We start from the raw sequence: 140455 nt of genomic DNA, 5'->3' as shown, positions 1-140455 counted from the left end.
TTTCTATTTTCTGATCGTACATCTTTCTCAACTCTTTATCAGCCACACAGGCTTGTATGCATAATTCTAATGCAAATGACTTTCATAAAATATTTACTAATTTGTTTCTCTCTCTTTCTCATTGACCGGTCTCGACTACATATGACAGTACTTGCAGTCACCATACAAAATATAATTCTCTCTTACACGCATATTTTTTTTTTCTTTGCTGTCCACATAGTACAGCTAATATTTTTCTTTGGCTGTTCACACAGTATAGCTAATGTTTTTCTTTGGCTGTCCACACAGTACAGTTGATATTTTTTTCTTTGCTGTCCATACAATACAACCGATTATTTTCTTTGCTGTCCACACAGTACAGCTCCCGTGTAAGGATTTTAAGTATGTTTTTTTACTTTCCTGTAGCATATGAGTCATTATAAAACCAAAAATACTTATTTTCCATTTTTTGAAAACATGCATGACTTAGAAAATGTTTTTCCTCTTTCTTTATTTTTTTCTAAATCATGCATATGTTATGATTCCTCATGTATGCATATATAATCATAATATAAAATATACCCATTCATTGTTTTCCCTTATTCTTTTCATTCCTTATCAAACATCATATTCTCTTCTCATGCATTTATATATCTCATACATTTAATTAATTTCAAAATATACAATGTAGGCTTAATATAAGGGTTATTACACATATTATGCACATAATTAAACAAAATTAACCTATATCACATAAAATAACATTTTTGCCCTTATGGCTAAAATTTACCTTTTTACCCTCATGGCCAAAAATTACATCATAAATCCTAATGAATTTCTTTATCCTTTTAAGCATAAATCACTTTAATTCTAATACCTTACACACTTATGTAAGTAAAGGTTATTTAAATAACCTAACTCAAATTTACTTCAAATATATAAAGTATGAAATTCTTACCTTTTATTGGCTAAATAGATGATTTAAACTTATTCACCTTCTTTTCTTCTTTCTGGCAACCTTAATCAACCAAAAATATGATCATCCATCAAAACCTTAAACTTGACATATCTTAAAAATTAAATTTCTTATCTTAGAACTGACCAGAATTGACAGATCTACGCTTTTTATAACTGGAGCCTCTAGAAATTAGGTGGTTTAGCTAGGTTTTTTGGTGAATTTTGGTTAAGGGAAGCTTTAGCTAAAAAAATAATGGAGTTCTCGGCAATTGATGAAGAGAATGAATAGGGTATATATTTTATAAGCCTTTTGGACCATTTTGCCCTTAACCTTTTCCATAAATTACTATTTTATCCTTAGCCAATTACCAAAAACTCTTAGCACCACCATATAATTTCAAGTGTGCCATTCAATTTTAATTCCACTTTGTCCCTTGAATTTTTATAAAATGACCATTTTACCCCCTTTGAAAAATATTGCTCATTTAATAGTTTTTTATCATTCTTTTACAATTTCTTTACACAACAAGTTATAAAATCAACTCTAGGGGTAATTTTGGAAGTGGAGCTTACTGACACACCTGAATTCGGATGTTACATTATTTTCTTCAAATATTATAATGGATGTGTATTATGGAGTGTCAATATTTTTTTTAAAAAAAACTCATTAAGAATAAATGCATAATTTTTTAAATCTTATTTAGGAAACTAGTATATTCACTCTATATATTTTAAAAATATAATTAATATAATCTTAATAATTTGTAATATAACATTTACATCTCTTATTATATATTTTTAAGTGGGGAAATTAATTAAAATAAGAAAAATTATAAGCGTTTATATATTTTTAGGCCACCATAGAAAAGTTTTACTAAAATAAGCAAACCATATTTTTTTTTACCCATTTTACCTTTATATTGAAAAACCAAGTAAAATCCAAAGTCAATCACTTTCAAAGTTACTTTTGCCGAAAACGAAAAAGAGAAGGCCGAAATAAGAAATCTGAAAACACTGAGTGAGAATCACTGGCGAATATCCTAAAAGCAGTAGAAGCGGCACCGACAATGACAATATATCAACCAACAATGGCTTCACAGGTTAGTTATCATTTGTATTTATTTATTTGGTTTAATGTTGTTGATAAATTGATGATTCAGTGTAAATAATTTATTGAGATGGTTTAGTGTTGGGATGTATTGGATGAAAAAATTATTTTTGTTGAGAATGTGCATCAGTTGTGGTGGTTACAATGGTGGGTAGGGTTTTTACAGTGAAACCCTAAAATCTGTCGATTTATGTATATATGTTTTTGAATGTTTTGAATGGTATAAAATGATATAGTTTTGATGTTAATGGATGTCTGAAAGTACAGCCGTCGAAAGACGAAACCCACACAAATTTGCAGAGCCACCACGCAAACCGTGCAATCGCGCAAAGCGCACATACTGCGCAAACCACGTCGACTATGCAAACCACGCCAACTGCGCAAGGCGCGCATACACTGCGCAAACTATCCGTTCCCAAACCACGCTAATGCATGCATAAACTGATTATCCACACGCATACACTGCGTAAACATCGCATAGATACTGTGCAAACATCGTGCAAACCGCACGCAAAGTAATGCAAAATGCTAATTACAGAATGTGAAATCTGCTTTATAACTGTTTAAATTTAAGCTTTATTGAATGAAACTAAAAACATTTCATTTCATTTTAAACTCGATTTCACAGAAATTTCCAATTAATAATCAAGTGGGAGAGAGGCGATTTCATGATGTGCATGATTTTAGAGTTACCATTAATATTCGTAGTCACAAGGATACGGTGAAACATATTAGAAAGCAAAAAATATTATTTAGACGAACGTGTTTTGGACATTTTTTGGATCTTGAAATGCATGAATATAGTTCAACCCTATTACATAGTGTATTATTTCGACAAGTAAATAAGGGTGAGTTAGGAAAAGTGTTTTGGTTTCGATTAAATGGGGTCGATTATAGATTTAGTCCGATTGAGTTTGCTATGATTACTGGATTGAAGTTTAGTACAAAATCGGATATAATTGATTACATAACCATAGATTCTTTGAATTTTAGAAACAAATACTTTTGAATTGGTAAATCAATGACTCATGGGGATCTACGTAAAAATTTCATATCTAAGGCATGGGGAGACAATGATGAAGATGCGGTCAAAATAGTTGTATTATATCTGATACATTATGGATTATTGGGAGCAGATAACCGAAGAGTGGTGTCAGAACATATAATGCAGTTAGTAGATGATTGGGACAGTTTCAATAGATTTCCATAGGGGACTATGGTTTGGAGGTTGACTGCGGAATCAATCAGTCGAACAGTGGAGAAACGGTATGAAGAAGTTATGAATGAGCATCGAGCATACGATCCAGACATTCCAGTGCAATGTTATACATTGATGGGATTTACAGTTGCATTTCAGGTAACCTTATAAATAAATATGACTTATATTATTTACTTTTTTGGGTTGCATATTCATTTCATAAATTTTATCTTTATATGGGATGCAGATATGGATATATGAAACTCTCAGTAACCTGAGGGGTTTCGCAGCTTGCAAGTCCAAAGATAAGATCCCTCGCATGTTGAGATGGAAGTCACTTAAGTGGCCAGGGTGGGATCTTGTGAACAGCATATTTGGAACTTCTTAGGTATGTTAATTTATTTTTTGACATAAAAAATCAAGTTAATTAGTTATATATAAAAAATTGATATATTTATTAAAATATTTGTTAGAATGTTGTCACTCTTGTCTTAATTCCATTTGTTGAGGAGAAGCAATCAGTTTGGTTTAGAGAGGTTATGGATTACATGGGGTACACAAATGAATCTGATGATAACCGTATCTCTATTCAATCTAGCGGTGCAATCCAATCTCCTCACCCCATACGTCAGAGCACACCTATACATAGTCCAAGCATGTCTGGATGGTTTCTACCACCGGTTACTAGATTAGAGCGTCGTTCCACACATAGAACATCAATGTCCCCTCATGAAACGACAAGAAGATCCCTTGGTGTTACACATACTGCACCCACATCTACTACTGAATATGTTCGTATTGAGAAAATGTTACGTGGGTTTATGGAAACAGTGGAAGAACGTTTTAGAAAATTTGAAGAGTGACAAACATCCATTGAAACAAAAGTGTGTGAGATGCAACGTATGTTTCATGCCACCCTTGGATATGAGGTTAGTAAGTCCAAAAATCATTTGTTTAACATTTAAAATGTAACGATGATAATTATATTATAATAATCTTTCGTGATAACACAGGATGAGTCAGCGAAGGTCATTATTGAGGTTGCCCAGGATGATGATATTTGTGTGCCTGATTATTATGAGGTGGTCACTGAGCATAGACCTGTGGAGACACCATTTCAACCTCGGTCGAATACCCGAAGGACATTACGGGGAAGAATTATCAAGAAGGGGCGGGTACTACTCAACCCTTTTATAGATCCTATGAGACAACATCGGGCATGGGAAGGGAACCAACCAACAAATATTGATTTTGACCAATGGTATGATAACGCCGACAATAATGACGCAACATTAACTTATTTGCACGGGCCTTGTAAGAAGCTTGACTGGTAGGACGAGATTTGCACCGAAACCAAATGGCTAACGGATGAGGTGACTAAGTTATCAATATATTTTTATATTATATTTGTACATTGTCATTACTATAAACAAAGTAATTATATGTTTATATTGTTTTTTTAGCATATGGATAGTTACTTGGTGATGTTGCCCATTCCTACCCAAATGCTAATTGAACATGTGTTGATGCGTTTTGGGATGGTTGGCTACCACGTATTTTACAGGATCGAGAAGTGGTTGATTGTGACAACCTTCAATGGCCTCGACTATTACTAGATCATATTGAAGGAATATGTCCACAGCTGTTAGAACGGGGAAGGGATATGAGATATGTTGCATGGGCGAGAGTTGACAAAGTAATTAAAAAGTTCAAAATTATATAATCGGTTACACATCTTTAATTAAGATTATGTTATATACTAAATTTTTGTTATTTCTTTTATAGGTGTACATTCCTATTAATTATGATTGTCAACATTGGGCGTGTGGGGAAATTGACCTCAATGCATGGACTCTGACCGTTTAAACAAAAGGCCTTATGAAAAAATATCAGACAACCTCGACAAGAAAACACGCTTTATGTCATGATACTACACCTTCAGACAACCTCGAAAGTACGTATCCCTAATCTTATGTCAGGAGGAGCGAGGAATATATGAAAAAATATCAGTGTGTCCACTAAACAAAAGGCCTGTCACCAGAGCAAACTCAAATGGGCTAAATCTCACATCAACCCCGCTAACCCTAAATCAAAACTCGTCTCTGGCAGAGGGCTGATGTAGCTGTCGTAGTAGAAATGCATGAACCAATATCCTAGAGAATTTAGTTTTAGGTAAACGAATGAGATACCCGAAACATGTCCTCTCAAATAGTCATAGCTGATCCGGGGTCAGTGTAGAAGTAATCCTAGATAATGCGGTGTGTTGTGCACGACCTATCACATTTGCCCAAAAATGTCTGGACTCATCGGGGATTCGCAGCTCGCCTTCAACACATTTTCTTTTACGAGAAATATCCTGCAAAAACTTTAAAAATTCGTAAGACATTCATAAAAAGCAAATATGTAAACAAATGTAATAATGAAAAAAACATAGAGAGATGAAAAACAGAAAACAATCAAAAAGCAAATGACAAAATTTTAAAAATAAGATTTCAGTATCTTAAAACAGTGAAAATAAAAAAATGGAACGGAAATTCAAATTTTATACGTTAAAATACCCTAGAATGTCAATAATCGAAAATCCGTTTAGAAATCTTAAAAATTACTAGTCAATATATTCTAAAAGAGCGTAAATCAGAAACACGAAATTGAAATTCGAATTTTAAACGTTGAAATACCCTAGAATATCAACAAATGAAAAATCGTTCGAAAATATAAAAAATACGAGTTAATATATTCCAAAACAGTAAAATTCGAAAAAACGAAAATAAAATTTGAATTTTATACATTGAAATACCATAGAATGGTAACAATAAAAAAATTAGTTGAAAATTTGAAAAATGAAAGGTTATATCCAAAAGGACGAAAATCAAAAAAATAAAACTAAAATTTGAATTCTATACTTTGAAATATCTTAAAATGTCAATAAGCGAAAAATCGTTCGAAAATCTTCAAAATACGAGTCGATATATCCTAAAACGATAAAATTCAAAAAAACGAAACTGAAATTCGAACTCTAAACGTTGAAATGCCCTAAAAGGTCAATAATTGAAAAATCGTTTAAAAATCTAGAAAATACGAGTCGATGTATCTTGAAAGAGCGTAAATAAAAAAAACCAAACTGAAATTGGAACTCTAAACATTGAAATACCCTAAAAGGTCAATAATCAAAAAATCGTTTGAAAATCTGGAAAATACAAGTCGATATATCCTGAAAGAGTGTATATCGAAAAAACGAAACTAAAATTTGAATTTTGAACGTTGAAATACTCTAGAATGTCAACAATCGAAAAATCGTTCAAAAATCTGGAAAGTACGAGTCGATATATCCTGAAACTGTGAAATTCGAAAAAACGAAAATAAAATTCAAATTCTACACGTTGAAATATTATAGAATATTAACAATCGAAAAATTAGTCAAAAATATTAAAATATGAATCGATATATCCTGAAAGAACGAAAATCAAAGAAACGGAACTGAAATTCGAATTCTATACTTTGAAATACCTTAAAATGTTAATAATCAAAAAATCGTTCAGAAATCTTCAAAATACGATTCGATATATCTTAAAATGGTGAAATTCGAAAAAATGAAACTAAAATTCGAATTTTAAACGTTGAAATACCCTAGAATAACAACAATCGAAAAATCGTTCAAAAATCTGGAAAATACGAGTCGATATATCATAAAATGGCAAAATTTGAAAAAACAAAAATGAAATTCGAATTCTATACGTTGAAATCCCATAGAATGTGAACAATCAAAAAAACGGAATTGAAAATCAAACTCTATCAGTTGAAATACGTAAGAATGCCACTAATGGAAAAAATAGTTTGAAAATCTGAAAAAATACGAATCGATATATTATAAAACGATGAAATTTGGAAAAACAAAATTGAAATTCAAAAATACGAGTCAATATATCTTATAAACGAGAAAACCGAAATATTGAGTAAAATGTGTCCAAAAGGCACAAAAATCGAAAAACTGAATCTCAAATTCAAAAATTACATATTGAAAAACCCTAAAACAGAAAAAACGGATATAAAATTCAAAAACTACACGTTGAGAAACCCTATATGTGAAAAATATCAATTTACCCCCTGAGAAAATTTTTATTACAAACAGGTCTAATATTTATCCCTTACCCCCTCAGTAATTTTCGAATCTATTAGCGCCCCTGCAATTTCAAAAAAGAAAATTTTCCCCCCAACCCACGGTATTCACGACAACAACCCATTATCACATGACAAATTTCAGAAACACCCACCGTGGACTAATCTCTAACAGCCAACTCCCTAATGTTTTAAAAAAACTACTTAACCCCCTAACCCATGGTCAATGTCTCCCGACTGTGGGAGTATTCGTCATGACCGTGAGATACACTGTTCCCACGATCGGACTGTCGATTACTTTGGATGCATTTTTCAGCCAAAAATTTGTCATTTCGGCCTCCAATTTCAACATAAATCAAATCTACATAGGCTATAACCCAAAACCTCTCAACAAATTCAACGAAAACACCTAAGAATCAAAAGATTTTAAGCATTGTTCAAAATTGAAACCCTAAAGTTTCAAACCGTAAAATCTCTCTCAAATCTCAATAATATGACAATAACTTGATTCAAACAAGATTAAGGAAGATATATTAACCTTCTTTACCATTTTCGATTGTCGGAAAGCACGAAAATCGTCGAAAATCTATTTGACCGTAGGACAGTGGAAAGAGCGCGATTTATCTATTGATTTGCACAGTGAACCGTGGAAGTTTACTATGGGAAATATGAAAATTTTCCTTGTTTATATATAGGGGCAGTTTGGTCATTTCACAAAAGTTAGGCATTTTTGCTTTAACCTGATTATTTTGGGCAATTTTGTTAGACCCCCTTAATTTTGGCCTTTTATTATAATTTCCCCTTTAAAAAAATCGTAATTTTATATATCATATAACATAGTTGGCCAAAGTACGTTTTACATCCAAGGTTTATTAAAATGTCAAATTTACATCCTTAAAGATTCAAAAAGCTAGATTCCTACCCATTATATCATCCATTTTCATTAGAGAATTCTATGAAGTGAAATGATAAAATGCTCATTTTGCATAGATTTTTTAATTTTATTTTTCTCTTTCAAAATGACATATGTTTAGAGGATGAATTTAATTTTTGAAAATGATAGAATTATTAATAAAAATTTTAGGGGTTTTTTTGAAATTCAAAAAACTTTAAATTGTTCTAAAAATTTTAAATTTTTAATATATTCCTCAATAGATTCAAAAATGAAAATTAAACTCGTAAAGATTTAAACAAAAGACAATATTCTAAAGTTGGTGGCGTTTTAATTTTATTAGGGGTCCTAAATGATAAATTTTAAATTAGTAAATATATATTGGTAATTTGACATTTATATCTAATATTAATAACAATTTCATAACTTCAATGAAAAGGTAAAACAATCATTTATACAAAATTTAAACAAAATTCATTAATAAAAGTAGTTAATATTCGGAAATTTAACTTTTGAAAACTTAATGGGTGGGAAATAGTCGTTTGGCCTATTGAATGTTGGTGTTGTGGAAATATTGGTGCCTAGAGTTGTCAATCAGGCCTACCAAAGTAAGGTTGACTTATTCAAATTGATGCTCGTAAAAAAATTCAGACTCAAGCTTTAGGCCAAAGATTTTTTGTTTAGATCTAGTTCATTAAAATTTTTTGGAGTTCAAGCTTGTTTTAGGTCTATTTCTAACCCATTTTATAACTTAAAAAACTTTGCAAAAACACCCTTAGAATTTCTAGAAGGTTTGAAAACATGACAAATATGCCCTTAACTACAAAAAATTTTTGAACCCCTCAGGCCTAAACCTGAACAATCTCTATTAAAGTTCAAGTTTGATAATTTAATAGACAATTTTTTTTATTTAAGGTCGCCCAAGATTCAAATTCTGTTTAGCTTGAAACTAAATTTTTCAAACCAAACAATTTGACCTTAGACTTACCTTACTCGTCTGAATTGATAGTCCTATCTGATAGCTGTAAAGGGAGACAAAGAGGTTGATCAAAGTTGAAGATAAATAGACATAGATAGTTGTGCATTAATAAGTGAAACAATATTAACAATTAACAATTAATTATAAATAAATTTGACTTAGTTCTCATACAACCATCAAATAATGTCAAAAAAAAGTATATATTCATGCAAAATCTCGTGTTACATTCAAATTCTACATACATCAGTCAAGTAAAAAAACAATAAATTGACTTTATATTATCATATATAAAAGTTTATATCAAATTAATAAGACTAAATAACATTTCTGCATCCAAGGTTTGAGCTAAAAATACTTTTTCACTCCTAACTCTAAATTACTATAAATAATATTATTTTACCCAAAATCAAACTATGTTAAAAAAAGAGAAATTATATTAAATGCCCTAAATTAAGAGGGTCTAAGCAAAATTACCTAAAACAATTAGGTTTAAGCAAAAATGTCCCCTTTTGTGAAATGACCAAACTGCCCTTATAAATAAACCAAGAATTTTACATATTTCCCTCGTAATTTTCCCATGGTTTCATTGTACAAAATCAGAGAATTTCGCGTCTCCCATGGGTATCCAACAGGCCTTCCATTAGCGAAGGGATTTTCATCGATTTTCGTGTTTTTTAATGATCGAAAATGATAAAGAAGGTTAGTACATTTTCCTTACTCTTGTTTGAATTAATTGATTGTTAAGATTATTGAGATTTGAGGGAGATTTTGAGGTTTGAAATTTTAGGATTCCAATTTTAAGCAATGCATAAAATGTTTTGATTCTTGGTTGTTTTGGTTTAATTTCTTGAGAGGTTTTGTGTTATAGAATATGTAAATTTGATTTATGTTGAAATTAGACTCAGAAACGACGATTTTTGGGCCGAAAAAGGGATTAGAATCATTGGCACTCCTGTCCGTGGGAATAGTGGATCCCATGGACAGAATGAATTCTCCCATGGTCAAGAGAGATCGACCATGGATTGGGGGGAAATAGTTTTTTCAAAATATTAGGGAGTTGGGGAAGAGGCTTTGTTTCAGTGGGTTTATATTCTTCATCATCTTCCTCTTCTTGAGATGTGTCTTCTTCTTCTTCCCAATGAGAACGGACCGTTTCTTTGGTGCCATAAATGAGGTGATTAGAACTTATTATGGGAAGATAAAAAGATTGATTTAAGGTTAGAGAGAGATATAATTATGTATTTGGAATAATATTTCAAAGAAATATTATGCTAATTGATTCACTTTTAATAATATTTCAAAGGCCAAAAAGAAATGTATTTGGAAGCATGTGATGATGTGCATGAATGTATTTAATCTACTTATTCAATGAAAAGATTAAGATACCCATGATTCTTAATAAATCCTTTAAAAGACAAAAAAAAAAAAAAACCCTTGATAGGTGACATCTACAATTCTACAAGTATGATCAAAGGGTTCATACACTATATTTTTTTGTCAAATAAAATTTTTCCCATAAAAATATTAAGAAAACTTACGAAGGCCATAATAATTTCTTTTGGCTTAATGTAAGTAAACTTGTGAATTGTGTTTACATATACAAACATAAGATAGAAAACTCAAAATTTTTACAAGTTCCACAATGTTAATGAAATTCTAGAAAGAATAAGAACACTTGAAAATATCATTTTATTCAATTAAAAAGACCGAACTTGGTTTTTATCTATTGATGAAATTGAACTCTCAAAATTTTTTTATTAAAATAATTAAACTTTTAGATTTTCCTATAAAGAGACTCAATCTTTAGTATTTTTTATTGAAGTTACTGAAAAACACAATCATAAACTTTTTATTTTGTCTTGTTTTAGAAAGATTAGTTTGGTACCTTTAATAAAAAACTATAAACATGTTCACTATAACAAATATTTAATTGAGAGATGAAATATTTATGGACAATTTTAAATTCATCCATGATTATTTTAGAGGACAAAAGCTTAGGATTTATTTTTAAAAGCATTTTTAGTTTCATTTTAGAATGATAATTTTAGAGATAATTTTATTTTTGTCCCAAAATAATAATTTTAGGGGATAAAATTTTGTTACCGAAGACATAGGATTTATTTTTAGGGACAATTTTAATTTCGTCCCAGAATGATAATTTTAGAGATAATTTTATTTTTGTTCCAAAATTATAACTTTAAAAGATGAAATTATACTTTTGTCCCTAAAACTTAGAATTCATTTTTAGGGACAATTTTAGTCTCGTCTTCGATGATGAATTTTACTGGACAAAAGTTTATTCATCCCCCAAAAACTTAGGATTTATTTTTTGTGACATTTTTCGTTTTGTCTCATAATGTTACTTATAAAAAAAAATTTGATTTTGTCTCAAAATAATTATTTTAGAGGACAAAATCTTAATTCATCCCAAAAAACTAAAGATTTATTTTTTAAAACATTTTCAGTTTCATTCTAAAATGATAGTTTAAGAGACAAAATTTTAATTTGGTCCTCATAACTAAAGATTTATTTTATTTTACTTTATTTTTGTCTCAGAATTATAATTTTAGGGGATGAAATTCTATTATTATCTCCAAAAATGTAGCATTTACTTTTAGGACAATTTTAATTTTGTTTCAGAGTGATCATTTCAGGGATAATTTTATTTTTGTCCTAAAATGATAATTTTAGATGATGAAATTATATTTTTATTCCCAAAACTTAGAATTCATTTTTAAAGACAACTTTAGTTTTTTTCCAAAATGATAATTTTAGGGGATGAAATTAAAATTTCATCCCAAAAATCTTATGAAAATATAATAATTTTACGGACGATTTTATTTTTGTCCTAAAATGATAATTAATTTCGTCTTCAAAACTTATGATTCCTTTTTAGGTGTATTTTTGGTTTTGTCCAAAATGATAATTTTAGGAATAATTATAATTATGTTCCAAAATGATAATTTAACACAACAAAATTTTAATTTCGTCTACAAAAAATTTAGGATTTATTTTTAGGAAATTTGAGTGAAATCATATTAGATTAATAATTTATTATTATCAACTAAATATAAAAATTATTTTGATATATATCAATTTTCTCAAATATAATAATAATTTACACAAGTAAACTTATTAAAATAAAATATTTTAATGAAAATCTATTATTACTTTTAACAAAAGATTATCCCAAATAAATGATTTTGTCAAATCCTCTTCTTCTTGGTCTTATCATTTTTTAGTTTTCGTTTGTAGTAACTAACTTGTTTGCTTTGTCAAACCATTAAGATGGAGGAAGAGAAATGCGGCAGACAAGATTACATATGGTATTACTTAACTCTTAAATTTCCTCTATGTTTGTTTTGTAATAAGTTAGTGCTTCAAAATACCCAAAACTACACTTGACACAAAGGACCCCCCCTTGTAAAGCTCAATTGGTATTTCTTTCTTTTATATATATTTACACATTTTTGGGGTCTTTCTTTGTATTTGATGATTTGTTCATTATTAAGTTAAAAAATGAAATAAGTGAGAAATAATGAAATAAGTGAATATGTTAAATGAAAAATAAAATCAAAGTTTTAATTTAATGACCGTAAAAGTGCTTAAAGAAGAAAGTGAAAACACATCATCTGAGTTTCAAACATCACAAACTCTTCCCTCTTCTTCAACTTCACTACCAATTTGAGTTGCGTCTTGGACCTCTTCATTGGCAGTAGCAGGAGTATCTTTGCTTATGCTTTTGCTTCCCCATAAGTTGAGAGAAAGCTCAAACACTTTGTTTTGATGTGGATCTGAAAAGGCCTTTGATTCGACAACATTTCTTTCGAAATTTTTCTTCAGGCTTTTCAATTTTTTGCGAACTTGGCGTTTGGAAAAATCATGATAGGAAAATGATTGTTTGATGAATGTATAAAATTGAGTCCTGTTGCCATGGGCAGTTGGGTCGAGTCCTTTTAGATTTGAAAATTGGATTGCAGTGTTTAGGATTGAAATCTCTTCATCCTCACTCCAAAAGGTCTTAGTTGATGAGTGTTGCTTTGTCTTTTTGGTAGGGTTCATTTGGCCTTTTGATTCATCACCTTCCACACTGTCATGAGGCCTCTTTTCGGACTCCATCAATGATAATCTTTTTTAACCTGTAATCAATTGAAACAATAAAATGGTAAATCATTGAACTAAAAATTATATATATTCTTACTTACCATCAACAGAAAAATGATATGATATAAAAGTTAACTATAAACAAATTAAAACGCTTACCCAAAAGTAAATTCTTCCTCCTTGAAGATTTAGTTTCCACAATATATAAAGCTCCAAGCAGAGAGAAGAAAAAGAAGAAGAAGAAGCATCACCCCGACGGGAAGCTTAAAGGTTGGACCAACTTTGCCACCTTATTAATTCATCAACATGCATCCGTTTATTTATTAAATATATTTTTTCTTGATTCACTCAAAATTAATGCAACCCTAAACCCATCATCTTCTTCATCCATCACAAATCATTTCAATATACTGGGAACTTGAAATTTTGATTGGATAGGTTTCATGCAGATAAAAGACTCCATTATTAATATTTGCAGGCTTTTTGGATGCTCAAAAATTATACAAAATCAAAATCTTAATATTCTGCACCAAATCTTAAGGCAAACATGTCCATTTGCAGACTCTTTCATATTTATATATATATATATATATATATATATATATATATATATATATATATATATATCCAATAATCAAATATATAATGGAAAATAAGCCTTTTTCTTAAATTTTATAGCTAGTGTAACTTCACTCAAATATGCTCTGTCAAAATAGGGAAATTAAAATAATTGCCCCAAAGATTAAGGGGCAAAACAAAATTACCCCTAAATTTTAACATTAAATGAAACTGCCCCGAAATTGCGAAGAGGCGAAAATGCCCCTCCACTCAAAATCGTCCATAACCACGCGCACCACCGCCAAACACACAAAAACAGACAAATTTGAACACACGTTTCGCGCACTCGGCAACTCTGATTTCATCCGGTGCTTTTTTCGACGTTTTCGGTGATGACGATGGACAAAAAGGTTAGTAAAACAACCCTTGTCATCTCTTTATGCATTTCATTTCACGATTTGAGCGATTTGATGTGAAATTTGGGTGTTTAGCGTTAGGGTTCGAATTTGAAATTTTTGAAGAAAATGCTTGATTGTTTACTGATTTTGATGAATTATGTTAGGGTTTTTATGTTAGATTAGGTGTAGAGTTGATTGTTGTTGAAATGGAGTTTGAAAAACGAAGTTTGGAAAGTGAAATGTGGCCACACGAATTTGACAGTCACCACGCGAATGGCGCAGTGACCACACGAATTCGTGTGGTCATAATTCGTGTAGACGGGGAGGTGTTTTGCACTTTTCAAACTTCGTGGACTACACATAATCGTGTGGTTGGGGGTGAAACTGCACTTTTTCATCGTGTGGTAGGGCATAGTAGAAATTGGAAAACTTTGTGGACTCGCATAATTACGGTCAAACCCCTGAATTCGTGCGGTTGACTCACAAATTCGCGCGATTGGTGCGCGAATTCACGTGGTGGGGGCAAATTGTGGTTTTCCAGAGTTATCCAACATACGTTTTCTCTGGTTGGAATCAGGGGGGCAGAATGCGATTTTATTAAATTTTAGGGCTTTTTTGTAATTTTCATATGGGATCAAATTGAAATTTAACCATCTTAAGGTTTTTTGACGTGTAGAATTCGAATTTGATATCTGTTTTTTCGAATAAGGCCTCTATGTATAAAATTGAATAATTTATTCCCTAAAATTTATATAAATTTAATATAATTGTAATTTAATTTTCATACAGGGAGCTATACAAAAGAGAAAAAGAGACGAAAGCAGAGATGAACTGCGATTTCCTCTCGAAAAACACTTCAAGGCTCAAGTTACTACATGTGGATATAGAGATATTGGAGCCGTGATCAAAAAATTATTAACGGAGAGACAATTACAAATATTTCGACATACATGTTTCGGACACTTCCTAGATTTGAAGGATAGTCGATTTAGTGGGGTCCTCATACATTCCTTCATCCTTCGAGTGGTAAATAAGGTGACTTCGGGAGAGGAGTTATGGTTTCGGGTTAATGACGTGGATATCAGATTCAGTGCATATGAGTTTGCTATTATGACAGGTTTTTGATTCAGTCATCTGGTAGATATCGACCTTTACATTCCATCGAAGGCCATAGATCGGATCTTCCAGACATATTTTCAAGGGTGTAAATCAGTTACATATACTGATATGAGTCGTGTTTTCTTGCAGAGACCGTGGGGGGAGGATGACATTGATGTAGTGAAGTTAGCACCGTTGTTTTATCTTCACATGAGGTTGTTAGGGAGTGACTTGAGAAAAACAATTCCCCAGAAGATATTACAATTAACTGATCATCTTGATGGGTTCAATGCATACCCGTGGGGAGTACGAGTGTGGCAGATGACATATCGCTCTATATTCGATAACATCTCCCGAATTTCTATGGATTCCGGTCCGAAAAAGAAAAAGGAAAACCAGCTTAAGCAGTATGGCATCATGGGATTTCCATTAGCATTTTAGGTAATTATGGTACTTATTAATTCAAACAAAAAATGAATGTTTAAAATAAAATTAGTTTAATATGATTGTAAATATATACAATAATCGATTTATATTGATATTGCAGTTTTGGATTTACGAGACGTTGGACTCGTTATTTCGATGGGTAGAGGAGTTGTCGTATGTAGGAGCTGTCTGGATGTTGAGATGGCACACGAAGGACATTTCGAGATGGGATTCTATCTCAGCTATCTTCACTGGAGATACAGTAAGTACTAATTTATTAAGCATTAACATATACTCTGAATATAACAATAATGAATACTGAAAATAAATATTTTGTAGGATGATGTTAATTTTTCATTAGATTTATCTCCGGTTGAGAGAGATACAGAATGGTATAAGGATATTGTCCGATATACAGGGTTGTTGGATAATCGATCTTCTTCGACGTCAGGAGATGCACCATCGAGTCCTCATGATGTTAGTTCTTCGATCATTGCTCCTCCTCCTGTTGATGCTTGTGTTCAGCCTCCTCCCACGTGCCCGATTAGCGACCCTATCGAGGAGCACATATCATCAGATCCCGTGCTTAGGCCCCTTACCACCGAGCACATATCACCAGATCCTGTGCCTATGCCTCCTACCACTGAGCAAATATCAGATGATCCTCCTGTCACTGTACCAGATTTCTCCATTCATCACTTCGATGTTGCATTGGCTCGATGGGGAAATCTTATCTTAGCTCGACTTACTGGGTTAGAGGCTAGGATGAAGGATAGGTTTAGTCGCATTGAGGGTAGGATGACTCTCGTGGAGGATAGATTGAGTCGTATAGTGGATGCAATGACTCGTACAAAGGCCGAAAGATCTCATCACCATACAAATACTGTCGAACAGGTAAACAAGTTAATACTTTACAAGATATTTCATCTATTTATGTACGAAATCATCTGTAACCTTATAATAATTGTACATGCTATTATAGTCTTCTCGGGATGATGGTGACAGACTATCGACAGGGCCTTTTACATTCCCATCTCCATCTGTTATTGATGTGAGTGCTAACTATTTCGAGTGTTTTAAAAATGTTACTTTTGAAATAAATTTTAATTTGTTAAAATTATTACAGAGTTAGTTGTTTGATGAGAGACCATCTCGAGAAGATCAGATATTGCCTCTTGATATCGGTGATTATATATCATTGCATAAGGTCTTCTTGATGGCACCTTCTACGATGGTTTAGGTAATTATAACGTCCTTTTTAAATTAATGTTATATATAGATTCTTTGATTATACATCTAATAATCCCGTTAAATATAACTCTTCGATTAATCAATATTAATTGCTACTACTGATACAGGATGTTGGGGACGATAGATCACTTCACATGAGGTCTTTTTCGTCTACACCTTCTGTGATTATTCCGGTTAGTATAACATGGATATACAATATTTTATCTTATTTACACATCTGTGGTCTAATTTTCTAAAAACTTGTTATTATCAATATTATGCCAGCAGCCTGACATTTCTGCGGTTGCACCGATTGCGGATACCATTGTGCTGTCTGTTTCGACATTAGAGGTACGTACATTGTATAATGAAAACTTTGTTGTTTTTTTGTTCAATATTTTGATTTCATAATATTAAATGTTAATGTTGTCATAGGATATTGACGATGTCAATCGATCACCACATGCGGATGCTCTAGTATCGAGTTGGGAGAAGGTTGAGGTGAAGTGTCAGAAATTTCATGTATTAATTGTTGCATTTGTTAAGTTCAACAGTGGTTTACACTTTCTTTCCTATTACAATAGGATCGTCGTTTGGTCTATCTCAACACTCCAAGCAAAGGAAAACAGGTGATTAATATTGTCTCCTAGGATGATAAGGTCACTGATGATGTTGTTCAGATCTCTGTACACGAGGGCCAAGAGTAGGTAATTGAATATTTAAGAAATTTAATAACTACAATTGAAATAATTTATTATCCCATTTAGTCAATTCATGTTTTTGAATACAACCGGTCTCGAAAGAAAATATATTCGATATAGCTTCACTTGCGGATTCTCCAGCTATGACTCCAGCGATGCAGAAGGTATTAAAAAGTTTAGATTTTTAATAAATTTTGTAAGTTCGGTTGGAATAATTTATTATTCATTTGACCTAACGTATCATTTGTTTTGGTGTAGTCTTTTTGCACAGTTCGTGGTAGGATTGTTAAGAAGGGACCCCTGATCCATAGTCCATACACGAATCCTCTGAAACCACGGGGCCAACGAATGAAACCGTCTGTGCAGTTATCGAGAACCGAACGTGAGGAGGTATTCAAGAAGTGGTATGTAGAGCCAAACTTGTTCGAGAAACGTCATGTGTATGACATAGGTGAGAGGACCAAAATTGCATTTTGGGGTACACTCATGAACACCTCCGAATGGTTGTCTAACGAGGTGAGTTTACTTTAACAAATGAATTTCGTATTTTGGTTAGATAATCCTTTTATGGCCTGATGACGTTATATCTTCTGTTTGTTCAGCATATTGATTCGTTTTTGGGGTTATTACGTCGACACCAGTATGATGATACTACGAATGTTCGACAGAATTGGATGACGGTTTTGAGTTGTTTTGTTGGACACATCCCTCATGAGTATGCGACCTGGACGAGAGATCCGGATAGCTACCAGTTCCTTCCACTCTTTACATGTATGATGGATACAGATTACCCACCTGAGTTGCATTTGCAACCTTGGGGTATGATCGATGAGGTTAGTAATCGAATCTCAAGTACATTTCGAAGAATAATCGATTAAGATCTAACTACAATTATATCAACGTGTGCAGGTTTTTATCCCAATAAACTTTGAAAATGCTCATTGGGTAGCAAGGGTTTTGGATTTGAAGGAGTGGAAGATTACGGTTTACGACTCCTTACAGAGTTTCACAGTTGACCCGGAGCTATTTAGACGAAAGATGTTGGGATATATGTCGATGATACCACATTTGCTAGCTGCGACATCATTTTGGGCCGTTTCGCATCGGAGTCCACAGGATGATCCATTTGCATTGCATAGGGTGGTGGATATACCACAGCAGACGCCCCTATCAGGTGACTGTGGGGTGTTCATGTTATGATACATCGAGTGTTTAGCACTTCACCGCTCGTTATGCTTTGAGGGGGAGGACTCATTACGCCTGCGCATTCGTTTAGGCACGCAGTTATATTTTCAGGATATTGATTGATGATTATTTTATATGTTATTTGTATTTGTATATATGTTTATTTATTCATTTGTATATATATTTATCCATATATTGATTCATCCATTTGCATTTGCATTTGATATAGTTACTGAAAGCGACAAATATAATGAAAAAAAAAACGACATAAAAAGATAATACCCGTAGTAACAATCACAAACATTAGAGTTACAAAAACAAGTAAAAAAACAACATTTATATTAAAATTAACATTCACGAACATTAGAGTTACAAAAACAAGTAAAAAAACAACATTTATATTAAAATTAACATCCACGAACATTAGAGTTACAAAAACAAGTAAAAAAACAACATTTATATTAAAATTAACAAGTACAATTAACAAGTGCAGTTATTTCCTAGCTTTCTTCTTTCTTCCTGAACTTGATGGTACAAAACTAGGTACTGGAATAGGGTTTCTGCAATTCTGTCTTGTATGTCCAGGTTGATGATATCAGCTACAGATAAGTTGTTCAACAATCTCTCTTTGAGAAGGACGTCTGTTTTTATTTGCGGGACGACCTGCACGACGACGATGCACATACGGTGGGTGGATAACAGTTGCCTCCTCCGGATGAAGCCACTCTGACTGATTTCCTAATGAATTGACTGCGTCTGCATAAACTGTATGATAAAAAGCTATGTTGTAGTATGAATGCACCCATTGAATGTAGGTTGTGAGCTTCATATATCTGGCTAGTGTAACTTCACTCAAATATGCTCTTTCAAAATAATTTGAATTCAATAACCAAACTAACGTGGACTTTATTTTATTTATGAACGAACAAAATAATTAAACAACTTATAAAATATTTTTTAATAGAAAAAAAATTTACCAATTAATTGTCCTTATTAGTCCTTGGAAATAGAAAGTTCAGCCTCAATGTATTACCTAAAGAAATAAAAAAGTGCACAAAGTCACAAAAATGCTGTGGAAATGCTTGTTTTTCACTTATTCCCCCACCGAAACTGTACCCAGGAGACAATTTACCACCTTGATTGAAGTAAAAAAATGATATTTTCCCTTTTGTTTTTTGTTTTTTGTTTTTTTTTCAAAACTCAAATATTATTTTTAACAATAAAATGATATTTTTGTTAGTTTATAAATATTATTAGATTAATATTATTTACACTCCTAAAATATAAATAAAGTTTATAATTTATCACTTAAACACTCTTATTCAATTTAAAAAAATAAAAAACCTAACCCTAACTTCGATTAATCTCAAACTAATAACTGCATCAATTACAATTAAATTTATGATTAAAAAATAAATCAAAATCACAATTGAATTATGCGCAATTAATCAAAATCGCACCATCTAGTTGGAACCACATTATTCTGATGCGATTTTAACAAGAATTACATCGAAAATAATGTCATTCTTATGCACTTTTTGTCAAAATCAATCTAATATGATGTGATTCCAACTAAACGCATTGGCTTGGTACGATTAAAGGGTCATTGATGATGAATGTCTCCCAAAAATTGTTTGTAATAAAGTAAGGGGAAAATGCTATTTAATTTTAATAAATACTAAATATAATAAAAGGTATTTTTTTTAAGTATGTCTATTATATCATTTTTGTATAGTTCAGATGAAAAATAGTCGTTCTCTCTTTTCAATTATATGTCAAATGACTATTTTCTAGTCAAGGTTTGATCAAATGATGGATTCCCACCCGTTTTATTTGAAAAAGTCTATTTCCCACCTATCTGTCAAAATCAATTATTAATTTTATCAATTAAAAAATATTTATGTCATTTTCTCCAAATATTATAATGGATGTATATTATGAAGTGTCAATATTATTTTTTTTAAACTCATTAAGAATAAATGCATAGTTTTTTAATCTTATTTAGGAAACTACTATATTCACCCTATATATTTTAAAAATATAATTAATATAATCTTAATAATTTGTAATATAATATTTACATCTCTTATTATATATTTTTAAGTGCAACAATCAATTTTGAAACTATTGAATGACATATTGAAATTTTAAAAATTTTGAAAACACCCCAAACTTTTTTTCAAAATTCAAAAGAACCTTTAAAATTTCATTAACACTTTTAAGATTTTCAAAATTATAATGTACCATCATTAATACTTTTATCTAAATTTGTATCAATATTTTTTTATTATTTTTAATTAAAATTTATGTAAATTAGAGCATAAAACAATTTAATAAAAATTTTGAAACAAAGAGTTATTTAGCTTGAAAGTTTTTATGTCTTTTAAGTAATTTTATACAAAAATATTAACAAATTGTCAAAAAAAATTTAACAAATAGAAATTATTATTTCATTAAACTTTAGGTGAGAAATTCTCATATATGATCTAAAATTATAATTAAAGTTTTATCAAAAAATAATAATATATATATACATATTTTTGATATATAATTTATTTATACAGATAATATATTATTATATAAGAAGGTGTTCCGTTATAATTTAATTCTACACTTCTGCATGCATTCTTACACAACAGGAAATGACTCAAATTAATATCATTTTTTCAAAAAAAATAAAAACTTTCATGTGCTTATCCCACAATATTTATTGATTCTGGATATACAGTATGACCCACAACCCAATGCCACCAAAACCACTTGAGTAGGATTTGCCTTGTCTTTCTCATATCAAAATTTACCTTACCAAAGCCACTGAGCTTAACTTGTCTTTTCATTCTCTCTGTTTTAATGGCTGGAATGCTTCCCATCCCACCGGATGATCTCCGTTGCCGTAGACGTGGCGGCAAAACATGGCGTTGCAGTGGATGGAGAATACACAACAAGTCCCTTTGTGAGTTTCACTTTCTTAAACGATGCGACGTTAAGCAAGGAACATCACATGGCCATGTTCAATCATCAGAAAGGAGGAATGGAAATCGAAAGTTTAAAAGATGCCATCAATGTAACCGGATTGACGAAAGAGTTGTGGAATGCCGCAAATGCAGACGCAAATACTATTGCCTTTCATGCATCCAGACACGGTACCATTTCATTCTTTTTTTAGCACCCACTGTATATTGGTTTAATTCTTCTTTATATTAAAAAGTAGTAGTCTTTGTACAAATATTTACAATGTTCTTGGTCTAAGTATCTCTCGGCAGAGAAATTAAGATTATGACTAGTACAAGGATCTTATTTCATGCTAAATTTTTATTTGAAATTTTTTAACCCAACAAAAAATCTTCAAAAAATGTCATGACAATAGCAAGAGCTAAAATATTGTTAATTTCTTGTTTGATTGAATCATATTTTTGGTAATGCATACAGGTACTCATCAGTGACAGAGGAAGCTATTGCAGAATGTTACCCATTTTGCAGTGGAAATTGCAACTGCAAAGCATGTTCATGCCAGAATCAAATAGTTAATTATAATTGTATTGTTAAATCAATTTCTGTGCTGATACTTTGCCTCTTATCATTTTACTTTTATTTAATTATCTTTCTTGTGATTCATTGTAGGGTACTGGCAATGTTGAAGTTGAAATGCAAGTAAGTAGAGGGGAAGGAAAGTTTCAATGCAAAGAGAAATCTGATGATGAAGAGAACTACAATGGAAAAACAGTTAATTTCGATTTGTTTTAAGTTCAATTAATCATTGCTACCTTGTATCACTAACTTATCCTTGTGATTGATTATAGGATACCAGCAATATTGAAGTTGAAATGCAACTGAATGTAGAGCAAAAGTTTGAAGGCAAAGACAACAATGATGCTGAAATTGAGATGTTTGCAAGGAGGACAAATAGCAAGCGACGGAGGATAAGCAGCAAGCTGCCAAGGACAGACGGGCAGCATAGTCAAGCACCAGTGAAATCTAATTATTGCCACCAATGCCACCGAAGTCATAAGAGGGTGGTGAATTGCCTAAGATGCCAACGCAAACGTTATTGCGTCACTTGCATCTCGAAATGGTATGCGTGCATCTTTACACTATGGAAGCAGTTCGTTTGAATGTCGAATTGATTGTTTTAGTTAACAAAAAATGCCTAAGGTAACAACACATATCTTTTTTATTTTGTCTCCTTTTATAAATTTGCTTTGTTAACATATAGAACAGTATTAAAACATAAATATTTTAGATAAAAGTCTCTGGGTTTCCATTTGATTTCAATTTTTTTATGAATAAATTTGTAAGAAATCAAATAGTTAGCATATGTAATATTTTTGGCAAGTTTAGTAATTTTATTCAAATTCCCTGTAATAGCCTTGTTATAAAAGAAATAATAAAAATCAAATGTAATTTAAATTTTGATCATTTATACAAATATAGACAGAAGAAGATTAAAACTCAAAATAGTTGAGATTCAATAAATTATAAAAGATTAGTGAATTCTAATTTTTTAATAATAATAGTGAATATAATTTTTTTGAGTAGTTGTCATAGCATGGGCTAGGTTTTTATAATAGTTTCTTAATAAATTTTATCAACTATATATTTATTTGTATATATACTAAAAATAATGTTGTTTATTTTTTTAATTACTTTTTATTATTTCTTTAGAATAATTTTGATATAGTAAAGTAATTGACAAATAGAAATCCTAGAGAAGTTTCTCTAGTAATGCAAATTTAAATATAGGCTTGGTTTCATCATGTTAGTTATAAATGGCTAGAAATGAGAATTTAGAAGTTTAAGAGTTTTGTGGTTAATTTTCTTTATCTATTTATATGCTTATGGTGTGATATTAATCAGAATTTTTTAACCTCTTTACTATTGGACTAACAAACATACAAAAAGCAATATTCTGAATTTCAATTAGTAGTTATAAAATTTGGGCCTTCTTTGTGGAAATAATAGTGTCAAAATTATTTGGACTGGAACAATTTCTTTTTACTAATTTTTTATTTAAAAAGTCATTTCAATTTCTTTTGTTTGAAGTTTTTCTTGAAATTTTTAGGCCTTATCGTTGAATTACTTGCTCTTTTGACTTCCTATGGATGAATGTTATTATTGCTATTAATGCTTTGTTCTACTGAATATAGGTACCCAACTATGTCGGAGGATGCTATAGAAGAGGCATGCCCATTTTGTCGAGGAAACTGCAATTGCATTGCATGTTTGCGTGGGAATAAAATAGTTAAGATTAGTTTTTGCCAAGCATTTCATACTGATATGATAGTGTTCTGAGTTTTAATTAGTTATCCTTGTGATATCATTGTAGGATGCCAGGAATGTAAATATGCCAACAAGTAAAGAAGAAAGGTCTCAACATTTTATGTATATGGTGGATCTTTTATATCCATTCTTCAAAAAGTTTTACCATGAGCAAATGAGAGAAAAAGAGATAGAGGCCAAAAATAGAGGTAGCCATTCATAACAATGTGATCAAAGTATGCACTTCATTTTAAACTTATATTTAAGCTACTATATTTCATATGCCTCTGTTGGCAGAATTAAAACTGTCGGAGATAGAAATACAACAATCTGTGTTTGAGATTAATGAGCGTGTGTATTGGTAACTCCAATTTCCTTATTTTAAAAGAACTTTTTAATGATCGATTGTGCAATTTTCTTGTTTATTTTTATTCTATTTTTCTTTTTGTTTGCAGCAACAATTGTAAAACCTCCATAGCTGACTACCACAGGAGCTGCCCAAAATGCTCATTTGAATTATGTATTTCCTGTTGCCAAGAAATTCGCAATGGTTGTTTGCAAGGCGGACATAAACTGACCATGAAACATGTCGATTGGGGGAAAGGTTATCTACATGGAGGCGAACCTCTCTTGCTCCCCTCGGTTAAGAAAAGTTCATCAAGGAACCAGACTAAGTTAATCTCGAGGAAACGTATGAGACTAATGGCTGAATGGAAAGTAAATGAAAATGGTGACATCCCTTGTCCAGTGGAAAAGTTAGGTGGTTGTGGATATGAGCGACTGGAGTTAAGATGCTTATTTTCAAATAGATTGCTATCGAAGTTAAGGAAGAAAGTTAAAAAATTGATGAAAATCCATAAAATGATGGACGAAACTCAAAGTTCTAAGAATAACAGTTCAGGCTCCAATGCGGCTAGTGAGATTGATTCATGTAACGAGAAATTAAGGAAAGCAGCTTGTCGGGAAGGTTCAGTTGCTAATTTTCTATACTGCCCTTCGGTTGATGATATCAATCAACAAGGTTTAGAGTGTTTTAAGTACCACTGGGTTAAAGGAGAGCCAATTATTGTTACAAATTCTATAGAAATGACCTCTGGCTTGAGTTGGGAGCCAATAGTATTGTCACGTGCTTTTTGTGCCTCATCGCATGCTAAAGGCTCCTCAAATTTGGTGTTTAGAACCATTGATTGTCTTGATTTGTGTGAGGTATTTTCCTTTAGATGATTTTAATTTTAACTATTGTCATTCTCATGATAAATATATTAATGATATCTAAATTTGTTCATTGCTGCCTCATTATTGTTTTACCCAAGTGTAAATTCGGTTGACTAGTATTGTGCAATGAAAAGAATTGATGGTTGACATAATGCTACTCCATACAGAAATATAAATTGATTGACTGTCTAAAAGATGATAATATTGTACTCACTGGCTTCAGATAAAGTATTTTTCAAAGTAGTCTATTGCAGGCAATAACAATTAATTACATTTGCATGTGAAAATTAAAAATAGTTAACTATGAATAATTACATGTGACTTCCATGGTTTTTTATTTAATCAAATGGTTAAATATGAGACCTGATTATGACTTTGATAATAGCATTTCAGTGCTGTCAGGCAACTTTCCTGGGATTATTATGATGGAATCTTTTTTTGGTTGGATTATGTTGTCTTTCCTCAATTCTCTCACCTTTATTGTGAAATAATTATTTTCCTTTTATCATCCATAGTCTTGTGCTTTCTTGTTTATATTGCTTTATGTATCATCATCATTAAAAGTCAGTATCTCTATGTGTAATATTCATATCTAAACGTAGAAAAGAAGAAAAAAAAGAATAATGAGAAACATTTTTTTTTTCACATTTATGTGGTATTTGCCATTTGTTTAATAGATGACATTGATGATCGATACCTCTGCAGGTTGAAATAAATATTCACCAATTTTTCAAAGGGTATCTGGAGGGCCGTGAGCACTCAAATGGTTGGCCACAAATCCTCAAGCTCAAAGATTGGCCCCCATCTAAGCATTTTGTAAAGTGTTTACCACGCCATGGTTCAGAATTTTTAAGTGCCTTGCCATATGCTGAATATACACATCCTTACTATGGCATTCTCAATATTGCAACAAAGCTGCCTCCAGATATGTTGAAACCAGATTTAGGGCCAAAAGCTTTTATAGCATACGGATTTGGTGAAGAGCTTGGACGTGGAGACTCTGTGACCAAGCTGCATTATGACATGACAGATGCGGTATGTAGTGTTTACTGAAACTGATGATTTTCCATTTATTTGAAAAACTCTGATTTATCTTTTAGCTTAGAAATGTGATGTTGTCTGAAAAAGGCAATATATATTATTGAATTTATTTTTTTACTTAAGCTTAGCCACTTGAATATAGAACAGTTACATCAAGCAAAAATTTAATCTTACATTTTTATCTTGGAGGTGAATTAAGCTAAGAATTTGATGTATGTTCTGGATAGGACATCAGTCCATATATTTTAGTTTTTTAAACGTGGCTGGTGAGTTTGTTTCTATGCAGTAAAAGTTTGTCAAGAAAAAAGTTACACTTGGGCCTTAGAAGTTGGGAACCTTTGATTGATTAAATTGTGATTTGTCATGCTCTTTATTTGTTTTTGTAATTAACTATTTGGTTGGTTTTGCATAACTCAGGTGAATATTTTGATGCATACCGCGGATGTTATCCCGAGTTCTGAACAGCTTGCTAAAATAGAAAATTTGAAGAAATTGCATGATGCTCAAAACCAAAGAGAGTTGTTGGAACTTGAGCATGAAAGACAACAAAAGGAATGTCCCTCAGAAAGGTTTAGGTCTGAGTTTTTTGACCCTTTAACAATAGAGGCTTCAGATGGTGGTGCTCTTTGGGATATTTTCCGGCGGGAGGATGTGCTGAAACTTGAGGAATATCTTAAGCTTCATCACAAGGAGTTCAGGGATGTTTATTGTTCTCCAGTAGAACAGGTATAAATTTTTGTAATTCTTTTTGCAGCTACTCTACATATTTAAATTATGGGCTTTCAGAGATTATAAAGAAATGAAGAATTATTTATTATGGTCATAAATGTGAGACGAATGTGGTAAATAATTAAAGTTTCATATTTTGTATTGTGGATGGTAGAGATAACATGATAATTAGGATATTGAACCAAGGATACTGATACTTGACTTGCCTATTTGTCATATAGGTTGTGCACCCGATTCATGATCAAACATTCTACTTGACGAAGCATCATAAGAGAAAGCCGAAAGAGGAATTTGGTTGGTTTAAGTTGATGTTAATTACTTAGAATTATGGCAGAGTAAGTAGCTTTGTTTTTTTTTTTAAATGCAGGCATAGAGCCTTGGAGTTTTGTTCAGAAAGTTGGAGAGGCAGTCCATATACCGGCTGGATGTCCCCATCAAGTGAGAAATCTGAAGGTGTGTGTGTAAATCCTTGATGATACAATTTTATTTTGGTAAGTTTTGTTGGTTTGATAGGGTTTAGGGTTTTGTTTGCAGTCATGTATAAAAGTTGCACTTGACTTTGTATCACCTGAAAGTATGAAAGAATGCATGCGGCTATCTAAAGAGTTTCGCGCCCTTCCTCATAAGCATAAGGCTAAGCAGGACAAACTAGAGGTATGTTGATAGATGTTTGTGGTGTTATGCAATTGAATTAAGTATAATATCCTAATTTTTAATTTGTTTTTATTAAATATTAAAATAGGTGATGAAAATGTGTATTTATGGTTTAAGTAATGCTGTACAAGAATTGGAGAAACTCAATGAATGAGTTTAGGTTAGGGAAAGGAAGAACAAGGAGAGGAAGGTATGGTAGATTTTTTGATATGACACTTGGGATTTTTATTTACCAACAATTCTTGTATTTTTTACATGCAATGGTGGAAGGTTTAAGGCGTGTATGAATTATGCTTACTCTTTCTTTCGGCTTATCACCAATAACCCAGAGGTTTACCATAAGCCAATGTTGAATTTTATAAACTAGATGATGATTAACAATGGCTATCCAACAAAATCTTTTTTTCTTTATAAATAAATAAATAAATAAATAATCTATACACACAAAACATAATCCATTCACACACAAAAATCTCCACTGATTAAAGGGTTACACGCCTCCTTAAAATTTATTGATGATAAGATAAGAATCAATTAATTTGCCATCAGACTCTTTGATAAGAATTTAGGTCAAATGAATGGTAAAAAGAGAGCCCTTTAATTAGGGTTTGCAATAATAATAATAATAATATCAATATTATAAGAAGATGAGAAACATGTATGTATACATATTTATGTTTTAAACTTGAATTTAATGCTGCTACCGGTTACAATATGATAATTAGAGTTATCAAAGTTCTTCTCGTAGCTTTCCAACATCTCCATCCTGAAATGCAAATGTAAATGTTTATTAATAATTACTACTTAATTACTAATAATTATCATTTATTTATTTATTTAAGATTAAATTTACCAATACACTAGACACTGGAATGGTGCATAGTTATCATAAATTTTTTTCACATATTTATCAACTATTTTCGAGTTACAACTCTCTCTTGAATGTATCTGAGAAGATAATTAAATTAATTAATTAATTAATTAGTTTCTACAATTAATTAGAGATGCCCTAGAAATCCTTAGGCAGGAAAAGAGCCAAGCAGAAGCTTGGGGACAGCTCATATATATTAATGAAAGCTATCCAGTTAAAATTTAAAGTTCCAATATATTAATTGAAAGTAATTGCATGGTGTGGAGACAGCTCATATATATTAATTTATTAAAAACAAACAACCTTTTAAACTTCCGGGTGATAATAATCATCCAGCAGATTCGCTTCTTCTTCTTCTCCTTCTTTCTCCTTTATATATTTTGGAAACTGAATTTTCAACACATACGTAAAGGGTATATTTACCAACAGTAGTTTGGTGATTCTTGTTCTTCTTTGAATGTGTAATTTCAAGCATATACATAGAAATTTCTGGATTGATTTAAATTTTTAGTCATGTTTCTTAAAAATGAATAAAGCAGCAAAGCCCAATAAAATAAAAAAATGTGAATAAACAAATAAATAGAGAGAATTGGAAGCGTTCAATCAAGTTGATGTTGCATTTGGCATTGGGAATTGAATAAATATGGAATATAATATATTTATTTATTTATTAATGAAAAAAATTATAAACTTAAATGGAAAAGACAGAAAGTTTATTATATCGAGAAATCAAAAGTGAATGCTTAATTTCTTATTATTTAAAAACTTCATTCGACTCTTATCATCCCAATGAATTTAATTTAACAGCTGTGTATAAATATAAACATAAATAATAAAATAAAATCTTTCAACTAAATAATAAGAAAATCAATCAATGAAACAAACACAACTTAAAAGTCCCTTGACATTTTACTTCAAATCAAACATATAAAAAAAAAAAAACTAAATTAAACCTTCAATGCAATGCAATGCAATGGTGAGACTTTTCTCTTAACTAAATTTATTTCATCTCATGATTTCATCGTAAGCCTCCAACAAAAACTTCGTCTGGCTCTTGACAATCTCCGCTCTCTTTAGGTTCAGCTTCATCTCCATTCTTTCAATCTCCCTCAACTTCATTTCATACTTTTTTTTATCCTTCTTCTTCATCACTTTCACTCCACCCAGCCTCACATTCTTTTCATAAAATATCCTCATTCCTTTCAAGCAAGTTTCACTTGTTACTTGAGCACTCACTAAACCATCCCATATTTGTTTCGACAAATTCAATATTCTCTTCTGATGGGTATCATCAAAAACTGAAACAATCTCAGCCGGTGACTTAATCAAAGTCTCTTTGTAATTGTTCCTCATTTCCATCAGTTTCTTCTGCAACTCATTTTGAGAAATATCAAGGCCACTTTGTGTTCGTTTTATGAATGCATAGAAATCAGTCAAGTAGGCTGAAGGATTCAAACCTTGTGCGGAGAACTGGATCATTGCAGTCAAGATAGAGATTTCTTGGTCTTCAGTCCAGGCTTTTTTGGTTTTCTCTGTAAGAATGTTGGGGGCTTCCATTGATGAATAAACTGGATGGGAGATGAGATGGGATAATAAGAGGGTATTATTTATTTATAGTTAGTCGTGCATGCATTGAATGGATAATTAAATTAATTAATGGACCATTCACCATTCTATTCTAAATATAATTAATTACAATAATATTTATTATTTATTATTTATTACTTTACTAATAAAAGACAAATATAAATAAATAAATAATAAGGAAAATTACTTAATATAACCATTTTGTAATCTAAAATTTTGGAAAGAGTAGTAAGGATGAAAACCATTTGTCGCATTTAATTTTGCATTAATTTTTAATGCTATTACTAATTTCATTTTGTATACAATTGGAATATAATTACTAACATTAATTAATATAAATAAATCAATACCTACTTTTCATATGGCTTAAACATTACAAAAAAAAAAAAATCCTTCTTAAAGCTTAAATCTTTTGTATAATGCTTATTAAAAATTCCAAAAATAAATAAATAAATATTTCTTTAATATTTAAGGATTGGTCCCATAACCTGCCCTTTCCCAAATTAATCCATAGTTGGTTAATCAATGTCATTGAAAATATAAAGAATGTGAGAATACTTAAAAAAAAAATCGTAATTTTATATATCATATAACATATTATTGAGATTCTCTCCTGTCCTTAAACGAACAAGACCAAAGTACTATTTTACATCCAAGGTTTATTAAAATGACAAATTTACATCCTTACAGATTCAAAAAGTTAGATTCTTACCCATCATATCATCCATTTTCATTAGAGAATTCTATGAAGTGAAATGATAAAATGGTCATTTTGCATAGATTTTCTTATTTTCTTTTTCTCTTTCAAAATGGCATATGTTTAGAGGATGAATTTAATTTTTGAAAATGATAGAATTATTAATAAAAATTTTAGGGGTTTTTTTTTGAAATTCAAAAAATTTTTGATTGTTCTAAAAATTTTAATATATTCCTTAATAGATTCAAAACTGAAAATTAAACTCACAAAGATTTAAACAAAATACAATATTCTAAAATTGGTGGAGTTTTAATTTTATTAGGGGGCCTAAATGATAAATTTTAAATTAGTAAATATATATTGGTAATTCGACATCTATATCTAGTTTTAATAACAATTTCATAATTTCAATGAAAGGGTAAAACAATCATTTATACAAAATTCATTAACAAAAGTAGTGAATATTTTGAAATTTAACTTTTGAAAACTTAATGGGTGGGAAATAGTCATTTGGCCTATTGAATGTTGGTGTTGCGGAAATATTGTTGTCCGGGCTACCAAAGCAAGCTTGACTTATTCAAATTGGTGTCCATAAAAAAATTCATACTCAAGCTTTAGGCCTAAGATTTTTTGTCTAGATCTAGTTTATTAAAATTTTTTGAAGTTCAAGCTTATTTTAGGTCTATTTCTAACCCGTTTTATAACTTAAAAAACTTGCAAAAACACTCTTACAATTTCTAGTAGGTTTGAAAACATGACAAATATACCCTTAACTACAAAGAATTTTTTAACCCATCAGACCTAAACTTTAATTGAACAATCTCTGCAAAAGTTCAAGTTTGATAATTTAATAGACAATTTTTTTTTATTTAAGGTTGTCTAAGATTCAAATTTTGTTTAGTTTGAGACTAAATTTTTCAAATCAAACAATTTGACCTTAGACTTACCTTACTCGTCTGAATTGATAGTCTTATCTAATAGTTGTAAAAGGAGACAAAAAAGTTTATCAAGGTTGAAGATAAATAGACATAGATAATTGTGCGTTAATAAATGAAACAATATTAACCTTTAACAATTAATTATAAATAAATTTCACTTAGTTCTCATACAACCATCAAATAATGTCGAAAAAAAGTATATATTCATGCAAAATCTCGTATTACATTCAAATTCTACATGCATCCTTCTAGGAAAAAAAAAACAATAAATTGACTTTACATTATCATATATAAAAGTTTATATCAAATCAATAAGACTAAATGACATTTCCGCATCCAAGGTTTGAGCTAAAAATACTTTTTCACTCCTCACTCTAAATTACTATAAATAATATTATTTTACCCAAAATCAAACTATGTTAAAAAAAAGAGAAATTATATTAAATGCCTTAAATTAAGGGGGTCTAAGCAAAATTACCCAAAACAATTAGGTTTAAGCAAAAATGCCCCTTTTTTTGTGAAATGACCAAACTGCCCTTATAAATAAACCAAGAATTTTACATATTTTTCTCGTTATTTTCCCACGATTTCACTGTACAAAATCAGAGAATTTCACGTCTCCCACGGGTATCCCACAGGCCTTCCATTGGTGAAGCGATTTTCATCGATTTTCGTGTTTTTCGATAACCAAAAATGGCAAAGAAGGTTAGTACATCTTCCCTACTCTTGTTTGAATCAATTTATTGTTAAAATTATTGAGACTTGAGAGAGATTTTGAGGTTTGAAATTTTAGGGTTCCGATTTTGAACAATGCATAAAATGTTTTCATTCTTGGTTATTTTAGTTGAATTTCTTGAAAGGTTTTGTGTTATAGAATATGTAGATTTGATTTATATTGAAATTAGAGTCAGAACAACGATTTTTGGGATGAAAAAGGGATTAAAATTGTCAACGCTCTTGTCCGTGGGAACAATGGATCCCACAGACCGAATGAATTCTCCCATGGTCAAGAGAGATTGACTGTGGGTTGGGGGGAAGTAGTTTTTTCAAAATATTAGGGAGCTAGGGAAGAGGTTTTGTTTCAGTGGGTTTATATTCTTCATCATCTTCCTCTTCTTGGGATTTGTCTTCTTCTTCTTCCCAATGAGAACGGGCGTTTCTTTGGTGCCATGAATGAGGTAATTAGAACTTATTATGGGGAGATAAAAATATTGATTTAAGGTTAGAGAGAGATATAGTTATGTACTTGGAATAATATTTCAAAGACCGAAAAGAAATGTATTTGGAAGCATGTGATGATGTGCATGAATGTATTTAATCTACTTATTCAATGAAAAGATTAAGATACCCATGATTCTTAATAAATCCTTTAAAAGACAAAAAAAAAAAAAAAAAACCCTTGATAGGTGACATCTACAATTCTACAAGTATGATCAAAGAGTTCATACACTATATTCTTTTGTCAAATAAAATTTTTCCCATAAAAATATTAAGAAAACTTACGAAGGCCATAATAATTTATTTTGGCTTAATGTAAGTAAACTTGTGAATTGTGTTTACATATACAAACATAAGATAGAGAACTCAAAATTTTTACAAGTTTCACAACGTTAATGAAATTCTAGAAAGAATAAGAACACTTGAAAATATCGTTTTATTCAATTAAAAAGATCGAACTTGGTTTTTATCTATTGATGAAATTGAACTCTCAAATTTTTTTATTAAAATAATTAAACTTTTAGATTTTTCTATAAAGAGACTCAATCTTTAGTATTTTTTATCGAAGTTACTGAAAAACATAATTATAAACTTTTTATTTTGTCTTGTTTTAGAAAGATTAGTTTGGTACCTTTAATAAAAAACTATAAACATGTTCACTATAACAAATATTTAATTGAGAGATGAAATATTTATGGACAATTTTAAATTCATCCATGATTATTTTAGAGGACAAAAGCTTAGGATTTATTTTTAAAAGCATTTTTAGTTTCATTTTAGAATGATAATTTTAGAGATAATTTTATTTTTGTCATAGAATGATAATTTTAGGGGATAAAATTTTGTTACCAAAGACATAAGATTTATTTTTAGGGACAATTTTATTTTCGTCCCATAATGATAATTTTAGCGATAATTTTATTTTTGTTCCAAAATTATAACTTTAGAGGATGAAATTATACTTTTGTCCCTAAAACTTAGAATTCATTTTTAGGGACAATTTTAGTCTCATTTTCGATGATGAGTTTTACTGGACAAAAGTTTATTCATCCCCCAAAAACTTAGGATTTATTTTTTGTGACATTTTTCGTTTTGTCTCATAATGTTACTTATAAAAAAAAAATTTGATTTTGTCTCAAAATGATTATTTTAGAGGACAAAATCTTAATTCATCCCAAAAAACTAAAGATTTATTTTTTAAAACATCTTCAGTTTCATTCTAAAATGATAGTTTAAGAGACAAAATTTTAATTTGGTCCTCATAACTAAAGATTCATTTTATTTTATTTTTGTCTCAAAATTATAATTTTAGGGCATGAAATTCTAATATTATCTCCAAAAATGTAGCATTTACTTTTAGGACAATTTTAATTTTGTTTTAGAGTGATAATTTTAGGGATAATTTTATTTTTGTCATAAAATGATAATTTTAGATGATGAAATTATATTTTTATTCCCAAAACTTAGAATTCGTTTTTAAAGACAACTTTAGTTTTTTTTCCAAAATGATAATTTTAGAGGATGAAATTAAAATTTCATCCCAAAAATCTTATGAAAATATAATAATTTTACGGACGATTTTACTTTTGTCCTAAAATGATAATTAATTTCATCTTCAAAACTTATGATTCCTTTTTAGGGGTATTTTTGGTTTTGTCCAAAATGATAATTTTAGGAATAATTATAATTATGTTCCAAAATGATAATTTAACACAACAAAATTTTAATTTCGTCTACAAAAAATTTAGGATTTATTTTTAGGAAATTTGAGTGAAATCATATCAGATTAATAATTTATTATTATCAACTAAATATAAAAATTATTTTGATATATATCAATTTTCTCAAATATAATAATAATTTACACAAATAAACTTATTAAAATAAAATATTTTAATGAAAATCTATTATTACTTTTAACAAAAGATTATCCCAAATAAATGATTTTGTCAAATCCTCTTCTTCTTGGTCTTATCATTTTTTAGTTTTCGTTTGTAGTAACTAACTTGTCTGCTTTGTCAAACCATTAAGATGGAGGAAGAGAAATGCGGCAGACAAGATTACATATGGTATTACTTAACTCTTAAATTTCCTTATGTTTGTTTTGTAATAAGTTAGTGCTTCAAAATAGGCCAAATGACTATTTCCACCCAAGGTATGCTGCAATCTCAAATTTTTACCCTTTAACTATAAAAACATTAAACACCCATCCATGAACAGTTAAAATTAACGGTGATAAAGATAAAATCGTCATTTTCTCTATAATATTAAAAATAAATTAAAATAGAATCTACTTTGCCTCCCTAAACTTTAAAAACTAAAATTTTCCCCCAGCCTAAGTTTTAAAAAATCACAGTTTCACCATAGGGTTTCGTTTTGAAATCTCTGACGACATTACCGACGACCTCTCCCTCCCGAAGTATCCTCTCCTTCTGGCGATTTCTTTCCTCCCATTTGGACGCTTGATTGATGTCGGAGAAGCCGTGGAAGACGAAGAACTTCGTTGGGGAAGACGAAGTTCTTCATCTTCCCAATCGTCAATGTTGTCGTTTGGCCTTCAAATACCCAAAACTACACTTGACACAAAGGACGCCCTTGTAACACTTTTTTGGGGTCTTTCTTTGTATTTGATGATTTGTTCATTATTAAGTTAAAAAATGAAATAAGTGAGAAATAATGATAGTGAATATGTTAAATGAAAAATAAAATCAAAGTTTTAATTTAATGACCGTAAAAGTGTTTAAAGAAGAAAGTGAAAACACATCATCTGAGTTTCAAACATCACAAACTCTTCCCTCTTCTGCAACTTCACCACCAATTTGAGTTGCTTCTTGGACCTCTTCATTGGCAGTAGCAGGAGTATTTTTGCTTATGCTTTTGCTTCCCTATAAGTTAAGAGAAAGCTCAAACACTTTGTTTTGATGTGGATCTGAAAAGGCCTTTGATTCGACAACATTTCTTTCGAAATTTTTCTTCAGGCTTTTCAATTTTTTGCGAAGCTGGCGTTTGGAAAAATCATGATAGGAAAATGATTGTTTAATGAATGTATAAAATTCAGTCCTGTTGCCATGGGCAATTGGGTCGAGTCCTTTTAGATTTGAAAAATGGATTGCAGTGTTTAGGATTGAAATCTCTTCATCCTCACTCCAAAAGGTCTTAGTTGATGAGTGTTGCTTTGTCTTTTTGGTGGGGTTCATTTGGCCTTTTGATTCATCACCTTCCACATTGTCATGAGGCCTCTTTTCGGATGCCATCGATGATAATCTTTTTTAACCTGTAATCAATTGAAACAATAAAATGGTAAATCATTGAACTGAAAATTATATATTCTTACTTACCATCAACAGAAAAATGATATAATATAAAAGTTAACTATAAACAAATTAAAACGCTTACCCAACAGTAAATTCTTCCTCCTTGAAGATTCAGTTTCCAAAATATATAAAGCCCCAAGCAGAAAGGAGAAGAAGAAGAAGAAGAAGAAGCGTCACCCGGCGGGAAGCTTAAAGGTTGGACCAACTTTGCTGCCTAAATAATTCATCAACATGCATCCGTTTATTTATTAAATATATATTTTCTTGATTCACTCAAAATTAATGCAACCCTAAACCCATCGTCTTCATCCATCACAAATCATTTCAATATATTGGAACTTCAAATTTTGATTGGATAGGTTTCATGCAGATAAAGACTCCATTATTAATATTTGCAGGCTTTTTGGATGCTAAAAAATTATACAAAAACAAAATCTTAATATTCTGCACCAAATCTTAACGCAAACATGTCTATTTCCAGACTCTTTCATTATATATATATATATATATATATCCAATAATCAAATATATAATGGAAAAAAAGCCTTTTTCTTAAATTTTATAGCTAGTGTAACTTCAATCAAATATGCTCTTTCAAAATAATTTGAATTCAATAACCAAACTAACGTAGACTTTATTTTATTTATGAACGAACAAAATAATTAAACAACTTATAAAATATTTTTTAATAGAAAAAAATTTACCAATTAATTGTCCTTATTAGTCCTTGGAAATAGAAAGTTCAGCCTCAATGTATTACCTAAAGAAATAAAAAAGTGCATAAACTCACAAAAATGCTTTGGAAATGCTTGTTTTTCACTTATTCCCCCACCGAAACTGTACCCAGGTGACAATTTACCACCTTGATTGAAGTAAAAAAGTGATATTTTCCCTTTTGTTTTTTGTTTTTTTTTCAAAACTCAAATATTATTTTTAACAATAAAATGATATTTTTGTTAGTTTATAAATATTATTAGATTAATATTATTTACACTCCTAAAATATAAATAAAGTTTATAATTTATCACTTAAACACTCTTATTCAATTTAAAAAAATGAAAAGCCTAACCCTAACTTCGATTAATCTCGCACTAATAACTGCATCAATTACAATTAAATTTTTGATTAAAAAATAAATCAAAATCGCACCATCTAGTTGGAACCACATTATTCTGATGCGATTTTAACAAGAATTACATCGAAAATAATGTCATTCTTATGCACTTTTTGTCAAAATCACTCTAATATGATGTGATTCCAACTAAACGCATTGGCTTGGTTCGATTAAAGGGTCATCGATTATGAATGTCTCCCAAAAATTGTTTGTAATAAAGTAAGGGGAAAATGCTATTTAATTTTAATAAATACTAAATATAATAAAGGGTATTTTTTTTTAGTATGTCTATTATAAAAATTAAAGAGTTTCACAGATGATACCTAACAAAAGGTGGGAATTCGACTTTAAGAGTGATTTATTTATCATTTTTGTATAGTTCAGATGAAAAATAGTCGTTCTCTCTTTTCAAATCTATGTCAAATGACTATTTTCTAGTAAAGGTTTGATCAAATGATGGATTCCCACCCGTTTTATTTGAAAAGTCTATTCCCCACTTATCTGTCAAAATCAATTATTAATTTTAATAGTTAAAAAATATTTACGTCATTTTCTCCAAATATTATAATGGATGTGTATTATAAAGTGTCAATATTATTTTTTTAAAAAACTCATTAAGAATAAATGCATAGATTTTTAATCTTATTTAGGAAACTACTATATTCACCCTATATATTTTAAAAATATAATTAATATAATCTTAATAATTTGTAATATAACATTTACATCTCTTATTATATATTTTTGAGTGCAACAATCAATTTTGAAACTATTGAATGACATATTGAAATTTTAAAAATTTTCAAAACACCCCAAACTTTTTTTCAAAATTCAAAAAAACCTTTAAAATTTCATTAACACTTTTAAGATTTTCAAAATTATAATGTACCATCATTAATACTTCTATCTAAATTTGTATCAATATATTTTTATTGTTTTTAATTAAAATTTATGTAAATTAGAGCATAAAACAATTTAATAAAAATTTCAAAACAAAGAGTTATTTAGCTTGAAAGTTTTTATGTCTTTTAAGTAATTTTATACAAAAATATTAACAAATTGTCAAAAAAAATTTAACAAATGGGTGGGAGATTGACTTTTTCAAATTTAACAAACAGAAACTTATTATTTCATTAAACTTTAGGTGAGAAATTCTCATATATGATCTAAAACCATAATATTAAAGTTTTATCAAAAAATAATATATATATATATTTTTTATATATAATTTATTTATATAGATGATATATTGTTATATAAGTAGGTGTTCCATTATAATTTAATTCTACACTTCTGCATGCATTCTTACACAACAGGAAATGACTCAAATTAATTTCATTTTTTCAAAAAAAATAAAAACTTTCATGTGCTTATCCCACAATATTTATTGATTCTGGATATACAGTATGACCCACAACCCAATGCCACCAAAACCACTTGAGTAGGATTTGCCTTGTCTTTCTCATATCAAAATTTACCTTACCAAAGCCACTGAGCTTAACTTGTCTTTTCATTCTCTCTGTTTTAATGGCTGGAATGCTTCCCATCCCACCGGATGATCTCCGTTGCCGTAGACATGGCGGCAAAACATGGCGTTGCAGTGGATGGAGAATACACAACAAGTCCCTTTGTGAGTTTCACTTTCTTAAACGATGCGACGTTAAGCAAGGAACATCACATGGCCATGTTCAATCATCAGAAAGGGGGAATGGAAATCGAAAGTTTAAAAGATGCCATCAATGTAACCGGATTGACGAAAGAGTTGTGGAATGCCGCAAATGCAGACGCAAATGCTATTGCCTTTCATGCATCCAGACACGGTACCGTTTCATTCTTTTTTTAGCACCCACTATATATTGGTTTAATTCTTCTTTATATTAAAAAGTAGTAGTCTTTGTAGAAATATTTACAATGTTCTTGGTCTAAGTATCTCTCGGCAGAGAAATTAAGATTATGACTAGTACAAGGATCTTATTTCATGCTAAATTTTTATTTGAAATTTTTTAACCCAACAAAAAATCTTCAAAAAATGTCATGACAATAGCAAGAGCTAAAATATTGTTAATTTCTTGTTTGATTGAATCATATTTTTGGTAATGCATACAGGTACTCATCAGTGACAGAGGAAGCTATTGCAGAGTGTTGCCCATTTTGCAGTGGAAATTGCAACTGCAAAGCATGTTCATGCCAGAATCAAATGGTTAATTATAATTATATTGTTAAATCAATTTCTGTGCTGATACTTTGCCTCTTATCATTTTACTTTTATTTAATTATCTTTCTTGTGATTCATTGTAGGGTACTGGCAATGTTGAAGTTGAAATGCAAGTAAGTAGAGGGGAAGGAAAGTTTCAATGCAAAGAGAAATCTGATGATGAAGAGAACTACAATGGAAAAACAGTTAATTTCGATTTGTTTTAAGTTCAATTAATCATTGCTACCTTGTATCACTAACTTATCCTTGTGACTGATTATAGGATACCAGCAATATCGAAGTTGAAATGCAACTGAATGTAGAGCAAAAGTTTGAAGGCAAAGACAACAATGATGCTGAAATTGAGATGTCTGCAAGGAGGACAAATAGCAAGCGACGGAGGATAAGCAGCAAGCTGCCAAGGACAGACGGGCAGCATAGTCAAGCACCAGTGAAATCTAATTATTGCCACCAATGCCACCGAAGTCATAAGAGGGTGGTGAATTGCCTAAGATGCCAACGCAAACGTTATTGCGTCACTTGTATCTCGAAATGGTATGCATGCATCTTTACACTATGGAAGCAGTTCTTTTGAATGTCGAATTGATTGTTTTAGTTAAAAAAAAATGCCTAAGGTAACAACACATATCTTTTTTATTTTGTCTCCTTTTATAAATTTGCTTTGTTAACATATAGAACAGTATTAAAACATAAATATTTTAGATAAAACTCTCTGGGTTTCCATTTGATTTCAATTTTTTTATAAATAGATTTGTAAGAAATCAAATAGTTAGCATATGTAATATTTTTGGCAAGTTTAGTAATTTTATTCAAATTCCCTGTAATAGCCTTGTTATAAAAGAAATAATAACAATAAAATGTAATTTAAATTTTGATCATTTATACAAATATAGACAGAAGAAGATTAAAACTCAAAATAGTTGAGATTCAATAAATTATAAAAGATTAGTGAATACAAATTTTTTAATAAAATAATAGTGAATATAATTTTTTTTGAGTCATCAAGTGTTTCTATAATTATCATTGAGTAGTTTTCATAGCATGGGCTTGGTTTTTATAATAGTTTCTTAATAAATTTCATCAACTGTATATTTATGTATATACACTAAAAATACTGTTGTTTATTTTTTTAATTAACTTTTATTATTTCTTTAGAATATTTTTGATATAGTAAAGTAATTGACAAATAGAAATCCTAGAGAAGTTTCTCTAGTAATGCAAATTTAAATATAGGCTTGGTTTCATCATGTTAGTTATAAATGGCTAGAAATGAGAATTTAGAAGTTCAAGAGTTTTGTGGTTAATTTTCTTTATCTATTTATATACTTATGGTGTGATATTAATCAGAATTTTTTAACCTCTTTACTATTGGACTAACAAACATACAAAAAGCGATATTCTGAATTTCAATTAGCAGTTATCAAATTTGGGCCTTCTTTGTGGAAATAATAGTGTCAAAATTATTTGGACTGGAACAATTTCTTTTTACTAATTTTTTATTTAAAAAGTCATTTCAATTTCTTTTGTTTGAAGGTTTTCTTGAAATTTTTAGGCCTTATCGTTGAATTACTTGCTCTTTTGACTTCCTGTGGTTGAATGTTATTATTGCTATTAATGCTTTGTTCTACTGAATATAGTAACCCAACTATGTCGGCGGATGCTATAGAAGAGGCATGCCCATTTTGTCGAGGAAACTGCAATTGCATTGCATGTTTGCGTGGGAATAAAATAGTTAAGATTAGTTTTTGCCAAAGCATTTCATAACTGATATGAGAGTGTTCTGAGTTTAATTAGCTATCCTTGTGATATCATTGTAGGATGCCAGGAATGTAAATATGCCAACAAGTAAAGAAGAAAGGTCTCAACATTTTATGTATATGGTGGATCTTTTATATCCATTCTTCAAAAAGTTTTACCATGAGCAAATGAGAGAAAAAGAGATAGAGGCCAAAAATAGAGGTAGCCATTCATAACAATGTGATTAAAGTATGCACTTCATTTTAAACTTATATTTAAGCTACTATATTTCATATGCCTCTGTTGGCAGAATTAAAACTGTCGGAGATAGAAATACAACAATCTGTGTTTGAGATTAATGAGCGTGTGTATTGGTAACTCCAATTTCCTTATTTTAAAAGAACTTTTTAATGATCAATTGTGCAATTTTCTTGTTTATTTTTATTCTATTTTTCTTTTTGTTTGCAGCAACAATTGTAAAACCTCCATAGCTGACTACCACAGGAGCTGCCCAAAATGCTCATTTGAATTATGTATTTCCTGTTGCCAAGAAATTCGCAATGGTTGTTTGCAAGGCGGACATAAACTGACCATGAAACATGTCGATTGGGGGAAAGGTTATCTACATGGAGGTGAACCTCTCTTGCTCCCCTCGGTTAAGAAAAGTTCATCAAGGAACCAGACTAAGTTAATCTCGAGGAAACGTATGAGACTAATGGCTGAATGGAAAGTAAATGAAAACGGTGACATCCCTTGTCCAGTGGAAAAGTTAGGTGGTTGTGGATATGAGCGACTGGAGTTAAGATGCTTATTTTCAAATAGATTGCTATCGAAGTTAAGGAAGAAAGTTAAAAAATTGATGAAAATCCATAAAATGATGGACGAAACTCAAAGTTCTAAGAATACCAGTTCAGGCTCCAATGCGGCTAGTGAGATTGATTCATGTAACGAGAAATTAAGGAAAGCAGCTTGTCGGGAAGGTTCAGTTGCTAAATTTCTATACTGCCCTTCGGTTGATGATATCAATCAACAAGGTTTAGAGTGTTTTAAGTACCATTGGGTTAAAGGAGAGCCAATTATTGTTACAAATTCTATAGAAATGACCTCTGGCTTGAGTTGGGAGCCAATAGTATTGTCACGTGCTTTTTGTGCCGCATCGCATGCTAAAGGCTCCTCAAATTTGGTGTTTAGAAGCATTGATTGTCTTGATTTGTGTGAGGTATTTTCCTTTAGATCATTTTAATTTTAACTATTGTCATTCTCATGATAAATATATTAATGATATCTAAATTTGTTCATTGCTGCCTCATTATTGTTTTACCCAAGTGTAAATTCGGTTGACTAGTATTGTGCAATGAAAAGAATTGATGGTTGACATAATGCTACACCATACAGAAATATAAATTGATTGACTGTCTAAAAGATGATAATATTGTACTCACTGGCTTCAGATAAAGTATTTTTCAAAGTACTCTACTGCAGACAATAACAATTAATTACATTTGCATGTGAAAATTAATAATAGTTAAGTATGAATAATTACATGTGACTTCAATGGTTTTTTATTTAATCAAATGGTTAAATATGAGACCTGATTATGACTTTGATAATAGCATTTCAGTGCTGTCAGGCAACTTTCCTGGGATTATTATGATGGAATCTTTTTTTGGCTGGATTATGTTGTCTTTCCTCAATTCTCTCACCTTTATTGTGAAATAATTATTTTCCTTTTATCATCCATAGTCTTGTGCTTTCTTGTTTATATTGCTTTATGTATCATCATCATTAAAAGTCAGTATCTCTATGTGTAATATTCATATCTAAACGTAGAAAAGAAGAAAAAAAGGAATAATGAGAAACATTTTTTTTTTTCACATTTATGTGGTATTTGTCATTTGTTTAATAGATGACATTGATGATCGATACCTCTGCAGGTTGAAATAAATATTCACCAATTTTTCAAAGGGTATCTGGAGGGCCGTGAGCACTCAAATGGTTGGCCACAAATCCTCAAGCTCAAAGATTGGCCCCCATCTAAGCATTTTGAGGAGTGTTTACCACGCCATGGTTCAGAATTTTTAAGTGCCTTGCCATATGCTGAATATGCACATCCTTACTATGGCATTCTCAATATTGCAACAAAGCTGCCTCCAGATATGTTGAAACCAGATTTAGGGCCAAAAGCTTTTATAGCATACGGATTTGGTGAAGAGCTTGGACGTGGAGACTCTGTGACCAAGCTGCATTATGACATGACAGATGCGGTATGTAGTGTTTACTGAAACTGATGATTTTCCATTTATTTGAAAAACTCTAATTTATCTTTTAGTTTAGAAATGTGATTTTGTCTGAAAAAGGCAATATATATTATTGAGTTTGTTTTTTAACTTAAGCTTAGCCACTTGAATATAGAACAGTTACATCAAGCAAAAATATAATCTTACATTTTTATCTTGGAGGTGAATTAAGCGAAGAATTGAATGAGAAAGCCAATGATTATGTTGTCCATTTTAATATTCACTAGGTATTTGTTTTTTTATTTTTATGATGAATTCTATCGATCGATGGACCAAAATTGTTGACAATGCTTTCTATATGTGTGAGTGAATAAGTTTTACAAATGAAACTTTTAAACATCATAAGAAGTTAATCTTCAGCTATTCAGTTTGTGTTTCCAAGGTAGTTTTTGAAAAAATGACTTTATCTTCTTTAAAATCATAATTTGCTGCATTTTAATTATAAAAAATGATTCTTGATGATGACACAATGGTTAGGAGCAAACACGTAACTTAGATTGATGATGCTCACTGAAGTGAGATATGAGTGTGAAACCACTCGATTAAAATTAACATATAGTGATTGAAGTAAATAAGGGTATCATTAAGGTAATTCACTGAGTGATATCTAAAGCTAGTTATTGGTTAAAGATGACTTTCTTATTATCAATTTCTTCTTAAATTTTATCTCTTTTGTAATGTATGTTCTGGATAGGACATCAGTCCATATATTTTAGTTTTTTAAACGTGGTTGGTGAGTTTGTTACTATGCAGTAAAAGTTTGTCAAGAAAAAAGTTACACTTGGGCCTTAGAAGTTGGGAACCTTTGATTGATTAAATTGTGATTTGTCATGCTCTTTAATTGTTTTTGTAATTAACTATTTGGTTGGTTGTGCATAACTCAGGTGAATATTTTGATGCATACTGCGGATGTTATCCCGAGTTCTGAACAGCTTGCTAAAATAGAAAATTTGAAGAAATTGCATGATGCTCAAAACCAAAGAGAGTTGTTGGAACTTGAGCATGAAAGACAACAAAAGGAATGTCCCTCAGAAAGGTTTAGGTCTGAGTTTTTTGACCCTTTAACAATAGAGGCTTTAGATGGTGGTGCTCTTTGGGATATTTTCCGGCGGGAGGATGTGCCGAAACTTGAGGAATATCTTAAGCTTCATCACAAGGAGTTCAGGGATGTTTATTGTTCTCCAGTAGAACAGGTATAAATTTTTGTAATTCTTTTTGCAGCTACTCTACATATTTAAATTATGGGCTTTCAGAGATTATAGAGAAATGAAGAATTATTTATTATGGTCATAAATGTGAGACGAATGTGGTAAATAATTAAAGTTTCATATTTTGTATTGTGGATGGTAGAGATAACATGATAATTAGGATATTGAACCAAGGACACTGATACTTGACTTGCCTATTTGTTATATAGGTTGTGCACCCGATTCATGATCAAACATTCTACTTGACGAAGCATCATAAGAGAAAGCTGAAAGAGGAATTTGGTTGGTTTAAGTTGATGTTAATTACTTAGAATTATGGCAGAGTAAGTAGCTTTGTTTTTTTTTTTTAAATGCAGGCATAGAGCCTTGGAGTTTTGTTCAGAAAGTTGGAGAGGCAGTCCTTATACCGGCTGGATGTCCCCATCAAGTGAGAAATCTGAAGGTGTGTGTGTAAATCCTTGATGATACAATTTTATTTTGGTAAGTTTTGTTGGTTTGATAGGGTTTAGGGTTTTGTTTGCAGTCATGTATAAAAGTTGCACTTGACTTTGTATCACCTGAAAGTATGAAAGAATGCATGCGGCTATCTAAAGAGTTTCGCGCCCTTCCTCATAAGCATAAGGCTAAGCAGGACAAACTAGAGGTATGTTGATAGATGTTTGTGGTGTTATGCAATTGAATTAAGTATAATATCCTAATTTTTAATTTGTTTTTATTAAATATTAAAATAGGTAATGAAAATGTGTATTTATGGTTTAAGTAATGCTGTACAAGAATTGGAGAAACTCAATGAATGAGTTTAGGTTAGGGAAAGGAAGAACAAGGAGAGGAAGGTATGGTAGATTTTTTGATATGACACTTGGGATTTTTATTTACCAACAATTCTTGTATTTTTTACATGCAATGGTGGAAGGTTTAAGGCGTGTATGAATTATGCTTACTCTTTCTTTCGGCTTATCACCAATAACCCAGAGGTTTACCATAAGCCAATGTTGAATTTTATAAACTAGATGATGATTAACAATGGCTATCCAACAAAATCTTTTTTTCTTTATAAATAAATAAATAAATAAATAATCTATACACACAAAACATAATCCATTCACACACAAAAATCTCCACTGATTAAAGGGTTACACGCCTCCTTAAAATTTATTGATGATAAGATAAGAATCAATTAATTTGCCATCAGACTCTTTGATAAGAATTTAGGTCAAATGAATGGTAAAAAGAGAGCCCTTTAATTAGGGTTTGCAATAATAATAATAATAATATCAATATTATAAGAAGATGAGAAACATGTATGTATACATATTTATGTTTTAAACTTGAATTTAATGCTGCTACCGGTTACAATATGATAATTAGAGTTACCAAAGTTCTTCTCGTAGCTTTCCAACATCTCCATCCTGAAATGCAAATGTAAATGTTTATTAATAATTACTACTTAATTATTAATAATTATCATTTATTTATTTATTTAAGATTAAATTTACCAATACACTAGACACTAGAATGGTGCATAGTTATCATAAATTTCTTTCACATATTTATCAACTGTTTTCGAGTTACAACTCTCTCTTGAATGTATCTGAGAAGACAATTAGATTAATTAATTAATTAATTAGTTTCTACAATTAATCAAAAATGCCCTAGAGATCCCTAGTCAGGAAAAGAGCCAAGCAGAAGCTTGGGGATAGGCATCTGACACGCCAGTTTTGAAAGCCAAGCAAAAAGTCAAACTATCGAGAGTTTGAGGTAATATTAGAATAATTTTAGAATATTTCTTATTATTGATTTCCTTGTTATATATGATGTTATTTCTTTGTTTATTCATAAGCTTAATGTATAAATTCAAGCTTGTATTAATACACAAAGTTTTTTTCCATTCAAATATGAAGATCATTCATAAATGGACTGTATATTAATTAGGTTATTCAATTGAAATTATTTTGAAAGAGCATATTTGAGCGAAGTCATCCTATAAGATTAGAAAAAGGCTTATTTTCCAATATTTGATTATTCAGTATAATGAAACTTTAAGAGCTTGGAAATGGTGAGGCATTAGGAATGAATAAGGATTTTGTGCTTGTATATTTTACCAGCTGTATTTGAATGAAAGCTATCCAATTGAAATTTAAAGTTCCAATAAATTAATTGAAAGTAATTGCATGGTCGGAGACAGCTCATATTTGTTTAATTTTGGGGTGGTGGATTATAAACTGATAAAAAGACTATAAATATAAATATATATATTAATTTATTAAAAATAAACAAACTTTTAAACTTCCGGGTGATAATAATTACCCATCAGATTGCTTCTTCATCTTCTTCTTCTTCTTCTCCTTCTTCATATATTTTGGCAACTGAATTTTCATCTTCATCTTCATCTTCTTCTTCTTCTTCTTCTTCTTCATATATTTTGGCAACTGAATTTTCAACATATAAGTAAAGGGTATATTTACCAACAGAAGTTTGGTGAGTCTTTCTCTTCTTTGAATTTGTAATTTCACGCATATATAGTATTTTTATAGTTATTATTTAGTTATTAAAAATGAACAACGTTTTATGAATGCATAGAAATCAGTCAAGTAGGCAGAAATCAGTCAACGTTTATGAACGTTATATTTGAAGTTTTTTAGGTTGGGGAGAATTGTGTTTTATTTTGACCATTCTAACTTATTGCTATCTCTATACACATATTGACATTATTTTCTACTTAAGTTTGTACTTTGTTTCTGTACATTTCATTAACTTCCAGGAAAGGCTAATCCTCATTTATGGCACCAACGAAGAGGTCTTCTTGGGAATATGAAGAAGATATAAAAGAAATATACAGGGAAGTCACATCTGAAGAGGATGAAGAAGATGAAGAATATAAACCCAGTGAGGCATTTGGAAGGTTTTGGAGTGAGGAGCAAGAGATAGCCATCTTGAGGGGCGTCATCAGACTCTCAGTGGAAAGGGGGGTTGACTATTCTTCCAGTATGGTATACTTCTTTAATTATATGAAAAGATTACTCAAAGGAAATTTTACTTTACGTCAACTAAAGGATAAATTACACAAAATGAAAAGAAAGTTCAAGGATAATCTAAACAAGGACAAGTCCAGTTTTAGTAGGCATGAGAAGAAGTTGTTTAGGCTTTCCAAAAGAATATGGGGAGCTGCTTCAATTGTTTGTGCTTCTGTTGAAAGCTTCAGCTGTCCAATTAAGCTATATTCCTGTGTTAATGGCGAAGCAATGGATTTGGTTGGAGAAGTAGATGAGAGATTGAAGCTTGACGGCGACTTTATTGCCCTTCAACTTTTTCAATTGGAGATTAACATGAAAAAAGCACAAGTAATCCAAGGGACAACAATGTATATGAAAAAGGCAATTAATATGTTGCAGTTGGAGCTTATCGTTAAGAAGACACAATTCGTCCAAAAGCATCTCAGTATGGTGTTAGATGTTTACAAGTCTTATAATAATTAAGGCTATTGTTTTGGTAGTTTGTCAATGATGAAATTACTTTAAGAGATTCAGTAATGCTTATTTATGTTTTTAGAGTTTTCTAATAGTTAGTTCGATTTTATTAGAACGGTGTAAAAAATCCTTACAACTTTGAGAAATTCATGCATATTTGTCATGGCATCTTGCATCTTGCTAAATAGATACTAAATAGATAAGTATAAATAATATGAAATAGACAATTATCTTGTGAGAGACTTAACCAATTAAAAAAAGAACTTTGCATTTTTAACAAAAGTAACAAATTAATCATCAAATATATGCAACAAATCAAGATCTATACAAATAAACTTGTAATGATAAATGCAATAATAGACAATAAAGATTTTGTGTTAAAAATCCTTTCTAGTCTTGATGATGATTATAAGGACTTGTAATGCATGTTCAAGAAACTATAATCACCTTTAATGAGTTGCATATGAAACTCATCAACCATGAAGCACACGTAAAGATTGAAGCACAAACAAAAAAAAAAAAGGCATATTATTTATTTATACTTATGTCAACCTCTACTAACCATGTCCAAAAATTATTATCAAAACTATCGACATCAATCTTCTCACCATAACCAAACTAGCTTATCACCCTAAAGACATAAGCAACTTCTTTTTTGCAAATTCATCAAACCACTACTCACTGAGTTACCCACTACCCTAAGTGCAGTTGCTTGAGTAAGCAAATATAAAGAGACGAAATCCTCTTAAGGTAATATTAGAATATTTCTTATTATTAATTTCCTTGTTATATATTATGTTATTTCTTTGTTTATTTGTAAGCTTAATGTATAAATTCAAGCTTGTATTAACACAAAAAATTTTATTCCATTTGATTATGAAGATCACTCATAAATGTACTCCATGTTAATTTGGTTATTCAATTCAAATTATTTTGAAAGAGCATATTTAAGCGAAGTGATCCTATAAGATTAGAAAAAGGGTTATTTTCCAATATTTGATTATGCAGTATAATGAAACTTAAGAGCTTGGAAATGGTGAGGCATTGGGAATGAATAAGGATACGCTTGCACCAAGATTTGGTGGTTGTGTATTTTATCAGCTGTAGTTGGATGAAAGCTATCCAGTTAAAATTTAAAGTTCCAATATATTAATTGAAAGTAATCGCATGGTGTGGAGACAGCTCATATTTGTTTTACTTTTGGGGTGGTGGATTATAAACTAACAACAAAAAGAATATATATATATATATTAAAAACAAACAAACAACCTTTTAAACTTCCGGGTGATAATAATTATCCGGCAGATTTGCTTCTTCTTCTTCTCCTTCTTCTCCTCTATATATTTTGGAAATACGTAAAGGGTATATTTACCAACAGTAGTTTGGTGATTCCTGTTCTTGTTTGAATCTGTAATCTCAAGCATATATATAGAAATTTCTGGATTGATTTAAATTTTAAGTCATGTTTCTTAATAATGAATAAAGCCGCAAAGCCCAATAAAATAAAAAAATGTGAATAAACAAATAAATAGAGAGAATTGGAAGCGTTCTATCAAGTTGATGTTGCATTTGGCATTGGGAATTGAATAAATATGGAATATAATATATTTATTTGTTAATGAAAAAAATTATAAACTTAAATGGAGAAGACAGAAAGTTTATTACATCAAGAAATCAAAAGTAAATGCTTAATTAATTTTTTATTATTTAAAAACTTCATTCGACTCTTATCATCTCAATGAATTTAATTTAACAGCTGTGTATAAATATAAATACAAATATAAATAATAAAATAAAATCTTTCAACGAAATAATAAGAAAATCAATCAATGAAACAAACACAACTTAAAAGTCTCTTGACATTTTACTTCAAATCAAACATATAAAAAAAAAAAAAAAACTAAATTAAACCTTCAATGCAATGCAATGCAATGGTGAGACTTTTCTCTTAACTAAATTAATTTCATCTCATGATTTCATCGTAAGCCTCCAACAAAAACTTCGTCTGGCTCTTGACAATCTCCGCTCTCTTTAGGTTCAGCTTCATCTCCATTCTTTCAATCTCCCTCAACTTCATTTCATACTTTTTTTTATCCTTCTTCTTCATCACTTTCACTCCACCCAGCCTCACATTCTTTTCATAAAATTTCCTCATTTCTTTCAAGCAAGTTTCACTTGTTACTTGAGCACTCACTAAACCACCCCATATTTGTTTCGACAAATTCAATATTCTCTTCTGATGGGTATCATCAGAAACTGAAACAATCTCAGCCGGTGACTTAATCAAAGTCTCTTTGTAATTGTTCCTCATTTCCATCAGTTTCTTCTGCAACTCATTTTGAGAAAAATCAACGCCACTTTGTGTTCGTTTTATGAATGCATAGAAATCAGTCAAGTAGGCTGAAGGATTCAAACCTTGTGCGGAGAATTGGATCATTGCAGTCAAGATAGAGATTTCTTGGTCTTCAGTCCAGGCTTTTTTGGTTTTCTCCATTGATGAATAAACTGGATGGGAGAGGAGATGGGATGGGATAATAAGAGGGTATTATTTATAGTTAGTTGTGCATGCATTGAATGGATAATTAAATTAATTAATGGACCATTCACCACTCTATTTATTTATTATTTATTACTTTACTACTAAAAGAGAAATATAAATAAATAATAAGGAAAATTACTTAATATAACCATTTTGTAATCTAAAATTTTGGAAAGAGTAAGGATGAAAACCATTTGTCGCATTTAATTTTGCATTAATTTTTAATGCTATTACTAATTTCATTTTGTTTGTATAATGCTTATTAAAAATTCCAAAAATAAATAAATATTCCTTTAATATTTAAGGATTGGTCCAATAACCTGCCCTTTCCCAAATTAATCCATAGTTGGTCAATCAATGTCATTGAAAATGCTAGAATCAATTAAAATTTTGAGCAGAGGAGAAAGAAGATAAACTGAAAATACTGTGTTTATTTTGTTTTCTGACTTCGTAAAATGTAGAGTTATATAAACAATATAAATAAAAAAAATCAACATAATGTCCTAAGAAATAACAATTAAATTCTCTGAAAAATAACAACTAAAAACCCACTAACAACCCATGATCAACTAAATACATGGTCTACTCACTTATATAATAAAAACCCATTTTCTCCTATTTATACTCCACCACTAACAGTTTTGACTTGGTTTAATAATATCAGTGCCTCCTTTAAACCAAGTCAAAGAGATTAGTCATTACAAGTGCCTGCTTCAATTTGATAAATAACTCCTTCTTTAATGGCTTTGTAAAGATATCTGCAACTTGACAACTAGTTGGACAATATTCCATGCTGATTTGTTTTTTTGCAACCAACTCTCGAATTTTGTGATACTTGATATCTATATGCTTGCAACGACCATGAAAAACTGGATTCTTTGGTAATGCAATTGTTGATTTGTTATCACAAAAAATAGGTGTAGGTGTGTCTTGTTTGTGCTGCAGAATTTCCAAAATTTTTCTCAACCAAATTGCTTTGTAGCACAAAAAATGTATGTAAATATTTATGTTTTAAACTTGAATTTAATGCTACCCGTCACAATATGATAACTAGAGTTATCTAAGTCGCTCAGCTTCCCAAAATTCTTCTCGTAGCTTTCCAACATCTCCATCCTGAAATGCAAATGTAAATGTTTATTATTAATTACTACTTAATTAATAATAATTATCATTTATTTATTTAAGATTAAAATTACCAATACACTAGACACTAGAATGGTGCATAGTTATCATAAATTTCTTTCACATATTTATCAACTGTTTTCGAGTTACAACTCTCTCTTGAATGTACCTGAAAAGATAATTAGATTAATTAATTAATAATTAATAATAAAAATAATTAATCCGAACCAACCCACCTCTTTCAAATGCCTGACTGTTTCCGAATCGGATGGAACCTTGTTATAAAAACCAATGCAAAACATGATATTGGCACACACAAAAGGACCAAATCCTCTATTCTTCTTCAATGCTTTGTAAAGTGGCTTCCACGAAACATGTTCTTCATATTCGTTTATATTGATTTTCCCCAGCTCAATATTTTTGGCAAATTGAAGAATAGTTCGTGCTCTATATCCCAGCTTGCATCGTTTTTTCAAGACATGTTCATTCAAGCTGGCTATTTGTTTTGAGGTTGGGAAATTCCCCAATGAATTAGGAAATAATTCAGCTTCAACTTGGCATAGAGCCCTTGCCATTCTCAATGTTCGCTGCCACCTGTGTATACCCAAATTAATAGTTATGCTAATATAATTAATATATATATGTAACAAACCAAATGATAAATAAATAAACAAACAAACAAACTTGGTCTTACGTTGTATTACAGAGCAGAATTGATTTGATAATATCTTCAAAGAGAGAAGGCGAGCGAAAAAGTCGACCAAATCCTCTATTTTTTGCTTCTGCATGAATTGCATGGAACTCTCTTAAATCCATCTCATCTTTCTGAGAAATCCTTAGCATTCTTGCTACTTGTTTAACTATGCTTTGCTCATCTTCTAATGAAACTTTATCATAAACATCAACAGCAAGGAAGTCTTCGCCTGAAGGATGTGAAATTGATACATTAACGGAATGTGCAGAGTCTGCAAGTCGTAAAGGACGTTGTAAAGTTTTTGTTGAAGGATTCCAACTATTTGGAGCCATCATAAAAAATCCATGGTTGCAAATCGCCTTCTCTAGATTAAAGTTTGGTAAGCAGTCTCCCAATGGCATTCGTAAGGAGAAACTTTTTTGCATGTTTATTTAGTTAATATGCAAAAAAGAAGAATTATTTAGTGTTGATGTTTTTATGTTCCAGATTCAGAGTTTATAATAATTTTTATTTGTTTTTGGAATTCAAATCCAACGAATACTTTAATTATAATGAGTTGATCCATGTCTATAAATTAAATTAATGGAACTGTTTCACTTCCCTAATTAATTTAGAGAAGTGAAACAGTTTATTTTTTTCTTTTCTTTTCAAGAAATAAAAAGTATCTCTACTCTACATATATGTAGGTAGCCTTGTCTATATATAAATAAATATATTAATCACAAACTTTAATTCTTACTAGATAATTTAGTTACGTTTAATTTTATTTATGGATTTGATTTTAAACCTAAACCTAGAGTTTGTTGAATGTTTAATTTGTTTGCGTAAAAATGAATGTTGAAAGAATAATTAAATGAGATTTTGAAATGGCATACATTGGAACACGTAACAAGAAAGTATTTTTAAAGCATTATGCAACTTTTGATTTCTCTAGGCTCAACTTTCTGTCTTCTTTAAGCAGTAATAAGGATAATTATTATTAATTGGAAAGAGCTTAATTACCTTCCCAATGCAATGCAACCTCAAGCTTTGCCATCTTCTTAATAATTTATATATATATATATATATATATATATATGTTGGCTGATTGTTGATAATTCTGAAATACCCATTGATTGGAGTTGTGGAGCAAAGGTAATCAATCTGGCATTTACTACTTGTAAAGTTTTCTTTCTTGTATATTTATATTATTATCGTCATTTCTTTAATTTCAAGGGAGGGATGGACTTGAAGAAAAATTTGGTTTACATAAAGGAGATAAAACAGTTTAACTCTGACAACTCAGGCATAGATGAATCTGTTTTGAAGGAATTGTATGAAGTTATTGCAGCATGTAAGAAGGCCGAGATTGAGAGCAAATTAAGGGAAATCAAAATCATGGAGATGGAGCTTAATATTTACAAGGCTCAAGTGGTTCAATATCAAACTAAATTGATCTTAGATGTTTACAGAAACCATTGTAAGTAAGTAGCTAGCTAGGGAACAAGTTATATGTGGCCACTATTTTATATATCATTTAAAATTATCTATCTATGTGGCGAAGGAATCCATCTATAATTTTGAGTAACTTGCCCGTGTTCATGGTGAATGGCCATTTCTTATCTATGCCTAGCTACAATAACGCTTGAGTCAGTCCAGCAGTTTGGGAAATTATACTGAAATGCCAAGTCATATGCCACGCTTTAGAGACGCTGCAAACCCATCAGTAGTTCCCTTGAAGTCAATGGTTCACTTGAGTAGTAAAATATAGTCACAAGTATTCCTCGTGAAATCTATCAAATCGATTGATACTATAAAATTATACACATTATTATTAAGTAAAGATTATTTATTCAAATATATAAATATCATTATAGGAAAATTAAAGTAAATGACTATTTTGTCCCTCTTTAAGTAAAAATGTCCACTTTTCTTATTCGTAACAAAAATATCCTAAATATTTTTTATAATACCAAAACTACCTTTCACCACTTTTATATAAACCCTTCACTTATATATATTTTTCATATTATTCAAACACTCACTCTCACTCTTATTTTAACTTAATATTTGATATTGCAGGTTTGTTTGAAGGAAAAAAATTCGTATTTATAAATTTGAATTGAAAAAAAAATCAATTCTTAAGAAAAATATATTTATACGAATCTTAACTCAAAACTTAATTTTATTTGTTAAATCTAGTTCGTATTTTATGTAAAAAGGGCATTTAGAGATTTGATAATAATTTAGCGGTTAAACAAAAATTAAAAAAAATATGAAAAACATTTTGATATTAAATAATGCATGAAGGTTTTAAATCAAATATTAGGAATAAATAGATCAATTTCAATACAAGACAATATATGAAAGTGTTGAATAAATTACTAAAAAATTATAGTGGGTTAAATAAAATATTAAAAAATATGAGAGATATTTTAATATTAAATATTATAAGATGGTTTAAATAAAAACTCCCTTTTTTCCCCTATCGCGAAGTATTGCAAAGGTTATATACTATTTAAGAACTCGTTTTTTCCCCTTATCATGAAACCCGAAAACCCAACGCTGCCACATTTTTCGATTCAAAATGCATTTTTGACTCCAATTTCAACATCAAACAAATTTATGTCTATTATAAAACAGAAACCCTCAAGAAATTAATCCAAAATATGCAAAAAGTGACTCATAAAATGGATTGTTCATACCAAAAATTGTAACTTTAAAATGTGAAAAATCTTTATCGAATCAATGAAATATCAACACCAAAATGATTAAAAGTTGATAATGAATGATTTACTAACCTTGTTGGGCATTTAAAATTATGTAATCATATAATGATTCACATCAAATATATATTTATTTGTGTATTCAAGATGAATACGTATAGTTTTACTGTTTTTTAAATATAAAAAAAAAACTTTTATTAATTTTTATTCAATAAAACTATATGTATATATTTCTTATATACAATTTGAGTATACAGATAATTTATTGTTATATGATTAGATGAATTTAAATTAAAAGTAAAATTATATTTAATTACTTGATAATATATTATCTATATACTCAAATTATACACAAACAAATAAATATACATAACATTGTTATTTTTATCTATTCAAGAAAATATTTGTTATTATATTATATATTAACTATTAATTGGTTTTAATAATGACATCACGCTAAACACGTGGTTTGATGTAATACACACACACACACACACATGGGATATTAATTAAAATAGGCAAAAAATTTTCCGCTTATACCTTTTTAGGCAAACGTACAGTAGTTTTACTTTTATAAGCAAATTTTTTTGTAACTCCAAAAATACCCTTTCAGCCCTGTATACGTAGGCACTGGAAGAAAGGTTTGAGTGCGTGGGTGCGTGCGGAGTGCGCGCGGAGTATGTGGGTGCATGCGGAGTGCGTGGGTGCGTACGGAGTGCGCGCAGAGTGCGTGAGTGCGTGCGGAGTGCGTGGTGCGCGCGGTGCGTGCAGTGTGCAGTGCACAAACAGTGAGTGTACAGTGCACACACAGTGCGTATGCAGTGCATGCACTGTACATATTATATATATATATATAAAATATTATATTATTATATATATTTATTATATTATAATATTATATTAATATAAATAATATAATATATATATTTAAAAATTATTATTATTATTATTATATATATATATTAAATATTATACTGAAACAGCCTTTTTCTGTGCACATTTAGGCTTGAGTCCATCCAGCAGTTTGGGAAATTATACTGAAATGCCAAGTCATATGCCACGCTTTAGAGACGCTGCAAACCCATCAGTAGTTCCCTTGAAGTCAATGGTTCACTTGATACTATAAAATTATACACATTATTATGAAGTATTGTCACTTAAATATGTAAAAAGATTATTTATTCAAATATATAAATATCATTATAGGAAAATTAAAGTAAATGGCCATTTTGTCCCTCTTTAAGCAAAAATGTCCACTTTTTTTATTCGTAACAAAATGTCCTAAATATTTTTTACTATACCAAAACTACCTTTCACCACTTTTATATAAACCCCTCACTTATATATATTTATCATATTATTCAAACACTCACTCTCATTTTTATTTTAACTTAATATTTGATATTGCAGGTTTGTTTGAAAGAAAAAAATTCGTATTTATAAATTTGAATTGAAAAAAAATCAATTCTTAAGAAAAATATATTTATACGAATCTTAATTCAAAACTTAATTTTATTTATTAAATCTAGTTCGTATTTTATGTAAAAAGGGCATTTAGAGATTTGATAATAATTTAGCGGTTAAACAAAAATTAAAAAAATATGAGAAACATTTTGATATTAAATAATGCAGGAAGGTTTTAAATAAAATATTAAGAATAAATAGATCTATTTCAATACAAGACAATATATGAAAGTGTTGAATAAAATACTAAAAAATTATAATGGGTTAAATAAAATATTAAAAAAATGAGAGGTATTTTAATATTAAATATTATAAGATGGTTTAAATAAAAAACTCCTTTTTTTCCCCTATCGTGAAATATTGCAAAGGTTATATACTATTTAAGAACTCGTTTTTTCCCCTTACCATGAAAACCCGAAAACCCAACGCTGCCACATTTTTCGATTCAAAATGCATTTTTTGACTCCAATTTCAACATCAAACAAATTTATGTCTATTATAAAACAGAAACCCTCAAGAAATTAATCCAAAATATGCAAAAAGTGACTCATAAAATGGATTGTTCATACCAAAAATTGTAACTTTAAAATGTGAAAAATCTTTATCGAATCAATGAAATATCAACACCAAAATGATTAAAAGTTGATAATGAATGATTTACTAACCTTGTTGGTAATTTAAAATTATGTAATCATATAATGATTCACATCAAATATATATTTATTTGTGTATTCAAGATGAATACGTATAGTTTTACTGTTTTTTAAATATAAAAAAACTTTTATTAATTTTTATTCAATAAAACTATATGTATATATTTCTTATATATAATTTATGTATACAGATAATTTATTATTATATGATTAAATGAATTTAAATTAAAAGTAAAATCATATTTAATTACTTGATAATATATTATCTATATACTCAAATTATACACAAACAAATAAATATACATAACATTATTGTTTTTATCTATTCAAGAAAATATTTGTTATTATATTATATATTAACTATTAATTGGTTTTAATAATGACATCACGCTAAACACGTGGTTTGATGTAATATACACACACACACACACACACACACACATATATATATATATATATATATATCACTAACACATGCAGCATTTACAAGTTAAAAGAAGAAGAGCAGTGCCAATTTAATAGGCCCAATATCATAACACATGTGGCCGTTCGGCCGTGCTCTCAGCCCATTTAGCATCAAATGAAATTGGCTCTAACCGCGAAACATTACTCGGGCCATGGTACCTCTCAGCTCAGTCAACTGTCGCTCCACCGCCCAATCTCAAGGGCGAGTTGACAATTGTGGACGACAGAAATCAAATTAACGTCTCTGAGGAAGGCACTGTTCAAGCCGCTGATTTAAAGAAGCTTCTTATTTTACAACAACCACAACAATGATAGTACTTTTAGATAATTATTTCAATTTTTTATTTTTACTTATTTTAATTTCCATACATATTTGTACAGGGAAGAATGACAAAGGAAGCTATATGATCCAGGCAGGGTATTTAAACACAGCACCTGTACTAGATCTAGCAGTCCGTCTTAACGGAGTATTAATTCGGATTTTGTATCACAGACTTTAAACCCTAACCCAATTTAAATTATAATCGGATTTTGTATCAACACTTTTCACCTTAACCCAACTTTTTAATATTCAAATTGGCTTGACTTAACCCAAATAAACTCAAAATTATCTATTATTTTCACTTTTCAAAGTACTTTTATCGTTTTAATTTCCTCACTAAATTACTCTAATATACTATTAATAAAACACATAAAATAACATTTTGCTTTATTGACAAATGATCTAAAATTTATATAACTTTTAAAACATATCAATACTTTGACTTACTAAATTAAATTTTTGTTACTTAGTAATAAAATAGAATATTTAAATAAAAATAAAATAATATGAATAATTATAATTATACAAAGATATAATTATATATAATCAGTAAATATTTCAAATTTTTACTATAAAGATACAATATATAATTATAAGAGTAAAAACTTAAAAAAACATCTTTAATTTAACTAACTAAACCAAATTCTTACTACTTAATAATAAAATAAAAATATTTAAATTAAAAAATAATAAGAGTAATTATAATTATATAAAGATACAATTATATGCAATCTATAAAGATTTTAATTGCTGTTGATATTGTTATTTAATATTTTTATAATTTATTCCTAATAAATTACATTAAAGTAACATTTCTCTAAAATATTTGAGTTGATTCGTGTCGTATCAAGATATTTTCTTGTGAACCTGAACACTATCTTATTTGATTTCATAGTAGGTTGACCCGAAATAAATTTTATGTCAAAAACATCAACCCTAACCCTATGTTTTTCGTATCATGTTGTATCGGTTTAGCAAATCATGTTAAAAATTGTCAGGTTTAACCTGTACGGTCATCGATTTGTATATTGATGGAGACAAGAGTATTTTAAGATATAAGAGTTATCCTATTGAGGAATTGACTAAATCTAGTACATTCGTCGAAGTTGCTTATCTTTTCATGAGTTTCTTTTTCATCTTTTTCACCTATGTTAAGTTTGGTAAAGAAATTGAGTTTGTTTAATTAAGTAATTTGGATGTTGAGTAAATGCCATATAGTGATGGAATTCCTTACTTTCTAGAGTTATCAACCTCTTAAATGAATTTTGGTATCTTAATTTCTGTTGAGTATAGCATTAATCAATAGAATACCTTAGTTTTTATATGGATTTTGGCATCTTTAATTTATGCTGAGTGACCTTTATAGGGCATGAATTTTTAATGATTCATGCCCTATAAATCAAAACAAGTGAGAGACAAACAAATAGCTCGTATTCTTGGCAGGGTTTGCTCATTCAATCTTCCTTCTTTTATTTTGCTTTTCATTAAACTGAAGCCACATCCATCACTTGATTTTTTTTCAGCACTTTTTACTCATTATCAATGTTGTCAATGGCAGGAAGGCCTCCAATTTTGCCTTCCAGCAATCTTTCTTGTGCAGAAAACTTCCTATTCATGCTTGACTCTTTATGCGTTCTCCATTTATTTGAGGTTTTTCTTTTAAAACTACTTTATATTGGTTAACTGTACATATTCAATTTACAATGCTTTAGAATGTTATGCAATTATGGCTTCTGATTCAAATACATAAGTATTTTCATTTAAGGATTTGTGGGGCCACCTTAAAACTAAGTAAGTTTCCTCCAAAAAACTTGTAGGGGCAATAGAGCTTATAAACCGAATCCTCGCCTAGCACGTGTGCTTGATGTTCTCTTCATGCTGCATGCTGAACATGAAATGAATTGCTCTACAGCTGCTGCTTGTCATCTTGCATCAAGGTAGGCACTATAGAACTCAAACTCAAATGAAATGAATCAGTCTTAAATTCTTCTTTTGTACTTTCTGCTTTTGTTTGCAGTGGTGTTGATGTACATACTGCTTTTGCTTGAGCTGTTGGAGCCCTATATGGTCCTCTTCATGGTGGAGCAAATGAGGCAAGCATATATTTTTTTTCATCTTCATAATAAATTTCAGACTAAGAAGCAGAAGTCCTGCAGTTATATACCCTTGCAATGAACGGCAAGAGAAGTATGCTACATTTATAAGGAGTTAAAGTTGCTATTTCCTCTCTTGCCTTTTTCTTTAATGCCCTTTGCCTTTTTGGTTGTAATAGGCTGTGCTTAAGATGCTGATTGAGATAGGTAATATTGACAATATTCCTGAGTTTATCGAAGGTGTGAAGAACAGGTAATTGTTGCATTTTGTCAATATCTGTCTATCTGCTGAGCACATGCATATTTCAATAGCCTGCTTCAATTTCAATATATACTGGAAATTTTCTTTTCTTGTTCTTCTAATATCTTATATGAATTATTTTCTTCAAAAAGAGGAAGATGTCTGGTTTTGGCCACCATATATATAAAAACTATGATCCCAGAGCAAGGGTTTATTAGGAAACCAGCATAGGAAGTATTTTCCATTATTGGCCGGGATCCTCTTATTGAGGTGTTTTCTTGCTTTCCATATATACTCGTGCCGTTACTTCACACACACACACACACAATGGTTTTGAGTGAGAGGGTAGGTTTTTCTTTTCCCCCACCACACACACCCACCACCACACCCCACACCCACGCACCGCCGCGCCCCCCCCCCCCCCCCCCCCCCCCCCCCCCTCAAAAAGGTAGCTTTATGTTGTGTACTTGACCCTGTGGAGTTGTTTTCTGCGGGAGCTGGATCCCTCTGGTGAAGATGTCGACTGCTATGCACCTGTTATGTATATTATATTTGTGTAAAAGGGCTGTGTTCTGCTAATTGTGGAATAAATGTAAAAGCCAGAATTATATAAATAATTATAGGGAAATTATATTAAATGGCCAAAATTAAGGGGGTTTAAGCGAAATTATCCAAAACAATAAGGTTTAAGCAAAAATGCCTGATTTTTGTGCAATGACAAAATTGCCCTATATATAAACAAGGAAATTTTCATATTTCCCATGGTAATTTTCCACGGTTTCACTGTGCAAATTTAAAGAAATTTTCCCTTCCCATAGTCATCCCATGGGTGAAGAGATTTCCGTCAATTTTCCTGTTTTCTGGTGATCGAAAATGATAAAGAAGGTTAGTATATCTTCCCTACTCTTGTTTGAATTAAGTTATTGTTCATATTCTTGATATTTGAGGAAGATTTTGTGGTTTCAAAGTTTAGGGTTTTGATTTTGAACAATGCTTAAAATGTTTTGATTCTTGGTTGTTTTCGTTGAATTTCTTGAGAGGTTTTGTGTTATAGCTTATGTAGATTTGATTTGTGCTGAAATTGGAGGTTGAAACGGTAAATTTTTGGCCGAAAAATGGGTTCAAAGTGATCGACACTCTGACCGTGGGAACAGTGGATCCCACGGTCAGGACGAAATCTCCCACGATCAGGAGAGTTTAACCATGGGTTAGGAGGTGAAATAGCATTTTCAAAACATTAGGAAACTGGAGGAGAACAGTTAGTCCACGAGGGTGTTTTGAAATTTACCACGAGACAGTGGGCTAATGCCGTGAAAATTGTGGAGGGGGGAATTTACTTTTTTGAAATTGCAGGGGCGCTAATAGATTAGAAAATTGCTAAGGGGGCAAGGGATAAATATTGGACCTGTTTATAGTAGAAATTTTCTGAGGGGGTAAATTGATATTTTTCATATATAGGTTTCTTGACGTGTAGATTTCAAATTTTATATCAATTTTTTCTGTTTTAGGGTTTTTTATTATGTAGTTTTCAAATTTGACATTCTGTTTTTCTATTTTTATGTTTTTTTGACACATTTTACGATATAATGACGTAATTTCAGTTCAATATTTTGGTTTTTTGTTTATATGATATATCGATTCGTATTTTTGAATTTTAGATTCGTTTTTTCGAATTTCGTCGTTTTATGATATATCGACTCATATTTTTCAGATTTCTAAACAATTTTCCAATTGGTGACATTCTAACATATTTCAACTTATGGAATTCGAATTTCAATTTCGTTTTTTCGATTTTCGCCTTTTTAGGATAAATCGACTCGTATTTTTAAGATTTTCGAATGATTTTTCGATTATTGACATTCTAAGGTATTTCAACATATAGAATTCGAATTTTAGTTCCATTTTTTTGATTTTCAACGTTTTAGGATAAATCAACTTGTATTTTTACGATTTTCGAACGATTTTTTGATTATTGACATTGTAAGGTATTTCAACGTATAAAATTCGAATTTCAGTTCCAATTTTTTGAATTTCATTGTTTTAGGATATCTTGACTCTTATTTTCCAAATTTTCGAATGATTTTTCGATTATTGACATTCTAAGGTATTTCAACGTATAAAGTTCGAATTTCAGTTCCGTTTTTTCAAATTTCACCGTTTTAGGATATCTTGACTTGTATTTTCCAGATTTCTAAACGATTTTTCGATTATTGAGATTCTAAGGTATTTCAACGTATAAAATTTGAATTTCAGTTTCATTTTTTCGAATTTTACCGTTTTAAGATATATCGATTTGCATTTTTCAGATTTTTGAATGATTTTTTGATTGTTGGCATTATAGGGTATTTCAACGTTTAGAATTCGAATTTCAATTTCTTTTTTTTGAATTTCACCATTTTAGGATATATGGACTCATATTTTACAGATTTTCGAAGGATTTTTTGATTATTGACATTCTAGGGTATTTCAACATTTAGAATTTGAATTTGAATTCCGTTTTTTTGATTTTCACCGTTTTAAGATATGTCGACTCGTATTTTCTAGATTTTTGATTGATTTTTTGATTACTGACATTCTAAGGTATTTCAACGTATGACATTCGAATTTCAGTTTTGTTTTTTCGAATTCCACCATTTCAGGATATCTTGACTTGTATTTTCCAGATTTTTGATTGACTTTTTGATTATTGACATTCTAAGGTATTTCAACGTATGAAATTCGAATTTCAATTTTATTTTTTCGAATTCCACCATTTCAGGATATCTTGACTTGTATTTTCCAGATTTTTAAACGATTTTTCGATTATTGACATTCTAAGATATTTCAACATATAGAATTCAAATTTCAGTTCTGTTTTCTCGAATTTCACCATTTTAAGATATATTGACTTATAATTTCTAAATTTTCGAACGACTTTTTGATTGTTGACTTTCTAAGGTATTTCAACGTTTAAAATTCGAATATCAGTTTTGTTTTTTTTTATTTTCACCGTTTTATCATAATGAAAACCTATTTTTTAAATTTTGTCATTTTTTTTCAACATTACTACATTTGTGGTTACTTGTTTGTTTTTTATGAATGTCTTACGAATTTTTAAACTTTTTGCAGGATATTTCTTGTAAAAGAAAAAGTGTTGAAGGTGAGCTACGAATCCCCGATGAGTCCAGACACTTTCGAGCAAATGTGATATGTCGTGCACAACGCACCACATTATCCAGGATTACTTCTACACTGACCTCGGATCAGCTTCGACTATTTGAGAGGACATGTTTCGGGCATCTCCTTCGTCTACTCGAAACCAAATTCTCGGAGATATTGGTTCATGCATTTCTACTACGACAGCTACATCGGCCCTCCATCAAAGATGAGTTATGGTTTAGGGTTAGCAGGGTTGATGTGAGATTTAGCCTGTTTGAGTTTGCTTTGATGACATGCCTTTCATTTAACAAAAACAGGAATACATTCCTATAAGTACTGAGACATATCAATAAGACCTTGGATATCTTCATCATTTTGGATCTGTACGGGGCAATCGAGCTCAATTTTTCTTGGCTTTATTGATAATTGAAGGTAGTTTTTCATCGGGTCAATACCGCAAGACTTCTTCAAAAGCTCAATAAATTCCTCAAATGTTGTTCCATAAAGAATTTTAATCAATTGTTTGGATCCTCCAACATATTTCATTGTGTTGTCGCCACCTTTAATCCATTCTCCTTGGTAACGAACCGATGCATAACCATTCATTTTAATTTTCAATCCTGCAATAACAAGTTTTTGGAAATAATTATTCATTTAAAACAAAAATCTGTAATAGCTATGTAAAACAGTCTTACAATTATTAATATAAAAAAACCCCTTATATTTTTCTAATATTTCATTTAACCCCTATAATTATTTAACAATTTATGTAACACTCTCGCATGTTATCTTGTATTAAAATGCATCTATCTGTTTTCAACATTCCATTTAAAACGTTTTTACAATGTTTACTATCAAAATACCTCATATATTTTTTAAATTTTTTTTTAACCCCCTATAATTATCTAATATTTTATTAAACGCCCTTGTATAATATCTTGTATCAAAATGTATCTATCTATTTTAAATATTTTATTAAAAAAGTTCTTACAATGTTTAATATCAAAATATCGCTTATGTTTTTCTAATATTTCATTTAACCCCCTATATTTATCTAACAATTTGTTTGATAACCTTTTATGTTACCTTGTATCAAAATGTATCTATCTATTTTTAACATTTCATTTAAAACGTTCTTACAATGTTTAATATCAAAGTACCCCCTATATTTTTTAACATTTCATTTAGCCCCTATACTTATCTAATATTTCATTTAATACCCTTGTATGTTTCCTATTATCAAAATACGTCTATTCATTCTTAACATGTTTTTAAATCCTTCATGATATTATGAAATATCAAAATACCCCAATATTTTTCTTAACATTTTATTTAACCTATATAATTATCTAACCTTTAATTTAACACCATTTTATGTTCTCTTGTATCAAAAAATATTTATCTGTTATTAACCTATTATTTAAATCCTTCATGCGTTATGTAATTTCAAAATACCCCATATATTTTTTAATATTTTTTTACCCCCTACAATTACCTAACATTGCATTTACCACCCTTGTATATTGTCTTATATCAAAATACATCTATCTATTCATAAAATTTTATTTACAATGCTCTTACAATGTTTACTATCAAAATGCCCCCATATTTTTATTACATTTTTTTGACCCCCCATAATTATCTAACACTTCATTTAACACCCTTGTATGTTGTCTTGTATCAAAATATACCTATCTATTCTTAACATGTTATTTAAATATTTTATATATTGTAAATTATCAAAAGACCCCCTATATTTCTCTAACACTGCATTTAACCCCTATATTATTATCTGATATTCAAGTACCCCTTTTATATGACATATAAACTAGATTTAACAAATAAAATTAAGTTTTTAGGTTAAGATTCGTATAAATATCTTTTTTTTCATGAATAGCATTTTTTCGATTCAAATTCAGAAATACGAACTTATTCTGTCTGAACGAACCCGTACTAATTGATATTGAGTAAATATGAGAGTGAAAGTGAGTGTTTGAGTGATATGAGAAGTGTGTGTAATAAGAGTGAGTAAGAGGGTTTATATAGATGTGGTGAAGGGTAATTTTGGTATTTTAAAAAAAGTTTAAGGCATTTTTGTTTAGGAATAGGAAATTTGAGCATTTTTGCTTAAAAATAGTGAAATTGGGCATTTTTACTTAGTGGAGGGGTAATTTAGTCATTTATTATAATTTCCCATATTATAATCACCGGCATTGGCTCCCACAAGAAGATTGGGTTGGCACATGCACTTAAAATTCCTTTCTTCCTTTGACTACAAAAAACAATGATAATAGAAATCTAGTCTCACAAACACTTTTTGGATCTGAAATATGATTGATATTTTGTTTATTTTCATGTTATATACCTGAAAAGAATTTTTATTGGCCATCATGTTGGTTCAGTGAGGAAGTTTCTTAATCAAATATCTTTGTTGAACTTTCTGTCACTGGATTTGTCCAGTGAAAAGAATTGACATTTTGATGATTTAAATTATTTCCAGGTCAATGCCTTTGAATTATGTTATACTTATATCCCTATCTGAGCATACTGCCTACACTGTAATTGTTCACTGAGCTGTAATTCAATTCATTATTGGCCGAATGGCATTTTCCCACGCAAGGTCTGATGAAATGTCAAATTCTCAAATATTTAAGTTTTAAAAATTCAAAATTCCATTCTATTTTTTTGAGTAAATTTTGTTTTGTTTTTTTTTTTTTTAAAATAATTATTTTGCCCTTTTAATAAAATCACAAAACTGATGTTAATACTTAATTTGATTGTCAAATTATGAATATATTCTTATTAATTTAAAAAATTATCACTTAAATCCTTACAAATATTAAAACTCTAACCAACATTAAAATATTATGTTTTGTATAGTTTTTGGGGTATATTAAAATTTTAAAAACACCCCAAACTTTTTTTGAAATTTCAAACCCCTACAAATTCAATAACACCCTAATAATTTAAAAAAGTAATGTTATGTATACACATTTTTGAGTACACAAATAATATGTTATAATGTGAATGATGTTGCTTTATACTAAATTCAATTTAAGATCATCTAATCACTTGATGACACATATTAAATGTATATTTATTTGTATACTCAAATGATTACGTATAATTTTATTGTTTAAAAATTATAATTTACCTCCAAACAGTTGTCATTTTGAAAGAAAACTACAATTAAAAAAATTATACAAAATGACATTTTTACTTGTTCACTTAACGGAATTAATTGACAAAAGTGGATGATGGGTGGGAATCTTGATTTTTGAAACTTAAGGGGTGAGAATTTGTCATTTCTGCAAACCTTGGGTGGGTAATAGTCTTTTGTCCTCATATTGTACATCCCAATACGTTTCACAAGTTCTTTATATATTAGAGCCAAAACTAGCGGTTTCTTTAATAAACACATAGTTCCCTTCTAAGAATCTAAACTATAACTCATAATCATTTAAATTAATCAACCACGTCTTAATATGAATCTCTTCTTGTGTTGAATTTGGATGCACCATCTTCCTTTAGTTGAATTTATGGACATGTCAATGCATGGAGAAATTCCTTAACCCACTAGTTTATATAGACCAAAATATCTCTTCAACATCAAAAGCAAGCATAATTTGACTTAGTTATATTTCTTCATATCAAATGCTTATAGAAGAATATTGTCATGGCCCAAGGTGGGTGTGACAGGGATTTGCACAGACATGGTTGATAGACGTGCTTAAAAGTGAGTGTGAGTAATTGTTAGTTTCATAGGTGTATTGTTATTTGTTGGGGGTGCTTCAGTCACGAGGTGTGCACAAGGTAGCCGAGGTCACATTGAAGGAGGATTAGACTATCCTTGTAAAAACTAGTTGAGAGTTGGAGCTACTCCCTTTGTGAGTCCAAGATAAGACGAAACTAGTAATCTTAAATCATAATATGGATGCATGTAAATCTAATTCTCCAGAAGACAATATCGAAGCAGGTTGTAAATTTTAGTGAGCGACGATATGCATTGGACTATGAGACAAAAAGGGGTAAATATTTGTATATTACTAGTGACTTGGAGACATGCATGGAAGAACATGTCAGCATGCAGTATCCAGCTGTGAAGTCTTCTTAGACAGAAAAATATAGTTTCAGTACTCAAACCAGACCTTAAAAACTACAATTAAACTTTTACCCCATGTAAGCTTACACAATAGGAAAGAGATCATCTTAACAATCTAAGAAAATAAAATTAAAATCACAATAATAAAGCTGTAATAATCTTCTAATATGAAATTTTGTAGTTCTAAATTATATGGCTTTCACATCTTGGAACCTTGGTTCTTTAGGGAGGAACTTCTGTTCAGCATAAACCGACATGTAGTCTCCAAACACAAACTTGGGATAAACTTGTTCCATTTCTTGGTTAGCCTTTTCTATGAGCTCTGGTGCAGGAGCTATGGTGGCTTTGAGTGATGGATTGTAAAACGAAGCAATGGATTTCCTATTCCCATCTGGTTTAGCATTGACTCGATGCCAAACACGCTTGTACTTTCCATTGCTCAGGACTTCAATCTGATCACCTGTGTTGATCACAATGGTGTTTCTTAATGGCTGGACATCGATCCATTCGCCGTCCTTGAGGATTTGAAGGCCGCCCACTTTGTCGTCTTGGAGGAGTAAGATGACTCCTCCAGCGTCGGTGTGAGCTCGAAGACCATTGACGAGCTCAGGATGTGGGCATGGTGGGTAGTGGCTCACCTTTGTTCCGAAGAAGGCGTTGTATCCATCACCATTGTTGAATGCCCTCTTGATGTAGCCCTTTGGCAATCCCAAGTTCTCATCCATTACTTCCATCACTCTCTCGGCAAGTTTCTTCAACTCAGATCGGTACTCCATCATAGTTTCCCTGTCAACAATATCTCAAGTTGGCTTATTAAATTATAATGAGAAATTTATGTAGCATGAAAATGGAAACGCACAAACATGGAAACACAGAAACGCTTTTTTTTTTAATATAAGAAAAAGTGTGGAAAACATATAAAGATGAACAATATAAATACCAAATTTTATAAAAAAAATACAATAACTTGTATTTTTTTTAAAAAAATATAACTTTTTAACAATAATAAGGTATAAATTCAATCAATTTGATCTATTAATTACTAACCAAATAAATAGTGTATATCAAATTTTATAAAACTAATTTTTCGAGTGTTTGTCAACAATTGAAGACGTTAGAGATAGAGAAAAGAGATGAGTTGTAATATTCTAAAAAGCAATCGGCCACATTCTTCAGCTTCTTCACTGCGGCAGAGTTCTTGAATCCCTCGTCCCTCTCCAGCTTAAAGCACTCAGCGGCCACATTCTTCACCCTCTCCATAAGCTCCTCCGAGATCCCCTGGTTCTCCAGCTACACCAGTCAATAAACTTGAGTTAAATACTTTCATATATTAAAATATACATTTTAGGAAAAGATTGGATCAATATTACTGGTGCCCTCCATGTATTTAAACACCCTTTTCCATGTTATATACCTGAAAGAATCCCCATTCCTCGCAAGCAGTGGCTATCTCAGCCATTGTCTTGGCCCTCTTCTCACTGTTGAGCTTCGAGAAATCGATCACAGGAATCGCCATAGTCCAGTTAAGAAAAATATATCAAACCAATAGTTAACAGAGATAGAGAGAGAGAGAGAGTTAGCTTTTTTGTTGTTTAAAGCAGTGGCTAGGGTTATTTATAACGGAAATTGAAACTTTTATCCTTATTTTAATCCGTGTATACATAAGTACCACCCATCCTAAAACTAAAACAAATATATCATAACAGTAATCAATTTTTCCAAAATACCCCTCTTTAATCTTTCATGTAGAGATTCTCTCTCTTTTTCTTTGCAACTTTTTCTCTCTTCTTCCTCATCTTTCAAATAATAAAAGAATCATGCAGAGAGATCTTTTCTCTTCTTCCTCATCTTCAAAAACAAAATAAGGAAGGAAAAAATTGAATTCTTCAGATTAAGAATTCTTCAAAGTAAGGATTTAAAAAAATAGAGCAACCCACAAAAACTCAACCATATCTACTTTATACCCTCGAAGAAATGACGATCGAAGAAGATCATTTAGTAGTATTTAACTGAAAAAAAATAAAAATTAACATTTAAGGATTTAACTTAAAAAAAATCTTGGTATTTAACTGAAAAAAAAAACGGTTGGCGTAAAAGCTGCTTGGATAATAAGGGTTGGCGTTGACGCCGACCCTTATTTTAACCATTATAATATTATAATATTATAATATTATATAATATAATATATTATAATATTATATATTATATTATATTATATTATATAATTATAATTATATTATATAATATATTATTAATAAGAGTTGGCGTCAATGCCGACCCTTGGCATGCATTGACGCCAACTATTATTTTAACTATTATATATTATAATATATAATATATAATATTATAATTATAATTATATTATATATTATAATATTATAATATATTATATATAATATAATATAATTATATTATAGTATAATTATAATTAAATGGTGGACGCCAACCATTTTTTTACTATTATTAATAATTTTTTGGACATAAAATATATTATATTATATTTTCACCAATCTTAGAATTCCCACAAATAACCATAAAATATATTATATTATATTAATATGAAGTTCAACATTTTCATAATTTGGACATGAAATTCAATTACTACGACCAACTTCCGAACCATCCTTGGCTTGAGATTTGTACGATCTAAAACATGACATCTTGATAATCAAACGCTCTCCATATTTATAAGGATTCGATCTCCACCAATCAGATTGAGAAAAAACATTTTCTCTATCTCTAACAATATTAGGAGTAACTTTATCTAAGATAAAGTTATTATAATGCTTGCAATAGCCTATATGTGTCACACTTCGTTGATTTGGGAAAATAGAGAGAGATGTTGACTTTCTTATATTCATTACAATTCTGCGTTCTTCAGCGAGCTGTAATTTATCTACACATTGCCAATAATTCTTGAATTTCTTATCTCGGACAAGATCAGAAATTATTGAAGTCCAATAATCTGGTAATGACCTTAGTAATCAAAATATCCTCTCATTTTCAGTTAATTTTATGTCCTTGTCTTTTAAATCATAATATCTCTCATGTATGACACCAAAATAAGTGAAAAAGTTATGCACTGGATTCATCTTATAGTTTAGATAGTAGTCCTTAGTTAACATGTTCACCTTATATATGACCAACAAATAGAGAATAATAATTAATACATGCATAACAATATAAATATTTACTTTAAACAAAATATATATTTTAATTTAAATATAAATAAATTAAGCCAAAATAAAAAATTTATTTTTAAAATATAAATAAATTAAGCCAAAATTTAATAATAAGGCATCGCCAACCTCTTATTTTTTCCAAATCTTTCTAGCCAAAATCAGTTTTCTAACAGTTTTTTCTATTTTAAAATTTAACCAATTGACTAATCAACAATATTATGAAAATTGCAATATTTAATAATATGTTGATTTACTTAATTCAATTCCGATAGAATTAATTGAAGTGATTTAGAATGAATCTAAATTGATATAATTTTGGTACAATACAATACACATACATTTATGCTAAGGTTTTTATAGAAAAACCTTACCTATTGTCCTGCCATTATTTCGTCTCTGCAAATCCAACAAGTTTCGTCGACCGATTACTCAATGAAATTTTTTCTCATGCAAAGTATAGATCTCTCTCTCTTTATATATATATATATATATATATATATATATTAAGACATGTTTCACTTGAATACTATTGCTAAAATGCATCCGTGCAAGTCAATTTATTCTTTGCAAGATTCTTCTACAATATTCCCCCATGCTTCTGCAATAAAATTTAGTAAGGATTTAGGGTGGACCCACCCTTGTATAAACTAAAAGAAAATTGGTATAAAAAAAGGTTGGCGTGTTAGCTTTAATTTAGGGTGGGCCCACCCTTGTATAAACTAAAAGGTTGTTGTCTCATGGGGAGATCGAGCAAGCATTTGACAATAAAGTTTGGGGAGACAATGATGACGACATAGTGAAGTTTGCAGTATTGTATTACGCATTTACAGGATTATTAGGGGCGGACAACAGAACCAAAGTACCTGATCATTTTTTGCATTTAGCGAACAATTTAGATGCATTTAGTCGATACCCATGGAAAACACTGACATGGAATAAAACAGTTGACTCGATACGAAAAGGTATACATAACAAATATCAATATTGTGTTGAACATTATCCACCGTACACAAGTCCGCTCCCACTTCTCAGTTATAGTATTTTGGGATACTCGATTGCTTTTCAAGTAAGTATCATATAATAGATAAAGTTTACATTCATATTGAGTATTGTAAATACTAACCATAAATGTTGTACATTGTGTAGTATTGGATTTATGAGACGATTCAGAATTTATCGCCTTATATCCATCTGGAAGCATATGATTGAATCCCCCGTATCCTAAAATGGAAAACAATTGTACTACCTACATGGGATGACATATCGATACTTTGGGACGCTTCTCCGGTATGTTGCTCATTTATATTTTATTATTATGTTTTGTATTTCAATAAATTTTATAAATTTCTTTCATGTTCTAGGAGGAGATTACAACTGCATTAGATTCGACTGAGATTGAGCGTTACTCTGAGTGGTATATTAGCACTTTGGACTTTATGGGAGAACACGCACCATCTACACATTTAGACGATGATGATGCCATCTAGTCGAACCGTCCTGTTGCCTTTCAGACAGCCCTAGAGGGTTTTCATCGTCTTCCACTGCTTCCGTATGAATTTCTTCATCACAAGGTGTTAAACCCGTGGTTCCAAGGACATCTCGTATTGGACATACATCCCCTCTACAGGTGTCATCCTCCTGCACAACATACCCTCGAGAGTCACATAGGGACGAACCTAATGTACTTGTTTCCCCACCACAAAGGTTTACTTCCCGTACCTCTCATTCTCGAGAGCACCAGATAAACGAGCCTGTAAGACACTCGATCCATAGGACATCGTACAATGGTGTTTCATACGACTGTCTTCAATAAATCTTAATGGAACATGGAAGAGGCATCAGCTCTCAGATGCAGCAACAATTGGACCAGCACGCCGCAATGATGCGTGCAGAATGAGAGCGATAGTCATTAGCATTTCGAAGGGAGATGCAATCCTATTGGCAACAACAAACATCAACGTTTTGGGGGGAGATGCAGGACCAATGGCAATAACAACAATCGATGTTTTGGGGGGAGTTATAAGACCAATGGCAACAACAAACATCAATGTTTCGAGGGAAGTTATACGACCAATGACAACAACAAACATCAATGTTTCGAGGGGAGATATAAGACCAATGGCAACAACAAACATCGATGCTTTAGGGGGAGATGCAGGAAAAAATGACATCATTAAATAATCGAATTGCAGAACTTGAGGATTCTTATGTTCAGGCCTCATAACTAGTACAGGTTATTATCCACCATACTTAATGTTTATTTTCAATTAGTTGTATTACTTAATTTTTATTTTCAATTGCTTAATTATAAAATAATGATAAACATAAATTTGTTAACTTTTTCCAGTTAGACGAATCATCAGACGATGATGTCTAACAACAAGTGTAGGACCAATCAACAGCTGTTCAGAAGCCGATGACAACTAAAAAAGTGTCAGCTTTCAGACGTGTACTGCAAAAAGGGAAACAGTTGGTAAGTTCATTCATGGATCCTAATAAGGGAAAAAAACACAAACAACCCATAACTGAGGACCATCATCTGGACCCGCGATTGGCTGAATCTATACAGAGTTCACATTATAGTACCATCAAGCGTTAGATACTTCTACTCGATGTGTCTTCCTCGAGGGACCAATCAGAACGACCACCTATATGCCCAAACCATGGTGGACCCAAATTGTAACACTGGGGCAATGGTTGGAAAACACGGTATGTACCCTTCCTTTGTGTTTGTTCATATGATGTGATTTATCACTTTCAACTTATGATGTGATTTATCTGTGTACACAACATATCAAAGCTTTTATGGGTATACTCCGTAAATCTTTTTCAGATGGTAACTAGATGACTATTTCGACCCAGTTTGTTGGACTTCTCCCACAGTGTTACAGTGAGTTTAAACAGTCGGGTGCAAATATAGAGTGGTCAACATTTTTCCTTGATCAAATCAATGGCATCTCACGTCAACAGTCAAAAGAATTCTTTCGACCATGGAGTAGTGTTGACAAGGTGGTGTACAACTGTAAGTTGTGATGTATAAAATTGATTATTGGTACTTATTTCTCTTCATTGGTCGACAGGTATTCATTCCCCTCAACTTCGACAACCAACATTGGGTGTGTGGCGTATTAGATATTAATGATTGGAAGTTGTATGTATACGACTCTGCCTAATTTACCAATAGCTTAGAGAGGGTGAAGAAGTTATTGATGCCATTTAGGACACTGACACACCTAATGAAGGCCAGTAATTTCTATACATCAAAGGGAATTCAACCGCCAAATACTCCACCGACATTACAAAACATGTGTGTTCATGATGTGCCAAAACAAGATGTTGGAAGTGGAGACTATGGCTTTTTTTACTTATGTTTATGGAATACTTTGCCTGAGATCGGCCATTTAATTTCACATCGACACATTCCAGGAGGTTAAGAAAGCGCGTGGCTACAACTATATTCCAAGGAAGGGCCCTCAGTAAGTATTTAGTGTTTATGAGTTTATTTATATGTTAGTAAGCTTTGCTAAATTGGTTGTATTTATTAAATTCAAATGGATTGTGAAAATGCAAGCTTCGAGGAATTCGATTAAAGCATGGATGGACGGGCATGCATATGAATTGGATGTCATTTTATTATTGTTTGAATGATGTATTTTATTATTGTTTGAATGATGTCATTTTATTACTGTTTGTATAGTGTATTTTATTATTGTTTGAATGATGTCATTTTATTATTGTTTGTATGTTGTATTTTATTATTGTTTTATTGAAACACGGTATGGGAAAAAATTCAAATATATACATAAAAGTGATAGGCTAACAAATATATGTTGTAATAATTTCATTAAACTATTTTGATCCATTGTCATCACATACATGTAAGAGTTTGAACAAAAAATAAATAAATAAAATGCAATACATTAAAATTTGTACAAAACTTAATAGATAAATTACATAAAATTAAACATGCAATACATTAAAATCCATTGCCATCGCGTACATGTACAAAACCCAATAGAAGATTCAATATGATAACCTATCTGGTCGTATGGGTTGCATCGTGAGTACGATGACCTCGGTTTCGTGTGTTACTGGATGTGTTGGACGAGCTAACCACAGACACTGGAGCTGGACTCTGACATTTCAAACGAGTATGACCAAGTTGATGACATCGGCTGCAGTATTGTTGTCGAACTTCCTCTTCTTATGAAGGTCTTCTTGCATGATTGGAAGGGTGACTGGACCTTCGTTGCTCTATCACTGGAGGATAAATCGCAGACATATTTCATGGTGCCCAAGTTGATTTAATCCCCTAATGGATTAATATCTTCTTCATACACCCTACGTAAATATTCAATAGAGTAGTATGTACTGACCCAGCCTACACAGTTCGATAGGTTATTTTACCTTGCTATAGCTGCAGCGTGTGCACACGGAATATGGGAATGTTGAAATTTGCCATAATCACACATTCGATATAGGAGATTCATGATGAACACTTATTGTCATGAATTATGAATTTCGTATTGTTGCATGTTGATTGGTTTAACAACCATGTTGGCAGATTTGAACATATGCCGAGCAAGCTTGTCCTCAGCCTATGGTGTTAACGGATGAGATCTCTCACCTACAAAAAGACAACTAAAATAAATACGATGAAAAAACAAAAACATCAAAATAAATTTTAGTCATACGAACCAGCAATGTTTTGCCTATTGAAAAACCAATGTTGCATTATACTTCGAAGAAACTCTACCAATATAGTGATAGGCAAAACGCGAGCAGTTCGTGTTAAAGCATTGAAGGATTCAGCAATATTGGTCGTCATAATATTATACCGCCATCCTCCAAAGTGGGCACGCGCCCATCTTTCATACCTAATGTTGGTCAAATAGGCTACTATAGCGGGATTTACTCTAGCAATTCTACTCATAGCAGCATGAAAGTCTATGAGACGATATGCCTTAGCAGCTTTCCAAAATAGTCCTTCAATATGTTTAGTTTTTTTGAACTGCGAACGCATGTTACCCTTTATGTGGTAATTACAAAACCCATGACGAGCGTGAGGCATTACGTTCATGACCGACGTAATTATTGAATGATGACGATCAGAAATAATGGCCAAATCTGGCAAATCACCAATGCATATGCTAAGGTATGTTAAAAAGGGCGTCTATGTATCTATTCCTTCTTTGTGCCCAATACCGAATAGGAGTGGGTAAATTTGATTATTACCGTCCTTCACAATAACAATGAAAAGAGACCCAAGATACTTTCCTTTTAAGTGTGAAGCATCCATGCATATCACCGGGTGACAGAATTGTTGGAACCCTCTTATAGAACACCCCATACACATGAAAAAAAAATTGAACTTATGATGTGATCCATGGAAGACCAAGAACATGTGATCTAATAATGAAAAACTATGACAAGAGTGTGGTAGGCTGTATAACACTGAAAACATTGAAGACATAAGCTAAAGGTAAGAAGCATGATGTGGCAATCAAAGATGACGTGGAGAGCATCAAACACATAGAAAATGATATGGCATATCCTTGGTGACGTTTTTACTTGACAAAATATGAAATGGAAGCTTAATTAGGCAAAAATTCATGTGAAGAAAGCAAGGGAATTCAATTGAAGTTCAATTTCCTAGTATTTCTAGTTTTCTAGTTGTTTAGGTGTTTTATTTGTTTTAGGAGTCTTTGTTTTATTTTCTTTAGGAATTATAATTGAATTAGGATTATTATTTTTATTATCTTATTTAGATTGAGATTATTATTATCCTAAAGATTATGTTTATTATTATCCTATTCAGACTAGGGCTATAAATATCAATGTAACCTTGGGATAGAGGATACACAATGGATTAATAAAATTATGAGATCTTTTTCTTGGTTCTTTTGAGAACTCATGAATTTATCAAAAATATTTTCTTTTGGGCATTCAAATATGACTTATCACTCTCCTTCTTTTCTATTCTAGAGTGTGGCGTCAACTCATACCTTTGGTTCATGTCAATTATAGACATCGGGTCATTGTTTTTATACTTTTGGTTCATGATTATCCATAATCATTGGGTCAACGGTTTTTATAATTTTGGTTCGTGTCAATTATAGGCATTAGGTAAAGGTTAATTATGTGACGAAACTGATTCAATCCTAGGAAAATAGCTTCTTGAGTGTTGGGCCTTGCGTCAAATCGTCAAGGTTCGCATCAGTTGGTATCAGAGCCGAGTCGAATCAGGTTCCGTATCTATCTTTCTTGTGTTTTCGAGTAGGAATTCTCTTCTTCATTAGTCGTGATTTCGTTCTCTTGGTAATTTTGTTTTCGTTTTTTTTTTATTGTGTTTTGGTGTCCTTGTTTCTGTCAAATTCTTGAATTCTTGATTGTCTTTTGGTGTCCTTGTTTCCATCAAATTCTTAAATTCTTGATTGTGTTTTTAGTGTCCTTGTTTCCATCAAATTCTTGAATTTGGATTAACCTTGGAATAGTCAAATTCTAGGTTGTGTGGGTGTCTAATTGTCTTATTGATTGATCCAAAAAAAGGAAAAAAAAAAACGAAAAAAAAAGGAAAAAAAACAAAATAAATATATTGTTAATCTAATTTAACTTTTCTAGGTCCCTATCTTCCTTACTTGTATGTAGGGTCTCATAGTTTATTTATAAGGTTCGCATCAGTTTGGTAGTAGAGCTCGGCCTTAAATTAGAAAAAATGGGAAAAATGAAATAAAAAAAAGAAAAAAAAAAGGAAATAAACAAAATTACAAAAACAAATTTAAAGTGTGCCAACACGAGTGATTGAGTGACATTTATTTATTTATTTTTGGAGTGAAACATGTGAGGGAGTGTGTAAGATCCTTTCTAACATATTTTGCAGGTTACAATCATGTCATCATGCCAAAATAAAAGTTCTACTAAAAGTGATGATTTGAGGGCAAATCATTTTAAAGAGAGGGGGAATGATGTGATCCATGGAAGACCAAGAACATGTGATCTAATAATGAAAAACTATGACAAGAGTGTGGTAGGCTGTATAACACTGAAAACATTGAAGACATAAGCTAAAGGTAAGAAGCATGATGTGACAATCAAAGATGACGTGGAGAGCATCAAACGCATAGAAAATGATATGGCACATCCTTGGTGACGTTTTTACTTGACAAAATATGAAATGGAAGCTTAATTAGGCAAAAATTCATGTGAAGAAAGCAAGGGAATTCAATTGAAGTTCAATTTCCTAGTATTTCTAGTTTTCTTGTTGTTTAGGTGTTTTATTTGTTTTAGGAGTCTTTGTTTTATTTTCTTTAGGAATTATAATTGAATTAGGATTATTATTTTTATTATCTTATTTAGATTGAGATTATTATTATCCTAAAGATTATGTTTATTATTATCCTATTCAGACTAGGGCTATAAATATCAATGTAACCTTGGGATAGAGGATACACAATGGATTAATAAAATTATGAGATCTTTTTCTTGGTTGTTTTGAGAACTCATGAATTTATCAAAAATATTTTCTTTTGGGCATTCAAATATGACTTATCACTCTCCTTCTTTTCTATTCTAGAGTGTGGCGTCAACTCATACCTTTGGTTCATGTCAATTATAGACATCGGGTCATTGTTTTTATACTTTTGGTTCATGATTATCCATAATCATTGGGTCAACGGTTTTTATAATTTTGGTTTGTGTCAATTATAGGCATTAGGTAAAGGTTAATTATGTGACGAAACTGATTCAATCCTGGGAAAATAGCTTCTTGAGTGTTGGGTCTTGCGTCAAATCGTCAAGGTTTGCATCAACTTATTTTCTGGATCGACATCAATACGTGTCATAGTTTCTGGGTTCTTAAGCTCCAAATTATGACAGTACTCGTGTAATATACCGAAAGATTCTTCTGAAGATCCTCGTAGTGCATTTATTGCATATGTTTTGGCATATCATGCTTGCGTGTAGGATATGTCAATTCGGTACCTATCTGCCATGTCTGAAATAATTTTCTTTGGTCGATAAATACGATCAACCACGAACATTGACTTAAGTATGTTACCTAACGATTCTGCACAAGCTTGTCTGTGATGTGGCAATATTTGTTCCCGTGAACAAGTGTAGGTCTCATTCATACGTTGTAAGACCCAATAGTCTCTGTCTTGCTCTCTCGTCGCTCGTACCCGCCATTTACATTGTGGGTGTACGCACTTAAGCTGATACTATTTGTTATTGGAGTGACCAACCTTTCATTGAATTCCTGTCTCTAAAGCATAAGTTTGAAATAGTGCTCTCAATTCTCCCTTGGAGTTATAAAAACCCATTACTTGTAAATGGTTGCCCCTTTGTGTTGCTCGGTTAGTAATACCTGCATTCTCAACATCAACAGCAGGTTCGGGAACCTATTGAAATGGATTTAGATTATGGATGTGACTTGGATATGCTCCAATATTCATAAAGCCATGATGTCTTGTGCTACATTCAGCCCCAGCCCCATCGTAGCAAACATGACTTTGACTTCTACCGACGTCTTGGCTCGGAACACCGTATATGTCATCATCAAACCCTGAGAATTCTTCGTCATCATCATCATCATCCTCCTCCTCCTCATTACCTTCTACTTTATAATCCTCATCCATGTCGTCGTCATTATCATCATCAACACCATAATTCCCACCAAACTCTTGAAAACTTTGTGGATGTGCCCACTCATCTATCGGATGATTTTCCCTTTCTTCCTCATGAACATCTTTGCCTTGTTGATTGACCCTTCCGTCAATTTGACTCTCGGTAACAAAAAGTTTTGTGTATCCTTGTGAACTTCTTGCTACAACCATCAAAAACTCCACATCATCATCGTCTACAATCTTCATTGGACCCATATCACCTAATGTAAATATGCGCACATTTGACTAACTTTGATCGAGTCTTACACGATAGCTGATTCTTGCAATGAATCCTTCAAAATCAACATTTGTGTCAATACAAATCCCTCTCTCATTCCCACCAACATATCTTGCGACATTATCATCACTTTCAACCCATTGGCCTCTATATCGAATCTTAAATGCAACTTTTTCCATCCTGACTAAAAATAAACCTAAAAAACATAAAAACTCCAAATTACACTACTTTACCATTTTTTTAAAATAAGCCCCAAATGCAATACCAATGCAATCAAACTTCATATATACGTATTTAACTATCATATTATCAACTAATGAAAAAACATTTATTAAGGCAAGACAATAAAAAATATGAAAAAAATGACAGTGACAATTTCGTAATAAATTATGTAACTCTCTGTCAAGACAAGGAAAACAATACACACACAAGCTCCAAATTGGAATAAACAAACATAAAAAATAAAAAAAATTGAGTGCAATAGAAGAAAACAGAAAAAAATAAATAAATTCATTAGGGCACGGGGGGTTGGCGTTAACGCCAACCTGTTCATCATCTGAAATTTTTTTTGGGTTGTATTTTGGTTTTTTATAACCATCACAACAACATTAAACAATAATAACAACTTTAAACAATAGAAACAATATGAAATAATAACATTAAATAATCTAACAACATGAAATCATAATAAAGTTAAATTTTACATGAAGTTATCATGAACATGAATATATCATACTTATTTCATTTTCAATTATTTATAAAGAAAACACATAACATACGAGGTTAAGTCAACACTCACCTGAATGTGGATGATTTTGCTATGAAGTCTTTGCAGCAGATGTTAATTCTCTTAATAAATTTAGCAATTTTCATCTCTCCCTCCCTTATGTCCAATTTGAATCTTTTATAATAGATTTCTCACAGGTTTTATTGTTCAATCATATGTCTTTTTCCTTCCATTAATATCAATATTTTATTGTCATGCTGTTGGGATTACTTCCTCAGTTGAGGAAGAAGAAAGAAAAAGTTACAGAGAAAAACAGAGATTCTCTGTATGAGTCATTTCAAGAGGGGTATTTTGAAGAAGTAGATTACTGTTGGCGTTAGCCATTTAATTATAATTATAATATAATATAATTATATAATAATTATATAATATATTATTATATTATATAATATATTATATAATATATTTTATAATATTATTATATTATATATTCTATAATTATATTTTATAATGTATTATAATATTATATATTATAATATATAATATATAATGGTATAAAATAAGGGTTGGCGCAACCAAGTTAACTTTTACGCCAACGATTTTTTTTTTTCAATTAAATGCCAAGTTTTTTTTTTCAGTTAAATCCTTAAATGCCAATTTTTTATTTTTTTTTCATTTAAATCCTACTAAATGATCTTCTTCGATCGTCATTTCTTCTAGGGTATAAAGTGGATGTAATTCAGTTTTTGTGGGTTGTTTTTTGTTTTTAAATCTTTACTTTGAAGAATTCTTAATCTGAAGAATTCAGTTTTTTCCTTCCTGTTTTTTTTTTTTTGAAGATGAGAAAAAAGAGAGATGATCTCTCTGCATGATTCCTTTATCACTTGAAAGATGAGGAAGAAGAGAGAAAAAGTTACAGTGAAAAAGAGAGAGAATCTCTGTATGAAAGATTAAAGAAGGTTATTTTCAGAAAGTTAATTACTGTTGTGATATATTTATTTAAGTTTTAGGATGAGTAGTATTTATATATACACGGATTAAAATAAGGGTAAAAATTTCAATTTTCCTATTTATAAACGAGCTTCCCGCCATTTTATTGGATTGTCAACTCTATATTAATTAAATAATTGGTGGGACGGTGACGTTTTATTGTTTTATTTATAAATTAATGTCAATGCTGTGCTGTCATAAGCATACTTTTTCAGGTGATTACCTTGTTAATTAATCAACTAATTAGTAATTAGTCTTAATTCTTCTTTATTCAACTGCCACGTGGATTTCAGATGGGCTAATGACTCAGGCTAAAATATCGGTTAAACTACATTATAAAATTCATAAGAAATTTGTTAAAATGAAGTAATCCTAGGATTTCTTATAATTAAATTCAAGTTGATCAGATGATCTTCATTTTCTAATAATGATCTAATGGTTGTGATTAACTAGATTTGCCAGATAATTGGAGAGGAGATTTAGATCTCCTATTGCCCATAAATTACCCAACTAAATTACCTACCTTAATTATAATTATTTTAAACCATCGATCTTTTCAAGCATCATCTTGCTTGTAATTGAGATCTCTGCCGACTAGCGAACTCCGTTGATCCTGTTGATGACTCCAATGAACTGCTACCCTTTTGACATTTGTACAATTAGTCCTCCCGTTGATAATTAAACTAATTAACTCGTTCAGGCCACCCTCTGATATTCAATACAAAATATTATAAGGGAAAAGGACTATTTTCCACCCATTTTTTAGGCTTATCTCAAACTCATACCCATGGGCGATGAAAATCTAGTTTTTTCGCCCATGACCAAACTGTAGTCCAATTTTTCAGATAGGGACAGGGGCAAAATCGATATTTTACTGTTTATATTAAAAGATATAAAGTTTATTACTTTTCACCCCCCTTAGGTTTTAGAAACTGTATTTCATCTTTAACCAAAGTTTTTAAACTTTGAAAACTAACATTTTCACCCCCAAACCTAGGGTTTCCATATTTTTCAAAATGCAACCGTCCCCTATAACTTTCAAAAATAGCAGTTTCACCCTCATCCTCCAATTTTATCTTCCAATGTCGTCACCGGTCTCCCCCTTCTCCTGATGTGACGATGGTGGTGCGACGAAGAGATCTTCATCTCCTCGTCGCACGGTGTGGCGAAGAGACGGAGATCTCTTCGTCGCACCACCACGCAACGAAGAGGTCTCTCTTTGTCGCTCCACCCAGAAGACGAAGGATGACGCTTCGTCGGTCGTTGAGTCGTTGTCCTTCGTCTGCTCTTCCAGATCTAGACGACGAAGGGTCGTCCTTTATAGTCAGAGATGCGAGATCGGTGGAATAAGTCGGTTGTCGGTGGTGGTCGGAGAAAGAAGCAAACTCTAGGGGTGAAATTAAACTTTTTAAACTTTGAGGATAAGTTTAGTTGCAGTTTTTAAAGCCTGGAGGGGAGAAATGGTGAAATTTTAAAGTTTTGAGGTTTTAAAAGTAAAATATCGATTTTACCCCTGCCCCTAACTGAGAAATTGGACGGCAGTTTGATCATGGGTGGGAAAACTGGATTTTTATCTCCCGTGGGTATGAGTTTGAGATAGGGCTAAAACATGGGTGGGAAATAATTCTTTGCCCATATTATAATTAAACTTTATCTCCCTTCCAATGTTGGACGTGGATGGTTTATAGATAATCTTTTGTATTATAAAGAAAAGTATAAATATATATTAATTAGAAGATTATTTAATATAAATTATTTTTATATTTAATAAAAATTGATAAGTATAAATAATTATTGTATTTGATTTTAAATAATAAAATAATATTAAGATATTATTTTGTATAAATTTTATTGGATTAATTATTCTAAAATATACTTAATATTATTTCTTATATTAATTAAAAATGACAGTATTTTTGTTTTTAAAAATTAATATGTTAAAGGATTCGTAACAAAATTATGAGTATTTTGATAGCTTTTTAATACCAAAAGTGGATGTGGTAATTAAATTACCTTTTACATTATTTGTCATATTATCGTAATATTTTATTATTTGACAAATTAAATTAGATAGTGTTAATAATAATTGAGTAGTAAAAAATAGATTATCAAAGTAATCTTTAATGACTTTGAACTAAACACTCCTTTCAGTTTCATGGTTTAACCGTGGTAGTCGGATTGTGTATAGTATTATGTATTAAAAACCTAATTTTCTGTATTATATATTAAGTATCGTATAATACGATTTTTAAAAAATAAAATAATAAAAAATTTTAATTGACACAATATTATTTTGAAAATTATCATAAATATCTTTGAAAGTATAAAATTTCTCACATATATCTCTATTACATCATTATTTTATCCAAAAAGATGTATCTATTCATATTGATAATATGTATCGTATCATAAATCTAGAATACATATTATATCATACGAGACGTTTATTATATCAAATTAATTTGATACATCATATGATATGTATCATTTTTTATCTATATCGTATCATATATCATATAATAATAATCACGGGTGGTTTTAATATGTATTGTAATAGAATTTATATTGGTTGATTTGGTTATCATATTTACCAAACCTACAGCAATATTCTGCATTGAATTGCATTATGGAAATGTGGAGGAGGTAAGGCATGTATAAGACCAGAGTAAATGATCTATAAACGAAGCAGCTGCGTTGTGCGAAAATATATGAAATAAGCCTGGTGGGTAAGGCTGGCCTTCTCATCACGATCCAGTTGTCCGAAAATGTTAGGGTACAACTCACAAGGGACAGATAATTTTGGCCGTCGGATCAAGTGTTAGAAACTTTAATTAATTTCTTCGCCGTACTTGGGAAATTTTGTGGTGATTAGATTAGAAGGTTGGAAATGGATTTTATCACTTGCAAGCACGTTCAAGGTCCAATTGACAATATGTAAATATTATTATAAGTTTTACAATGATGCATAAATGTAGCTCCACGGTGCTTCATTTTACTTGGAAATTTGTTTTAATTTTATATAATATGGTGATTATTATTTTCTTATAATAAAATTATATACATATTTAAGTATATAAATTAAACACATAGATAATGTTATTGAAAATAATTTAAATATATCAAATATAATATTTTATAAATATTATAAATTTTGTAAATATTAATATGAGTACCCGGCTTCGAGTTTGAGATAAAATCCATTCGAACATGACACAAAGTGTTGACATGAGTCATTTCTACAATCCCATTTATCCATTTATTGCATTTCTTTTGGGAGACAGAAACTATTATGTAATTTTGATTTTCTATGTGTGGAGAAGAAGTAGAGAAAAAAATCTCTTCTGAAAAATATTATGTTTATTTCTCTTAAGGGAAGACAGTATTGGACTTTAAATAATAATCTAATTGCCAATAACTTTCATACTAACTATTCTTGATAATTAAAGTAAATTGAGTCGAGTTGATTTGTTAGTGTATCTAAACCCAATAGATGTGTTATCATATGATTGAATAATTTTAAATTAAAGATAAAATAATATCTAATCACATAATTATATATTATCTACATATGCTTAAATTGTATAATGTTGTAGAATCTTACTGCTGATCAATAAGTTAATATAATTAAGATCATCTTTGGTACGGTATTAATTTATCAATTTCTTCCTTTGGCAAGTCTTTCTTTCACATTTTAATTATATAAAATTGTTAATTAAAATAATTTATAAGACTTTTTCCAGAAGGTTTGGACTTAATTAATAGTCTCAACTTAATTAATAGTCTCGCAAAAGCTCATCAAATTAGGAAATGTTCAATAAGATTTTGTCTAAAAATATTTTATGATTATGTTTGTGCATTAATTTATATCATACTAAAGAAATTCATAGATTATTTTTTAATGGAAATTTACTTTGGGAGAATCCATTATTAATAATAATTTCATTACAATTGGCATTCATTAATTAATTAAGCTCTTGGTAACCAGTGTTTTTAAAATCGAACTAGACTGACCAACATGATTGATTGAACCATAAATCAATTTACAATCCAGTCTAGTTTCATAATTTAGTTTGATCTATATATAAATATTAACTTGTTTGAAATTTGGTAAAACTCGATAAATCTATTAAATAGGAAAAACTATTTAAAATTAACAATTCATAATTGATTTTTTTCTTTACCTATATAATAAAGTGTTAATTGTTTAATTATCATATCTGAAATTATGTTTTATATTTAAAAAATGTGATAAATATTTGATATTATCCAAAAAAATATATAATAATTTGATAATTTATTGAGCTGATTGATTGTCTGGTTAAATCACGAACTAATAAGATGACCGATTTGATCACCTACTTAGTTTTAAAAACATTGTTGGTAACCCCAATAATTAGGCATAATAAAGCCTTCTTAATTAATAGTTAGAGGTTAAGTTTCATTTGAACTGCAAGAGACGCAATTCAGCCAAATCTAATGCTGCATGATTGGCATTAATGTGATTCATATTATTAAAAAGATATAATAATAATAATAATCATAAGCCAGCAATGGGAGAGTTCAAATTCATTCCCCGGAGACACTGTTTGAATAAAAATTTGCCTTGGAGTTGGCGGCGAAACGAGTGGTATTCATGCATGAGACTTGAATTGAATACTTAGAAATTACAATAAAATTAAAATGGCCAAAATTAAGGGAGTTTAAGCCAAATTATCTAAAACAATAAGATTTAAGCAAAAACATACGATTTTTGTGAAATGATAAAACTGCCCTTATATATAAACAAGGAAATTTTCTCATTTTCCATGGTAATTTTCCACGGTTTCACTGTACAAATTCAAAGAAATTTTCCCTTCCCACGGTCATCCCACAGGCGAAGAGATTTCCGTCGATTTTCGTGTTTTCCGACGACCGAAAATGGCAAAGAAAGTTAATACATCTTCCCTACTCTTGTTTAAATCAAGTTATTATTCATATTATTTTGAACAATGCTTAAAATGTTTTGATTCTTAGTTGTTTTTGTTGAATTTCTTGAGAGGTTTTGTATTATAGCCTATGTAGATTTGATTTATGCTGAAATTGGAGGTCGAAATAGTGAATTTTTGGTTGAAAAATGGGTTCGAAGTGATCGACGCTCCAACCCTGGGAACAGTGGATCCCACGACAAGGACGAAATCTCCCACGGTTAGGAGAGTTTGATCGTGGGTTAGGGGGTGAAGTAGTGTTTTCAAAATAATAGGGAGTTGGGGGAGAGTAGTTAGTCCACTGGGGGTGTTTCTGAAATTTACCACGAGACAGTGGGCTAATGCCGTGAAAACAGTGGGGAGGGGGGGAATTTACTTTTTTGAAATTGCAGGAGCACTAATAGATTAGAAAATTGCTGAGGGGGCAAGGGATAAGTATTGGACCTGTTGTAGTAGAAATTTTCTGAGGGGGTAAATTGATAATTTTCATATCTAGGTTTCTCGACATGTAGATTTCAAATTTTATATCCCTTTTTTCTATTTTAGGGTTTTTCGACATATAGTTTTCGAATTTGACATTCGATTTTTCGATTTTTGTGCTTTTTTTCGACACATTTTACAATGTAATGACATAATTTTAGCTCAATATTTTGGTTTTTTCGTTTATAAGATATATCAATTCGTATTTTTGAATTTCAGATTCGTTTTTTTGAATTTCATTGTTTTATGATATATCGACTCATATTTTTCAGATTTTTGAACAATTTTTTCGATTTTCACCGTTTTAGGATAAATCGACTCATATTTTTAAGATTTTCGAACGATTTTTTGATTATTGACATTCTAAGGTACTTCAACGTATAGAATTCGAATTTCAGTTCCCTTTTTTTGAGTTTTGCCATTTTAGGATAAATCGACTCGTATTTTTAAGATTTTCGAATGATTTTTCGATTATTGATATTCTAAGGTATTTCAACGTATAAAATTCGAATTTCAGTTCTGTTTTTTCGAATTTCACCGTTTTAGGATATCTTGACTCGTATTTTCTAGATTTTTGAACGATTTTTTGATTATTGACATTATAGGGTATTTCAACATTTAGAATTCAAATTTCAGTTCCGTTTTTTTGAATTTCACTGTTTTAAGATATATTGACTTGTATTTTACAGATTTTCGAATGATTTTTTTATTATTGACATTCTAAGGTATTTCAACGTTTAGAATTTGAATTTCAGTTTCGATTTTTTGATTTTCACCGTTTTAGGATATGTCGACTCGTATTGTTCAGATTTTTGATCGATTTTTCAATTATTGACATTCTAAGGTATTTCCATAGGCTGATAAATTCGATCAATCAACACAAACTTTGACCTCATTAATTGACCTAAAGCTCGGGCCTAAACTTGTCTGTGATGTGGCATGATTTGATCAACTGAACATGTGTGGGCATGATTCATATAGTTGATTTGAAACACTTCACCGATTGTGGACTTGTTTGCATGTATATACCACTCACAATTTTCAGCCTTGCACTTAATTTCCCATCGCGTCCTGTAAGACTTTTTGACCATGAATTGAAATCCTTTAAGTAAGACAAATTGCTTCACAACATCTTTCAATTGTACTTTATTATGGAAAATATCACCAACCTTTACACCATTTACTTCTCGGATCGATCTGATATCATTTGATGATGTTGATGACTGTGGAGGAAAATCAAGAAGTCATCTAAATGGATCAGTGGGGACATTGTCAAAAAATGGCCCAGAATAATTTTCACCACCTGAAATAGGATCTTCAAGCTGTAAATTATCCATACCCTCGATAACTGGTGTCATATACTTGGGCTTTACCTCTTCAGAAGGAATATCAGGCATATTAGGAACCCTATCTTTTTCTCCATGAGCTCATGAGTTTGCAATGTACAATGGGTCATTATTGAAATCAATCAAGTTTTCCAAATTATATTCTTTTTTCACCCCACTAATTTCTTCTTCATCTTCATCTTCATCTTCATCTTCTTCCTCCTGTCTTTCAATTGGGGTGCATGTAACAAAAACAGGAATACATTCCTATAAGTACTGAGACATATCAATAAGACTTTGGATATCTTTATCATTTTGGATTTGTACAGGACAGTCGAACTCAATTTTTCTTGGCTTCATTGATAGTTGAAGGTAGTTTTCATTGGATCAATACTGCAAGACTCCTTCAAAAGCTCAATAAATCCCTCAAATGTTGTTCCATAAGGAATTTTAATCAATTGTTTGAATCCTCCAACATATTTCATTGTGTTGTCGTCACCTTGAATCCATTCTCCTTGGTAACAAACCGATGCATAACCATTTATTTTAATTATCAATGGGAAAAGGACTATTTCCTACCTAACTTTTGATGCGTTTTCAAAATGCCACCCACGATAGATGAAAATCCACTTTTCCCAGCCATGAGCCATTAATATTGATGATATCTGTTTGCATTAGGGTAAAATGGATATTTTACCCTTGTTAGATGAAATGACAAAAATACCCCTCAATTTAGTCTGCACAATTCATCCCAAAATTGATGTGAGAGTTTTACCATTCACCCCCCTTAGGTTTTAGAAACTAACATTTCACCTTACCTAAAGTTTTTAAACTTTGAAAACTAACATTTTCACCCCCAAACCTAGGGTTTCCATATTTTTCAAAATACAGCTGCCCCTTATAACTTTCAAAACTAGCAGTTTCACCCCCATTCTTCAACTTCACCTCCCGACGTCGTCTCCGATGTCATCACCGACCTCCTCCTTCTCCTGGTGCGATGGCGGTGATGCGATGAAGAGATCTTCATCTCCTCGTCGCATGGCGCGACGAAGAGACGGAGATCTCTTCGTCGCACCACCGTGCGACGAAGAGGTCTCTCTTCGTCGCTCCACCCAGACGGCAAAGGACAACTCATCACTCGTCGGGTAGTGTAGACGCTACGATGAAGCATCATCCTTTGTCTATTCTTCCAAATCTGGACGACGTTTCGTCATCCAGATCTGGGCGATGAAGGGTCATCCTTCATCATCCTTTGTAGTAGGAGATAGGAGATCGATCGATTGCATCAGCCGTCGGTGGTGGCCGGAGAAGGAAGCAAACCCTATGGGTGAAATCTAAACTTTTCAAACTTTGAGGATGGGTTAGTTATTAGTTTTTAAAACCTGGAGGGGAAACGCTAAAATTTTAAAGTTTTAAGGTTTTAAATAGTAAATGATGATTTTGCCCCTATCCCTAACTGAAAAATTGGACGACAGTTTGGTCATGGGTGGGAAAAGTGGATTTTCATCTACCGTGGGTGGCATTTTGAAAATGCATCAAAAGTTAGGTAGGAAATAGTCCTTCTCCCATTATCAATCCTGCAATGATAAGTTTTTGGAAATAATTATTTATTTATAACAAAAAATCTATAATAACTATGTAAAACAGTCTTACAATTATTAATATAAAAAACCCCTCATATTTTTTTAATATTTCATTTACCCCCTATAATTATTTAACAATTTATGTAACACCCTCGTATATTATCTTGTATCAAAATGCATCTATCTGTTCTTAACATTCCATTTAAAACGTGTTTACAATGTTTAATATCAAAATACCCCATATATTTTTTTAATATTTTATTTAACCCCCTATAATTATCTAATATTTTATTAAACACCCTTGTATAATATCTTGTATCAAAATGTATCTATCTATTTTCAATATTTCATTAAAAACGTTCTTACAATGTTTAATACTAAAATACCCCCTATGTTTTTCTAATATTTCATTTAACCCCTTATATTTATCTAACAATTTTTTAACAACCTTTTATGTTACCTTATATCAAAATGTATCTATATATTCTTAACATTTCATTTAAAGCATTCTTACAATATTTAATATCAAAATACCCCCTATATTTTTTAATATTTCATTTAGCCCCCTATACTTATCTAATATTTCATTTAATACCCTCGTATGTTTCCTATTATCAAAATATATCTATTTATTCTTAACATGTTTTTAAATCCTTCATGATATTATGAAATATCAAAATACCCCCATGTTTTTCTTAACATTTCATTTAACCTCCTATAATTATCTAACCTTTCATTTAACACCATTTTATGTTCTCTTGTATAAAAAAACATCTATCTATTCTTAACCTATTATTTAAATCCTTCATGTATTATGTAATTTCAAAATACCCCTTATATTTTTTTACCCCCTACAATTACCTAACATTGCATTTACCACCCTTGTATGTTGTCTCATATCAAAATACATCTATTTATTCCTAAAATTTCATTTATAATGATCTTACAATGTTTAATATCAAAATGTTCCTTATATTTTTATAACATTTCATTTGACCTCCCATAATTATCAACACTTCATTTAACACCCTTATATGTTGTCTTGTACCAAAATATACCTATCTATTCTTAACATGTTATTTAAATCCTTTATATATTGTATAATATCAAAATACCCCCATATTTCTCTAACATTCATTTAACCCCTATATTATTATCTACTATTCAAGTACCCCTTTTATATGACATATAAACTAGATTTAACAAATAAAATTAAGTTTTTAGGTTAAGATTCGTATAAATACCTTTTTTTCACGAATAGCCATTTTTCGATTTGAATTCAGAAATACGAACTTTTTCCATCCGAAAAACCCGTACTAATTGATATTGAATAAAAATGAGAGTGAGAGTGAGTATTTGAATGATATGAGAAGTGTGTGTAATAAGAGTGAGTGAGAAAGTTTATATAGATGTGGTAAAGGGAAATTTTGGTATTTTAAAAAAAGTTTAGGGCATTTTTGCTTAGAATAGGAAATTTGGGCATTTTTGCTTAAGAATAGTGAAATTGGACATTTTTGCTTAATGGAGGGGTAATTTGGCTATTTATTATAATTTCCCATAAATATAATGGTTGTTTTATTGAATGAAATTGTAACATTCCTCTTTAGAAATATACCTCTAGTGATAATTATCCCAAAAAGACGTGTTTTGTGTAAATAAATGTTTAAAGTAAAATACTTCATTTACTGTAGATGAAATATTATTTATTGAAATTAAATTAGTGTGCCAAAAGAAATCTCAAAAAATAATTTTAACAGTTACTAGTAATTTAATTATTCTCATGTGCATAATTTAAAAAAGGGCAAAGGACTATTTCCCACCCATGTTTTAGCCATTTCTCAATCACATACCCTCGTTAGATGAAAAACCCAATCACCCACCCAAAATTTAATCTGTTTGTTTCCACCCACATTTTTTCAGTTAGATTAAGGGGCAAATTAGTAATTTCATCAATAATATTAAATAATTAAAATTTTATCTCAGTTTTCCCCCTTTAATTTGAAAAACTAACATTTGTCCCCTGAATTAAGTTTTAAAAAATTCACTTTTTCCCCCTGAAATGCAGCCACTTTTTCCGGCGACGGCTGAGAAGATTTCGTCCAGAGGTTGACCATCTCTGGACGACGATCGTCATCCAAGAAGGACGACCATCATCCAGAACGGTCGACGCTTCGTCCAGATCTGGACGACACTTTGTCGTCCAGATCTCGACGACGAATCATCATCCATTCTGGATGACGAAGCGTCGTCCAGTCTGGAAGACGAATCGTCGTCTATTCTAGACGACGAAGCGTCATCCAGTCTGGACGACCGAGCGTCATCCAGAGAATGGACGATCGTAGTCCATTCCAGGGATGAGCGTCATCCAGAGAATGGACGAGCCTTCGTCACTCTCCCTCCAGCCACATCGTCGCCGGTGGCCGGAGGGAAAATGAAAAAAAATTAGGGATTTGAGGGGGTGAAAGTCACTTTTTAAAGTTTAGGAATGGGCGTAAAGTGTAACTTTTAAAATCGGAGGGGGAAAATGTGATAGAATTAAATCAGTGGAATATAAACAGTAAAATGACATTTTTACCCCTCTATTTAACGAAAAATTTAACGGCAAATGTGGGTGGATGCAAACAGATTAAACTTTGGGTGGGTTTTTGGGTTTTTCATCTGATGTGGGTATGCTTTTGAGATTCAACTAAACAATGGGTGGGAAATAGTCCTTTCCCCTTTAAAAAATAACATAAATCAAGATAATGAAATAACAATATCCAAGTTTGCAGCTTTGCGTACCGATTTGCTTGCCTCCTCACCTGCCTTGTGGTGTCTCCTACCTGCAGAACATAGAACAAAGTATACCGTGAGTATAAATACTTGTTGGTTCTCATGATGTCATTAGTATTCTCTATTAACCTTCCCCTTGGTAGAGTCTTACTGTTGAATGCACCTTGGGCGCAATGGTTAGACACTCGTCTCAAGTGCCTCTTATGAGCATTCATCTTTGATGAATATCGAATTGAGCACCTATCTCAGGTACCTTGTATAACCATAACTGGGATGGACACCCATCTCAGGTGTCACTTACCTCTCTTTATCATAACAAATCATTTTTTATTCCAATTCCCAAGACTAAGTCATCTCATCAACTAACCTTTGAAATGATTTTCTTATTACTGGGACATCTCATCAATTAGCATTCGACGTAATTCAACCATAAATATATATAATTATACCCACACTTTCCGGACCAAATCTATTAGAATCGCTTATAGACTTTACACTTATCCCATATTGATACTCAAAACAAAAATTAATTTTTTGAGATTTAATATGGATAATATGCAATCGACCTAGAAACCTAATGTATGAAAATAAATAAATAAATAATAAACATTATTTTATATGGTGCAGGTACACCGTAAGTAAGATGGGTGCCCTTGGACCCAATAAATGGTTCAGGTACACTGTAGCTTATTGGGTGCACTTGCACTTTGCATATTAATGAGCACATGGCCACCACATTTTAATTTCAAAACAGAAGTCTGCCATGCACATAGGCAGCTTCTCAACCAATACTCATGCATGCTGCTTGACGGTAGGGTACGTGCCGACAAGAACACAACATACCGGTGGTGAGAGTGCGACACTTCTGGTGAACGCGCAGTATGCTAACAGCAAGAACTTTGTCAGATATGGTGCATGTTCAAAGTGCTTGTGACATGTCGATAGCGAGAATTGGCCTGATGTGTTGCCCATCCAACATTATGAGCCGTTAGGCCAGCCCTTGGTGGCGTTGGTGGTGACCCAACCAAGTGCCAACACAAGATCCCGACCTTCTAACATCTATAATCGCTGATCATCATCATCATCATAAAAGTATACAAATACATAAATATAATCAATGCTAGCCTAAATTCTAATTCTCAGAAACAATACCACTCAACCACATAATACATATGATTATTAGCAGATACAATATACATACAAAACATTTTAAGAATTTCAGATCACAAAGCTTAGGTGCAAAAAAGTATGGTTGGTGGTGTACTTCTCCGACGATTTCAACAATATTTATGTGGTGACGACCCCTCCGATGACTTCCTTCCTTAACCGACGTATTGGAGGTTCTACTCTTTCCCTCTCATCAGAAATGGCTGCCATGTATGAGAGAAATGGAATACGCCAGCTTCCTCTCTTTTCTCTCCTCCATTTTTCTTCTCTTTTCTTTCTTTTTTTTTTTTTTTTCAGTACTGTTACTTTTATATAAGTTGAAGGCAGTGCTCTCCATGGCAATCCCCCAAGATTCACGTTCTTTTATGCATAATTTTTAGATTCATGGTTGACTATGATTTTTTAATTTCCATTTAAAGGTGTGCTCTATATATATAATTTTCCAACTCAAATTTTATCTAAATGTAAACATATTTTTTATATAAATACATAAATATCTTGATAAACATACGACATAATCTCCTTTGAGTTCACACCTGAATATACACAATTTAAATCCAACAATTTGAGCAATAAATGAGTTACCGAATATTAGCAAAATGACCAAAATACCCTTTTTATTACCTAAGGGTACTATATTTCTACCCTACTAAACAAAATTTTGGTCTCACAATTTATTCAAACAATTAGGAAAATCTCTATCTCATATCCTCGTCTGTCTCCCAAGTGGCCTTCTTCACTTGATGATCCTACCACTGGACCTTAACCAGAGGGATTTTGTCGTTGGTTGAGTACCTTAATCTGTCGATCCACTATCCGTGCAAGACACTCATATTCCAAACTGCCCTTTAATTCAACATCCCCAAGTCTAACTACTTGGGATGGGCCACCAAGATACTTTTCGTACTAGTGACACATGAAACACATTATGAATATGTCTCATGTTTGCTAACAACGCAAGTCGATATGCCACCTCACCAATCCTCTTAGTGATTTCATATGGCCCAATATATCATGGGGCTAGCTTCCTTTTCCTACCGAATCTTAATACATGATGATAGGGAGCAATTTTTATGAACACATGGTTACCAACCTCAAAATCTATGTTACGTCTTTTCTGATTGACATAACTCTTTTGTTGATCTTGGACTTGTTTCATCATTTCTTGAATCATCTTTACTTGCTCAATCATTTGTTGGGTCAATTTAGGGCCTAAAGTCCTAGCCAACTCATTTTTTTCCCTAACCTCATCCCAATGCAATGGTGATCGACACTTTTTCCCATATAGTGGCTTATATAGAGCCATCTGTATAGTTGCTTGGTAATTATGTTGTAAGAGAACTTATTAAAGGTAAGATGTTAATCCAACTCACTCCATGGTTCAGGTAACACGCCCTTAGCATATCCTCAATCACCTAATTGACTTGCTCTGTCTAACATCCGATTGAGGGTGGTATGCTATACTGAAAGATAACTGGGTACCCAATGCCCTTTGTTAACCCTGCCAAAAGGTTGAAACAAGTCATGTATCTCTATCCGACATAATCCTTTTGGGTACCTAGTGGAGTTTTACTATCTCTTTTACATAGATTTGTCCTAATTGATCTATACTCATATTATCTCTAACAAGGATGAAGTGTGCCGACTTAGTCAATTGGTCCATAATGACTTATAAGGCATTAAATCCACCTTTGACTCCCGGTAGCCCAATTACAAAGTCTATCAAAACCTTCTCCCACTTCCACTCGGGAATAGTCAAAGGTTGCAAAAATTTGGACGGTCGCTAATGCTCAACCTTTACTTGTTGGCAAACTATGCACTTTGACACAAACTTTACCACTACCTTTTTCATAACCACTAATAAGTTCTTCTCAAATCTTGGTATATCTTTACACTCTTAGGGTGGGCAATGTAAAGTGTACTATACGCCTTTGTTTGAATCTGAACCTTTAAGTCATCATTTTAAGGAACACATACTTGATCTTTAAACCTCAAAATACCATTTTCCAAGTTAAACTTAACCTTTTTCTTCTTACAATTGATCTTGGCCCCACACTTGCTAAGGAAGTCCATCCTCAAGAACATGTCAAAATCAGGCATTTTAAATACAATTAGGTCTACTATTAGTTCTTGACCTTTTATTGCTTGACAGAATAACATGTTATCACTTAATATCTTGTCACCATTCGACATTTCAATACTGATATGGTTTACTAATGTGGGCTTTAGCCCTAATTTCTCCACTGCTCTCTTAGCTACAAAACTATGTATTGCACTCAAATCAATCAAAGCATACAAAGAAATAGTGTAGAAAAGTAATCGTCCTGTCACAGTAGATGGGTTGGCCTCAACTTATGTTTGTCTAATTGTGTATACCTTGGCTTGTCCTGCACTTGTCGACTACTCTAGTCTTGTTGGAGTCACACCAACTCTTGTAGAACACTCTCTAACAAAATGCCCTAGTTGACTGTATCTGAAATATACCCTTTAATTAGGCCTCACTAACCCCGGGTGCTTGTGGCCACACTTTTGGCATACAAAATGTTCCTCTTGACAGGCTCTCTTATCTTTTTCACCTTTTCTATGACCTCTTAACTCAAATGTTCTTTTTCCTTTTCTGTCTCTATCTTTGCTAGTCCCTCAATTAGTAGTATTTCTTAAAACTAGACTTTGACTAGCTTTTTTAAATGCTATTTATGAGTCCCTTTCTTTGTCTATATGGTCTAACATGATCTTTACCTTTGTTTGGGGCCTCAGAATATGTAGCGAAGACATGGTCCCCCATCATTACCTTTTTAGTAAGGTTGGCTTGAAGTCTTTGAACAAACATCTCTATCCTACCTTGAATTATACCAGTTACTCCTATGGCATATATAACAAGAGCATTGAATCAGTTTGAAAATCTCCTAAGTCTGAGACTTATAACATCTACTGACGTGTACTCTTCATCGAATATTCACTTGAAATCAACCCATGACATGCTTTCCACAAAGCAAGTAGTACCCATGAGTCTCGACCAAACCTTGGCATCCCCTTTAAGTAGGTATGCAACATATTTAACTTTTTCCTAGTTTGACATAATAGACATGGCAATTACTTTCTCCACAGCCTCTAACCACTCGAGAGCCACCACTGGATCTGTGGTACCCTTAAACTCTGGTGGATGATGTCTACCTATTGGTCTATATATTGGATGCATTTGACCCTTTACATCAGTCATCTATAGGATCAAAGGTTGAATAGGTGGTTGCATTGATATTGGTTGAACCAAAGCTACTAGTGCCTCCACAAACTGTCGGACACTGGTAGATTGCTCATAATGCTCTCTCAACAATTCTTGCATGATATTCCTAATCTCTAACACCTCAACCATCTTCAATGTTGGGTCTTATGTTGGTATTGGTATCGATGCTGGTGTCGATGTCGGTGTCAGTGTCAATGCCTCAGATTAGCTTTTCTGTGGGATGAGAGCATCCAATTGACTGGATCTATTCATATTGCAAAGCCACACATAATTTAGAATGAAGTATACCAATAATCATAATAGGTATCCTACTTACCATGGTCAGGGCATGAGAGCAATTGACATTGTTACGACTACTAATTTATGCAAATTTTATGAAACTATTTTTGACACCTTTTTAGGGTTTCCAAAACCATGCTTTGATACTAAAAATATAACACCCCTCTTTGAAAATATACCCCAAACAATAATTATCTCGCGAAAACGTGTCTTGTGTAAATAAATTTCTAAATTGAAATACTTTATTTATTGTAAATGAAATATTATTTCTTGAAATTAAATTAGCACACCAAAAGGATATCTCGAAAAATGATTTTAACAGTTACTAGTAATTTAATTATTCCTATGTGCATAATTGAAAAAATAACATAAATCAAGATAATGAAATAACAGTAGCCATGTTTGTAACTCAGCGTGCCAATCGACTCGCCTCCTTGCTTGCCCTGTCATCTCTCATACCTATAAAATATGGAACAAAGTATATTGTGAGTATAAATACTCGTAGGTTCTCATGATATGATTGGTATTCTCCATTAACCTTCCCTTACAAAAGACTCTTACCGTTGAACGTGACCCGAGTGCAATGGTTAGACACTCTTCTCAAGTGCCACTTATGAGAATCCATCTCTAGTGCATACCAAATTGAGCATCCATTTTAGGTATCTTGTATAACCATAACATAGATAGACACCCATCTCAGGTGTAGCTTACCTCTATTTATCATAACAAATAATTTTTTATTCCAATTCCCAAGACTGAGACCTTTTATCAACTGATCTGTGCATTTTTATTACTAGGACATCTCATCAATTGGCATTTGATATGATTTTCTTAATACCAAGACTTCTCATCAATTGGCATTCGGCATAATTCACTTATAATTATATACAATTATTCTTAAATATTTCAAACCAAATCCATTTCAATCCCTTACAGACCCCACCTTTATTCCCATACTAGTACTCAAAACAAGAATTAATTTCTAGAGATTTAATACGAATAATATGCAATCAGCCCGAAAACCCAATGGATTAAAATAAATAAATAATTAGTAAACATTATTTCATATGGTGCAGGTACATCATAACTAAGGTGGGTGTGCCTACACACCTAATAAATGGAATATGCCATATGGTGCAAGTACACTATAGCTTATTGGGTGCACTTGCACCTTACTAAGGCTAGATTTGAACTGACCTCGTTCGAACTTGGCTCAAACAAGCCTAAAAAGAGCTAACCCCAACCGAGCTGGAGCCTATAACTTCGAGCTTGAGCTACTCATTAAGTTCGCAAGTTAAAAATTTTGATATAAAAAGACATTGACCAATATGTATTAAACGATGTCGTTTTAATAACGAGTTAGTTAAAACTCGATCTTGAATCAAGCTCAAAACGAGCCGAGCTCGAGTTTATTTATAGCGAGCTCGACGAGTCTATTCTCAAGCTTATTTTCAGTGAGCTCAATGAGTCTGAGCTTAAGCTTGAGCTTATTTTCTGTGAGCTCAATGAGTCTGAGCTCGAGCTCGAGCTTAATTACTGCAAATCGAACTGAGTTTGAACTCGACTCAATTCAAATCTAGCCTTATACCGTATATATTAATGAGCACGTGGTGTGCACATGGCTACCACTTTTGTAACATCCCTCCCTAGAAGTACTATCCATCGAAGAAGAAATGTTACGAATTAATATTCGTAGCATCAATTTTTTTTCTTTTTTTTTTAAATACTTTAAAATAAATGCATCATTAAAAGTGTTTAGAAAGTATTCTAAGAAAACTGAAAATCTGGAAGCGAACAAAAGATGTATATACTCATATGAAAACTCATCTGAAAGCATCTGAAAACAAGGAGTAATCATATGCAACTGTACCATAATCTCAAAAAGTCAAAAGTCGATAAAAACATGCCACTGTATGCATGTAATATAAACCAGAGATAACCTGTTCCAGCCGGATCTACCTACGCTGACCTGACCCTGCCTCGCAGCTACCTCGATCACCTGTACCTGCAATCAGGAAAGAAAAGGGAGTGAGTGATAAGAACACTCAGTAAGGGGAAAAATTAAGTAAACTATCCCTTTTTCCTGTTCTAACTCACTTTTGGGACTCAACCTCACATCCTAACCTCTATAAGAGATTGAGGGGATAATTTAGTTCGCTCTTTACTATTTGGGTCATACTTTGTCCCATCTGGTGTCTATTTAATACTTTCTGGAAGCTAACTATAGGGATTTGGCACTTTTCTAAGCTCAAGCTCTTTTTCTTTCATTACACTATTTCTGAATCTGAATTGAGCTCTACTGCGAGCATGCTCTACTGCGAGCGGACCCTACTGGGGGTCTATGTCCTACTACGGACGTGTCCTACTGCGGACGTGCCCTACTGCGGGCGGTGTAGTGTAAAGTGCCCCCTCATAGTTTATAGCATACATACGGGTCTTATATTTTACTAAATTTGCTTCCATTTAATTTTATTCATAACTCACCAGACATTACTCTTAGGACGACCCCTAAATCTTGAGTCCCAATTTCTTTTTCTTATTTTTCTTTCTTTTTCTTTCCTTCTTTTCTTTCCTTTCCTTTCCTTTCTTTCCTTTCTTCTTCCTTTTCTTTCTTTCTTTCTTTCTTGCCCAGAATTGCGAAACACTGTTCACAGAACAGTCATTTAACAGGGCAACCTTCTTTTTCATACAATTTAACATCCCAAACGGTTTCTAATTCATACAAGCTATATATCGTTGAAAAGAGGATTCAAAGATCTTTCCAACGACCTATAATAGCACTCATAATTCATTCAATCAGGCAGTCAAAACAGCAGATAAATTCAGTGGCAAAAACTGCCTCCCCTGTTTTTCTTTAGTAAAACAGTCCTTTCGGTTTATACAATCTTTAACAGTCAAAATGATCTCTAATTCATACAAGCTATATATCATTGGAAAGAGGATTCAAAGATCTTTCCAACAAGATATAATAGCACTCATAATTCATTCAATCAGGCAGCCAAAACATGGGACGAACTCAGTGGCAAAAACTGTAAATATTCTGTAACTTTCTGCCATGAACCAAAATCACATACATAGACATCCCAAATGGCAAAACAACATTCCTCAACATCAAAATCAACATATATAATATAGATCTAAGGAACCAAAACCCTAAAACATATCACATATCAAGGAGGAAACCCCTTACCTTGCTTTAAGCCAAATCTTGGAAAGTTGGCTTTCTCCTCTTTGTTTTGCTTCCTTTATCACCAAGATCACTTTAAATCAATACCAAAACACTCTAACATATTCACATAACATGCATATAAACATAGATAAAAGAAGAAGGAAGGAGATCTTTGGTTACCAAAGCTTCCAAGTGCTTCCTTTTCTTTTCTTTTCTTTTCTTATCTTCCAACTCCCTCAAATCCTTCCTTTTTCTTCAAGAAAGCAAAGGAAAGTATGAAGAATGTGGCTGCTGGAGCTTTTTACGGAAGAAGATGCAAAATGGTGGAAAAGTCTTCTCTTTCTCTTTATCTAATAAGCCTTATCTCTTTCTCTTTTTCTCTTTTCCCTTTTTGCCCTTTTTTTGCATTTTTATATATATATATATATATTTATTTATTTATGCATATACATATATATATATATATATAAAGCACACCCCTACATATATATATTTAAAATAAGAAAAATCTCAAAACAGGGTCAAAAGACATAATTGCCCCTGGAATATACCTGAGGGTATTACAACTCTTCCCCCCTCACAAGAATTCTGTCCTCGGAATTCACAAAAACAACTCTGGATGCTTCTCCTTCATGGTTTGCTCCATTTCCCAGGTAGCCTCCTCTAACTTCTGGCTTCTCCATAAGACTTTTACTAGAGGAATCTGTCGGTTCCTTAGTTGTTTAATTCTTCTGTCAAGTATCTGCATCGGTTTTTCTTCATAACTAAGGTCTTCTGATAACTTAATATCTTCTGTATTCACAACCTGGGAATGATCACCAAGACATTTTCTTAACGATGAGACATGAAATACATCATGAATCCGGTCCATACTCGCTTGTAAGGCTAATCTGTAAGCCACTTTACCAACTCTATCAAGTATCTCATATGGACCAATAAATCTGGGAGCTAGCTTTCCCTTCTTTCCGAATCTCATCAAATGCTTGAATGGAGCAACCTTTACAAATACAAATTCACCTACATTGAATTCCAAGTCTCGACGTCGATGATCTGCATAGCTTTTCTGTCGATCTTGAGCCTGTTTTATTCTCTGCCTGATCAGTTGGACATCATCAATCATTTTTTGGGTCAATTCGGGCCCAAAGGATCGGGATAACACATCTCTCTCTCCTATCTCATCCCAGTGAAGAGGAGAACGACACCTCCTACCATATAATGCCTCATAAGGTGCCATCTGAATAGTCGTCTGGTAGCTATTATTGTAAGCAAACTCCACCAAGGGCAACATTTCTACCCACGTGGCTTTATGATCTAGGCAACAAGCTCTCAACATGTCTTCCAAAATCTGATTAACCCTCTCCGTCTGACCATCTGTCTGAGGATGATAGGCTGTACTAAATGCCAAATTAGTACCCAAGGATCTTTGGAGACTCTTCCAGAAAGCTGATACAAATCTTGTATCACGATCAGATACTATGGTCCTGGGTACACCATGTAATCTAATAATCTCCCTAACATATAATCTCCCCAACTGATCTGTGGTAGAAGTATCTTTGATGGACAGGAAATGAGCTGACTTAGTCAATCTATCAACAATCACCCAAATAGCATTACATCCATTCTGAGCTCTAGGGAGTCCACTAATGAAGTCCATGGAGATATGCTCCCATTTCCATTCTGGAATAGGTAGAGGCTGAAGTAACCCTGCAGGTCTCTGGTGTTCAGCCTTAATTTGCTGACAAGTGAGACATCTGGTAACAAACTCACCTATATCCTTTTTCATGCCTGACCACCAAAAATATCTTTTTAAATCTTGATACATCTTTACACCCCCAGGGTGGGCAGTGTAAAGAGAACTATGAGCCTCTGTAAGAATTTTCTGTCTCAAATCAGTTATCTGGGGAACATATACTCGATCTCTGAATTTGAGAATTTCATTCGATACTTGAAAATCTGTCTCAAGACCCTCTTGAACCTTTTGAAGTTTCTGTTGACACCATTCATCTTGTGTCTGAACCTCTCGAATCTCATCTCGGAGAGTGGGTTGAATCTCTAACTTGGCGAGGGCCCCAATCACAAGCTCAATCTGCTCTCGGTCAATCTCTCTCTGAATTTCTCTCTGGACCGTCAATTGTGATATCATCACGTTTCTACTAAGGGCGTCTGCAACCACATTAGCCTTACCTGGATGGTATTTAATATCACAATCATAGTCTTTTACTAGCTCGAGCCATCGCCTCTGCCTCATATTTAATTCCTTCTGAGTGAAGAAATATTTGAGGCTCTTATGATCAGTATAAATATTACATTTTACCCCATACAAATAGTGTCTCCAAATTTTCAAAGCAAAAACCACCGCTGCTAACTCCAAATCATGAGTGGGGTATCGTGTTTCAAATTCTTTCAATTGTCTTGAGGCAGATGCTATCACCTTGCCTCGCTGCATCAACACTACTCCTAAACCACCATGTGAGGCATCCGTGTATAAATCATACTCAACTCCTTCCTCTGGAAGTGATAACACTGGAGCAGTAGTCAATCTTCTTTTCAATTCTTGGAAGCTTGTCTCACAGGCATCTGACCACTGAAATGGTATTGTTTTCTTTGTGAGGGTTGTAAGAGGTCTAGCTAATCTGGCAAATCCTTCCACAAACCTCCGATAATACCCTGCCAAACCTAGGAAACTACGAACCTCTTTGACTGTCTTTGGTCTTTGCCATTCAACTATTGCCTCAATCTTACTGGGATCTACTGATATACCCTCTGCTGAAATCACATGCCCCAAAAAGGTAACTCTATCTAGCCAAAATTCACATTTTGAGAATTTGGCATATAGTTGTTTCTCTCTCAATCTCTGGAGGGTAAACCTCAAGTGTTGTTCATGCTCCTCTCGACTGCAAGAATATACTAAGATATCATCAATGAATACCACAATAAATTTATCCAGACAGTCGTGAAATACCCTGTTCATCAAATCCATAAATACTGCAGGGGCATTTGTCAATCCGAATGGCATCACTACAAACTCAAAGTGGCCATACCTCGTTCGAAAAGCTGTCTTGGGTATATCCTTCTCTGTCACTCTCACCTGGTGATAACCAGATCTCAAATCTATCTTGGAGAAGACCACGGATCCCTTCAACTGATCAAATAAATCATCAATCCTGGGTAACGGGTACTTGTTCTTAACTGTGGCCTTATTTAGCTCTCTGTAATCAATGCACATTCTCATAGACCCGTTTTTTTTTTTCACAAATAGGATGGGAGCTCCCCAAGGAGAATGGCTCGGTCTGATAAAACCATGTTCTAATAACTCTTGAAGCTGCTTTTTCAATTCTTGTAACTCGGCAGGGGCCATTCGATAGGGTACTCTTGAAATAGGTGCTGTGCCAGGTGCCAACTCTATGCTAAACTCAATCTCTCTCTCGGGAGCTAATCCCAGTAGCTCACTTGGAAACACATCTGGAAACTCACGTACCACTGGTGTTTCCTCAATAGTTGGGTCTGACTCAACCTTGCTCACTATATGAGCCAAATATCCTGTACACCCTTTTTTCAACATTTTACTAGCTTTTAACAAACTGATCATTAAACTCTGGATATGACCCTCACCGAACTCGAATTGATCTCCAGAGTCTAGGTTAAATCTCACTTTCTTCTTTTTACAATCAATTTCAGCTCCATATCTCCCCAAAAAGTCCATCCCTAAAATCATGTCAAAATCTGGCATTTCAAACACAATCAGGTCCACTAGTAACTGTCGACCCTGAATCATAATACTCTGTCCTAGTAACATCATCTCACTAATGACTGACCCTCCATCAGGTAATTCAATCATAATCCTCTGGGCTATTCTAACAGGTTGCAACTTTAACCTCTCAAGCAAACCTTTGGCTATAAAACAATGAGTGGCCCCACAATCAATTAAAACATAAATAGGAGTATCAAGATAGAGAATCTGACCCGTAACTGCTGATGGGTTAGCCTCTGCTGGGCCCTGAGTGATCGTATAAACTCTGGCTGTGGCCCCTCCTATAGGCTGCTGCTGCTCTACTCTAACTGGGGCAGCTGTACAGAAACGAGCAATATGTCCAGACTGACGACATCTGAAACAAACTGCCTGACCTGTCAAACACTCTCCTCTATGGTGCTTCCCACATTTCTAGCAAGCTGGTATCTCAGGTCCTCTTTGTTTCTTTCCACTCTTCCAGTTCTTTTTCATGCCTCTGAACTGGAGAGGTCGTTTACCCTTCCTGTCTCGCTCTGGCGGAGGGCCTCTTTGTGCTGAAGCTGAATCACTACTCACCGGGGGAGCTGGCATGGTAGTAGGAGGTGTAACCTTTTGCCCTGTAGTCTGACCAAACCTCCTCCTAACAAAAACCTCTGCCCTCAAAGCTCTATCAAGGGCCTCTGCATAAGTTCTGGGTGGCTGCGCCCCGGTCATAACGTCTCGAGCTATCTCTGGATCCAGCCCGTACACAAACTTCTGCATACGCCCCATTTCTGTGCTAGCTATCTCAGGGGCATATTGGGACAATTGATTAAACTTTGTGGAATATTCTTTTACAGAGTCTGTCCCTTGCACTAGACTGATAAACTCCTGGGCCCTGATACAAGTAACATCGGTGCCCCTGTACTCTGCCTCGAATCGGCGCCTAAACTCTGTCCATGTCATTTCTGAGACATTGACCGTCTCCCTGACTAAGTTCCACCATATTCTTGCCCCTGACTTGAAAAGATAAGTGGCATATCTCACTCTTTCTTGGTCAGTCATGTCAAACAAGGCCATGGCACTCTCTACTGATTCTAACCACTCTTCAGCTACTATTGGGTCCCTTGCACCATCAAATTTTTGAGGTTGGTGCATACTAGGGAGGTTGAAAATAGGATGCAACTGAGTCCTCACTGGGGCTGCTGTAGATACTGAAGTAACCTCTCTCATATCATGTCCCTAGATTGGCGGCGTATGAGCCGTCTCACTTCCCTGTGTAGGAGCACCTTTGTGCTCTCTCATCATCTCCCTAAATATCTCTCGCACATCATGTGCACTGAGTGCCCCTTGGGGTACCTGAGGGGCTGTTCCTTCATTTTGACCCCTCTGAGAGGGATCTACCGGTGTTTGACTCATAGGTCCTGAAAATGAACATATTAGTTTCATAAAACTCAGCAGGTATAAATGAAAACTTAACTTACAGTGATCGGCTGCGAGGGTGGTCAGCGTGGCTGGAGGGTATTTCATCTCTGTATTACTTTGATTACTCCATTTTGTTTTAGAAAACATCTTTTGGGTTCCAAAATCATGCTCTGATACCAACTGTAACATCCCTCCCTAGAAGTACTATCCATCGAAGAAGAAATGTTACGAATTAATATTCGTAGCATCAATTTTTTTCTTTTTTTTTTAAATACTTTAAAATAAATGCATCATTAAAAGTGTTTAGAAAGTATTCTAAGAAAACTGAAAATCTGGAAGCGAACAAAAGATGTATATACTCATATGAAAACTCATTTGAAAGCATCTGAAAACAAGGAGTAATCATATGCAACTGTACCATAATCTCAAAAAGTCAAAAGTCGATAAAAACATGCCACTGTATGCATGTAATATAAACCAGAGATAACCTGTTCCAACCGGATCTACCTACGCTGACCTGACCCTGCCTCGCAGCTACCTCGATCACCTGTACCTGCAATCAGGAAAGAAAAGGGAGTGAGTGATAAGAACACTCAGTAAGGGGAAAAATTAAGTAAACTATCCCTTTTTCCTGTTCTAACTCACTTTTGGGACTCAACCTCACATCCTAACCTCTATAAGAGATTGAGGGGATAATTTAGTTCGCTCTTTACTATTTGGGTCATACTTTGTCCCATCTGGTGTCTATTTAATACTTTCTGGAAGCTAACTATAGGGATTTGGCACTTTTCTAAGCTCAAGCTCTTTTTCTTTCATTACACTATTTCTGAATCTGAATTGAGCTCTACTGCGAGCATGCTCTACTGCGAGCGGACCCTACTGGGGGTCTATGTCCTACTACGGACGTGTCCTACTGCGGACGTGCCCTACTGCGGGCGGTGTAGTGTAAAGTGCCCCCTCATAGTTTATAGCATACATACGGGTCTTATATTTTACTAAATTTGCTTCCATTTAATTTTATTCATAACTCACCAGACATTACTCTTAGGACGACCCCTAAATCTTGAGTCCCAATTTCTTTTTCTTATTTTTCTTTCTTTTTCTTTCCTTCTTTTCTTTCCTTTCCTTTCCTTTCTTTCCTTTCTTCTTCCTTTTCTTTCTTTCTTTCTTTCTTTCTTTCTTTCTTGCCCAGAATTGCGAAACACTGTTCACAGAACAGTCATTTAACAGGGCAACCTTCTTTTTCATACAATTTAACATCCCAAACGGTTTCTAATTCATACAAGCTATATATCGTTGAAAAGAGGATTCAAAGATCTTTCCAACGACCTATAATAGCACTCATAATTCATTCAATCAGGCAGTCAAAACAGCAGATAAATTCAGTGGCAAAAACTGCCTCCCCTGTTTTTCTTTAGTAAAACAGTCCTTTCGGTTTATACAATCTTTAACAGTCAAAATGATCTCTAATTCATACAAGCTATATATCATTGGAAAGAGGATTCAAAGATCTTTCCAACAAGATATAATAGCACTCATAATTCATTCAATCAGGCAGCCAAAACATGGGACGAACTCAGTGGCAAAAACTGTAAATATTCTGTAACTTTCTGCCATGAACCAAAATCACATACATAGACATCCCAAATGGCAAAACAACATTCCTCAACATCAAAATCAACATATATAATATAGATCTAAGGAACCAAAACCCTAAAACATATCACATATCAAGGAGGAAACCCCTTACCTTGCTTTAAGCCAAATCTTGGAAAGTTGGCTTTCTCCTCTTTGTTTTGCTTCCTTTATCACCAAGATCACTTTAAATCAATACCAAAACACTCTAACATATTCACATAACATGCATATAAACATAGATAAAAGAAGAAGGAAGGAGATCTTTGGTTACCAAAGCTTCCAAGTGCTTCCTTTTCTTTTCTTTTCTTTTCTTATCTTCCAACTCCCTCAAATCCTTCCTTTTTCTTCAAGAAAGCAAAGGAAAGTATGAAGAATGTGGCTGCTGGAGCTTTTTACGGAAGAAGATGCAAAATGGTGGAAAAGTCTTCTCTTTCTCTTTATCTAATAAGCCTTATCTCTTTCTCTTTTTCTCTTTTCCCTTTTTGCCCTTTTTTTGCATTTATATATATATATATATATTTATTTATTTATGCATATACATATATATATATATATATATATATATATAAAGCACACCCCTACATATATATATTTAAAATAAGAAAAATCTCAAAACAGGGTCAAAAGACATAATTGCCCCTGGAATATACCTGAGGGTATTACAACTTTGCAATTTCAAAACAAAAAAGTTTGCCATGCACACAAGTAGCTTCTTAACCAATGTTTATGCATGCTGCTCAACAGTAGGGTATGTGCCGATGAGAACACGACATATCGGCTAAAGTGCGACACTTCTGGTAAACGTGCGGTATGCTAGTGGCAAGAACTTCGCTAGATATGGTATACATTAGACATGCTTATGGAATGGTATTAGTGAAAATTCATCTAATGTATTTCCTATCTAACATTTTTAGCTGCTAGGCTAGCCGTTGACGGCACCGATGGTGACCTAGCCAAACGCCAACATTAGATCTCGACCTTTCGACATCCATGATCGTCGATCATAATCATCATTATAAAAGTATACAAATACATACATATAATCATTGCTAGCCTAAATTCTAATTTTAGAAACAATACCACCCAGGCAAATAATGGACAAGATTATTAGCAGACACAATATACATACATACATATATATATATATAAAATTTTCCAACTCAAATTTTATATAAATACATAAATGTCTTGATAATACGACATATAACCTCTTTCGAGTTCACACCTGAATATACATAATCTCTAGATACAAAAGCATACACAATTTAAATCCAACAATTTGAGCAATAAATGAAATACTGATTATTAACAAAATGACCAAATTACCCTTTTTATTACCTAGGTGTACTACAAAAATAATACGAATTACAGTGGCTTATTAAAATAGATGAAATAACCAAGAAAACCAATACAACCAATACTGTCGTGGTAGTGAACCAATGACCTAGGCCTAAGCCCCCAAACCAAAACCTAACTAACTTCTTCATTCGATGTTATGCCTTAACCAAGTTAGCTTTGAGCTTATCTAAGAGTAGGTTCCATTCCTTCATTTGATTATTGACATCTTCAACAAGGGACTGTGCATCTCTATAACATAGTAATATAAGTGGGTCCCGTCCATAGAGAGCTTTGAAATGAGTCATTCTTTTAGTGCCATGGTAGGCGGTGTTATATAGAACTTTGCCCACGCAAGCCATTTAACCTATTTAGTAGGTTGGGAACTTGAGAAACATCAGAGATATGTTTCAAGGTTGTGGTTAACCACTTCAGTTTGTCCGTCAGACTGCAAATCGTATGTTGAACTATATTTTAACAAAGTACTTGTAAGACAAAAGATTTCAAGCCAAAAAGCACTTCAAAAAATACTATCACAATCAGATATAATGGTGTGTGGGTATCAATCTAGGCAAACAATTTCACGAACAATTAGCTCTACCACTTGATGAGTGGAGTAAGGGTGTTTAAGGGCAAAAAAGTAGTTGTATTTTGTTAATCAATCGACCACAACTATAATAGTGTCATATCCCCTTGAATTAGGCAAACCTCTTATGAAATGCATGGAAATGTCTTTCTAAACCTACATAGAAATAGGGAGGGTTACAAAAGTCCAGCTAGTTTAAGGGCCTTATACTTATTGCGATGATAAATTTCACATATAGCTACGAACCTTTGAACATCACTTTTTTGCCCTTCACAATATAGAAAACTTGATACTCTTTTGTAGATGTGGAAAATACCCAAGTGACCACCACTTAGAGATGCATGAAGTTCATGTAATAACTTTAGGATGAGTGTAGAGTGTAACAGAAGGATAAAACAATCTTTATAGAGTAAGGTACCCCTTTTTAGTTGATAAACATGAAGGATCTAAAATGAGATCTTGAACTATTTTCTAAAGATATGGGTCAACTTTATTACCTATTCGGTGTAAGTAACATAGACTGTAGAAATGGCCACGATTTCCCATTGTCTTAATAATGTGTCTATTGCTCTGTTTTCTTGCCTTAGTTTATACTAGATGTCAAAATCATACCCCATTAACTTTATTATCCATTTCTATTGGTCTTTGCCTAATACGTTCTACTCCATGAGGTATTTAAGGCTTTGTTGGTTGGTTCTAATAATAAAATAACCACCCAATAAATAGTCTCCACTTTTGGATGGCGAAAACTATGGCTAATAACTCTTGTTTGTGATTTACTTCAATCGATTTCTTGGTGAAAGTGCCTGACTAATAAAAGTAATTTGCCGCCTCTCTTGTAGTAGTACAACTCCTAATCCAACTCCTGAGGCATCAATCTCTATAATAAATGGTTTAGAAAAATTTGGCATGGTGAGAACTAGCACGGTAGTCATTGCTATTTTAAGCTTGTCGAAGGCTTCTTAAGCTTCCTTTCCCCAATCAAAACTTACTTCCTTAAGAAGCCTGGTCAACAGTTTTGCTATCTTCCTATGCCCTTTCACAAAACGACAATAATATCATATGAGCCTTAGAAACCCTTTTAAACACTTAAAATTGTTTAAAATAGACCAAGTAATCATGCTCTCTATTTTTTATAGGTCTGCTGCTACTCCGAAAGCAGAAATAATGTGTCTTAAATACTCAATCTTTTGACACCTAAAAAAAAATTTCTTTTTATTAAGTACCAGATGGTTCTGATTTACCAACTAAAAGGTTATACGGAGATGCTCCAAATGAGTCTCCCTATTTAGATTATAAATAAGAATGTTATCAATGAAAACCAAAATAAATCACATAGGTGGGGAGTCTAAAAATTTTGTTCATTAGGGATTGAAAAGTGGCAAGGGCATTAGGTAGTCTGAATGACATTACTAAAAATTCATAGTGCCCGTTATGCATTCTAAATGCTATTTTTTTGATGTCTCCTTCTATTAACCCTGATTTGATGATACTCAAACTTCATATCAAGTTTAGAAAAAATGATGGCTCCACCCAATTCATCGAGTAATTCATCAATAACAGGAATTGGAAATTTATCCAAGATAGTAATCTTATTAAAAGCCTTATAATCTACATAAAAACAATAACCTCCATTTTTTTTAATTAGCAAAATTAGGCTTGAGTACGAGCTCGTGCTTGGGTGAATAATCTTAGAATCTAACATTTCTTGAACCCTTTGTTCAACTTCATTTTTCTGATAATATGGTTTGCAATAAAACCGAATATTGGGTGATGGTGCTCTTGCTATTAGTTTGATGGTATGATCATTAAGTTGTTATGGAGGTAAGTTGGTGGGTGTTTCAAATAGCTATTGGAATTCTTAAACCAAGTGCCCAATGTCACTTGAAATTTCAAATTGTAATGGTTGTGACCTTTCCTCCATGGCATTCCATTCAATTTAATATCCTATCCCCATATCGTTTATTGTTTTCAGAAATGTCTTCAATGAAACTCCAATCGAGTAAGTGTAGGGTTTACTTGAATACTCATCAACCTGTTACCTTATTTGAATTTTAGGGTCAACCATTTTCAGTTGGTCTTTACATCTCCTAATCTAGATAACCATTCTATTCCGAGAATTACATCAATATTTCCTATTTTAATAGGTAAAAGTCCTAAATTATTTCAATTCCTTGCACCAGTAGTTTCAATTTTTTGTAAATCTCAAAACCTTTGAGTTGATACCCATCTCCAACTATAAGCCTCAAAATTTTACGTAGGTACTATAGGCAGATCAAAATTTTAACCAGTTTATTAGATATAAAATTATGACTAGTACTACTATCAATTAGATTGTGTACCTCTTCTCCCAAAATGTCACTAGAAACCTTGAATGTGCGATACGAGATGATTCTAGTGACTAAGTGGCTAGCTAGTTCAATGGGCTCTTCTAGAATGTCTTTTGGAATGACTATTGCATTAGGTTCTGCTACTGACACTTCTGCCATTTTCACTTCACTTGAATCTAGCATGCCACCAACCTCATTCTCATCACCAATAGTCAAAACTTATTGCGTTTTCTAGCAACACAAATGGTTGGGCTTGAATGGTTAATCACAATTAGGTAGCACGAAAATGGAAATGTTGAAACATCGAAACTGAAATGTGGAAACACATTTTCTTAAAAAAGTAGGAAATGGAAACGTGGAGAAACGTGTAAATATAACAAATATAGGGTTTTTTTTATAAATATGAAAATTTTATAAAAAATACAATAACCTATGTTTTAATTAAAAAAATACAACAATTGATTTTTTCCAACCAATTTAAAATAACATATAACAAAATAATTTCATACCAAAAATAAATTACAAATTCAAGTTCTTGAAACATGTATGTATAAATTAAATCAATAATTATATATTCATCTTTTAAAATGGAAAATAAACATGTATATAAATCAATATATTTTATCAAAATGTAAATAAATCAATCTACAAACTCAATATTATTTCATCAAAATAATAATTTCCAAGGGTCAATATCAAAGTCATCAAATAAAATATAATGAAAAAAATTAAAAAAATAGTAAAATATTTATTGTATTTTCTTTATTTGATCATTCTCCTTATCCATTATGTCATTTGCATCTTCTATACTCCCAAAGTCATCTCCACTGACATCCTACATCTTCTCCTTACCATCATAGTACTTAGAGTTAACCCTTGACAATAAATGAAAATCGTTATGAATAAAAACCAAATCTTCTGCATGTTTTGGAATTAATTTATTCTTTCTAATTGAATGAATGAAGGAATAAGTACTCCAATTTCTTTCACAACAAGAGGAGGAACTAGGTTGTCCAAGTACTCTAAATGCCAACTTTTGAAGCAATGGAGCATTCAAACCAAAACATGCCTACCACTTCATCGGTTCTGTATTAAATCTAGCACCAATTAAGTTGGGATCTTCAAACGGTCCACTTTTGAGGGAGAAGTTAGCATACTTATCCAATGCTTTAACACGCTTGTCTTCAGAAAAGATTATTCTAAAACATTTGTTCCTCTCAATAAATAGTTCCCCATCCATATGAGGAGACACTCTACCTTCACCTTCTTCAAGCCATTGTTCACTATAAAACCTTCACAAATGATAGATATATCAAATAATTAACAAATTAATACCTAATTTGATAAATAAATATATCAAATAAGTATAAAAGAAATATATAATTCGATTAGATATTTACCTTGAATTCAATGAATGAGGTAGATAATAGAGTGAAGTATTACTTTTTGACCAACGATCATAAAGAATACTTGGGTAGGAAACTTTCCTTCATGTTCATAAATAATCAATTCAACCTTTTCAATAATAGAATCCCAATACTCATAAACCAAATGAAGAAATGACTTATTTGTATCATACACTCGAATCATATCGTAAATCGGTGCAGTAAAAGCAAGAATGTAATTGACCTTCGCCCACCAATTCTCATGCAACACCTTATCACGAACAAATCTTGCTTTGCCTTGATCGTCTTCTCTATATTGTCCCCATTGTTCACTTACAATCATTGATTCTAGAGCACCCTTAATTAATTTAAATTTTTTGAGTATAACAATAACAAAAGCAAAACGAGTGTCCGCAATTGAAAATAATTTCAAAGGACTAAATCAGTTAAACATAGCCAATCGCATTGAATGGTTCATTATGAAGTTTTTAATTACCATAACATCACCATAAACATCAATTATCCAATGACATTCATCATATGTCTCTTGATTGGATTCCACATTTTTAGTTGCACATATATTTTTCAAAGCTAGATTCAAAGTATGCATAACGCATGAAGTCTAATAAATATGTGGAAACATACATTCAGTGATTTCCCCAACACCTTTACAATTTTTATCATTATCAGTTATTACTTGAACTACTTTTTGATGACCAACCTCATTAATTATCTCCTTCAATAAATTAGCAATGAAATATTTATCTTTAACTTTAGCTGCACAATTAACAACTTTAATAAACATCGGGCTTGATTCATAAACAACCATGAAGTTAATCAAAGGTCTCCTTTGTGGGTCACTCCATCCATCACTAACAATACTAACCCCTTTAGGTTCCAATAACCTTTCCACATTTGCTTTCTCTTGCTGAAGTAGTATAGTTCTTAATTTATTGTACCTAAGAGGCACATAACCACCCAATGAATGATTAGCTGCAAATGAAAAGCACTAATATAGTTTGGATTCCTAGCAAAATTAAAAAGAAGACCACCAGTGTAAAACATTTTAGTAATTTTCTTATCTAATTAAGCTCTAGTTTGTATGTTAAAAGATTTAGCAATAAGAGAATCATCAACTTTTCTTTTCTTTGAAAAAGGATTTGACCTACTCGGTGACGGTAAGAAAAAAGTCAATGATTGATTTACATTAGTAGTACTATTAGGCAATGACACTTGCTTAGGTTGAGAATTATAAATCTTATTGGTAGCTCCATCATCTAATTTTCTCATTTCTATTAAATCTTCAAATTTCACTTTAGAACAAACACCGATTCTTTTCCCTGTAATTTTTAATAGGTGAGATTTAACTCTAGTATAAGTCCCTTACCTTTCTTTATGACAAAAATTACAAACTCATTTGCATGTACCCCCTGATTTTCCAAGTTTCTCAATTTTTGTGACATATTTCCACAATGAATTTTGATCTTTATCATTATTCTTTTTTGCGGAACCCACACTACTACTACTACTTTTAGAATTAGAACTTTCCTTACTAGTAGCAAAATCCATTAATGATTAACCCAAATTCAGTATCACCAACAATTTGCTAAAATCTATCAAAAAAATCAACCAAATCACATAAATCACCGATTATTCTTCTTGGCAGCTTACTACACAACTGAAATAAAATCACAAATTGAAAACATAAATAAATCAATTCAATTATAGGAAAAATTTTATCTATAAATAATATTCAAATCAAACAAGAATAACTAAATTACAGACTACAAAATTATTCGATTAAATTATATAAAATCAAATATTCAATAATTATTAATAAAATAAATTATAGATTATAATTACAAATTATATTCATGAATAACTTATGTGGGCGTGTGTATATATATATTGCAAAAATTAACCAAGTTGCATTGATATAAATATATATATACATATATATTTATTTAACATTTTAATAATTTAATATATATTTTATAATAAATTAGAATTCAAACGTTGACACATCTAGAAGAAAGCATGCATTGATGATAGAATGATTTAATAATTTAATATATATTTTATAATAAAATAAAAATCTTGGCAAACTGATGCACCTGGAAGAAGCATGCATCGACAAAGAATTATAAAATCTTTGAGCAAAAAGTAGGCATATCGGAGTATATATATAATAATTTAATATATATTTTATAATAAAATAAAAATCTTGGAAAACTAACACACCTGGAAGAAGCATGCATTGGCAGAGAATTATAGTCTTGGGAATAGAGTATATATAATAAATTAATATATGTTTTATAAAAAGAAATTAATCTTGGGAGTAGAGATGCATTAGATTAGAATCCATATAAAATAATTTGTATCATAAAAGGCAAGAAAAACGCACATTTTTTTTCACCGAGTTTTCTTTCTTCCAGCCACTATTCGGAGAAGAAGAAGATGCCTAGGAGATTGACAACAAAGAAGAGAGGATAATCTAACGCATAGGAAACTGTTTCTGTTATTCACTTTCAAAATCCTTTTATGATACACTTTCAGAATCCTTTTATGCATAAGAAACTGTTTCTGTTAAGGAAACATGTTTCCTTTTTATTTAAAATTATCGAAATGGCCCCAAATTGTTTCGTACCAGTTTCGGGCCATTTCAAAAACTGAAACATTTCGGATTTATGGAAACGCACCCGTGCTTCTTAGAATCACAATGGAAACATAGGCACTTCAAAAATTTTTCTTGCTATTCAATATCGGTAAGCTGACGAGAAGGTAGATGGTGCATGCTGTTGGTGTTGTCTGAAGCTCTCACCATTAGTCATGCCAACATTGTAGCTACTTACGATGGTTGGAGTTCATTCACATGTTGCTGTGGTTAGAGGGCAGGGTGTATTTGTTTGGGTGGGTTAGGTGAAGGATATGGACTGGTTGGCTCGGTTTCTCTGCGAGTTGGGTTGAAGATTGTTGTTGTGGTTGCTTGAGTGGGCTGGAGCCATAGGTGGATAATAGTTTGGGTTTAGGTTTGGTTTCATTGATCAGCGCTAGTCTTTTACCTGGCCTAATAAGATGTCAAGGTCCTCGACCTGCTAGGCTGCACCCATGGCCTAACGTAGGGTGGCAGGTTCTAGGAGTTGGATCTCCACCCGAATCTTGTCTCTCAGCCCATTGATGAAAGTGCCCTCCAGAGCTGTATCAGACAAATCCAATAAAATGATTGTTAATTTCTCAAACTGTAACCTGTAATCAGTGATGGAACCATATTGCTGGAGTGAGTAGAGTTCTTCGAAAGCTGGCCCCTCCCATGTAACCTAAAATCGCTCCACCAACACCACCTTGCATGCCTCCCAACTGCTAAAGGTTCCCCAAGTGTTTTCCCACTGTAGCCACTAGAAAGGCTCCTTCCATGCAAACGCTTGTGACCTTCACCATGTCCTCCATCCTAACTTGATTGACAAAGAAATATTTCTCTGCTTTGAAAATCCATCCAACAGGATCATCCCCACCAAACATTGGGATCTTGATTCAGTGAGGATATACGTCTCCCCTTTTGTTTGCTCTAGCTCTACTCACTTCTCCCCTTTCATGGTGTGTCGACGTCCCCTCTTTACTAGCTTTTTTTATTTGTTCTAGGCCCATCCCACTAGTTCCTCCTGAAATTCTCTTGTTCTCTGCACTTTTGAATGTTCAATGATCATTTTTCCTTTGATTTCTTTTTTATAGAACACCACTAATATATCCTTAATCTTTGTTATTTCTCCCCTCATTGAACGAGATTCCTGCAACTCTGTGTGAATCTCCTTTAACTCATTCTTAATTGTCCCAAATTCGTTCTTCAGGTTTTCAATTTTACCGTTGAGTTCTTTCTCCATTTGTTCTAATCTGGATTCTACTTTGTTATTGACCATCACCCAACTTCACCTCACTCTGATACCAATTTTGTTGCATACCTAACCTTGTGGAGTTGTTTTCTATAGGAGCTGGATCCTTCTGGAAAAGATGTCAACTACTAAGCACCTATTATGTATATTATATTTGTGTAAAAAGGCTGTGTGTTGCTAATTGTGGAATAAATGTCAAAAATGGAATTATATGAATAAATGTAATGGTTGCTTTATTGAATGAAATAGTACAGATTACAATGGCTTATTGAAATAGATCAAAGAACCAAGAAAACCGATACAACCAACACTACTATGGCAGTAAACCAATGATCTAGGCCTAAGCCCCTAAACCAAAACCTAACCAATTATATTTTCCTGGATGCCTCATTCCCACATCTTTCTTCTCCTTTTAACGCACAGCTACATCGCTGAGGATCTATCTTATTCCTGATTGCATGCTTCTTTTGGTTTCTTTCCTTGCTTGTGTGATCTACCCCTATGTTTATGTGCATGTGATTTGCTGCTTCTTTGTTTATGTGTTTTCTCAGTTGTACTTCCAAGGTTTTGTGATAGTTATCCAAAGTTGCCAAGTTTGCATGATGATTATCCAAAGTTGCCTTCTAAATTATAGTTGCTGGTATTACAATCCCCGTTTTACCCTTCCTCTTATAAATTTGGATTATTGGGGTCTATCACTTTACCTTAAAATAGGAAATCAAAGAAACTCATAAAATTATATACATCTTTAAAGAACAAAAGCTAGTTAGCAATTGTATTTTCTGTAATTTGACAATCATTTCCTTATTATTATAATATTATTGTCTAGAGATTGTTCTCTGCCAGAGATCAAACCGATTAGTAAATCATGAGCTCTGATATCTTTTCTGGAAGAAACAACAATATAACCTGACAGGAAATTGAATCCAGAGCAAAGTTGTGTGAAAAATCTGTTATGAAGTGTTTTAAAAACCTTTTCTGGTTAAGAGAGTAGTCTAGAGTAAATATAATCTATTTATTCTTTGGTGCTCATTCTCTGGTTTTTCTTGATCAGATGCTTCTAATGAAATATATGTTATGACTAAGCAGTTAGGCATCCATCTTTAATACTATTTTGCAGGTTGCTGTTGCTTTGGGAAAGGCTGCATTATTTGATGAGTATTTTATTAAAAGGAAGTTATATCCAAATGTTGATTTCTGTTCTAGATTGATATATAGGTACAAAATGAGTTACAAATGATACTACTCTTTGTTGCTTCCTCCAAATATAGAATATAGTTAGAAAGCATTGAACTTTTGATTACGGCAATAGGATTTCCAACAGAGTTTTTCCCTGTATTGTTTGCCATTCCCCGCATGGCTGGGTACTTAGCTCATTGGAAAGAGTCCCTAGACAATCGTGATACAAAGATAATGAGACCACAATAGGTTAGTTTTTTAATACTTTGATTAAATCCCGATATTAAAATTTTCCTCTTGTTTTATGATTCGATGGGAACAATGTTTTTTTAATCTGTTTTTTTGTTTATTTTATCGTCTAGCCAAACCATAGATATTAAGTTAAGCACGAGGGTGTCACATGTGAGGTCAATTTAATAAATCTTGATTAGAAGACAAAGGGCATGATACATATGATTTTATGAGAAGTGAGGCTAGATTGGGTAGTAAGATTTTGCTGTGAAAGGATATGTGAGATAAGCCAGCTAAGGATTCATGTATCAGGATCAAACCATCGATTTGTGAAATAGAGCGAAAGAGTGTGCGACGAAGAGAGTGAGGAACTCTCTGGAATGTTTTAGAAGGAGAGAGAGAAAGTTTTTTCTTTTCATTTAACTGCATAAAAACCAAATTACAATTGCCACCATCTTTTATATGCGTGTGGCTAAAGTACTAATCAATGCCTTAATTGTTTACAAATAGCAGTTAAGTCCACTTCATTTTAGAGTTAACCTCTTAGTACCTCAGGTTTGACCACCTTGCAATTACACCCTTATACTAACATCCCCCCTTAAGCTTGACCCTTTTTGTCGGTCTATCTTTCGCCAGGACTCTTTCTCCATCCCAGAGTGCACCTCAGTTCGAAAACTGGAACAAAGCTAGAGGAGAACAGTTATTGTGCCTTGGGTTACAAGCTAACCATAAACAAATCATTATAACCTCCAGAGAACAGTTATTGTGCCTTAGCTGAGCAAATCATTGTAACTTGCAGAACATTACACATTCATAGGAAACCAATACTATTGTAGTGTTTTCGAGTACAATTTCCAAATTGGTACAGGATACTAGATGGGGACAGACTCAGACTCTTCCCTTTCTCTTTTTTTTTTTCAGTTCTTCCTCAGCTCTTTTTTTTTTTCAGTTCTTTCCTTTCTTTTTTTTTTCAATTCTTTCCTCTCTTTTTCTTTCTTTTTCTTTTTTCAATTTTTTCCTCTCTTTTTTTTTTTCACTAGCAATAGTGTCTAGAATCACTCAAGTTATATTTGAGAGTTTCAGAAAATTACCTTTGTATACCTTCTGATTGGCAGATTTCTCCCTTTTGATTGGCAATGTTTTCAGGTTCCTTTCCTCTCGGTTTTTTTTTTCTTTAACTTCCACGCTAGTAAAAATATCACAAGTTATAATTGAGGGTTCCAGGGAAACTACCTTGCATACCTTCCAATTTGTCAGTGCTTTCAGATTTCTTCCTTCTGAGTAGCAGTGGTTTCATATTTCTCCAGTTCATGATCACTCTTTTGCACCAAGTAACTTTGCATACCTCCTGATTAATGGTGCCTCATATTTCATTGCTCAACTTACTCAACCCTTAGATCAATATGTAGTGGTTTTGTTTTTTTAGAGAAGAGATTTAATAGAACACACCAAGAGTACACAACAAATTGTGTACAATTCAGATACCAATATCAGACAATTCAGACCTCACAGATTCATGTTACAGAATGATTACTCAATCAATTGCTTTGAGCCCAATTCAGATGATAATATAGATCAATGCAAACTTCACAGCTTCATGTTCACAATATGATTACTAAAACCGACTTGTAAACAATTCAAAGAAAAATGACTTGTAAAATAACATGTAAACAATTCAGGCACTAATACAGATCAATGTAGATACTAATACAGATCAATGCAGATATTAACATATCAGCACACATAACAGTTTGTATATAATTCAGACAACACACAATTTCAATAAAAAACATGATGAATCACTATTCCTAAAATTTTCCAAGCAACTCATACTGCACACATTTAATGAAGTACGTATATTCTCAAATTTAATAGCAGGCAAAGCTTTGGTAAAAATGTCTGTCTTTTGGTGTTTAGTAGGAACATATTGAACCACAACATTTTTGGCAGTAACTTGGTCTCTTATATAGTGACCATTAATTTCAATGTGTTTTGTGCGAGCATGAAAAACAGGATTTGCATAAAATGCATTGGCACTTTGGTTGTCACACCAAATAACAGGTGGTTTGAAACATTCTAAATTGAATTCACTAAACAAAGATTTTAACCAAACAATTTCAGTTGTTGTGTGTGTGAGAGCACAATACTCAGCTTCTATGGAGGATAAGGCAAACCACATTTTGTGTTTTTAAACTCTATTGAACCAAATTTTTACCCAAAAAAACACAATAGCTAGTTGTGGACCTTTTATCATGCAAATTACTAGCCCAATCAGAGTCAAAATAACACTCCAACTAAAGATTAGATGCATTATAAAATAAAAGACCATAGTCAAGTGTTCCTTTGATGTATCTCAGTACCCGTTTACAAGTTTTCCATTGTAATTTAGTGAGAGCTTGCATAAACTGACTAAGTGTGTTTACAAAATATGTAATATCTGGTCTAGTAAAGGTTAAATACTGTAAACCTCATATCAGACTCCTATACAATTATGAACGTTCAAATTTTTCACTATCTTCTGGATACAGTTTGGTTTCTGTTGAAAAAGGAGTAATACAAGGTTTGGACTCAAGCATATTTGTTTTTGATAGAAGGTCTTTTGCATACTTAGTTTGACTCAAATGCAGACTAGTGTGGTTTCGAAACACTTTAAAGCCCAAGAAGAAATGCAATGTACCCAAATTTTTTAATGCAAATTCTTGATTTAATTGAGTAATGACTTGAGTGATCACAAAACTATCATTGCCAGTTAACATAATGTCATCCACATACACAAGCACATACACAATCACATGACTAGACTTATAGATGAATAGACTCGTATCAGAGAATGACGAAGTAAAACCCCATGCCATTAGTGCATTTCTCAGCTTCTCAAACCAAGCTCTTGGAGCTTGTTTGAGCCCACATAAAGCTTTATTTACCTTGCACACCTACTTACCACTCTCATACCACTTAGAAAATCCTTCTGGTTGGCTCATAAACACAATCTCAGTAAGATCACCATTTAAGAAAGCATTATTCACAACAATTTGTTTAATTTCCCAATTGTAACTCACAGCAACACTCAAGATTATTCTAATAGTGGTAGATTTAACAACAGGACTGAAGGTTTCAAAATAGTAAACCCCAAGTGTTTGTTGAAACCCCTTGGCAACTAACTTGGCTTTATACCTCTGAACAAACCCATCAGGATTGTGTTTAACGTTAAAAACCCATTTACACCCAATTACATGCATATCATCAGACAAAGGAACTAAAGTTCAGGTGTTGTTAGCAACCAAGGCATTATATTCATCTTGTATAGCTTACTTTCATTCTGAATCACGTAAAGCTTTTGTAACTATTTGAGGTTCAGTTTTGGCAATAGAGGAAGTGACAAACATATGTGTAGAACATCTTGTGACACTAAAGGTAATGCATTGTTTTGGTTTTGGAAGTTTCCTGTTTTAGTTCTAGTTAACATGAGATGTATGTTGATTATAGAAGGTTCAGGTTGGTTGCTTTGACTAGTGGAAGTAAGACTTGGTGAATTGGATTGAGTGGTATTTGAACAAGGTTATGATTGGTTAGGGTTGGATGAACCTGGTTTAGACATGGAAACAACAAGTTCAGACTGGCTTAAAGGAGATGCTGATGTAGCAAGGGATGGAATATAGTTCTCAGAGAATTGTTGAACATCATCAGGTGCACAAGCAGATAATTCAACACCAAAAATACTAGAGTTTGATCTGTTTAACTCTGGAGAACAATTTGTTTGAGAACTAAGACCACATGACTTACTTATTTGTGGAGGAGGAAATTTATATGTTGTAGTACACCTATCTTCAGGTTTAAGAAAACCTATCTTTGAAGAAAACTTAGTTTTGTTTAAAGTTTGGATCATGCGGAAAAGGAAAGATAGTTTAATTGAATTTAACACTTTGAGTGATGTAAATTTTTCCTGAGGATAAACATTTATACCCTTTGTGAGCTAGGCTGTAACCAACAAAAACACATTTTTCTATGTGAAAGCTAAATTTATGTGATTGATAAGATCTTATATAAGGAAAAGTAGCACACCCAAACACTTTGAGGGCAAGATAATTGGGACTTTTGTGGAACAGTAATTGAAAAGATGATAGAAAATCAATAACAGGAGAAGGTAATCTATTACTAAGATACACAGCTGTTTGAAATGCAAGCCACTAGTATTTAAGTGGCATCCCACAATGAGCTAATAGGGTGAGACCAGTTTCAACTATCTACCTATGTTTTCTTTTAGCTCTTCCATTTTGTTGATAAGTATGAGGACAGGGATGCCTAAATGCAATTCCAAGACTAGCTAAGTATGGAGCTAAGGATCTATATTCTTCTCCCTAATCAAACTGGACGCACATAATTCTACTGTTGAACTATCTTTCAACTAATCTATGAAATGTCATGAAGGTGGTTTTAGTTTCAGATTTGAATTTTAAGGGAAAACTCCACGTGAACCAACTATAATCATCAATAAAATGGATGTAGTACCTATATCCCTTAGATGACATTGTTGGGGAAGGCCCCCAAAGATCAGTATGTATGAGTTCAAGAGGTTTAGAGGCTATAGACTAAGACATAGGAAAACTAGACTGCTTTAGTTTACTAAATTGACATGCATTAAAGAAGAGATTCTTGCTAAAGTAATTCTGCAAGGGACAAATAGATTTGAGAATTGTAGTAACAATTTTGGGACTAGGATGACCTAGTCTAGAGTGCCAGAGAGCTTGAGTTGATTCAGACTTGGAAGGTTTAATAGTAGCTTTACAAGTTGTACCTTTGTCTGTCCGATTCTTAAGAGACTTGTCATTAGAAGTAGCATGAGCAGAATTGCAATCAACATTAATTATTGTAAAAACAGAAGTATAATAAACATTATTTATTAAAAAAGTAGAAGTACAATCACCTTTATTTGTAAAGTTGTCAACATTATCATTCAAGAGTTCTTTATTTTTAATAGTAACAACATGATAGCCATTATTCTTGTGAATTACAGAGCAGACTGATTTGTTAATGCAATCATTTTGTTTAGGATGCAAATAGGACAATATGAGATCCTTTGAGCTAATATTATTTTTAATCTTGCCTTGAGTTTGGGAACCAGATGGCTTGGGTAGAGACAACATATAAAGGTCATCTCTAAGCGTTACCTGCAATAAGACATCATTACTCAGTCTATCTTTAATCATAGATTTGTCAGCTGAAAATTCAACTAGAACATTATTGTCTTTGGTGATTCTAGATATACTAAGGAGATTCCTAATAATATGGGGAACACAGTGTACATTCTTCAAGTGCACAACATAAACTAATTGGTTTTGTGTAACATGGTGTAATACCCTCGGGTATGTTCTAGGGGCAATTACATCTTTTGACCTTGTTTGGAAATATTTCCAATTTTAAATATAGATATATATAGTAACATGTATGGGGGTGTTTATATAAACATATATTTATGTATATAAATACAAAAAGAAAAAGAAAAAGAAAAAAGAAAAAAAGAGATAAGGAGAAAAGGGATAAAGATTGCATATAAATGGAGAGAAAGTCAAAAAGAGCAACTCATACCCTTTTTTCCATCATTTCCCATCCATATTGCAGAAGCCACCATTCTTCACGCTTTTTCTTTGTTTTCTTGAAGAAAAAGAAAAGATTTGAAGGAGTTTGGAAGACAAGAAATAAAAGAAAAGAAAAGGAAGCACTTGATAGCTTTGGTAACCAAAGATCTCCTTCCTTTCCCTTTTATCTATGTTTATATGCATGTTATGTGAATATGTTAGTGTGTTTTGGTATTGATTTAAAGTGGTCTTGGTGATAAAGGAAGCAAAACAAAGAGAAAGAAGCCAACTTGCAAAAATTTGGCTTGAAACAAGGTAAGGGGAATCATCCTTGATATGTTGTATGTTTTAGGCTTTTGGTTCCTTGGATCTATGTTATAAATGATGATTTTGAAGTTAATAAATGTTGTTTTGCCATTTGGGATGTCTATGTATGTGATTTTGTTCATGGCAGAAAGTTGCATAATATTTACAGTTTTTGCCACTGAGTTCGTCCCATGTTTTGACTGCCTTATCTGATGAATTATGAGTGCTATTATATCTTGTTGGAAATATATTTGAATCCTCTTTCCATTGATATATAGCTTGTATGAATTAGAGATCATTTGGACTGTTAAATATTATATGAACCAAAAGGACTGTTTTACCAAATAAACAGAGGAGGCAGTTTCGCCACTAATTTCATCTCACGTTTTGACTGTCTTATCTAAGGATTTATGAGTGCTATTATATCTTTTTGGAAAGCTCTTTGAATCTTGTTTCCAATGATATATAGCTTTTATGAATTAGAGATCATTTGGATTGTTAAATATTGTATGAACCACAAGGACTGTTTTACCAAATAAACAGAGGAGGCAGTTTTTGCCACTGATGTTATCTCACGTTTTTACTACCTTATCTATTGAATTATGAGTGCTATTATAGCTTGTTAGAAAGATCTGTGAATCCTCTTTTCAACCATATATAGCTTGTATGAATTAGAAACCGTTTGGGCTATTAAATTATATGAAAAATAAGGCTGCCCTGTTAAATGACTGTTCTGTGAACAGTATTTCGTAGTTTTGGGCAAGAAAGAAAGAGAGAAAGAAAAAGAGGAGAAAAAAGAAAGGAAGAAGAAAGAAAAGAAAGGAAAGGAAAGGAAAGGAAAGGAAAGAAAAGAAGAAAAGAAAAAGAAAGAAAAGCAAGAAAAGGAATTTGGGGCTCAAGATTTAGGAGTCATCCCAAGAGTAATATCTGGTGAGTTATGAATAAATTTAGATAAAAGCAAAATTAGTAAGATATAAGACCCGCATGCATGCTATAAACTATGAGGAGGCACTTTACACTACACCGCCCATAGTAGGGCATGTCTGCAGTAGGACACGTCCGTAGTAGGACATAGACCCACAGTAGAGTCTGCTCATAGTAGAGCATGCTCGCAGTAGAGTTTGATTCAGATTCAAAAATGGTGTAGTGAGAGAAAAGAAGAGAGCTCGAGCTTAGAAAAGTGTCAAATCCCTATAGTGAGCTTCTAGAAAGTATCAAATAGAGATTAGATGGGACAAAGTATGACCCAAATAGTAAAGAATGAACTAGATTACGTCCTCAATCTCTTATAGAGGTTAGGATGTAAGGTTGAGTCCTGAAAGTGAGTTAGAACAGGAAACGAGATACTTTACTTGATTCTTTCCTCTTACTGAGTGTTCTTATCACTCACTTCCTTTTCTTTCCTGATTGCAGGTATAGGTGATCGAGGTAGCTGCGAGGCAGGGCCAGGTCAGTGTAGGTAGATCCGACTATAACAAGTTTATCTGGTTTATATTACATGCATACAGTGGCATGTTCTTGTCGACTTTTGACTTTTTGAGATTATGGTACAGTTGCATATGATTACTCTATGTTTTCAGAGGCTTTCAGATGAGTTTTCATATGAGTATATACATCTTTTGTTCGCTTCCAGATTTTCAGTTTTCATGGAATACTTCCTAAACACTTTTAATGATGCTTTTATTTTAAAGTATTTTAAAAAGAAAAAAAAAAGTAGACGCTTCAAATATTAATTCGTAACATTTCTCCTTCGGTGGGTAGTACTTTTAGAGAGGGATGTTATACATAGGTTTCAATTTTTACACTTGTAAACCCAATATATATTTTCGATATGGTATCAGAGCATGAGCCAAATGGCAGGTTTAACAGCCTAAGTGTTCCTGGATACAAGTGACAATGCACCCAGCCAAAAACCAGCTAAGCCAAAAGACAGATCTAATAGCCTAAGTGCTTGCACTTAAGCGGGGGTGTTGGAGACTAAAATAAAAAGGAAGAAAAAGAGTCCCACATCTAATAAACTTAAGTAAAATGAGTGGTATATAAGTGTGTAGATTGGACCTTAACATAAGCTAATTGCCTTTGTGTAACATGAGTTTCAATCTTCACACTTGTAAACCCAATATATATTTCCGATATGCTGTGGTTTGAAAAAGAAAGGATGATGAGTATGTTTTGGGATCGCTGGAGTTTGAAACCATTTGGAGATATTAAAAAAAAGAATTCATCTTTGTTTGGTTTTTGATTGCTTTAATGTATCCCCTGTAGGTTTATACGAGGTGTTTGGATGAGACATTATACGCCATTCCAGGAATGAATGATATCAAAAGAGGCTGGCAGGCTTGGTCAAGTGTTTGTTTCTGATGCCACTCGACAAAGATTGGTTGGCTCTACATATGTTAATTAAGTAATTGACACTCCTTTACATAAATAAAGAAAAAAAATCAATTACAAATTATTGGTTTTAAAAAATTTTTCTGATTTAGCAGGTTTATCCAGTTTAGTTAAATTTTAAACAAGTCAATATTTATATATAGACTGGAGCGAAGTGTGAAACTAGATTGGATAGTATACTGGTTTATAATTTAATCAATTGAATTGATCGGATCGGTCCGGTTTTTAAAATAAAGCTAAATTTTAAGTATATATTAATTTTTTTTAACAATGTAAACTAATTTTAATATATTATCATACTAAGGAAATAGTATTTATCTCTCTCAATCTAATTTATTATTTGATAATAACTTTTGTATTTAACAAAATTGGATAAACATTAATTATAAAAAACAAAAAAAATAAAAAATATAAATTATGGAAACTCAAGAAAAATACAACATTAATATAATGAATTTAATGATATATTAACATTTACATATTAAAAAAATTCATCTTGGATGACACCATAAAATATGTGTCATTTGCACTCTTTGTTAAAGTAAGGTGTTTTACACCTAATCAATTAAGTGTAACACTTATATGTGCCTTTAAAAGTATGATTGCCTTTCCCTTAAGTTGAATGTGATATATGTGTGTATTTAAAGGTATGTAAGGGCATATACCTTATTAGTGTATGCTCTTACATGCATGATTAAAGACATATTGGCCTTTTGTGTTTAATGTGTAAAATTACTTAAGTATTGGATAAGGTACGATTGTGCATATAAAGGATGCACGCTCATACGCCTGTGAAAAAGCAAGGTGCGCCTATATTGAGGCAATGTATGATCACACGTTGAAAACAAATTTTGGATAAGAATAGCTTTCGATGATCATAGAGAGTGGTTTTCATCACAAAACTATTGATATGCTTGTGCATGAGAGTTGCACGACCGCGCATGATGCTTTTAGTGAAAAATAAAAGAAGTAGTAAAAGTATATGAGCTCACTTTTCGCCTTTAATAATTTTAGAGCAAAAACAGAGAGACTAGACTTTGTGAGCACTTGGGAAGCCTGAGAGCACCTAAAGGAATCATTAGGTTGTTGGAAATTCACCCAACCTATGTGGAGATTTTTTATATGTTGGAAAAGAGGTAAGTAGTTGGCTTTCTACTATTCTAGGTAGTTTATATGCTTTGTTTTGCTATATCAGAATTTGATTTGTTGGTATAGTTCTACAAAATATGATTAAGGAAGATTAAAGACTCATATAAATATGTATATTTAGTGATTAAACCGAGAGTATGATGAAGATTACATGTTGATGATTGTGAATATGTTGAATGTATATTTATATTTGTTGATATGCATGAAGATTGTTGATCAATAGTGTTTGAAAGATGTAAATGTGTTTTAGGATGATTATGGGTTCATATTGCATGATTTAGAGACACAAAAACCTATTATGTGTTGAGACCATAATATTGATAGAACATGATTTTCCAAGCATTGATGTACAACCATATGTGCTGAGATATGCACTTGTACATCCCATAGGAAAAAGATCTCCCTATGGCATAAGATCTGTCCATGAGTCTATTTAGGAGTGAAGCACAAACAGTCATACATTATGTGATATACATCTATACGTGGCTTTAGTTATGTGCATGAGCATAAGGTGAAAGAGTGCACATCTATGGCAAAGTTTTATGAGGTAAAAAACTTTAATTAAATGTTAGAGAAGTCGTTAGTTAGGACTATAGATGTACGCCTATGACATTTAAGATGTACACTTCTATATCAACTAAAATAGAGTTATGGGGAATAAGTTGAAGTCACTCCTATGAAGTTTTGAGAAATGATAGTTTTACCCTTATGTTATATGTTGGAATGAGGACAAGGTCAGAGAAGCCTTAATAAAGGTGAATTGGAATAGCTATCACATAAGACATGTCTAATTGTATGGAAGATGACATGCAACCTAACAAAAGTGGATTCATGTTGAATTTAGAAATTTGAGAACAAAATATATAGATTGTTATAACCACCAATTATTTGTAATGTGGCGTTATATGTGAAAGCATTAGGGCTAAGAGAGAGAAAGAGACTTATGGGATGTATTATGCACTTGATGTTGAGATGTCTTAGCAACTCATTTCAATTTAGGGGTGTATGGTAAGGGAGAGTTGCATTATCTAGTTTCTCATATGGTCAATGAGATACGATAGGTACATACCCATAGTAAGGGCCATCCATTTGGTAAGAGAGGGATTACGATCAAACTCTTTTTATGACTAGGGAGTTAGTTAGCCTGAAGCTTGACCAACGTTATGTTGTGTGCATTATTAGTAGTAGACATCAAAGATGTCATATGCTTTCACAAGACATCTGGCATGTCGTATGCTTTCTTAAGACATTAGGGATGTCAAGATAAACTTAGACAATACTCATCGAGGATGACACTGCCTAAGGATATAAAACATGAATATGGCACAATTGTTGGGGTTGGTGCCCTAGAGTTAACCCTTATGACTATACAACTTCATTAATAAGTCTTAGCCAATATATCAGAACACACTAAACTCTTATAAGGTGTTGTTTACAAAAGTAAGGTAATTTGCTTTTGATATGGTAAGTTTGGCCATTGAAGCAAACGTTGCAAAACCTTTCTAACAAACAAATGAAGAAAAACTGAGTCTTCAACTTCAAGTAAGAATAAGAATTGAACATTTTCTTGAAATCTCAGACTATTTAACATAAGATTCAAATTCTCACATTTGTTCAATGTAAAGAAATTAAGGCATAGTAGAATGCTAACCAAGAGAAGAGGTGGACTTACAAGTTGGAAATGCAGCACGTGCATGCCATATTAGTTGTAGGATTTATATATTCATTCGAGCCCATAGGCAAGATGAAATCAAATAAGAACTAGTTATAATATTTTTCATAAATAAAACTTCTGAGAAATTTATAACTATGATTATTTCAAGAATTCTCAATTGTATAAGTTAATTTGGACCGATGATTTGGCATGAAAGACTGACTCATGATTAAAATTTTCATTCATTCAATTGTTGTTGAATGGTGCATACTAGTTATGTCTTTCAGACAAAGATGACCATATCAGTTTCATTGTTTTGAGTGGAAACATTATTCGACTGTTGAATTTCCTCTTAATAATGAGAATTAGCAGTTTATGCCTAATAAAACAAATTTTGAATTTCATCTGATTCATTAGACAATTTAATGAATATGAATTGTAGATCTTTAGAAATACAAATTTGAATACCTTAAAGAAATTCAAGGAATTCAAGAATGAAATAAAGAATTTGTTAACACATGTATTCAATCACTTGGGTTAAACCAAAAAGGCAACTATATAAGATAAATGGTCCAATTTAATGTCTGAGGTATAGTGTGAGTTATAATACCCACCAAATTTTCTAAGGTAATACCTTAGTGATTGTAATCCCTGTTTATGTCTATGAGTATAACACATTTCATAAGTGTTGTACGCATTGGATTAAAGTCCAATGACTTATTTAACAATGGTAGTGACACTAATGTTATCAAATTAGCTTGAGTTAGTTGAACTATATGTTAAAAAGATTATCTTGTGTGATATTCTAAAGGAAACTTAAGAATATTGCTCTTTTAGTACCAAATAAATTTCAAAATTTATTTTAGAAGATTCTTTTAGATGTCATTCTCTAAAAGATCAAGTGGGAGAATAATAAAACTCAATCGATTCTAATTCTCAAGAAAAATAGACATAAAGTAAATGATGTGTCAATAAGTATGATTGAATATCATAACAAAGATTACTTATTCCTAGATGGAAACAAGTAATTGGCCTAAGTACATAGAAACACGTAGGAAATATAAGGTGCTTTACGAGTTTATGAGAATTAAAATTCTCATAACTCTTGATAAACACATTGGTCATTTATGGCAAAATATGAGGCCTGCAAGTGAAACTAAAATCTAAATATACTCATAGTTGTTGTATATCATTAAAAGCTTGACAATTAATTGTCAAGAGTAGCTCTAATGTTTAATCCTAGAATGGCTATGACCATAACATAATCAATGCTATTAACCTCGAAAAAGAGTTGGTTGAGTATGTAAGTTGTGAATGTCAGAATCTAAAAATATTCATATAGAACCAAAAGTTTTGCAGCGATGTAATATCTATAGGTAAGCCCAATGGCATTTTAGTCTTTTTTCTACTTTTAAATTCAATGATTAATGATTTTTAAGGGTACATGCTCATGTATGGAGGCAAACACAATTGTGTATGGTTAGCAAAAATTCAAATTAGTGGATCAAATTATGATCATGGTGAAACAGGAAGTTGCCTTAGTTATGCAACTAAACACATGACCGTGAATGGCCTATATACACCCATGTATCACTTCGTAGAAACAAAACAAAAAATGATAACCCTAGCTCTCTTTCATTATCTTTGATAACTGTAGAAAGTAGAGAGTGTGTGAGAGAGAAGGGGTATTGTCGTCGCCTGTTAAGCCGCTAACGATCACCATAATCACTGTAGCCATGTAAAGAAAGTGTTTTCGCCACAATCTAAGTAAGTGGAGCAACTTCCCTTTTTTGATCATGTAATCTTTGGAATTTTCAGTTATATACATTTTCTAGAGATGTTTAGATATAGTAGTGATGATCTAGTTGATGAAATTGATGTTATATGCAAATATGAAGAGTTATATGCATGCCTAATCTCTTGATTGCGTAAATGTTATATTTTTGGCTTGATTAATGCTTTAAAGCCATATATGTGTACTTTGATCAAATAAGTTGTGTAAATTTCATGCTTAAGGTGTGTAGAGACTTCTATATGTGCCTTAGAAGAAAGCTCTTACTAGAATTATGATCAAATAAGCATAGAAACCCTAGGGTGTGATTTTCAGATCCAGTCACATGATCGTGTATGGTCTTATACACGCCTGTGTGTCGTTCCAAAATTTTTAAAAGTCTAAAAATCAGGCGCTTGGTCTAAGGGAAGATATGCACAACCATGTGGTGTAACACACACGCCCATGTATAGCTTTCCAAAAGTAGACAATGTGTGTCAGAAGACACATGGTATGCATACATGGATCACTATGCAAAAAAGTGTGTCCAAGTCAACTCTCTATGTGCACTTGCTATAATGCAAGTGGGAGATTGTTGGGGTTAGTACCCTAGAGTAAATCCCCATGACGATACAAGTTCATTAATAAAGATCATATTTTTAATTTACTATGACATTCTTTGTCTATAAAACATATTAATATATTTTTAGACAAATATCTTAAGAATGGTTGAATCATGACAAAAGGATTAGTACTTGACACCTGATTGTGAGGACCCTATGCGTACATTAGGTGGTTGTTCTTAAAACATCAATAACTTCAATATTACCATGACCAAGGGCATGGGTAATAGGGATAGAGTTATTGCAGTGTTGAATGACCTTATCGAAATATAATGATAATTCTCATTTATCAAAGTTGTTTGCTGACAACTTGGTGTAACACATGAGTATACATTGTTGATGTGTTCATCTGACTGACCTACCAAGAAAATTCTGTATGAATGGTTGCTCCAGTGTCTATGGAATATACATCATCTTAGTAAATAGAGGTACATGTAATCCTTATATTTGAGGTCACCAAACTATCTTATGCAAGGATTGGTATAGTTTAACATTAGCCTAACGTAGTATAGTCAAAAGATTACTAGAAAGGTTATGATTGGTTATATTGAGATATGTACAAAGACTATAGTGGATCAACAAAGGATTCGCCACTCCCAAGCACAAGAGATAATATCTTAGTTAGGGTCCTTTAACGAATGGAAATGAACAGTTAAATATATGACCATAATGAGATTGAGTTGATGATCAATTTGACATTTCTCGGGTTGTTAAACGAAGTCAGTCTATGTAACTTGAGGATCCTTGAAAGAGACACCTTATCTATAACCCAACCTTAAAGAGATATTGTATGATGAAAGGTTCAAATTGTAAGAGCAACCATATCATTGACAGGTTAAGAAGTCATATTCTAATACTCTATAAAGCCCTAACAACCTTTAGTGAATGGTTTTAACCTCTTTCAATTCATGCTTCACATGGATATCAAGATGTCATCTCATTATGGTTCAGATAACGTTCTATTTGCCACGTAAAGTTTTGAAGTGTCATTTAACACAAGTATAAAATTCTCAAATGCCCCATGTGTATTGTTTGCCATGTTTCATGAAAGCATTACCTAAAATGTTGTCCTTATGGGAACTTTCAGGCATTGTTTGATTTTTAAATTGTATTCTGATGTGTTGACAACCCAAAAATTCCCAACAGTGATATAAGATGTTTAGGGTATTTTCATAAAAATTTATACCTAAAAGTTATGATTGATTGATGATTTATTTGTTGTTGCATATATATTTTGAATATCAATTATATTATAATCAGAAATTGATTTGTGAAGTGTTGTTGCACATAATTGATAATAAGTATAATGTAAAGTGGCCAATAAATTGTTGAGTTTTAGTTTATCAGTTTTGCTTGGAGTATAGTTGAAATTTTGTGTAGATTAAAGAATTCGGTAGATTGCCATTAGTTTTGTGTTGTTACATGAAATTGCCTTTGAATCACATTGTTGTACATTTTAAGGGTTGCTGCTAGTGTAAGATAGACTTACATGTCATATTGTCTCATCCGGACAATGGTGCACCATATTTGGGGAGGTTTTTTGGTGACTACTTTGTCATAGAACCTAGAAAACACACTGTGAACGAGCATGCATATGACAATGCATGATCGTTCATCATCGCATTCTATTGCAATAATGAGCGCAAAATCACCACGTTCATGAAGCATTTACGTATGGACATTTGTTCATCAAGAATGAATGTTTGTTCATTTGTGAAAAATTTGTGACAATGAATGCTCATTCATATGATTTGCACGCCTATTCAAGATAGAATTTACAATTTTAACCCTGTTTCAAAATTCAAACCCTTTAGGTTTAAATTATAATTGTGTAAAAAATGAGACTAAAATGTAATTTGACATTTGGCTAAAATAATTAAAATTGATTCATTTTAATTTTGATTTTATATATATATATATATATATATATATATATATATATATATATATATATATATATATGTATATGCATGACCCTTGGTATATAGCTAAAAGGCCAATAGATGTTTTTTTTATTTTTAGGAATGAATGTGCATTTTGCCGTCTTTTTCATTATGGATATTTTTCTTTTCTCACATAATTCATCGCGAATGTAACTCGAGATTTTTTATTTTAAATGTAAAATTAAAGTTATGTTTATTTTATTTTCTTTCATTAGAAAATATGTAATTAGAAGATAAAGTCATATACAATTGAAGAATGAAGATGAAGAAGAAGCATTGAAGACCCGAAGAGTAAGGCTTAGGTTGAATGGTCAAACCCCTCATGACTCGAGGGGCTTGACATTAAAATAAGTTGTATACTGGCATGATTTACTTTACGTTATAAAATACATGTTTAGGTTTTATTTTTGGCAAATAACACCTCATACGAGACTAAAATTAGTGAGATGAAATTAATAAATCCCTCATACAAATATTAAGTCCCTGTTTATTAGGCCTTGTTCGCCAACGTGAAAGGTAAACTTCTACAAGGTGAAAAATCAAGTGGTGATCATATTGGGTCTACCTAGAGGCATCAATTTGGTTGGGCTAGCCCATGACCCGATCCAAAGCCCAAAAAAAAAGTCTGACATGAAAGGCTTGGCCCGCTACTATAGTAGGTTTAGGTAGTATGCCTATGGGTCAACTTGACATGGCTTGTTATTGTTGACAATTTAAAAAAAATAATTTGAAGGATAGAAGCCAACTGCCCTTCTACTATGTGGTAGAATTTTGTCTCACAACATAACAACTTTTCCTTGGCAGAAGCTATTGCATTTAATTTTTTTTCCTTATATAAACCCAACTTCCCCTTTCCCTTTTCTTATTTTCTGTCATCAACTCTCATTTTAAAATTGTCTCGCAAATAATAATTTTCTGTGTTTATAATTTTGTTTTCATTTCAATTGTAATGGTACAATATGTAAATTAATTTATTTATACTATATTATAACATTTTCCATGATGTAACCATGATATTCCTCAACCACAAGTGAAGGATTATTAATAAGATGTTCAGGGTACTATCATCAATTTTAAGAATTGGAAAATGATTTAGAAAAAATAATTTAAAAATTTTTTAATTAAAAAATATATTTTTTTAAAATTAATAGGCCGACCCGCTATTATGCAACCCTTAGGCTTGGTGGGTTGCTTTGGCATTAGTCTAGCCCACTGCCACCTTTAGGTTCGACAAACTAGCGTGTTTTGTTTGTTTGTTTGCCAAAGTAAAGGTGAAATATGTTAGAGGTAAAGTAGGGAATGTATTTGGCATTGCAAGGTGATATGTAGTACCCACCCTTTTGATATTGAGATTGCATAATTTGTTGGAGTAGCACTTAACTTGAGATTATGAGCTTTTGTGATTAGTTTGTTGACTTACCTAATTGGGCCAACTTTAGCTTGTTTGCCAAAGTGAAAGTTGGGCTAGTTTGATAGGATTTTGATCCACTAAGAAGTCTACCGAGACTTCTCGAATCCAACAATGAAACCTATTGACTTGAGGAAAATAGTAAAAGTGTTTAATTTAAAAACCATAGTTAAACGAATTAATAATATAATTAAAACACCATGACAACGACAGATCGATCAATTCTTAAGAAGGAAAATAGGCTACATGAAGGCAACTTCACTAACTTGTAACACCCCTCCTTAAGTATATGCCTCATATTAGAATATGGATATGAAAAGACATGTTAACTTAAACTTTTCTCATAAGAAATAGTAGAATAAAAGCATGATTTTCTTAATTTACATGCGGGATGCAAAAAGGTGCAAACATACATCAACTATTGAATACATTAATAAAACATTATCCAAAACAATAAGTGTTTGAAATCTAAATACAATACAATAGTGCATTAACAACCCTATAAAACAGTACCATCAATGCATAAACATAAAAATCAACTTCATAACATAAATAAAAGTCTATAAGTTAGAATGACCAAAATGTCCCTCGTCTCATGAAACATCTCAAGCTGACTCGTTGGCTCTCTTGCCGCCCCACTAATCTATATACCTATCTACAAAACCGCAAAAACATGATGAATGAAAACACTTAGTAAGTAGGTAACCTTTTGATACCTTGCATATAACAGAAATTATAATCCAAAGTGTTCCATTCTCAATCTCAATATGGTATTTTCAGATTTTTCCTTAGCATTCAAACTATCTATCCGAATTATTCTAACATCTAGTGCCTATTCTTTTTTAGTGGGATCATCTTGGATGGCTAATTCTAAATGATATATATTAGTGTCTCAGACGCCTAATGAAAACATGCGACATCTCAAATGTCTATGATAAAGTGCACCCAGTATATTTATTGGCTAGGCTTCAAGCTAAGGATACACTATCACATGAGGAGTAGCACTTCTAAGCCATTCTATAACGCACAAGCATCCTAGATGCTACAATGCCCAACATTAGTGTGTGTATGAAAATCCCAAATGCTAGGGTTGTAAAAGTAAAGGTGAAGATGATGATGGAAATGGACATGCATGTATGATAAAAGAAAGAATCAATGTTATTCAACAAACCATGAAGAAAGTTATGACTTATACCTTCTCTAAGCTAGTTTATTTGAAGTAGATAAGAAGTGGAGCTTCTGTAACACCCCCTCTAGAAGTATTGCCCTCCAAAGGAAAACGTTACTATATTGACTAATTGAGCATGCTCATATTTAAAAAAAATTTGAAACTTGTAAATAAAACACAGTATTTTATTATAAAACCATAATTATACAAATACTATTTTCATAAAAACTATTGGAAATGTTACAAAGGATGTCTGTAACATAAAAACATTAATAACATATCTATATTGTGTGTACCCTAATACATAAAAATATAGTCTATAAAACATGAAATGACATAAATGCCCTCCTCTGCTCTATGCCCACTAACCATTGCTTGCCCTATAACCATCACAATCAACTGTACTTGCACACATGAAAGTAAATGAGTGAGTGATAAAAGGCTTAACAATTAAAAAACTCTATTGTTAACTTTTACTTATTCCTTATTCTACCTTTGGCTTGATACTATCTTTATCTTCTAGAGTTTGTCTTTAAACTCTCATTAGGATAATGATGGGTTTTATAACTCTAATCTTTATTCATATTGAACTCAAGAACATCTAGGTTATATGTTATAACTCTCAGATCGAAATAAGACTTGCTTGGTCACTAAAAAACCACTTCCTGGATTCTTAATTAGTATGACCACATAATTTATAAGGTTAACTATGTCCGCTTGATCACTAAAGAACCATGCCTTGGATTCCTAACTAGCGTGATCATATCATCTACTAGTAAAAACATCATCATCTGGAAGTTATGTCCTATAGTTGTATACTAGGTTGATCGAATTGGATTGAATACAACGATTTGATACCTTGGCCATGTAAGCATTCACTGATCTAGTATACCTTATCATATTATGAGCAAGTACCTTACTAGGGTATAGTATCCTACTATCGACATGCCTTTTTATAGATAGTGTAGAGAAATATGTACTTATGATGCCAATTTGTAATGATACTAAGTGTCTCACATGCATGCATCTCGAGCCTCATGTCATCTCTAGGTTAATTTAGTTTTCACCCTAATCATACCTTGTGCCTAAATATAAACTTATCTTTTGGCACGTAGGGTACTATTACGTACCAAAAATATTTGTAATGTCTTTCAAGACTGACTCTTAAACCTCTTGCTTAGTTTCCCTTTTCTTCTTTATTTTACCCTTTATACATGAACGGGTTATCAAGGATACATGGGCATGTATCTTCCTTGTGCATAAGACATGACTAACCCCATCATACGCATGTCTTTACTATGCTCTATACATGGGTATACTATTTCTTGAACACGAGCATGCTAACTTTCTAAATTATTCATGACCTTTTTTCCTAGTGGCCTCTCCCAATGTAAATAAAATTACACATACATAAGGGTTTGTGACTCTGGACATGGGCATGTGCCTTTTTTTCTATAGTTAGTATTATTTTCAAACTTAACTTTTCTCGACTACTCTATTTCTTAGGTGTATTTTAGTCATCCTTCCCTATACACATTTGTGTCAAAGACATACATGGGTGAACTTCATGCCTTAGTTGATATCAGTGGTGTCCAAAAGTCATCAGATCACTAGGAAACTCAATCAAAAAATTGGAATTGGTGTACATGGGTATATGTCTTATATAACATGGTTATGTGTTGAACCCAAAAATTAGAAGATTTAACCTAATTTGACAACTTAATCCAATTCAACACAATTCCTATCAATCTATCTTTACCTCAAACTCGTAATACAATATGGAAATGCACTCTAATCATGTCAATGCAATTCAAATACATAATATATCATTAACAACTTAGCGGGGATAATAATCTCAACAAGGAACATATAATTTAGTCCACTATTAGGCATTAATTAAACATCATGAAACAATTTAATAGAACTTGCAATTATTAACAACAACAGGTTGAATTACCTAACATATCATGCTTAAATGGCAACCTCTTGATCAAACTTTAATTACTATCCATTCAATGACTCATGAACAATTTGATAACCATTGTAATATAAGTATCAACTGTCCCTCAATTCAATCACAAAATAACATAGAATTAATTTTCAATCATTGCATTAATAAGAGGTGTAAAGTATCCTATTTACCTTTTTCAAAATTACAAGGCTAAAGTTGATCACTGAGTCTTCTTCTTTCTACAATTGTCACCATCACCTTCATCAAAAAACCATGTTGGAACTGCCAAAATCATGCTTGACACTTTATCTCAAAGCCTAACTCTTCCACTGGCAAAAATGCATGTGTTTATTTTTGGGATAAGGATCCTTAAAACTCAACAATGTGCCAATATAAACTAAACCTACGTAATGCCATACACGATTGTCACCACACATAGTTGTGTATCATTTAATTGAAATTTCATATGGAGATCACCTTATCTGGCTAACCTGGTAATTGACACCCAAGCATGACCTCCTCATGCATAATTGTATGTCATTCAAAAACCATTCTTTAACATGTATTTTGCATTAAATCCATCATATATCACATATAAACATGTAAAATAACCACTATGCCTTTGAGACAAACTTGTGGGTGTTACAACTTCTCATATGCAAAGCCTCTAAAAAGTTGCACCAAACCAAGCTCAAATTGCTATTGGCCAAAACTTACAGAAAGAAATGAGGTGAGAAAATTGGTTTTAGCAAAATGAGTTCATATATAAAAAAGAAGAACTAACTTAGCCTTTTTATATTGGTGGACTTAATTAGCAAATTCTTAATTGTTGCATGGCACTTTGCAAAGTACTCTATTTATATGATAGTCATGCATGTATATCTTATGTATACATTAGCCACCATAATTTCATCTCATAAACATCTTAACTCTTAAAATTTTACTTTCACATCCATATAACATTTTATATGATGTTACCTTTATTACCCTTTAGAAGGTACTAGGCAACCCCGGATAATCAATTCTCACTCTTTGAAATGCTTGGTTTATTGGTGTTACTATTTAAGTTCACCATGCCATAGTTGTGAGCCCTCATTAGATGATCCAAAAAAACATGTCCAAATATTCAACAACTATGGTAACATCTAGCAATATGCCAAAGTCTCTAAACCACAATAAAGACATACTCCATCAAACCTATTGTACATTCCATATAGGTAAGACCCTTTCATTGTCAAATCCTGGTAGCGTACGGGTTCATGGTTCATCAAAACCTCAGTTATAATACTTTTTTGAATCATTAATTGATATATTTGAAACGTGTTATCATGAATATCTTTTATATGATTTACATTATACTTTGGCCAAAGATTTTTGTTTCTAATAGTTATCGATGTTTGTGTAAGAACTCAAAATCAAATAATTCTTGAGTCAATGAATACTTCGAATCCAATAACTCTGAGTCAATAGATCCCTTTTGATTATCATTCATCTCTATATACGAACAACGTATAACCAACTTGGCTTTATCCTATGGAACATAATTGATTTTATATTTATACACTATATGAACCATACGCATCCGTATTAGATCCAACAATGATATTTTAGGTTAAAGGATTACTTCGTACACTAGTACAATTATATGATAAGTTATTAACTACATTGTAATGACCATGTGACCTATCGCAATTGATCATAATCGAAAAACATTTCATTAACTATTAATCCATACTAATGCCTTGGTGACATGACCATCATTGTCTCCCACACTAATGTCATCCCATTTTATTCAACGAGGACATTAAGTTTGCCTGTTGTGTGATATTATTTCCCAACTAACATTATGTCCATAGGAAATAATCTGATAATCTAATTTTACTGATTAAGTGAATTATCTGGATAATTCATATACAAACTTTATATTTATACTAATAAAGGAAACAATTTATGTAAAAAGCACTTTATTTTATTAATAAATCACAATTATATATATATATATAAA

The 140455-nt window shown here is 32.0% G+C and overlaps 8 protein-coding genes, 2 long non-coding RNA genes and 1 pseudogene across 10 annotated transcripts; 7 read left to right on the top strand and 4 right to left on the bottom strand.

The window, feature by feature from the left end:
• Positions 1-12868: 12868 nt before the first annotated feature.
• Positions 12869-13348, bottom strand: LOC123224035 (probable transcription factor At4g00390). Its single transcript, XM_044647513.1, has one exon. The coding sequence runs from the start codon at positions 13346-13348 to the stop codon at positions 12869-12871; it is 480 nt and encodes a 159-aa protein (XP_044503448.1).
• A 9207-nt stretch (positions 13349-22555) lies between these two features.
• On the top strand, positions 22556-27591 carry LOC123224326 (lysine-specific demethylase JMJ25-like). The gene is made up of 9 exons (XM_044647961.1): positions 22556-22652; positions 22730-23001; positions 24074-24167; positions 24253-24394; positions 24483-24546; positions 24641-25391; positions 26106-26435; positions 26859-27167; positions 27392-27591. The coding sequence occupies exons 1-9, from the start codon at positions 22575-22577 to the stop codon at positions 27491-27493; spliced, it is 2142 nt and encodes a 713-aa protein (XP_044503896.1). The 5' UTR covers positions 22556-22574; the 3' UTR covers positions 27494-27591.
• Positions 27592-27708: 117 nt separating this feature from the next.
• LOC123224327 lies at positions 27709-28127 on the top strand. The gene is made up of 2 exons (XR_006503938.1): positions 27709-27824; positions 27913-28127. It is a non-coding gene; the product is annotated as an uncharacterized LOC123224327 (long non-coding RNA).
• Positions 28128-39090: 10963 nt separating this feature from the next.
• LOC123224034 lies at positions 39091-40075 on the top strand. Its single transcript, XM_044647512.1, has 3 exons — positions 39091-39383; positions 39670-39763; positions 39862-40075. The coding sequence occupies exons 1-3, from the start codon at positions 39091-39093 to the stop codon at positions 39982-39984; spliced, it is 510 nt and encodes a 169-aa protein (XP_044503447.1). The 3' UTR covers positions 39985-40075.
• LOC123224033 (lysine-specific demethylase JMJ25-like) lies at positions 40065-45966 on the top strand. The gene is made up of 10 exons (XM_044647511.1): positions 40065-40312; positions 41416-41509; positions 41596-41737; positions 41826-41889; positions 41984-42734; positions 43450-43779; positions 44697-45005; positions 45230-45302; positions 45377-45462; positions 45544-45966. Exons 1-10 carry the CDS (start codon positions 40065-40067, stop codon positions 45670-45672), a joined length of 2226 nt encoding a protein of 741 aa, XP_044503446.1. The 3' UTR covers positions 45673-45966.
• A 1834-nt stretch (positions 45967-47800) lies between these two features.
• LOC123224032 (probable transcription factor At1g61730) lies at positions 47801-48496 on the top strand. The gene has a single exon (XM_044647510.1). The coding sequence runs from the start codon at positions 47801-47803 to the stop codon at positions 48494-48496; it is 696 nt and encodes a 231-aa protein (XP_044503445.1).
• A 1908-nt stretch (positions 48497-50404) lies between these two features.
• Positions 50405-50986, bottom strand: LOC123222352. Its single transcript, XM_044645055.1, has one exon. The coding sequence runs from the start codon at positions 50979-50981 to the stop codon at positions 50451-50453; it is 531 nt and encodes a 176-aa protein (XP_044500990.1). The 5' UTR covers positions 50982-50986; the 3' UTR covers positions 50405-50450.
• Positions 50987-52082: 1096 nt separating this feature from the next.
• LOC123224031 lies at positions 52083-53243 on the bottom strand. Its single transcript, XM_044647509.1, has 3 exons — positions 52843-53243; positions 52385-52742; positions 52083-52139 (listed from the first exon to the last, which is right to left on the bottom strand). Exons 1-3 carry the CDS (start codon positions 53241-53243, stop codon positions 52083-52085), a joined length of 816 nt encoding a protein of 271 aa, XP_044503444.1.
• A 6595-nt stretch (positions 53244-59838) lies between these two features.
• On the top strand, positions 59839-118528 carry LOC123224030 (annotated as a pseudogene).
• On the bottom strand, positions 68214-69541 carry LOC123222989 (1-aminocyclopropane-1-carboxylate oxidase 5-like). The gene is made up of 3 exons (XM_044646033.1): positions 69440-69541; positions 69129-69315; positions 68214-68824 (listed from the first exon to the last, which is right to left on the bottom strand). Exons 1-3 carry the CDS (start codon positions 69539-69541, stop codon positions 68214-68216), a joined length of 900 nt encoding a protein of 299 aa, XP_044501968.1.
• Positions 76585-78695, top strand: LOC123222990. Its single transcript, XR_006503738.1, has 2 exons — positions 76585-77453; positions 78088-78695. It is a non-coding gene; the product is annotated as an uncharacterized LOC123222990 (long non-coding RNA).
• Positions 118529-140455: the final 21927 nt, after the last annotated feature.

The sequence above is a fragment of the Mangifera indica genome, chromosome 8 (genome assembly GCF_011075055.1).
Source record: "Mangifera indica cultivar Alphonso chromosome 8, CATAS_Mindica_2.1, whole genome shotgun sequence".
In the NCBI taxonomy this organism is placed as follows: domain Eukaryota; kingdom Viridiplantae; phylum Streptophyta; class Magnoliopsida; order Sapindales; family Anacardiaceae; genus Mangifera; species Mangifera indica.
Note: the sequence above shows the minus strand (reverse complement) of the source record. Positions and strands in the feature narration are given on the sequence as shown.

What these genes read in the sequence shown, in the direction of transcription:
- LOC123224035 (XM_044647513.1), bottom strand. Translation starts at nt 13,348, where the DNA reads ATGGAGTCCGAAAAGAGGCCTCATGACAGTGTGGAAGGTGATGAATCA.
- LOC123224033 (XM_044647511.1), top strand. Translation starts at nt 40,065, where the DNA reads ATGCAACTGAATGTAGAGCAAAAGTTTGAAGGCAAAGACAACAATGAT. An exon ending in ATTAATGAGCGTGTGTATTG is followed by an intron (nt 41,890 to 41,983) that starts GTAACTCCAATT and finishes TTTTGTTTGCAG; the next exon opens with CAACAATTGTAAAACCTCCA. An exon ending in AAAGCTGAAAGAGGAATTTG is followed by an intron (nt 45,303 to 45,376) that starts GTTGGTTTAAGT and finishes TTTTAAATGCAG; the next exon opens with GCATAGAGCCTTGGAGTTTT.
- LOC123224326 (XM_044647961.1), top strand. Translation starts at nt 22,575, where the DNA reads ATGCAAGTAAGTAGAGGGGAAGGAAAGTTTCAATGCAAAGAGAAATCT. An exon ending in AGAACTACAATGGAAAAACA is followed by an intron (nt 22,653 to 22,729) that starts GTTAATTTCGAT and finishes GATTGATTATAG; the next exon opens with GATACCAGCAATATTGAAGT. An exon ending in GTTTGCGTGGGAATAAAATA is followed by an intron (nt 24,168 to 24,252) that starts GTTAAGATTAGT and finishes ATATCATTGTAG; the next exon opens with GATGCCAGGAATGTAAATAT.
- LOC123224034 (XM_044647512.1), top strand. Translation starts at nt 39,091, where the DNA reads ATGGCTGGAATGCTTCCCATCCCACCGGATGATCTCCGTTGCCGTAGA. An exon ending in CTTTCATGCATCCAGACACG is followed by an intron (nt 39,384 to 39,669) that starts GTACCGTTTCAT and finishes TAATGCATACAG; the next exon opens with GTACTCATCAGTGACAGAGG. An exon ending in GTTCATGCCAGAATCAAATG is followed by an intron (nt 39,764 to 39,861) that starts GTTAATTATAAT and finishes GATTCATTGTAG; the next exon opens with GGTACTGGCAATGTTGAAGT.
- LOC123224031 (XM_044647509.1), bottom strand. Translation starts at nt 53,243, where the DNA reads ATGCCATTGGGAGACTGCTTACCAAACTTTAATCTAGAGAAGGCGATT. An exon ending in ATTCTGCTCTGTAATACAAC is followed by an intron (nt 52,743 to 52,842) that starts GTAAGACCAAGT and finishes GGGTATACACAG; the next exon opens with GTGGCAGCGAACATTGAGAA. An exon ending in CAGTCAGGCATTTGAAAGAG is followed by an intron (nt 52,140 to 52,384) that starts GTGGGTTGGTTC and finishes TTTGCATTTCAG; the next exon opens with GATGGAGATGTTGGAAAGCT.
- LOC123222352 (XM_044645055.1), bottom strand. Translation starts at nt 50,981, where the DNA reads ATGGAGAAAACCAAAAAAGCCTGGACTGAAGACCAAGAAATCTCTATC.
- LOC123222989 (XM_044646033.1), bottom strand. Translation starts at nt 69,541, where the DNA reads ATGGCGATTCCTGTGATCGATTTCTCGAAGCTCAACAGTGAGAAGAGG. An exon ending in AGGAATGGGGATTCTTTCAG is followed by an intron (nt 69,316 to 69,439) that starts GTATATAACATG and finishes TGACTGGTGTAG; the next exon opens with CTGGAGAACCAGGGGATCTC. An exon ending in TATCTCTAACGTCTTCAATT is followed by an intron (nt 68,825 to 69,128) that starts GTTGACAAACAC and finishes AGCCAACTTGAG; the next exon opens with ATATTGTTGACAGGGAAACT.
- LOC123224032 (XM_044647510.1), top strand. Translation starts at nt 47,801, where the DNA reads ATGGCACCAACGAAGAGGTCTTCTTGGGAATATGAAGAAGATATAAAA.